At 42.9% G+C, this 144179-nt stretch overlaps 4 protein-coding genes across 12 annotated transcripts; 2 read left to right on the plus strand and 2 right to left on the minus strand.

Moving 5' to 3' along the window:
• The first annotated feature begins 5034 nt into the window (after nucleotides 1–5034).
• On the plus strand, nucleotides 5035–7894 carry LOC110537151 (bone morphogenetic protein 10-like). Of its 2 annotated transcripts, none has more exons than XM_021622969.2 (2): nucleotides 5035–5558; nucleotides 6123–7894. In XM_021622969.2, the coding sequence occupies exons 1-2, from the start codon at nucleotides 5201–5203 to the stop codon at nucleotides 7184–7186; spliced, it is 1422 nt and encodes a 473-aa protein (XP_021478644.2). In that variant the 5' UTR covers nucleotides 5035–5200; the 3' UTR covers nucleotides 7187–7894. The 2 variants fall into 2 exon arrangements, with proteins under 2 accessions (XP_021478644.2, XP_021478645.2); XM_021622970.2 differs by having other exon boundaries at nucleotides 5035–5393.
• A 3282-nt stretch (nucleotides 7895–11176) lies between these two features.
• On the plus strand, nucleotides 11177–31283 carry LOC110537152 (mothers against decapentaplegic homolog 4). 4 transcript variants are annotated; one of them, XM_036937150.1, is made up of 12 exons: nucleotides 11177–11531; nucleotides 12130–12526; nucleotides 12740–12914; nucleotides 13015–13044; nucleotides 13149–13355; nucleotides 13645–13776; nucleotides 15075–15182; nucleotides 15474–15524; nucleotides 15658–15841; nucleotides 17439–17607; nucleotides 26211–26349; nucleotides 29741–31279. In XM_036937150.1, exons 2-12 carry the CDS (start codon nucleotides 12287–12289, stop codon nucleotides 29950–29952), a joined length of 1647 nt encoding a protein of 548 aa, XP_036793045.1. In that variant the 5' UTR covers nucleotides 11177–11531; nucleotides 12130–12286; the 3' UTR covers nucleotides 29953–31279. The 4 variants fall into 4 exon arrangements, with proteins under 4 accessions (XP_036793045.1, XP_036793048.1, XP_036793047.1 ...); XM_036937151.1 differs by lacking the exon at nucleotides 11177–11531 and adding an exon at nucleotides 11605–11626 and having other exon boundaries at nucleotides 29741–31283; XM_036937152.1 differs by lacking the exon at nucleotides 13645–13776 and having other exon boundaries at nucleotides 11182–11531.
• Nucleotides 31284–36030: 4747 nt separating this feature from the next.
• LOC110536814 (transcription factor RFX3-like) lies at nucleotides 36031–77287 on the minus strand. 4 transcript variants are annotated; one of them, XM_036937155.1, is made up of 17 exons: nucleotides 77119–77287; nucleotides 55166–55266; nucleotides 54974–55065; nucleotides 52378–52645; nucleotides 51286–51360; nucleotides 46979–47160; nucleotides 45864–45983; nucleotides 45594–45718; nucleotides 44020–44135; nucleotides 43514–43629; nucleotides 41164–41612; nucleotides 40958–41055; nucleotides 40654–40803; nucleotides 40207–40415; nucleotides 39892–40045; nucleotides 39715–39757; nucleotides 36031–38252 (listed from the first exon to the last, which is right to left on the minus strand). In XM_036937155.1, exons 2-17 carry the CDS (start codon nucleotides 55259–55261, stop codon nucleotides 37960–37962), a joined length of 2586 nt encoding a protein of 861 aa, XP_036793050.1. In that variant the 5' UTR covers nucleotides 55262–55266; nucleotides 77119–77287; the 3' UTR covers nucleotides 36031–37959. The 4 variants fall into 4 exon arrangements, with proteins under 4 accessions (XP_036793050.1, XP_036793049.1, XP_036793052.1 ...); XM_036937154.1 differs by having other exon boundaries at nucleotides 52372–52645; nucleotides 77119–77286; XM_036937157.1 differs by having other exon boundaries at nucleotides 41164–41318; nucleotides 77119–77281.
• Nucleotides 77288–80208: 2921 nt separating this feature from the next.
• LOC110537153 (zinc finger protein GLIS3) lies at nucleotides 80209–117383 on the minus strand. Of its 2 annotated transcripts, XM_021622971.2 has the most exons (11): nucleotides 117085–117383; nucleotides 110917–111112; nucleotides 109582–110755; nucleotides 109329–109397; nucleotides 103268–103429; nucleotides 90986–91096; nucleotides 90313–90454; nucleotides 88913–89045; nucleotides 82176–82342; nucleotides 80925–81107; nucleotides 80209–80819 (listed from the first exon to the last, which is right to left on the minus strand). In XM_021622971.2, the coding sequence occupies exons 2-11, from the start codon at nucleotides 111087–111089 to the stop codon at nucleotides 80686–80688; spliced, it is 2448 nt and encodes an 815-aa protein (XP_021478646.2). In that variant the 5' UTR covers nucleotides 111090–111112; nucleotides 117085–117383; the 3' UTR covers nucleotides 80209–80685. The 2 variants fall into 2 exon arrangements, with proteins under 2 accessions (XP_021478646.2, XP_021478647.2); XM_021622972.2 differs by lacking the exon at nucleotides 109329–109397.
• Nucleotides 117384–144179: the final 26796 nt, after the last annotated feature.

Raw genomic sequence — 144179 nt, forward strand, 5'->3', positions numbered from 1 at the left:
GGGAACGACCTATGACCCTGAGGCTGTCCTGACTTACCATGCAGAGACAATACGCAGTATAGACTGCAAAATAATTGGAAAAGCAGAATTGTCCCCTCAAAACACACTTCTCATATAAAATGAGATTAATACATTTTTCACTCGCATGTCATTTGATGACATACCTGTAAATAGGTTTATGACAGACATATTCATTAATCTACTTGTTGCAGAAATCCTTGGGTATAATCAGTGTAATAGAAAAAAGAGAAGAGTACAATCAGACTTTGATCCGTTTTCTAACTGCCTGACAGCTCAGACTCATTAAAATGATAATACGTCGGAGTGCAATGATGTATACTGTAGATTACGTTTTTTTTATCCTTAAAATCTTTGCACTCAAAGTCTGTCAATGTTTATAGACAATAAAGTAAATAAAAGATCATACAAAATGTTTGAAACACAACAAAGAATGTAATGATTGCAGTTGTAGTGAATTCATCATACAGTTCGGATGTGACAAACACACCTGATGACATCACTACAGCCTTGGTGACACAGTTGAACCACCCATCGGGAGGCCACTCAGACAATAACAATAGCCCAAGATTGCACAAATCAAATCAAACTGTTGATTACTTAATGACTACAAGTCTCTGTCCCCTGTTATTTAGGCACTTGTACAGCCACTTGTATTATTGTCCCGTTTTGTTAGATAGATGACGACTTGCTTATCACAAACTATTTCTGTCGCATCGTGTTGTCATGACATTTTCCCGAACCTCAGAGGAGACAAACTGATTGAAAAATTGTTCAGTGTTGGAGATAACTGCTAACCTTTGCTAGTGCGTAACCACCATGCCAGTCAGTATTGCGAGGCTTAACAGTCATGCGAGGAGTACTGTGAAAGCATTCCTCCGTATCAATGCTCAGCCTGACCTCAGAGCCATACAAACATACTTTACGTATTTCTGAGCACTTCCAAGTAGAAGGGTATAATTGCAGACAGCAATTAAGGGTGTTTTCTGATATAGGCATTTCTTGATATCAAGTTACACCCATTAACACTCGCCATTGGTCAGTGGCTGTTCCTTTTCCTAACCATAACCTCAGTCTCCTAACCTGTCACGCTAATTCACCTAACCTGCCACGTTAATGATTCTAACCTGCTATACAAACAAATCATCTGTGAATCCCCCGAATTGCGGTCTGCAATTACACCATATTCCCTCCAAGACGTACAGTATGATACATATCTACTAATGGTTGAGTTACATTAGACAGAAATGAAAGTAGTGAAATTGGTCAGGGAGGATGAGTAGGTGTAATCTGCGACCATCTAACAATTCAAAGGTTGCGTGTTCGAGTTGCATCGAGGACAACTGCAGCATTTTAGCTAACCCTTCCCCTTATTCTAAACTTTACCCAATTCACCTAACCTTTGTTGTTAGTTCCCCTAACCGCCATTGACAATTCTCCCCGTAACTCTCTTTTGTCGTTTGAGCACAACAAGCAATCTGGTCTCAGAGAAAAACCTATATGTACATATCTACCTCAATTACCTCGTACCTCTGCACATCGACTCGGTACTAGTACCACGTGTATATAACCGAGTTATCGTTACTCATTGAAGAATTTACTCATTATGTTATTCTTTATTATTTCTCTTTCTTTCTCTCTGCATTGTTGGGAAGGACCATAAGTAAGTATCTCACCTGTTGTTTACAAAGCATGTGACAAATCAAATTAGAATGCTATATGATAAGTTAGTTAAGTCATCCAATTCTTATGCTGTTGTATGACCGGGTAAGATGCATGATACGACACGTCCTATAATTACAGAATAATACGAATTGCCCTGAGACCACGCTGCAGGACTATAAGCACTACTTCACTAAGAAATCTCATCTCATCATCCTGTATAGTACACTGCTAAAATAATGGCCATTACAGTCCTATACAGAACCTTTTTGAAGACCATTTAGGGAGAGAGCCCTAACTATTAAGAGTGTGCAATACCATTAACGCTAAGAGTGTACAGCATTACCTCATGGCCTGGTCCATATGTTCCTGCATGGACATTTCTGCATGTTGCATTGATATACAGTACCAGTCAAAAGTTTGGACACAACTACTCATTCAAGGGTTTTTCTTTATTTTTACTATTTTCAATATTGTAGAATCAAAACTATGAAATAACAAATAAGTGAAAAACAAATCAAAATATATTGACAGCTGCACACTCTTGGCATTCTCTCAACCAGCTTCATGAGGAATGCTTTTCCAACACGGTGGAAGAAGTTCCCACATTTTTAAAACTAGGCAAGTCAGTTATGAACAAATTCTTATTTTCAATGACAGCCTAGGAACAGAGGGACAGAACGACAGATTTGTACCTTATCAGCTCGGGGATTCGAACTTGCAACCTTTCGGTTACTAGTCCAACGCTCTAACCACTAGGCTACCTTGCCGCCCCAAGTACTCACATATGCTGAGTACTTGTTGGCTGCGGTCCAACCCATCCCAAGCCATCTCAATTGGGTTAAGGTCGGGTGACTGTGAAGGCCAGGTCATCTGATGCAGCACTTCATCACTCTCCTTGGTAAAATAGTCCTTACACAGCCTGGAGCTGTGTTTTGGGTCATTGTCCTGTTGAAAAACAAATGATAGTCCCACTAAGCGCAAACCAGATGGGGTGGTGTATCGCTGCAGATGCTGTGGTAGCCATGCTGGTTAAGTGTGCCTTGAATTCTAAATAAATCACTGACAGTGTCACCAGCAAAGCACCCCCACACCATCACACCTCCTCCATGCTTCACGGTGGGAACTATTTACCTACTCTGCATCACAAAGACAGCGGTTGGAACCAAAAGGTTCACATTTTGACTCAACAGACCAAAGGACAGATTTCCACCGGTCTAATGTCCATTGCTTGTGTTTCTCTTCCCAAGCAAGTCTCCTCTTCTTATTGGTGTCCTTTAGTAGTGGTTTCTTTGCAGCAATTCAACCATGAAGGCCTGATTCATGCAGTCTCCTCTGAACAGTTGATGGTGAGATGTTACTTGAACTCTGTGAAGCATTCATTTGGGCTGCAATCTGAGGTGCAGTTAACACTAATGAACTTCTGCGCTAATGAACCCTCTGCAGCTGAGGTAACTCTGGGTCTTCCTTTCCTGTGGCGGTCCTCATGAGAGCCAGTTTCATCATAGCGCTTGATGGTTGACTGACCTTCATGTCTTAAAGTAATGATGGACTGTCGTTTCTCTTTGCTTTTTTTTAACTGTTCTTGCCATAATATGGACTTTACCAAATAGGGCAATCTTCTGTATACCATCCCTACCTTGTCACAACTGATTGGCTCAAATGCATTAAGAAGAAAATAAATTCTGCAAATTAACTTATAACAAGGCACACCTGTTAATTGAAATTCCAGGTGACTACCTCCTGAAGCTGGTTGAGAGAATGCCAAGAGTGTGCAAAGCTGTCATCAAAGCAGGGGTGGCTACTTTGAAGAATCTTGTTTAACACTTTTTTGGTTACTACATGATTCATATGTGTTATTTCATAGTTTTGATGTCTTCACTATTATTCTACAATGTAGAAAATTGTAAAAATTAAAGAAAAACCCTGGAATGAGTAGGTGTGTCCAAACTTTTGACTGGTACTGTAAGTACGGAGGGACTGCACTGAACACTATGAAGGTGTCTGCCCAATGAAATGCCACTGCCCCAGAGGTTGTCGTTATGTAGCACAGCAGGTAGGCTACACCACAGAGGGCTTCATTAAAATCAGCTACGAGATGTCAATCAATAGATAATATCTGTTTATCAAGATAATTTGAAGTTTTGTAATTGCTCTTGCAGATTTTAGATGGTGCTTATTAAATTAATTCATTTTTTATCTAATCAAGAAATGTCATGACACATCTAATCAAGAAGTGTATTGACACACTAATGTTTATTGTTGAATATGACAACTACTGATAAGCAGAATTTGTCGGGGCATGAACTCTGCAAGGTGTCAAAAGCATTCCACAGGGATGCTAGTCAATGTTGACTCCAATGCTTCCCATAGTTGTGTCAAGATGGCTGGATGTCCTTTCGATGGTGGACCATTCAAACCGGTGCACCTGGCACCTACTAGCATATCAAAGGGACTTAAATATTTTGTCTTGCCCATTCACCCTCTTAATGGCAAACATACACAAACCTTGTCTCAATTGTCTCAAGGCTTAAAAACATGAACTTGTCTCCTCCCGTTCATCTACACTGATTGAAGTGGATTTAACAAGTGACATCAATAAGGGATCATAGCTTTCACCTGGATTTACCTGGTCAGTTTGTTATTGAAAGAGCAGAAATGTTTGGTAGACTCTGTACAGTACTGTACAGTAACCTGAAGAAAGGAAAGCACTGTCATGGATCTATGGTCTCTGGATATACTCTGACCTCTTGTGGGACACCTGCAGCACTGCATTAGATTGTCAATGAGTGTTACGAGTGATGATCCTTTCTAATTCACTTTTCAGCCTGCATCACCCTATGAGATTGAGAGGTTATCCCAGAGGTTAGTCTTTCCAAGAAAATACATTAATGCTGATATTCAGTGCCCTCACTCAGGTGTCATAAATAAATACAAAGTTTATCCTAAAGAAACAGATATCACATTGTAGGTTAAAGAGAATTTAAGCTGAAAGTTGTGTGTACAAGTCTCCCATCAACAACCAGAGAAAGCACACACGCAAATGAGTAGATAGAAGATGAGTGGAGTTTGAGTTAGTGGTCGTCAGCAGGCTGGCTGGCCCAGAGAGAGGCAGGGTGTGGTAGATAGAAGATGAGTGGAGTTGGAGTTAGTGGTCGTCAGCAGGCTGGCTGGCCCAGAGAGAGGCAGGGTGCGGTAGATAGAAGATGAGTGGAGTTGGAGTTAGTGGTCGTCAGCAGGCTGGCTGGCCCAGAGAGAGGCAGAGCCCAAGTGACATCTCCAACATGTCAGCACAGTGAAGTGGACAACACATCCCGCCCTGCCCTCTGCACCCAATCACAAGATCAACAAGGACAAAGCTGTTTTCCCTCGACCCCCACACCACCCTGTCAGCCCCGAGACAAACTGCCGTTGGATAAGGTAGAACTGTTCCGCAGGTATCCTCTGCTGAGGATCCTATTCTATTTCCATACTTGATACTCATCCTTTGGACCTGAACCCGCCTTTGACTCAGGCAGTCATGGTTACTCCAGTGTTCTCCATACTGGGCTACATCTACTCTCTGAGCCTCCTTCCTCTGCTGCTGCCTGGTTCCAGCCAGGGCAGTCCCATCATGTCACCTGAGGAGTTTCGAAGGGGCCCTGGGGCTAGAGGTCTGGTGGATACCTCCATGTTGGAGCAGAATGAAGACCTGGACATGCAGGACTTTCAGGGTCAGTTTCTGTCCACATTGAACCTCACAGAGCTGGGCCCCTGGCCAAGGCCCCGTGAGGCCCGTAAAGAGCCACCAGAATACATGCTGGAACTGTACAACCGCTTTGCCAACGATCGCACGGCCATGCCCTCTGCCAACATAGTGCGTAGTTTCAAGAATGAAGGTACAACATGTACTTATATTTGTCTGAAGACATTGTTTTTTTAAATGTTTAACTTTTCATCATTTTGAAAAAATGTATCTTTGGATATGATTAATTGTTTATTTAGCTAACATTATGAAGCAACTCAAATTAACTTGAGAACAATAGCACTATACAATCTATTGACCAATACAACTTTAAAAGTATATTAAAAATGTACACTGATACTCAGCTGTTCTTTCAGAGAAGTTAAGATTTGACTAACTGTAAATCACTCTCTGTTTGGATAACTGAGATTAACTTTAAATGATTCAAAGTGTTATGGAGTTCGCCTTAAATTTTTGACAAGAATGAAATATGATATTTACCCTTAAAGAAACTTTTATTAAATTGTAATTGGTTTAACAGTTACTTATTTCCTCTTCTTGAAGTCAAATTACATGATATGATCGCAATTTATTCTAACCATATAAAAAAATATCTAAATTAAAAGCTTTATTATTGATGCATTATTTAATATAAAATTGATTAAATCCAATTTGAGTCTAAACCCAATTCAGACCTTCATTGATATTTTAATTCCAGATTCCTCCTTCTACAGTGTGACGGTCAGGGGCGTGAGGACACACCCCCTGCTGTTCAACATCTCCATCCCCCACCACGAGCACATCCTCACCGCTGAGCTCCGCCTCTACACCCTGGTCCAGAGGGATCGCAGATGCTACGCCGGCCTTGATCGCAAGGTGACCATCTACAAGATCCACGAGGGGGGGCACTGGAGGAAAGAAGAGGGGAGGGACGAAAGAAGGTATGAGCAGGAGACAGACAAAATGGAGGAAATGGAGGTGCTGGCAACCCGGCAAATATATGGTAAAGACGATGCCTGGATTACCTTTGACCTGACTCATCAGGTCAACCTTTGGTGTAAGGCAGAGAGCTCCGCCCACCGACTGGAGGTCCACATTGCAAGTCTGGGTTCTGATGGTGGGAAGACCCCCCAGGTCAGAGAAGAGGATGGAAGGAAAGAGTTGGTCGATGTGGATGTTGACATGGGCTCAGATGGTAAACACATGCCAGTGGTGATTGTGTTCTCAGATGATCAGAACAGAGACCATCGTGAGGAGGACAAGCGGGAGCTCAACCAGTTTACAGAACATGAGAATGACCTGCCGGCTGACCTGGAGCCAAGTCCACAGGTGAATTGGGTAGACCAGGCTGGGAGCGATGCTAGGAACACTGATGGAGAGGAGCTGTATGAGGAGACTCTCATGCAACTGCACTCCAACCTCATTTATGACACGCTTCCCCGAATCCGCCGCAACACCAAGGGTGACCCCTGTAAGAAGAACCCTCTCTATGTGGAGTTTAAGGACATTGGCTGGGATACTTGGGTCATACAGCCCCTGGGCTATGAAGCCTATGAGTGCAATGGTGTATGCAGCTACCCCATGACCTCTGAGGTCTCGCCTACCAAGCACGCCATTGTCCAGAGTCGGCTGAGCAGTAAGATTCCACAGAAGGCGTCACCAGCCTGCTGTGTTCCCACCAAGCTAGAGCCCATCTCACTCCTTTATGTCGAGGACGGAGGAGTGGTCACCTACATGCACAAGTACGAGGGCATGGTGGTGTCAGAATGCGGCTGTAGATAATCATAGAACTGACTGTAGGTTCAGGAGAGAGGTATAGAGACTGTGGATTAACGTAGACTGAGTGGTCATCAATTTCACTATCAAGAAGAAAATCAGATCAAAAGTGCCTATTTGAAAATAATACATTTCTGCAATCATTAAGGATACTTGCTTTGTGAGCTATTAGCAGACATATAGTGTAAACAGAATGCATACAGTAAACCATATTAAGGACATGAATCATTTCTATATCTATATTTTGCAGCATCAACTACATTGTATGACAAAGATAAACAGTGGAGGCGTAAATAGGAAGATGACAGAGCAAGAGGGTCCTGCCTGTATGTGCATTCAATTATGTACATTTGCCATTTGTAAAAGTACATTTCTTATTATATTGAGATTATATAAATGCTATTTTACAATGCCAGCAATATAATTATTTTTTTTTAAGAAAAAAAAAGTGAAATGTGAATATCATGCTGTTCTTTGTAGTTTGTGATCATACATTTGACTTTCATTTTGGCGATATTGGTATGTACCGTCAGATATACACAAAACCTTGTTGGTTTAAGTAGCTCTTGGTTTAAATGGTTGGTCCTGTATGGCTTAGTTGGTAGAGTATGGCGCTTACCAGGTCAGTATTGTGGGTTTGATTCCTGTGTCCACCCATATGTAAAATGTATGCACGCATGACTCTTAAGTCGTGTCTGCTAAATGGCATATATTGTTATAATATATCATTATACAATGAGTGTACAAAACGTTAAGAACACCCCCCCCCCCCCCCCCCCCCCCCCCCACACACACACACACACAAAATGTTACCCATCCAGCTTCAATTCGTCAGGGCATGCTCGCCCATGTTGACTCCAATGCTTCCCACAGTTGTGTCGAGTGGGCTGGATGTCCGTTGGGTGGTGGACCATTCTTGATACACACAGGAAACTGTTGAATGTGAAAAACCCAGCAGCGTTGCAGTTCTTCACACAAACCGATGCGCCTGGCTCCTCCTACCACAACCCGTTCTAAAGCACTTAAATATGTTGTCTTTCCCATTCAGCCTCGTCTCAGTTGTCTTTCCCATTCAGCCTCGTCTCAGTTGTCTTTCCCATTCAGCCTCGTCTCAGTTGTCTTTCCCATTCAGCCTCGTCTCAGTTGTCTTTCCCATTCAGCCTCGTCTCAGTTGTCTTTCCCATTCAGCCTCGTCTCAGTTGTCTTTCCCATTCAGCCTCGTCTCAGTTGTCTTTCCCATTCAGCCTCGTCTCAGTTGTCTTTCCCATTCAGCCTCGTCTCAGTTGTCTTTCCCATTCAGCCTCGTCTCAGTTGTCTTTCCCATTCAGCCTCGTCTCAATTGTCTCAAGGCTTAAAAATGCTTCTTTAACCTGTCTCCTCCCCTTCATCTACATTGATTGAAGTGGATTTAACAAGTGTTATCAATAAGGGATCATAGCTTTCACCTGGATTCAGCTGGTCAGTCTATGTCATGGAAAGAGCAGGTGTTCATAATGTTTTGTACACTCAGTGTATATTATAAATGAAATAAAAAGTATAACAGATAACTCGTATATATCCTACATGCTAAGACAAAGAGGTGTATTCTAAAGCAGAGCAGAATAAATTGTGTTTGAAGTTCATTACAAATGTGAGTGCTTTCAGGGTTGGGTAGCTTTCTTTCTAAATTGAATACGTTAAAGTTACTATCAACCTGTCCAAAATTGCAGTCAGTAATGTAACGTCTAGATGACCCAAACTCAGTAACGTAATCGGATTACTTTTTTATTATTTTCCCCTTAAGTGGCATTAGAAGAAGACAAAAACTATCCATCAAACACATTTGGTGTGTCATCAGAGGTCTCTGACTTGAGGTCAGACTCGCTCAGGTGGAACAAACTTAAACCTGCATCTTTTTCCAATTCTGAATTGAATGTCATTGAGAAAACAGAAAGGTGTCTTTTTTTATTTAACTAGGCACGTCAGTTAAGAACAAATTCTTATTTACAATGACGGCATACCATATAGTGAAACAATTGTATACATCCGCAAACACCCTTTCTGGATTTAAAAGTAATCCAAGAAGTGATCTAGTTTTTCAAAAGTATCTGTAATCAGATTACAATATGTTTGCTGGTAAAGTAAATGATTACAATTACTATTTGTTTGTAATCAGACAACCCTGTGTGCTTCCATGATTGACTAGACATAGCCTGGTGAAATGTGTTAGAGATTACACTTTGTTTGAGGTTCTCCATTAAAGGCATGCAGACAAGCCAAGAATACAAGTGCACTACAGCAGAAGTGAACCTGAAATTAATATTGCTTTGAATAGAGTGGCATTGTGCAAAAATGGCACTGAACAATGAACTTGCTATAACCTTTCAAGAGTGTTAAGTCAGAGAAGAGAATGTCAAAGCAAAGAAAAACAATACAAAAGTGTCATTACTTTTCTTTATTGCAGATCTCGTTTATCTCTGCAATACATCAAACTTCTCCAATTGTAGAAAACAGAAGCAGAAAGGTACAGATGATGCACAGAGCCATAGATTAAGTTTGTTTGCTAAGTGTTATTTTTCCTGAATACATAATACTGTCCATGTCCATAGAACCAAATGGTTGTTTCAAATCCATTCTAGCCACTTATTTGTGGGGTAATCTATTTGCCCCAGTCTGACTCACACTCCCTCCCCACAATCACACTTCCTTCTAAAGCCACATGCCACGCGAGCCGCTTTCACCCCCCCCCCCCCCCACCTCCCCCCACCTCAATGTGATGGTGATAAAGAGGTGTCAGGGCCTGGAGACTTGTAGACCATCACTCAGGATGAGACACCATTCCAAGTGGTGAGCAGTTGGGAGAGGGTGCTGTCAGATTCCTGGGCCCCAACACCAACAATCTGTATGGACGTTCCACCCCCCAGACAGCCTCTCTGTATTGGACGTTCTCTCTCTACCCACCGCTGCCTCCCACCTAACCTTGTCTGACATGGCCACTCGGCAGCCCTAATCATGGCTTTGTCTACAGGACAGATGGAAAAACACATGTCACATTATTACCCAGTTTCTGTTGTCAGTGGACTGAAGGCGAGACAACCTCTATGCAATAACGCTGAATGACTGAGTCCAGATTTGCACTTCACTGCCATGCATTTGTGAATCACAAGTATACTGTACTTACCTATGGGGCTGTTTCAGATATTATTTCAGAGTACTCACTTTATGAATTATGATGGTTATTTATTTTGTCAATTTCATTTGACATTTAATCCTGTGGCAATGAATTATCTTCATGAAAAATAAACTGTTTTGCAGCATGAAGACATGGTTGGTATATGGTGTTGTTGAACTAAATTCCAGATCAAATCTCCAGAGTGTTGGATATGCACATAGACCTATGGTACATTTACTTTACTTAAAACAAATGACATACCACCCCTGTACCCCACTGCCAGCTTGCCTCTGAAGCTAAGCAGGGTTGGTCCTGGATGGGAGAGCCAGTAGGAGGCTCTCTTTTCTCTGAAAATAAAAAGATCGCAATGCCCCAGGTCAGTGATTGGGGACATTACCCTGTGTAGGCTGCTTTGGATGTATGTTAAATGGGTGTCCTGACTCTTTGTGGTCACTAAAGATCCAATGGCACTTATTGTCGGGGTGTTAACCCTGGTGTCCTGGCTAATTTCACAAAATCACCCTTAAACCATCATGGCCACCTAAAAACCCCATAGCTTCCAATTGGCTCATTCATCCTCCTCCCCCCTGTAACTTCCCTAGGTTGTTGCTGTAAATGAGAATGTGTTCTCAGTCAACTTACCTGGTAAAAAAAGGGAACAATATAAATGTCTAGGCTATACACAACGAGGAGCAGAACTGATGAACTAAACACTTCTACATGAGTTTGTAGACAGGTTTAACATGTTAAATTACATTTGTCTGTTATGAATGGAATATCGAATGAACACATACAAACGATATGAAACCACAACTGATCTTATCAGCCCTAGGGCCAACTTTTAGCCGACCAGCCTGGCCACTGAGCTCCAGCAAAGCGCTCACAAAACATGCGCCCCCTGCTGCTGACATGAGCGGCACTGCACTCACTGGAGTCGCAGGGAGTTTATGTTTGTAGCTGGCGCTATAGCATTGTTTACGAGTATATTGCAAACATGTTGGTTTTGTTCAGTCACTGACACAATTGAAAAACGTAAAATACAGTCGCATAATATCTCATAACGAGAAGATAATCGAGTATTGGCTCGAAATTCGATTCAGAAAACACTGGTTTTGTTGACGACTACCGTTAGCAAGCTTTAGCTGTCGCTAAAGTAACTAGCTATGTGATAATCGGCTGTACTAAACACTGGACACCCAGGTAAGTCCGATAAATAGATAGCTATTACTTATTTTTTGCTTGTATGTAGTTTCCACTGACTTACAATTTAACCACACGGGGCACATCATCCTTGGGTTTGTAAACGACTAACGTTAGCATACTTAGCTAGTTGTTAGGAGATGTCATAACAAAAAGTAACCTTTAACTATGCAAGCCAGTTAAGAACAAATGCTTTATTTACCGGGAAACAGTGGGTTAACTGCCTTGTTCAGGGGCAGAACGACAGCGTTTTACCTTGTCAGCTCGGGGATTCGATCCAGTTACCTTTCGGTTACTGGCCCAACGCTCTGTAATAGTCACTAAGCTACCTGTCGCCCCAAAATGTTAACTTACTACTGATAGGCATTTGGCAGTCTCTTAGACACGATTTGACGCGTTTTATGCAACGTTAATTTGTTTTTGTAGCTAAGTAATATTTTGGTTTCTGTAACTTAAGGTTTTGTAGAAAAGTAGCTAGCTAACGTTTGTCGGCATCATTCATTTGCTGTCAGGCAATGCTTTTCTGCATTGACGTGAAATCACAGAAATAGTAGCAAGTTAGTACAACTAACATTCTTTTCTGTCTCCCTTACTGCAGACTGTCCTGGACACCCCGAAGTATGTAGAGTGAACAGGACACATGCCATTCTCACCCTAGCAAAAGGCTTCTGAGATTGTGTTTGACTTATTCCTAGAGTGAGAATTAAGCATATGATTGAACATCAAGTAATAGTGACTGTAGAACGGTGAGCAAGATGTCGATCACAAACACCCCCACAAGCAACGATGCTTGCTTGAGTATTGTGCACAGCCTGATGTGCCACAGACAGGGTGGCGAGAACGAGACATTCGCCAAGCGAGCCATCGAGAGCCTCGTCAAGAAACTGAAGGAGAAGAAAGATGAGCTAGATTCTCTCATCACAGCCATCACCACCAACGGAGCTCACCCCAGCAAGTGTGTCACCATACTGCGCACCTTGGATGGGCGGTTGCAGGTAATGGGGTAGCTGAGTAATTTAATATTATTGCACCAAAAAAAGTGTTTATTGGACAAGTTCAGGTAGTCCCTCCCTGTTTCAGTCCCATTGGTGCCTAATGAATACCAACCTGCTGATAGATAGAAGATATTACACTCACATTACGAGCTGAACTATTTTCTCAGATGACTGCTGTGCTTAGTTCATAACACGTCTTCTCTGTGCTCTCAGGTCGCAGGGCGTAAAGGCTTCCCCCATGTGATCTATGCCACATTGTGGCGGTGGCCTGACCTGCACAAGAATGAACTGAAGCATGTGAAATACTGCCAGTTTGCCTTTGACCTCAAAGCTGACAATGTGTGTGTTAACCCATACCACTACGAGAGGGTGGTATCACCAGGGATTGGTGAGTGGGATTTGTTTTCTCCACTCTCTTGAATACTGTTGTTTAACCCCTCTGAATTTTAAGTTGGATCTTATTTGTGTCCCTCTACTTCTCTTCACAGACCTTTCAGGACTGACTCTTTCAAGCTCAGGTAAGGAAGGGTCTTGCCCTGTACTAATAATTTGCAGTTCACAACAGAGGATTCAAGTGAAGTTCCCCAAAACGTTGACCCTCTCACCCTCCCTGCCCTACCAGGCACACTCATGGTCAAAGATGAGTATGAATTTGAGAACCAGCCATCTCACTCTGGTGCGGATGGCCACCACCAGACCATCCAGCACCAGCCCTCCAGACCAGGGGGTCCCCAGGAGTTGTTCAGCAGCTCGGCTCTGCTCCCTCCCCCTGAGGGCAGCAGCTCAGCCTCTACCTCTGCCTTCTCCAGCCTCGCTGCTGGAGCCTCAAGTGAGATACTGCATTGTGTTTAACCCTCCCCTGTCTTGCAGTTCATTACTCCCCTTAAATGTAACACTTCATTTTGTGGTGAATACACTCCTGACATAAATACAGGATACAGTGGCTCCCTCATACCCCAGTCAGTGTCATGCTGAGAAGCTTTTTCCTTTTTCTGAGGTGTCCTTCCTAATCACTTTTGTTTGTGTGTCTCTGTATTGTGGAGTGTTTGGGTGTGTGTGTGTTTGCATATGTTTTTCCTACCCACTCACTCTGGCCCATCCTGCTCCTGCCTCTGTAGCCCAGTCCACTAGCCTTCTGTCAGGGAGCCATAGCACTGAAGGGCTGCGGCAGTTATCCTCAAGGCCAGGCCCAGGGCCTTCACAGGGGCAGAGCGGCTTCTCCCTGGCACAGAGTGCCACATACCATCGCAGTAAGCACCCACACTTGGCCCTCCACATTTCATACAATACCAAGTTTGGGGTTGATTCCATTTGCTTCTTGAATTTACCACATTTAAATGGAATTGACCCAAGCCCTGTCAAACACCATTAAATTGAGTTGGCACCTGCATCCAACAGCCTAAAAATAACAGCTTAGCACTCACACTGCCTATGTCACGAACAATCACATAAATTACCTGCACTTTCAAACAATCATTACAGGTAGCACTCACATTCATCTGCCTTCCATAGACCATGACAATGGAAACCTACGATGAGTGTAACAAACATTAAGAAATCTTTCCATGACATTTGCTCCCGAGTGGCGCAGCGGTCTAAGGCACTGCATCTCAGTGCAAGAGGCGTCGCTACAGTCCCTGGTTCGAATTCAGGCTGTATCACATCCGGCCGTGATTGGGAGTCCCATAGGGCGGCACACAATTGGCCCAGCGCTGTCCAGGTTTGGCCATCATTGTAAATACGAATTGGTTCTTAACCGACTTACCTAGTTAAATAACAAAATACAAAATAATAATAGACTGACCAGGTGAAAGCTATGATCCCTTGTTGATGTCACCTGTTAAATCAATCAGTGTAGATGAAGGGGAGGCGACCGGTTAAAGAAGGATTTTTAAGCCTTGACATGGAGTGTGTGTGCACCATTCAAAGGGTGAACGGGCAAGACAGAAGATTTAAGTGCCTTTGCACGGGGTGTAGTAGTAGGTGCCAGGCGCACCGGTTTGAGTGTGTCAAGAACTGCCACACTGCTGGGGTTTTCACGCTCAACAGTTCCCCGTGTGTATCAAAAAGGGTCCACCACCCAAAGGCCATCCAGCCAACTTGACACTATGCATTGAAGTCAACATGCGCCAGCATCCCTGTGGAACGCTTTCGACACCTTGTAGAGTCCATGCTCTGACGAATTGAGGCTGTTCAGAGAGCAAAAGGGGGGGGTGCAACTCAATATTAGGAAGGTGTTCCTAATGTTTTGTACACTCAGTGTACTTCTGCCATCCCACAAATCCCTGCCCTGTTGCTTTTCACCGTAACCCCATTTACTTCTCAGCATCTGGATGTTCTCTCAAAAAGCTTTTCAGCATTACCACATTGCCTCTCTAGGGGGTTAATTCCTCCTTGGTCAGTTAAATAATTCCTCTCAGCCCTCTGACAGGAGGCCGTTGTTATAGTTCATTAGGTATGTGTTTAGTGTGATTGAGTTATTTTTAGGTCATGGTATTTTCTATCTGTGCTTATGGTCTGATGCAACTGGTGATTGTTCTGATTTCAGATGCCGCCTCAGGCTGGCCGAGAAATGGGAACTTCACCCCCTCAGTGCCTCACCACCAGAATGGGCACCTGCAGCACCACCAACCCATGCCCCACACCCCACACTACTGTGAGTGGCTGTGTTATCCTCCCTCTCTGGGCATTAATCTAAGGGTGCTGCCAACATCTGAGCCTTACAGATTATATATCCCTCAAAGCAACAAGCTAACCTTGAACTAATGCAAAAATTGAGTTCTTGTAAAAGGAAAGAGCTGTTTCCCAGAAAGGATGTAAATGTGCACATATAATGTCAAATAGTCAATGTTATGTCATTCAACATTCATTTGTACTCCTTTGATCCGAGCAGTACAAACTACACCAAACAGCACCGTTGTCTTAATTACATGACATTCTCTTCCAGGGATGGTCAACAATGAGATTGCATTCCAGCCCCCCATCTCAAATCATCCGGGTGAGTCTGTGTGAAACGTTACTCAGAGACTTAGTTCTGTATGTACGGTATGTGTCCCCATTTGATCCGGTATGTGTTGTGAAATAGTACAGAGACCATGTGAATTGAATGTGGTAGTGTTGTTCTGTTCCAGCCCCTGACTACTGGTGCTCCATTGCCTACTTTGAGATGGATGTTCAGGTGGGGGAGACGTTCAAGGTTCCGGCCAGCTGCCCCACGGTGACAGTGGATGGGTACGTGGATCCCTCAGGAGGGGACCGCTTCTGCCTGGGCCAGCTCAGCAACGTCCACAGGACAGAGGCCATCGAGAGAGCTAGGTACTCTACTGTCGTGTCTTTGGCTATGGCGGATTAAGTGATATGACCTGCTATTCTATAAAATCCTTTCTCTGTAATTAATATTACCTGATTGAGCTAATCATGTAAATGTAATTAACTAGAAAGTTGAGGCACCACAAAATAATATTTATAGAGCTTTTATCTTCCGAATAAACTCTTAAAGACCTAGTAATATTTTACATCAATAGTAGTCAATATTAATCGTCACCTTATTTCAGTCTCATCTGAAAATTGTAAATTCTTGGTTATCTTCACGAACCCTGGCTAACAAGTTGAATCAGCAATACAAAATTGTGTTTAATTATTTATTTACTAAATACCTAACTAATCACACAGAATTACATATACACAGAATGAATCATACCTTGATTACAAATTATATCATGAAGGAAAACGTTCCTAGCGGTTGGAACAGATATGACAGCTGGTAACCCCAAAAAAATGGTCTGGGTTTGAGTGAAAGAGCGGGAAGACCGAGGAACAAAGGGAGAAGCGATGTCTCTATCGTAAATACAGTATTTTATGCATTCTAAATTACCGCCCATTTGGAAAAGGAAAATGCAATAAATATTTACTCTGAGCTGCGCTTCGGTAAGTTGGTGGTAGATGGAAGGCTGTATTGCCCAACCGAGTCCTTTGTCCTTTGAAGAATGTCTCTTGTGGTAAATTGAATACTTTGTAGTAACATCGTTGTGTGGTAGACGGGATACTCTGTCTGTTCTTTCCTAGGCCACGTTTGCAGCTGCTGTTGTTAACTCAACGGCTAGGAGGTATCACTTCTGTAGTGAATAAGAGTTCAAAGTTCATCCCATTCGCAACCAAAGCTCACGCTGAGGTTGGCTTCGTTCTGTAGTTGACTTGTTAGTCCTTTTAACGTATGGACCGTCGTCCTCACATCCTCGGAACAGGAGGTTACATTTTCGTCAAGGCTTTATATAGTGGAGCGAGAAGGATGTGTTTGAAAAGTTTTATAACCCATGTCTCTTCACAGGGGCGGGCCACTGATTGAGCAGAGCCCTAACCTTATGAAAACCCAAATCTCTCATATGGAAGCTAAAATTACATTTAATCTCTTCACCAATAATTTCACATTCAAACATTTAAATTGAACAACAATTCCATGTGAATCCGATAACTACAATGTGCAGACTTTCCACTGTAGGGTTTATGTCATCCTATCATTGGTGAGAATGTCTCAGATGACAACCGAACTGACATCATATTCATTAAGTACCACCGCATATGTTCAATTGGTCGGATTACCAGAATCTAGTTCATTTCCCCCCACCTTCTGATGTTCCCAGAATCTCTATGTTAACCAAGGGGTTTTCAAATGTCACATCAGTGGGGAAGAGGTATTTATGACTGTCATAAACCCACCCCAGGCCAAAGTCATGAACCTACCATATCAAATAGAAAAAGGAAAGATTTATAGAACAAGTAATGATTTAATGTCTTTGCTAAATGAAATGACTAAGCAGAACATCATTCATAGTTTTGGAAAAATACACTAGCAAAATGTGAAGGCTTTTACTGTTTGTCTCCATCTGCTTCTTTCCTTCCTTCCTGGCTTTAGACTTCACATTGGTAAAGGGGTGCAGCTGGAGTGTAAAGGGGAAGGTGACGTGTGGGTGCGTTGCCTTAGTGATCATGCAGTGTTTGTGCAGAGTTATTACTTGGACAGGGAGGCAGGACGGGCCCCTGGAGACGCAGTGCACAAGATCTACCCCAGCGCCTATATCAAGGTGACAGATTTTATTTCAGTATTATTCTAATGTATTCCATTGAGGTTGTGTACTTATTATTATTTATTAATAATAATATTATTATACTTCTATTCTTATTGTTGTCACAAAGTTGAGAGTTGACTACTTGGGAAGGTTTATTGTTTCAAAACAGGTTAAAATCCATTAAGTTTTAGACTGTTGTACCTAGGGATGGTTACACAGTATCCAATAATGATGACGCAAAAACAGGTTTTGAAATTTTTGCAAATGTATTAAAAATAAACATCACATTTCCATAATTATTCATACCCTTTACTCAGTACTTTGTTGAAGCAAGTCTTAGATATGACGCTACAAGCTTGGCACACCTGTATTTGGGGAGTTTCTCCCATTCTTCTCTGCAGATCCTCTTAAGCTCTGTCAGGTTAGATGGGGAGCGTCGCTGCACAGCTATTTTCAGGTCTCTCCAGAGATGTTAGATCAGGTTCAAGTCTGGGCTCTGGCTGGACCACTCAAGGACATTCAGAGACTTGTCCCGAAGCCACTCCTGTATTGTTTTGGTCATGTGCTTAGGGTCGTTGTCGCATTGAAGGTGAACCTTTGCCCCAGTCTGAGGTCCTGAGCACTCTGGAGTAGGTTTTCATCAAGGATCTGTCTCTACTTTGCTCTGTTCATCTTTCCTTCGATCCTGACTAGGCTCCCAGTCATTGCAGCTGAAAAACATCCCCCACAGCATAATGCTAACACCACCATGCTTCACCGTAGGGATGGTGCTAGGTTTCCTCAAAGCGTGACACTTGGCATTCAGGCCGAAGAGTTCCATCTTGGTTTCATTATACCAGAGAATTTTGTTTCTCAAGGTCTGACAGTCCATCAGGTTCCTTTTGGCAAACTCCAAGCAGGCTGTCATGTGCCTTTTACTGAGGAGTGGCTTCCGTCTGGCCACTCTACCATAAATTGGTAGAGTACTGCAGAGATGGTTGTCCTTCTGGAAAGTTCTCCAATCTCCACAGAGGCCACTGTGTTCTTGGGCACCACCAATGCTGCAGAAATGTTTTGGTACCCCTCGACACAATCCTGTCTCGGCGCTCTACAGACAATTCCTTTGACCTTATGGCTTGGTTTTTGCTCTGACATGCACTGTCAACTGTGGGACCTTTTATAGGCAGGTGTGTGCCTTTACAAATCATGACTCCAATCAAGTTGTAGAAACATATCAAAGATGATCAATGAAAACAGGATGCACCTGAGCTCAATTTCGTGTCTCATAGCAAAGGGTCTGAATACTTCTGTAAAATAAGGTATTTCAGTTTTAAGTGTGCAAAAAATCTAAACCTGTTTTCACTCTTTCAATATGGGGTATTGTGTGTAGATTGATGAGGAACATTTAGAATAAGGCTGTAATGTAACAATGTGGGAAAAAGTCTTGGTCTAAACTAAATGATCAGTTTGCCATTGTTACCTACAAGGATATACCATGGCATTTAAAATTCTGAAGTGACTACGGTTCCAGATTTTTTTTGTCGTAGCAAAAAAAAATTGATTTCTGCGCTAGTGCAGGATTTTTTTTACGCCAGCTTTATTTTTAAAAATTTATTTTACCTTTATTTAACTAGGCAAGTCAGTTAAGAACAAATTCTTATTTTCAATGATGGCCTAGGAACAGTGGGTTAACTGCCTTTTCAGGGGCAGAACGACAGATTTGTACCTTGCCAGCTCGGGGATTCGAACTTGCAACCTTTCGGTTACTAGTCCAACGCTCTAACCACTAGGCTACCCTGCATAGCTGCAGCTCAGTGCTCCGCTGCGTTTTGATTGGCGATGAAAGCCTTTGTCTGGTGTAGCCTACACACTTCATGTTGTACATACATAAAGGACATGGTCGACATGTCCCAACTAATGCATTCCATGTCTCATTAGGCTGTTGAGCATAAGTGCAATTTCATGTTGTTTTCTCAGCAGGAGTTAGGCTACATGCAGCTATTTATTTACATGTTGTACATAAAAGACATGTAACTCTGGCTAATGGCTACATCATCACACAAAATGCAGATTGTTTTTTCTCTAATGCAATGGGTAGGGACTGTGTCCTGCATGTGCATCTGCAATATCCGTCACAACAGACAGAGAAGCTTGTAGCCTCCATAATGGCCTTGAATGCTTGTTCAAATCTCTGCAGGGTTTTTATTTCAGCTGTTTTAGAAACTTCAGAGTGTTCTCTATCCAATACTACTAATAATATGCATATATTAGCATCTGGGACAGAGTAGCAGGCAGTTTATTCTTGACACTTTATTCATCCAAGCTACTCAATATTGCCCCCCTGTCACCAAGAAGTTAAACAAATAAAAACATATTTTATATTTGAGATTCTTCAAAGTAGCCACCCTTTGCACGCTCTTGGCATTCTCTCAACTAGCTTCATGAGGTAGTCACCTGGAAAGCATTTCAATTAGCAGATGTGCCTTGTTAAAAGTTAATTTGTGGATTAATTGTGGTTAATTTCTTTATGCGTTTGAACCAATCAGTTGTGTTGTGACTAGGTAGGGGTGGTATACAGAAGGTAGCCCTATTTGGTAAAAGACCAAGTCCATATTATGGCAGGAACAGCTAAAATAAGCAAAGAGAAACGACAGTCCATCATTACATTAAGACATGAAGGTCAGTCAATACGGAAAATTGTAAGATTTTTGAAAGTTTCTTCAAGTGCAGTTGCAAAAACCATCAAGCGCTATGATGAAACTGGCTCTCATGAGGACCGCCACAGGAAAGGAAGACCTTTGCTGCAGAGGATAACTAATGAAGTTACCAGACTCAGAAATTGTTCAACTGTTCAGAGGAGACTGCGTGAATCAGAATTGCTGCAAAGAAACACTACTAAAGGACACTGATATGAAGAAGAGACTTGCTTGGGCCAAGAAACACAAGCAATGGACATTAGACCGTTGGAAATCTGTCCTTTGGTCTGATGAGTCCAAATTTGCGATTTTTGGTTCCAACAGCTGTTTCCTTTTGAGAAGCAGAGTAGATGAATGGATGATCTCCACATGTGTGGTTCCCACTGTGAAGCATGGAGGAGTGATGGTGTGGGGGTGCTTTGCTGGTGACCCTGTCAGTGATTTATTTAGAATTCAAGGCACACTTAACCAGTATGGCTACCACAGCATTCTGCAGCGATACGCCATCCCATCTGGTTTGCGCAGGGGGACTATCATTTGTTTTTCAACAGGACAATGACCCAACACACTTCCAGGCTGTGTAAGGGCTATTTGACCAATAAAGAGAGTGATTGAGTGCTGCACCAGATGACCGGCATATGTGGGAACTCCTTCAAGTCTGTTGGAAAAGCATTTCAGGTGAAGCAGTTTGAGAGAATGCCAAGAGTGTGCAAAGCTGTCATCAAGGCAAAGGGTGGCTACTTTGAAGAATCTCAAATATAAAATATATATTTTTTTGGTTACTACATGATTCCATATGTGTTATTTCATAGTTTGTGTGTTCACTATTATTCCACAATGTAGAAAATAGTAAAAATAAAGAAAAACCCTTGAATGAGTAGATGTATCCAAACTTTTGACTTGGTACTGCACCTCAAGTGCGCATTACTGCTCTATCACTCAGAGCGCATTGTTGTGTTCGTTCACTCATTCACACACATTTTTCAAAGGTAAACGTTAGGCTTGGGCGGTATCCAGATTTTCATATCGTCTCCATGCCTGGATTTACGGTATTACCGGCATAACACACAAAGGGCATTTAAAAAACTCATTTACCAGAATGCTATCAAAATTAGCACAAACTAATAGCGAAATCACATAGCTAAATGCTAACACGCAAAAACGAACAAACTAATTGTAAAGATGGTCATCCAGCTCAAAGTTATACAAGCGTAGCTATTAGCTACCGAATGTGTGGACATTTACAAGCAAAGTGAACGAGAGAAATTATGCAAATGAACAAAGTTGTGATGCATGCTTTTCTGAAGAAAGAGCAGCATCTGTACGCGGAGCAGAGGAGGAGAAAAAAAATGCAGGTAGGAAGCACAGGGAAAAAATTACTCATCCAGAGCCCTTTGACTTCGGGCAGAAAGCCGTTGTAATATATCTGATGGCAAACATTTAGTATCGCCGATAGACAGAACACTATGGACTCACTAGCTTCCGCTTTCTCCCATTGTGCTATTTACAAACAAATGTCATAATGTGACAGGTGAAATGAAGAATGCAATCTGCTTTATCTCCTTACATATTGCACAAGTTGAATGCAGGTATTAACATTAAAAAGTAGCTACAAATATTCAAATTCATAGAAAAACTTTAAAGTAAATTGTTTTGAAGGTATTGAAAACCCATCACATGGCTTTATCCAAATACCCTGATAGACGGTATACCGCCCAAGCCTTGCAAACAACACCTGCAGATCAAAATGCACATGATTTCCTTAATTGTTCCTATTCAATTATCAACAAAATAGACTAATAAATAGCATGGCTGGCTACTACTCCCTGCATTTATTTAGATGAAAGTAGGCTAATTCACTTGTTTCACTTTGGAGAGGAGAAAAGCATTTCTCTCCCAACACTTATGCCACATTTGTGCGATCAAAATAAACTATCTACATTTCTTTTTATTTTCTAATAATCTGTCGCTCGGTGAACATGCCTAGGCGAGAATAAATAATAGCAAGCAAGCATGAGCTTGTATCACGACATAACGACAGCAACTGCAGAGGACTACAGGAGCGAAGTAGCTACTCTTAGCAAGCAAGAAGCAAACCTACATAAACTACTGGGGAACCCACACTCACCTACTTTGTCTTTTTCTTCCACCCCAGTAGCCAGACGCCGCTCTGGTCTGTTGGAAGTTTCACTGCCGTGTCGGCTCTCCACAGCCGACTGGCCGGTGCTAGGCAGGGTCCCATGCCAGAAGGAGTCTCCCCCTTCCCTGGAGAACAGAGCTGCTCTCACCCCCAACCAACCAGCCATGAAGGTATATTCCACTCACCGTGGAAGTCGAAGAAAGCGTCCTCTGGCAACGGGGGTCTCCATGGAGATGTTGAGCCCGGAACTGACACAGACCAGAAACAGCTTTGCCGCCCTGGAGCCAGGGGTTCTGGCGCCTTCGTCCATGGTGGCTTCCCAATCAAGATCGGATCCGGAGGTACCTGCGTCTTCGTCCTCGATTCTGTCTCCCTCTGCAGTGGCTTCTACCTTCGGGTTCAGATCCTCGGAGCTCCCAGCCTCACTAGACCTCGAGGCTGCCTGAGAGACTGACCCATTCAACATCACCAGCTGTCATCATAGGCAGCTCTATGGTGAGAAACATCTTGGTCCCCAAGGCAAAAACCCTGTGCTACCCAGGCGCACGAGTACAGGACATAACAAGGCTGCTTCTGACTGTTCTACCACAGATGCCGGGAGCTGACATTGTTGTAGTCCGTGTGGGGTCAAACGACGGAACATTTAAAAATGGATTTTAAAGAACTGATTTTAGCATTAAAAGACTCCAAAAAACTGCCAATTTCAGGTCCGGTACCATCGTTGGGCATTACACATCTGGCTAAAAGACGACTGTAGTTCTGCTGGAGTCACTTTTATTGATAACTTTGACACCTTCTTGAAACAGAAGATACTCTACAGGAATGAGGGAGTCCATCCAAATCATCTTGGCTCCTGGACTCTGTCCATGCATTTCAAGGCTGTGTTGAAACAATGACTTGTAAATGATCCAAGACCTGCTCAGTTAATCCCTACCATTGTGAGACTGAGTCGTCATAATGCTGCATCAAATGTACATGATCTTAGGGGCATTGGCAAACACAATGTAAGTAATTTAATTTATGTACCCCTAATTGCACCAAATACATCTGTTTATCCTACAGCTATTGTAAGCAGTAATCATGAGCCGAAAACCAAAGTTACTTTGAAGAATATATGCAAATGAACTGAGGCGGTGTGCAATAGTAGGAAGACCACTTTATGCAGCTCATTTATGCAGCTCATCCTGTACTATCAGCTCCAATGTAAATAACATGAGTAAGTCTACCTCTGATAAGCTTCCTAGTAAAGCATTAAAAACAATCAAACAACCCAGAAAAGTGCTAAAAATTGCCCATATTAACGTATGTAGCCTAAGAAACAAGGTCCATGAAGTCAATAACTTGCTTGTAACAGATGACATTCATATTCTGACTCTCTGAAACTCACTTAGATAATACCTTTGATACAATGGTAGCAATACATGGTTATGCCAACTGTTGCAGTCTATATTCAGAACCATATTCCTGTGAAGCTTAGATGAGGAATGGAAAAATTGTATGGTTGAGAGGGATGAGGCAAAAGGTATGGCAATTAAGTCTGGCAGCCCAACTGATTGGCAAATGTACTGCAAATTAGGAAACCATGTGACTAAATTTAAATGAAAATAAAAATAAACTACACTATGAAACAAAGAAATGGTAATAAAGAATGATAGTAAAAAGCTTTGGGGCACCTTAAATGGAATCTTGGGGGGAAAAAGCAAACTCGGCTCATTCATTACAAAGCCCACTGATATTGCAAACTACTTTCATTACTTTTTCATTGGCAAGATAAGCAAACTTAGGGATGACAGGCTAGCAACAAACACTGATGAAAGACAATTGTATTTTTGAATTCTGTAAAGTCAGTGTGGAAGAGGTGAAAAAATGTATGTCAGCTTTTGACATTAGTGCAGCCTTTGACATTATTGATCATAGTCTGCTGCTGGAAAAAACGTATGTGTTATGGCTTTACACCCCCTGCTATAATGTGGATAAAGAGTTAGACAAGTAACAGAACACAGAGGGTGTTACTTCCAGCCTCTCAAGTATGATCCAGTTAGAATCAGGAATTCCCCAGGGTAACTGTTTAGGCCCCTTGATTTTTCAATTGTTACTAACGACATGCCATTGACTTTGAGTAAAGCCTGTGTCTGTGTATAGCGTTGAGTCATCTGCATACATATCAGCTACTACAGCGACTGAAATGACTGCAACACTCAACAAAGAGCTGCAGTTTCAGAGTGGGTGGCAAGGAATTAGTTAGCCCTAAATATTTCTAAAACTAAAAGCATTGTATTTGGAACAAAACACTAAACCTCAACTAAACCTTGAAATAAATAATGTGGAAATTGAGCAAGTTGAGATGACTAAACTGCTTGGAGTAACCTTAGATTGTAAACTGTCATGGTCAAAACATATTGATGCAGTAGTAGTTAAGATGGGGAGAAGTCTGTCTATAATAAAGCGATGCTCTGCCTAAACAACACTATCAACAAGGCAGGTTCTACAGGCCCTAGTTTTATCGCACCTTGACAACTGTTCAGTCCTGTACAAAAAAGGACTTAGGAAAATTGCAATTGGCTCAGAACAGGGCAGCACAGCTGGCCCTTAGATGTACACAGAGAGCTAATATTCATAATATGCATGGCAATATCTCCTGGCTGAAAGTGGAGGAGCGATTGACTTCATCACTACTTTTATTTATGAGAGGTATTGACATTGAATGCACCGAGCTGTCTGTCTAAACTACTGGCACACAGCTAGGACACCCATGCCTACCCCACAAGACATGCCACAAGAGGCCTCTTCACAGTCCCCAAGTCCAGAACAAACCATGGGAGGCACACAGTACTACATAGAGCCATGACTACATGGAATTCTATTCCACATCAAGTAACTGATGCAAGCAGTAAAATTAGATTTAAAAAACACCTTATGGAACAGCGGGGACTGTGAAGCAACACAAGCATTGGCACAGACACATGCATACACACACAATAACATACACACTATACATACACATGGATTTAGTACTGTAGATATGTGGTAATGGTGGAGTAGGGGCCTGAGGGCACACAGTGTGTTGTGAAATCTGTGAATGTATTGTAATGTTTTTAAAATTGTATAAACTGCCTTCATTTTGCTGCTTTGGCAGCAGCTAATGGGGATCCGTAATAAATACAGATGTCGTCAGCAATGGAATAATTAGAAGAACAGACAAACTAGTCTACTGAACAACGTCAAGTAGCCAGACAAAAACAACTATATGGCCTCTACAAAGTCGACAGGAAATAACTGCATTGAACAACGACTAGCTACGAATTCTGATTCATTCACAATGTTTGGAGAAGAGGATACTTGTGCCCTGAGACGTTTGACTGAGTGAAACAGAGCCGTGAGTGTGTCTGTGGGGAAATGAGAGCAGAGGGAAAATGGCTTGTTCTGATCCAATCGTTGCAGCAGGCTCATCCGATACCCTGACAGAAGAACTAGCCAATAATTGTTTAGAGTGCACATCGCTTCACACTGAGTGAAAGAGATGTGTGCTGGCAGCTGAAAATGACCTTTTTTCTGAACACAGATAATTACCAAAAATACTCATGTCATAATCGTATTTGTAACATTCTCCATATCCATTAGGATACTTGTTTTGTCTGAGTACTCGGCACAGCCCTAATTTTGACAATCTGGATATCTGGAAAAAATGTCATATGATTTGAATAGTGAAGTTATTTCAGATGCCCATCCCTCGTTGAACCCCTATCCCTTCTACCCTATTGTGTGTAGGCCCTAACCCTGCCTTTCCCCCTTGTGATGTGCAGGTGTTTGACCTGCGTCAGTGCCACAGGCAGATGCAACAGCAGGCAGCCACAGCCCAGGTGGCAGCCGCAGCACAGGCAGCAGCAGTGGCTGGAAACATCCCCGGGCCTGGCTCTGTGGGAGGCATCGCGCCCGCCATTAGTGAGTCTCTCTACATACTATTCATCCTTTAACCTGTCTGCCCAGCAATATATCAATTTGTCTTGTCTCAGAGCATCTCAGGACCTCACAGAAATGCGAAAGTGTATGTACTGTCTCAGATATGAAACTCTATATTCCCCCGAGTAGGTGGTGAATAACTGAGTGATTCATTCTGTCTGATGTACAGTGAGGGTAAAAAGTATTTGATCCCCTGCTGATTTTGTACGTTTGCCCAATGACAAAGAAGTGACCAGTCTATAATTTTAATGGTAGGTTTATTTGAACAGTGAGAAACAGAAAAAAAAAAAAAAAAATCCAGAAAAATGCATGCAAAAAATGTTATGAATTGATTTGCATTTTAATGAGGGAAATAAGTATTTGACCCCTTTGCAAGACATGACTTAGTACTTGTTGGCAATCAGAGGTCAGATGTTTGTTGTAGTTGGCCACCAGGTTTGCACACATCTCAGGAGGGATTTTGTACCACTCCTCTTTGCAGATCTTCTCCAAGTCATTAAGGTTTCGAGGCTGACGTTTGGCAACTCGAACCTTCAGCTCCCTCCACAGATTTTCTATGGGATTAAGGTCTGGAGACTGGCTAGGCCACTCCAGGACCTTAATGTGCTTCTTTGTGAGCCACTCCTCTGTTGCCTTGGCCGTGTGTTTTGGGTCATTGTCATGCTGGAATACCCATCCACGACCCATTTTCAGTGCCCTGGCTGAGGGAAGGAGGTTCTCACCCAAGATTTGACTGTACATGGCCCCGTCCATCGTCCCTTTGATGCGGTGAAGTTGTCCTGTCCCCTTAGCAGAAAAACACCCCCAAAGCATAATGTTTCCACCTCCATGTTTGACGGTGGGGATGGTGTTCTTGGGGTCATAGGCAGCATTCCTCCTCCGAACACGGTGAGTTGAGCTCCATTTTGGTCTCATCTGACCACAACACTTTCACCCAGTTGTCCTCTGAATCATTCAGATGTTCGTTGGCAAACTTCAGACGGGCATGTACAGTGGGGCAAAAAAGTATTTAGTCAGCCACCAATTGTGCAAGTTCTCCCACTTAAAAAGATGAGAGGCCTGTAATTTTCATCATATGTACACTTCAACTATGACAGACAAAATGAGAAAAAAAATCCAGAAAATCACATTGTAGGATTTTTTATTAATTTATTTGCAAATTATGGTGGAAAATAAGTATTTGGTCAATAACAAAAGTTTATCTCAATACTTTGTTATATACCCTTTGTTGGCAATGACAGAGGTCAAACGTTTTCTGTAAGTCTTCACAAGGTTTTCACACACTGTTGCTGGTATTTTGGCCCATTCCTCCATGCAGATCTCCTCTAGAGTAGTGATGTTTTGGGGCTGTTGCTGGGCAACACGGACTTTCAACTCCCTCCAAAGATTTTCTATGGGGTTGAGACTGGCTAGGCCACTCCAGGACCTTGAAATGCTTCTTACGAAGCCACTCCTTCGTTGCCCGGGCGGTGTGTTTGGGATCATTGTCATGCTGAAAGACCCAGCCACGTTTCATCTTCAATGCCCTTGCTGATGGAAGGAGGTTTTCAATCAAAATCTCACGATACATGGCCCCATTCATTCTTTCCTTTACACGGATCAGTCGTCCTGGTCCCTTTGCAGAAAAACAGCCCCAAGGCATGATGTTTCCACCCCCATGCTTCACAGTAGGTATGGTGTTCTTTGGATGCAACTCAGCATTCTTTGTCCTCCAAACACGACGAGTTGAGTTTTTACCAAAAAGTTATATTTTGGTTTCATCTGACCATATGACATTCTCCCAATCTTCTTCTGGATCATCCAAATGCTCTCTAGCAAACTTCAGACGGGCCTGTACATGTACTGGCTTAAGCAGGCGGACACGTCTGGCACTGCAGGATTTGATTCCCTGGCGGCGTAGTGTGTTAGGCTTTGTTACTTTGGTCCCAGCTCTCTGCAGGTCATTCACTAGGTCTCCCCGTGTGGTTCTGGGATGTTTGCTCACCGTTCTTGTGATCATTTTGACCCTACGGTGTGAGATCTTGCGTGGAGCCCCAGATCGAGGGAGATTATCAGTGGTCTTGTATGTCTTCCATTTCTTAATAATTGCTCCCACAGTTGATTTCTTCAAACCAAGCTGCTTACCTATTGCAGATTCAGTCTTCCCAGCCTGGTGCAGGTCTACAATTTTGTTTCTGGTGTCCTTTGACAGCTCTTTGGTCTTGGCCATAGTGGAGTTTGGAATGTGACTGTTTGAGGTTGTGGACAGGTGTCTTTTATACTGATAACAAGTTCAAACAGGTACCATTAATACAGGTAACGAGTGGAGGACAGGGGAGCCTCTTAAAGAAGAAGTTACAGGTCTGTGAGAGTCAGAAATCTTGCTTGTTTGTAGGTGACCAAATACTTATTTTCCACCATAATTTGCAAATAAATTCATTAAAAATCCTAGTATGGGATTTTCTGTAATTTTTTTTCTCATTTTGTCTGTCATAGTTGAAGTGTACCTATGATTAAAATTACAGGCCTCATCTTTTTAAGTGGGAGAACTTGCACAATTGGTGGCTGACTAAATACTTTTTTGCCCCACTGTATATGTGCTTTCTTGAGCCAGGGGGACCTTGCGGGCGCTGCAGGATTTCAGTCCTTCACGGCGTAGTGTATTACCAATTGTTTTGTTGGTGACTATGGTCCCAGCTGCTTTGAGATCATTGACAAGATCCTCCCGTGTAGTTCTGGGCTGATTCCTCACCGTTCTCATGATCATTGCAACTCCACGAGGCGAGATCTTGCATGGAGCCCCAGGCTGAGGGAGATTGACAGTTCTTTTGTGTTTCTTCCATTTGCGAATAATCGCACCAACTGTTGTTACCTTCTCACCAAGCTGCTTGACGATGGTCTTGTAGCCCATTCCAGCCTAGTGTAGGTCTACAATCTTGTCCCTGACATCCTTGGAGAGCTCTTTGGTCTTGGCCATGGTGGAGAGTTTGGAATCTGATTGATTGCTTCTGTGGATAGGTGTCTTTTATACAGGTAACAAACTGAGGTTAGGAGCACTCCCTTTAAGAGTGTGCTCCTAATCTCAGCTCGTTACCTGTATAAAAGACACCTGGGAGCCAGAAATATTTCTGATTGAGAGGGGGTCAAATACTTATTTCCCTCCATTAAAATGCAAATCAATTCATAACATTTTTTACATGCGTTTTTCTGGATTTTTTGTTGTTATTCTGTCTCTCACTGTTCAAATAAACCTACCATTAAAATTATAGACTCAACATTTCTTTGTCAGTGGGCAAATGTACAAAATCAGCAGGGGATCAAATACTTTTTTCCCTCACTGTAGCACTAAACTACAACCTCTAACCACTGAGTGTTTTTAACCCCCATCCTCCAGGTATGTCTGCGGCTGCGGGTATAGGAGTGGATGACCTGCGCAGGCTGTGTATCCTGAGAATGAGTTTTGTGAAGGGCTGGGGGCCTGACTACCCCCGGCAGAGCATCAAGGAGACACCGTGCTGGATTGAGATCCATCTCCACCGGGCCCTGCAGCTACTGGATGAGGTGCTGCACACCATGCCCATCGCTGACCCTCAGCCCTTGGACTGAGTTATAGAACTGCAACACATTCACGAACTGTCCATAGCCAGCCAACCCTTGAACTGACTGATGGACTGCCCATGCCCCGTAGGCTAGTCCATCTTAACTATTTATCATCCCGCTGTCTGCTGTGCTGAATGGGATGAGAGAGCAGAGGAATATATATGATTTATATTTTCTACCCGCTGGCATCACAGCTAGCCAGAGTTTCCGCTCTGAAGATACCAGCTCATGAATCCGTTTTCTACTCGCCTCAGAATCAGGATACACAGTCATGACTCATGGATGCTTTTCATTCTCTTTTTTTCTATTCATAAATATCTATTTTCATATCTTCCTATTCATGTCAGTTTATATACTGTATTTTTGAGTTGTCAATGCTATGTTTTTTAAATGACATTAGCTTAAATGAGAACTTTATTGGTTTACTTTTCATGTGCTTGTTTTCAGTATGTTGTGTCTTGTTGATTGTTTAGAAAATGTATTTGATATACAGTGTGAGGGTGGTTTCCACATTTATATTTGAAAGTAGGTATGTGTGTCTCAGAATATTCAGCTTTTGTAGCAATGAGTGTGATCCAGGCCAGAGCTTTTGGAAGATGGTGTTCACATCACGGACTTAAATTAATATTTCAGATGCCTCAATGTCTAGACAGATGGCGGTTGTACATTTCAGTTTCGGTCCATTTTTATCTCCACTATAAGTTCTGTAATCATGACTTGGAAGAATTGACTTAAGGGCTGTGATGATACCAATATCGCAATATTTTTTCCCATGGCAAAAATGAAAACATGAAGCAAACCAAACTCTTTGATCTTTTTAAAAACCTGCTGTATGGAAAATATTTTGCTATAGCTTGGAGAGAAAAAATAAATGGAACTCTGGATGACAACATGTTTGTGTTCAACCATAGGGCTGTTTTCCTAAAGAAGTTAAATCTGCTTTGTTTTGTTTCCTTGCCATGACGCTAACGAGTATTGCGATACTGCTATCGTCCCACCCTGGACTTGTGATAACATTCCTTAGAGATATTGGAGGAAAGTCTGAAGCCATATTGATACCAAATGGACCCATATGAAACGTGTAAATGGGTCATAGCAGTCATGTGAAACTTGTAAATACATGTTTTTAAGACCAGATTCTGCATTTGAGAATATTAGCAATCATGTGGTTCTGGATTACTTGTCAGTTTAATATTGTATACTCATTTTGCTACCTAATTATGACCATGTTTTAAAGAAAGTTAGAAAATGATATGTAGGCTAAGGAAACAGTGCTCATTCTCTACCTTAATTTCTACCTATTATTAATGGAAATAAAATGTATTATATTGAATGTGTATAATTTCTGTTTGGTGTTATCACATAGCTGCCCCACAGAGCAAAATTTTTGGACGTTGGTTGCATCCTTATAGGAAAAACCCACTCAGGTTATCTCTTGGTATTTGTTATATTAGTCCACTGGTAAGACATAACCTGACATGCAAAACATTATGGTAAAGACATAGGATTTTCAAGAAGCTAACAAAAACAACTGGGAACTCGAGCTCCGACTGGAAAAAATAGTTTTTAACGGTCATCCAATTTGGGAACACTGACCTCTTTCTAGAACTCACTTTCCGACCTGAAGATCACTGACGTCATTATTTCTCAGAGCTCCCAGTTGTCTTGAACACACCACAAGTGTCACTTGTCACATTAAGTTTTGTATCATTTATCTTGAACACTTGACTGCTGACATTCAAAACATTTTGGGACTGTATTGACTGGAATAATGGAAAAAAAGACCAAAAGATGGTTTGAGTAGATATTTCCTCTAAGCAGCGGGTGGTTGTCCTATTGCCTCACCAGAATGTGTCGTTAATTTCCCAACAATTCTACAAGTTGAATCGCCACCGTTCGCCATACAGCAGGTGATCACTAACACGCCCACTGCCTTCATCCGTTCATCTTCTCGGTGTGTCCATTCTCTATGACAACTTAATTGAGATACAACAGCAATGACAATTATTTTCAACAAGAAAAAGTTTATTAATTTAAAAGACAAGCCACAAATTTTAAGAAAACAACACTAAGCTAGCCTGAGCTCAAGTCTGAAATATTCAGAAAACCAAACTACATGTTTTTAATAGTTCCTATATTTTCATCATTACGACAAACTAAATGTTAATATATGCCTTTATAAATATAAAAGTTTCCCAGTTTTCCTCATCTTTTATGTAAAATACACAATACAAATCACCCTACACTTATTGGTTAGCTCTTGCCAATTGAAGAAGATATAATATACTAGCTAAGAGGTAACTTGAAACAACACACAAAAAGAAAGTCACTTGAGATGTACAGTATGTATACACAGGTAACTGCCAAAATACAGGAAACATTAACATAGTGTCTTAATAGGGCGTTGGGCCACCACGAGCCAGAACAGCTTCAATACACCTTGGCATACAGTGCCTTCAGAAAGTATTCACACCCCTTGGCTTTCTCCACAATTTGTTGTTACAAAGTGGGATTAGAATGGATTTGTCATGTTTTGTTACCAATCTACACAAAATAGTCTGTCAAAGCGTAAGAAAAAATCTAACATTTGTAAAAAATAAAAATGTTTATAAAAATAAAATAAATATATCTTGATGAGATAAGTTTTCAACCCCCTGAGTCAAAGAAAACCTCCGGCAGCGATTACAGATGAGTCTTTCTGAGTAAGTCTCTAAGAGCTTTGCACACCTGGATTGTGCATCATTTGCCCATTATGCTTTAAAAAAAAAGTCTTCAAGCTCTGTCAAATTGGTTGTTGATCATTGCTAGTCAACCATTTTCAGATCTTGCCATAGATGTAAGTCAACACTGTAACTCAGCCATTCAGGAACATTCACTGTCTTCTTGGTAAGCAACTCCAGTGAAGATTTGGCCTGTGTTTAGGTTTATTGTCTTACTGAAATGTGAATTTATCTCCCAGTGTCTGGGGGAAAGCAGACTGAACCAGGTTTTCCTCTAATCAAATCATATCAAGCTTTATTTATTCACAGCACATTTCAGACATGGAATGCAACACAATGTGCTTTACAGGAAAAAAACTCATTAAAATAAAAGCGGAAATATTTACTACACAACAAACATGATAGGATTTTTCCTGTGCTTAGCTCCATTCCGTTCCTATTGATCCTGAAAAACTCCCCAATCCTTAACGATTACAAGCATACCCATAACATGATGCAGCCACCACTATGCTTAGATGAGTGGTAGATGAGTGGTACTCAGTAATGTGTTGTATTTGCCCTAAACATAACACATTGTATTCAGGACAAAAAGTTAATCGCTTTGCCACATTTTTTGCAGCATTATTTTTTAATCTGTACAGGCTTCCTTCTTTTCACTGTCAATTAGGTTAGTATTGTGGAGTAACTACAATGTTGTTGATCCATCAATTTCCTAACGGTTTTAAAGTCACCATTGGCCTGATGGTGAGTTAATTACTTCAAAAGATGCCCATCTTTGTGAGGAATTGGAAAACCTCCCTAGTCTTTGTGGCTGAATCTTTGTTGGAAATTCTTGTGAGTCTTGTTAAGCACATTATTACTCCTGAACTTATTTAGGCTTGCCATACTTGACAAGACATTTGCTTTTCCTTTTAAATTCATTTGTAAAAATGTCTAACATTATGGGGGTATTGTGTGTAGGCCAGTGTCAAGAAAATGTCAATATAATACATTTTAAACTCAGACTGTAACACAAAAACATTTGAAAAAAAAATCAGGGGTGTGAATACTTTCTGAAATTCCATCATTTGGTGTTTTGTTGATGGTGGAAAACGCTGTCTCAGGCACGGCTCCAGAATCTCCCACAAGTGTTCATTTGAGTTGAGATCTGGTGACAGACAGCCATGGCATATGGTTTACATTGTTTCATGCTCATCAAAACCATTCAGGTGACCACTCATGCCCTGTGGATAGGGGCACAGCCATGCTAGCCAAAACGTGGTGGGATGTTCATTGCTTAATTTTAATTAATTCAGGAACCACACCTTTGTAGAACCACCTACTTTTTTTAACATACTTTGTATCCCTCATTTACTGAAGTGTTAACATTATCGTGGCAGCTACCTGTATATGAATACAATACATGATCCAAAACGAGGAAAAAGAGAAATCAATGTTTTTTTGGCTGAAATAAAACATCCAAAAAGAACAAAACAAATATTTAAGGAGACAGTAAATAAATATCCTTTCTTCCCATTTTGTCTATATTTACATCTTGGTTACATCTGGGGAGTTTTCAACTAAAAGGTTACCCCATAAATCCACTGCCAAATGCGTGTGCTTGCATTAGAGCGTGCTACAGCGGGCCACAACTCACTAGACTGTCAAATGGCACTTAAAATAGAACAGGAAAATATTCCAAATCATACTGAATAAAGCAAACATACAGCAATCAGTGAATATCATACAACGAAAGGAAATGATCGTGACAACAATGAAAGTGATAGTACAGTGTTGCTATTGGCAAATATCCCAGTCCAGTTATGCTCCAATCTTTGTTAGTTTAGTGATACAGTAAATCTATACAATAGTAGTTCTCTCCTAATGCGCAGTCCAACAGCAAATATCTGGAGCACGCTACATCCATTGTAAACTGTCCTGTGTGGTCATTGGTCAGTAACAGTTGACCAGTACTCATAGTTTGGATGAGATCAGGATCAAGGGTAGAAGTGTACGATCCCTCAGGCCCATATCCTCCTCTCACTGTGAGCAGCCATTTTCACCTCACTACCATAAAACGCCTGTCTAAAGAGCCTGTATCTGGAACCATGGAGTCAGACCAGAGACGTAGGCCCCCCTTGCCTGGGCAAAATCAAAGGCACTGGGTCTCGTGGATCAGTGAAGCTGCCGTATTCTCACCCCTCCCAACTGACATAGTTTGAGAGTAGCTGATATGTTTTGCAGGATGTCATTTTTTCCTTTTCAGTTTTTTGTTGTAGTTGCTGGATCTAACCTTTAACGTTGGAAATGGGCTCAATTATCAAGGAACCAAAAAGGGAAGGCCCTAATATTTTAAATCTTAAACAAATATAAATGTACGACTTTTTGTGAATGGTCAACTATGAATAAAACACAATTGATGTTAAAACAGGCAGGTTTGAGGTTACAGAGTGAATACAGCATTTACTGTCTGGCACATAAAAAAATAAAAATGAGATAAACCAACAGATTCTAGCAGCACAAAAAGGCATGCAAGACCAAAAAAAGCACTTTCAAGATTCTAAAGCACATCTGTAAGCCGTTTGCACTCCAGGCACAAATGAATACACATTTAATCTTAACATCTTCAGTATTTTCATGACAAAAAAGGTCAAAGTCCAAGAGCCATATCTAACGGCATGTTGGGTGACAGTACAGTCATTAAGAAAGATCTTGTCATTTCTGTGAGGTCAGAGTTTGGCATGTAAACAAATGCCCAAAGGCCTTCAATTACCTGTAAGCAAGGTCGATGACCTTCAGTTTAAAGTGAACGCACTTTATCTTCCGCGAAAACTAATGAAAGGCAATATAATTCTACTTGTCCTTTCTCATATACCTGTAAAGAAAATGTAGTTTATCAAATAAATCCACTTCCACTGAAAACATAATTCCAGTCCTTTTGCAGGTACATTGTGTTTCTCAGAAGTTATAATTCCATTTTCAAGACTGGTTTACGCATGGATACATGTGCATAACTTAAGAATCATTTCTCAAATAGTAAAACAAAAGCACTATGAATACTAATAAATGAAGTCGAGGCAAAGCATTGGTGCAGACAGTTCTCCAGATGAGAGTTAAAAAACAGAAAGGTAACTTCAGTAGTATCAACAACAAGATTCTTCCAGTTCAACACATTGTTCCTGTGTGTTCTCCATTTCCTAAAAGCTATCAATAACAGTTCAAGTACAAAATGTGTATCCAGTGTCATCAGAGAAGCTGGTCCCCATGCCCCCACCCATTTCACAGTCAATCAACCAATCACAGAAGAGCTACAAAAGAAACAATCACAGATGACAATCAGATCAACCACATGAAAACAAAACAAACAAAATGAATACATTGTATCATCCTTATATATATATATATATATATCTTTAAATATCAGAAAATATCTACTTTTGGTCCACTATACAAATATGCACTTTAGAAGGGAGATAATAAGGGTGATGACGTTGTGGACTAAGAACTGAAGGGGCTGAAATGACTGTGTATTTTAGTTGTGTGTGGTGTAACAGGCATGTATAATGTTAGTGTGCAGCGTTGAAGGAGTAATACGGTTAGTATGTCAGAACAAGTTTGGTGACTGTGCTGTACGTGTCAACGGGCTGGCAACACTGGTGTGAGGTAGGGTGACTAGTGGGTGTGCTCAAACACATGTTCAGACTCATTCATACACACACAATCAACATCTCAATCAAGTCCTCCCATCTGCACATGCACACACACTTCACCCAATAGCAGAGGCCAAAGCAGGAGCAGGCCTCGAGTGTGGAAAGAGTGAGAGCAGGTACAAACAAACAAAACATTTCATAGAACCAGCACAGAGAACTCAACAAGCACCTCTGAACCTGCATCTCTCCAGCCCTGCAGTAACACTGATGAGCCAGCCCAAATCCAGCCACAAGTCACCAGAGACACAAAGTTGTTGCTGGGACAGTAACGCAGAGGAGCTGTGTGTGTCTCTGTGTGTGTATGTGTGTGTGTGTGTGTGTGTGTGTGTGTGTGTGTGTGCTATCCTTTCCCTCAACCACACAATCAGTCAGGACTACATGGACAGCTGCAGTAAGGGTTATTAAGGCACTACGATGAAGCCGAGGTACATAGAATCCCTGACATTCACTCTGCTCTGCAACACGGCACTGTTGGGACAGGAAACAGAACACGCAGCACCCTCGCCGTGGTAACTGTGGCGGCCATGATGGCTCTCTTTCGCTCTGCCAGTTTCCTCTGGTTGGTTGGTTTTTGGTCCATTCAGAACTCAAGAAACCTACAAAAAAACACACCTACTGTACTGAGAACATATCAGTAGATAATAAGTCCAACTAATGTAATTTTGTCACACTATCGAGCATCTAAACCCAACCAAACCAAGGCCATAAGTCAAGCACACCCCACACTATGCATGAAATGTGTAGAAAAGCCAGTGTTGTTGAAGTGTACTACAGCTTGTCTGTTTAACCTCGTCTCTCTGTCTCTACATAGTAACAGCATAAATAACAGAATGTCTTCCTTCATGGGCAGAACTAACTTCATGGCTAAAAGCCATTAGTGCTTATCAGGGGATCATGGCTACAATTATACACTATTCAATAAAACATAGGATGCCAAACAACACATTACAAGCAATAAGTAATCATAATCCATCAAATGTCATATCTCAACAATGCTTTGAAAGATTCATGACTTTAAAAAAATATTATGTCATTCAACTGAATTCTGTCTGAACATCTGGTAGTGTAAGAGAATAGCACCTGTGTGGTTGTTTAGATATATACTAAACAAGCCAATCTAAGAGAGAACCAAGTGTTTTCTGTCAATCAATGCCGTTGTTCTTCTGGGGCTGGTGGCTTGGATTTGAGCTTTTAAACATCAGGAAATACGTGAATCTCTAAGTAAGGACACCTTCCCTTCTACACAGCTACAGTAGGGTCAAGCCAGTGTCTCACGCCTGTACAACCCCCCCACCTCCCAATCCCCCTCCCTGACCCAGAGGACAGCCACATGACAGACAGAGACAGCCCGTCCACATGACTCTGCCACATCCACATTCCCGTCTAGCTCTACTCATCCATCCACCGCTTGTGTGACGCCAGCTGTGGTCGTGATGTTTTTCACGCTCCCTTACTGGTCAGGGTGGAGGGGGGAGGAGTGTGTCTAGACGAGTGCAGAGAAAACACAGCGTACGACAGAGGGGACAGTGCAGACGTGCGTGACAGCGAGAGACAGAGAGAAGAGAGGTTGCCCGGCGGAGGGGGGGGGGGGGGTCATCTCCCTCTCAGACGGAGGCGTAGGTGTTGCCGGTGGCACTGCAGTGGCGGATGGTGGTGGTGGCGGCGGAGGTGGTGAGGATGTGCTCAGCATGGTTCTGGGGGGGCTGGGGCAGGGAGTGCAGGATGCCCGGCTGGAGCACCCCCACCACGGGGTTACTGCCGTCCTCCAGAGCCCCCACCTGAATCACCTGGATCACCTGGTGCTCATGTTCCACCTCAGCCTTCTCCCGCTTGGCCAGCGGCTCCCCGGACTCCTCCATGTCCTCCTCCAGGTCACTGTCCATCTCACTCACCTCGTCTGGACAGAGGGACAAGGTCAGTCAGACAGATTGGCAGGAAGACCAGAGGTACAGAGTTAAAATAATGATTCTCCAGGATTCTCAGGAGTCCTGCGGGACCATTGTTTTGACAGGAAAGGCTGCACACAAAACAACAGCTTTTCTTACTAACATTTGAATGTTACATTTAACTAAATCAATGGGTATTAATTGAAGGCGCTGCTCTTTAAGTGACAGCACGTTGAGACCAAGGTAAGAGGAGTTAAGGCTCCTGAAAGCTGAATGACCCACAGCCATGCTGGACGGACATATCTCAAAGATCTTAAGAACTCCATGTACTGTAGACGCAGAAACCTACAGAGACTTAGCCTGTAGACGCAGAAACCTACAGAGACTTAGCCTGTAGACGCAGAAACCTACAGAGACTTAGCCTGTAGACGCAGAAACCTACAGAGACTTAGCCTGTAGACGCAGAAACCTACAGAGACTTAGCCTGTAGACGCAGAAACCTACAGAGACTTAGCCTGTAGACGCAGAAACCTACAGAGACTTAGCCTGTAGACGCAGAAACCTACAGAGACTTAGCCTGTAGACACAGAAACCTACAGAGACTTAGCCTGTAGACACAGAAACCTACAGAGACTTAGCCTGTAGACGCAGAAACCTACAGAGACTTAGCCTGTAGACGCAGAAACCTACAGAAACTTAGCCTGTAGACGCAGAAACCTACAGAGACTTAGCCTGTAGACACAGAAACCTACAGAGACTTAGCCTGTAGACAAAGAAACCTACAGAGACTTAGCCTGTAGACAAAGAAACCTACAGAGACTTAGCCTGTAGACGCAGAAACCTACAGAGACTTAGCCTGTAGACACAGAAACCTACAGAGACTTAGCCTGTAGACAAAGAAACCTACAGAGACTTAGCCTGTAGACAAAGAAACCTACAGAGACTTAGCCTGTAGACACAGAAACCTACAGAGACTTAGCCTATAGACACAGAAACCTACAGAGACTTAGCCTGTAGACACAGAAACCTACAGAGACTTAGCCTGTAGACACAGAAACCTACAGAGACTTAGCCTGTAGACAAAGAAACCTACAGAGACTTAGCCTGTAGACACAGAAACATACAGAGACTTAGCCTGTAGACACAGAAACCTACAAAGACTTAGCCTGTAGACACAGAAACCTACAGAGACTTAGCCTGTAGACAAAGAAACCTACAGAGACTTAGCCTGTAGACACAGAAACCTACAGAGACTTAGCCTGTAGACACAGAAACCTACAAAGACTTAGCCTGTAGACACAGAAACCTACAGAGACTTAGCCTGTAGACACAGAAACCTACAGAGACTTAGCCTGTAGACACAGAAACCTACAGAGACTTAGCCTGTAGACGCAGAAACCTACAGAGACTTAGCCTGTAGACACAGAAACCTACAAAGACTTAGCCTGTAGACACAGCTTGGGGTTGGCTTACCTTTGTCTATGTTAGCAGGTGACATGGCGTTGAGGTCATCAAACTGCAATACAATAAACATCACATAGAAACCATACTGAAACTGAGCACAAGGATAATGGGACTGTTACATTTATGCGTGTGCGTGTCTATATATATATATATATATATAACGTGTTCATTTCTTCTGGCCCTTACTTCTCCCATGACACTGATAGGTGTCTGGCCGGTTGCCTGGGCGACGCGGTGTTCCACCAGGTAGAACATGTACTCGTCGTAGAGCAGGCGGATCAGGTGGAACGAGCCAAAACTGGCCGCGCTGCGCAGGGTCAGGTCCCGAATCACCATGGAGCTGAAAAAGAGATGAACAGGAGATCCTCATCAACCACTGGAAAACTTCTGAACTTCTAATAATCAATGAATATGATAAACAATACAACACACTACTTAAATTGGGTAAGAGGGCAAAAACATAGAAATGATTCTATTTCGATGGACGGTACAGTAGCTGACCTGTAGAAGGACCACTTGAGCAGGAACTGTCGTGCCGCCCTGGGGAAGCTGGGCCTGTCCTCGAAGGGCTGTAGGACCTGGGTGACCACGTTGTCCAGCCAGGCAGCCCACTGCTCCAGAGAGCTCTGCTGCTGCAGGGTGGCCTTGAAGTCCTGCTCTAACCTCTGAACCACACCCTCCTCACACTGACACACCCACGACGCCTGCTCCTAAAGAGAGAGCGACGAGAGAGATGGGACGGGTCATTGTGGACTTGCAAATACACAGATGCACACGCATCCTTTGATGAAATAAACAGCTAATTCAAGCAGAGAGAGGACTAACAGATGAGGACATATGGCAATACAATAGACAGATGTATTCCTCTAAATAAATACACAGACAATCAAACAAAACCATTGCCAGACAGCCGGACGGAGGGACGGACAGCCAGCCAGAGGGACGGACCTGCACGTTGGCGAAGTCGACGCGGTTGAGGTCGCTGAGCATCTGATTGATCTGGGAGGTGTTCTGCAGCACGGCGCGTGCTGCCTGGGCCAGGTGGTTCAGACTAGTGTAGCGACGCAGCGTCTGAGCAAAGGCACTAACAGCGGCAACCTGCAGCCAATCAAACAGCAGCCAATTAGAATCAGACCAAAACTAACAGATAAAACAGGAAAGTCAGGATCAAAGCAAATAATACAAAAATAGGCCATTTAAGTTGATTTGTCAAAATGTGTGTAAGTAAGTGAGCAAGTAGGTGTGTTTTTACCTTGGTCTGGATCATTCTCTGTGGAATGGTGTTCATGGCATTGTTGAGCCAGCCTTCCAGGCTTTTGGCAAAGTTGCGGATGGCTTGAGTCAAGGCACCTAGAGGGACAGATAAAAAGCATAGCAGTCTATTTAATGACCAACATTTGAATTCTGATGTCCAACTAAGGACGAGTGAGAGAGTGCGTGTGTGTGACAGCCACTCACTGGGGATGGGTCTGAGGACATCAGGGATGAGGATCTCCACTAGGGCCTGGTACATCAGGTGGTCACAGGAACTCATCCACTTGAGCACAGCCTCGTTCCTACAGAGCACCAGCAGTCTGCAGCAGGGCAGACGGCCCTCAATCTCACTCACACCACTGTGGAGACCAGGTTCAAGAGTTACACATACTCTCATATACTGGATCAGATTCACCTCAATCTCACTCACACCACCGTGGAGACCAGGTTCAAGAGTTACACATACTCTCATATACTGGATCAGATTCACCTCACTCACACCACTGTGGAGACCAGGTTCAAGAGTTACACATACTCTCATATACTGGATCAGATTCACCTCAATCTCACTCACACCACTGTGGAGACCAGGTTCAAGAGTTACACATACTCTCATATACTGGATCAGATTCACCTCAATCTCACTCACACCACTGTGGAGACCAGGTTCAAGAGTTACACACACTCTCATATACTGGATCAGATTCACCTCAATCTCACTGGCCCTACTGTCCGGGGATGGGGTTGACCTTTGACCAGCCACATTACATCTCTCCAATCAAAAGACATCTGTCCATTTGGAAGACATTTGAAACATTTCCTTATCAAAAGGATATTTGAAGCATTCAAGAGGATGAAGAGTTTAGGCTTACTATAATGAAATATGTTTCTAATGGACATCTTTTTCTAATGGACATCTGTTTTAAGGAGGTGAATGTTATTTATAATAAGATTTACATGGAGAAAATCAGACCTCTCTGAAATTAAAATGGATGGCCCTCCATTCAGCAAAATATATTTGACCTAAACCCTCCCTGAACGCTTAACAGAAAGTGACCCTCCCCTATACCCCAAATAATAATTAAAACAAAGTGGATAGCAGAGAACATTCTGCCGTTTACCCTCATTTCTTGGACAGACAGACAGTCTTAGATATGCCGTTTTAAAAACTGTTCTTCGTCCTGTAAGCATTACAAGGCAAACGCAGGAATTGTGGGCTACAGTTTGGGCTACACACAAATATGACCTCTCTATGTAAAGGTGAGACTCTCACGAACATGTTGGTTTTGCTCTAAGTTGCACACAAGCCTCAAGATTCGTCTGACGGTCCCCCGCTACCAGTTGAAACAATTTACAGAAGTACAGTATATATGGAGACAGTTTAGTGCCAAAAATAAGGGATTAAATACATGTAAAAAATATTGTTTCCTGATCTTTCTTCTCTCTCAGATGTAGGACAGATCCTTCAGAACAAACTTCCTTTAGATTTATTTGGGGGGGGGGACTATCTGTTGTTCCATGTAGTGAATATGTTATTCAATGCATTTCTATGGGCTAATATCAGTAAGGCCACAAAATGTTTCCATCTAATCATTTTTGGGATACTTCAAGGGGTCTTAAAATTCAAAATCAAATCGCAAAATTATCCTTGGTATGACCTTAAAACAATTCCACATAGCTTAGTAGTAACAAGGTAGTCGGTATGCAAGCTAGTGCATTTTTTGGACTATGCCTAGTCAAAGACTTTCTTTGGAAAAGCCTTTGACTCTCCTCCTGAACTGCCCCCGTAGGCCTACACAGCACAGTCATTGGTTAGACAGCTCACAAAAACATTTTTGATCAGCAAGAGCAGAGCAGACCGGGGCTCAAGGTTGGAATATCCATTACAGGGTGTAATGCAGATTATAGGGTCTTACAGATATACCTTTGCCTTATGCTTCCCCCGAGCATGTACTTTGTAGCCTATAGGCATACTTGATTTGGGCGCCCAGCGGAGAATCAGAGGTGAGGGGTGGCATCAGGTATACACTGAGTATACCAAACATTAGAAACACCTTCCTAATATTGAGTTGCACCCCGCCCCCCTTTGTCCTCATAACAGACTCAATTTGTTGGGGCATGGACTCTACAAGGTGTTGAAAGCTTTCCACAGGGATGCCATGTTGACTCCAATGCTTCGCACAGTTGTGTCAAGTTGGCTGGATGTCCTTTGGGTGGTGGATGTCCTTTGGGTGGTGGACCATTCTTGATACACACAGAAAACTGATACACACTGAGAAATATTTAAATTTCATCAATTACATATTACCTGACCCTCCCCTGGACTACATACAAAAAATATATACTAAACCTCTCCTTTGACTGAAATGTAAAAAGCATGACCCTCTCCCATTTTCCTCCAGGTAACCATTTTGTAAATCTCGATCCATCCCTAATGGACAATGATTAATGACAACAAGAGAGAGGGAGAGATAACGAGTGAGAGAGAGTGTGTGTGAGAAACGGAGAGAGAGAGAGAGGAGAGAGAGAAGAGAGAGAGAGACAGAGAGAGGACCTGTTTTCTGTGATGGTGGCGCCCTCCACTGAGTCAGAAGGAGAATAGCGCCAGAAAGTCTGCCACAGCTTCTCTATTAGACTGAACTGGAGGTTGACCACCACATCCAGAATGGCCTGCAAGAGACACACGACATGGTCAACATCACACAACGCTCATTCACAGTCATTCTGATTAGCATAGATGATCTGGTGTGTACCCATATACTTACATGTACATATTCTCATTTACCCCTTTAGATTTGTGTGTATTAGGTAGTTGTTGGAGAAGTGTTAGATTACTTGTTAGATACTGCACTGTCGGAACTAGACGCACAAGCATTTTGCTACACTCGCAATAACATCTTCTACCCATGTGTATGTGACCAATAAAATTTGATTTGATTAGTGGAGATGAAGACTTGGAAATATCATGCATGCCAAAGAAAGCTCCCATTCATTTGCACATTTAGCATAATACAAAACTTTGATGTGAAATGTTGTTAGAGGTGATGGATAATCTCTGACCTCACAGTGCTCTCTGTAGAGTGACTGGAGAGCTTTGATGTCGTCTGGGCCGACATTGTCCACGTTGGTCTCTCCCAGGTCCAGCTCCACAAAGTCTGGCAGGGCCCGCGATGTGTCTGTCAGGAGGGACACATGGAAACCAAGGTCAACAACAACTCACGTTATCAGTCCAGTAAAAAGCAGAGAAACAAACAGGGTAGATATTTAACAAGGAAATGCTAAAGACTGAGAAAATGGTATCAATGGTTCAGTGCAGGATATAACCGACAGGGGAACACTTAGGAGACTGCTTACAGAACTCAGCAGAGGAACACTTAGGAGACTGCTTACAGAACTCAGCAGAGGAACACTTAGGAGACTGCTTACAGAACTCAGCAGAGGAACACTTAGGAGACTACTTACAGAACTCAGCAGAGGAACACTTAGGAGACTACTTACAGAACTCAGCAGAGGAACACTTAGGAAACTGCTTACAGAACTCAGCAGAGGAACACTTAGGAGACTGCTTACAGAACTCAGCAGAGGAACACTTAGGAGACTGCTTACAGAACTCAGCAGAGGAACACTTAGGAGACTGCTTACAGAACTCAGCAGAGGAACACTTAGGAGACTGCTTACAGAACTCAGCAGAGGAACACTTAGGAGACTGCTTACAGAACTCAGCAGAGGAACACTTAGGAGACTGCTTACAGAACTCAGCAGAGGAACACTTAGGAGACTGCTTACAGAACTCAGCAGAGGAACACTTAGGAGACTGCTTACAGAACTCAGCAGAGGAACACTTAGGAGACTGCTTACAGAACTCAGCAGAGGAACACTTAGGAGACTACTTACAGAACTCAGCAGAGGAACACTTAGGAGACTGCTTACAGAACTCAGCAGAGGAACACTTAGGAGACTGCTTACAGAACTCAGCAGAGGAACACTTAGGAGACTACTTACAGAACTCAGCAGAGGAACACTTAGGAAACTGCTTACAGAACTCAGCAGAGGAACACTTAGGAGACTGCTTACAGAACTCAGCAGAGGAACACTTAGGAGACTGCTTACAGAACTCAGCAGAGGAACACTTAGGAGACTGCTTACAGAACTCAGCAGAGGAACACTTAGGAGACTGCTTACAGAACTCAGCAGAGGAACACTTAGGAGACTGCTTACAGAACTCAGCAGAGGAACACTTAGGAGACTGCTTACAGAACTCAGCAGAGGAACACTTAGGAGACTACTTACAGAACTCAGCAGAGGAACACTTAGGAGACTGCTTACAGAACTCAGCAGAGGAACACTTAGGAGACTACTTACAGAACTCAGCAGAGGAACACTTAGGAAACTACTTACAGAACTCAGCAGAGGAACACTTAGGAAACTACTTACAGAACTCAGCAGAGGAACACTTAGGAAACTACTTACAGAACTCAGCAGAGGAACACTTAGGAAACTACTTACAGAACTCAGCAGAGGAACACTTACTGTCTAGCAAACTGTGTCAATAAATAGACCTTCTGGGAGCATCAAACGCTATCAATCTATTGACGCTGCAAGTCAGTTAGTAAGCATACACACTGCTCACTCACCCAGGTACTGCTGGTGGTGCTGGCTCTGTGCGATGACAGTCTGCTCCGCTGCACTGGGGGTGTGCTGGCCTCCGCCTGAGAAGTTCTCCCCAGATACACCATCAACCTTCTGCATCGGCTTAAACCTACAATAACAATGCCTCAGTCAGTACTGTATGTGTGTGTGTGTGTGTGTATGAAAGCCTGTATGTGTGTGTGTGTGTGTGTGTGTGTGTGTGTGTGTGTGTGTGTGTGTGTGTATGAAAGCCTGTATGTGTGTGTGTGTTGTACCTCTGTTTCTGTTGGACAGGCTGCTGTCTGAGGGCCATGTACTGCATGTCCTCCTGCAGTCTGTTGAGAGGAGAGTCCGGCTTCAACCGGATCCCATAGTAGTGGTACTTCGAGTTCCCTCTGCAACACACACAGTCAGGAATGGTCAGCTAACTGTTCTCAGTACTGAAGAACACTACACCAATCAAAAACATGCTGTAATACCAAACGAGAAATCCTAATGAAGACAGACGGGAAAAAAATAAAAGCCAAGGAAAAGGGAAATACTCAACTGCAGGAGTTCGAGGAGATACATAGAGTAGGACTGGAGATGTAGAGATAGGAGAGTAGAAGAGGAGAGAGAGTAGGACTGGAGATGTAGAGATAGGAGGGTAGAAGAGGAGAGATAGCAGGACTGGAGACATAGAGAAAGGATAGAAGAAGAGGAGAGAGAGTAGGACTGGAGATGTAGAGATAGGATAGAAGAAGAGGAGAGAGAGCAGGACTGGAGACGTAGAGAGAGTAGGACTGGAGATGTAGAGATAGGATAGAAGAAGAGAAGAGAGAGCAGGACTGGAGGACTGGAGATGTAGAGAAAGGATAGAAGAAGAGGAGAGAGAGCAGGACTGGAGATGTAGAGATAGGATAGAAGAAGAGGAGAGAGAGCAGGACTGGAGGACTGGAGACGTAGAGAAAGGATAGAAGAAGAGAAGAGAGAGCAGGACTGGAGACGTAGAGATAGGATAGTAGAAGAGAAGAGAGAGCAGGACTGGAGACGTAGAGATAGGATAGTAGAAGAGAAGAGAGAGCAGGACTGGAGACATAGAGATAGGATAGTAGAAGAGAAGAGAGAGCAGGACTGGAGGACTGGAGACGCAGAGAAAGGATAGAAGAAGAGAAGAGTAGGACTGGAGACGTAGAGATAGTAGAAGAGAAGAGAGCAGGACTGGAGGACTGGAGAAGTAGAGATAGGATAGAAGAGGAGGAGAGAGAGTAGGACTGGAGGACTAGAGACGTAGAGATAGAATAAGAGAGAGCAGGACTGGAGACATAGAGATAGGCTAGAAGAAGAGGAGAGAGAGAGAGAGAGAGAGAGAGGTCAATACTAGAGCGTGTCTGTTCTCTCAGTAGCTTACCGTGTGCCCAGGCGACGCGTGCGGAGCCCCATGAAGATGGAGCGGATGAGTTTACCAAAGGAAGCAGCGTTGACCGGGTCCAACTTCTGCTCCTGGCAGTGGCGCAGGTAGTGGTTGTAGAGGGTGGAGCGAGGCAGACTCACCCCCTCCGCTGTCTCATAGTTATCCAGTAGCCACTGCAGCTGGGAGGGGGGGGGGGGGTGGGGGTGTATGGCGTCAATTACACACATGTATGTCACTAGCAGATAGTCCCATGTGTCACCCTCCCCCACTTGTCTGTAAAATACCATCACCCACTGATCTGGCATTAAAAGCACAATTAACTAACGGAGTGAAACATTTCAATCAGAGCACAGGAGGCATCCCAATCACCACAGAGTGAAAGAGAGCGAGAGAGAGACGAATGGAGATACTAGAAGAGAGAGAGAGCTGGAGATACTAGAAGAGAGGGAGAGCTGGAGATCCTAAAAGAGAGGGAGAGCTGGAGGTACTAGAAGAAAGAGAGAGCTGGAGATACTAGAAGAGGGAGAGAGAGCTGGAGATACTAGAAGAGAGAGAGAGAGCTGGAGATACTAGAAGAGAGGGAGAGCTGGAAATACTAAAAGAGAGAGAGAGCTGGAGATATTAAAAGAGAGAGAGAGCTGGAGATAATAAAAGAGAGAGAGCTGGAGATACTAGAAGAGAAGGAAAACTGGATATACTAAGAGAGAGGGAGAGCTGTAGATACTAGAAGAGAGGGAGAGCTGTAGACACTAGAAGAGAGGGAGAGCTGGAGATACTAAAAGAGAGGGAGAGCTGGAGGTACTAGAAAAAAGAAAGAGCTGGAGATACTAGAAGATAAGGAGAGCTGGAGATACTAGAAGAGAAGGAGAGAGAGCTGGAGACACTAGAAGAGAGGGAGGAGAGCTGGAGATACTAGAAGAGAGAGGGAGAGCTGTAGATACTAGAAGAGAGGGAGAGCTGTAGATACTAGAAGAGAGGGAGAGAGAGCTGGATATACTAGAAGAGAGGGAGAGCTGTAGATACTAGAAGAGAGGGAGAGCTGTAGATACTAGAAGAGAGGGAGAGCTGTAGATACTAGAAGAGAGGGAGAGCTGTAGATACTAGAAGAGAAAGAGAGCTGTAGATACTAGAAGAGAGGGAGAGCTGGAGATACTAGAAGAGAAGGAGAGCTGGAGATACTAGAAGAGAGGGAGAGCTGTAGATACTAGACGAGAGGGAGAGCTGGAGATACTAGAAGAGAAGGAGAGCTGGAGATACTAGAAGAGAGGGAGAGCTGTAGATACTAGAAGAGAGGGAGAGCTGTAGATACTAGAAGAGAAGGAGAGCTGTAGATACTAGAAGAGAAAGAGAGCTGGAGATACTAGAAAAGAGGGAGAGCTGGAGATACTAGAAGAGAAGGAGAGCTGGAGATACTAGAAGAGAAGGAGAGCTGGAGATACTAGAAGAGAAGGAGAGCTGGAGATACTAGAAGAGATGGAGAGCTGGAGATACTAGAAGAGAGCGAGAGAGCTGGAGATACTAGAAGAGAGCGAGAGAGCTGGAGATACTAGAAGAGAGCGAGACAGCTGGAGATACAAAAAGAAAGGGATACTTGGAGATACTAGAAGAGATGGAGAGCTGTAGATACTAGAAGAGAAGGAGAGCTGGAGATACTAGAAGAGAGGGAGAGCTGGATATACTAAGAGAGAGGGAGAGCTGTAGATACTAGAAGAGATGGAGAGCTGTAGATACTAGAAGAGAAGGAGAGCTGGAGATACTAGAAGAGAGGGAGAGCTGTAGATACTAGAAGAGAGGGAGAGCTGTAGATACTAGAAGAGAAGGAGAGCTGTAGATACTAGAAGAGAAAGAGAGCTGGAGATACTAGAAAAGAGGGAGAGCTGGAGATACTAGAAGAGAAGGAGAGCTGGAGATACTAGAAGAGAAGGAGAGCTGGAGATACTAGAAGAGAAGGAGAGATGGAGATACTAGAAGAGAAGGAGAGCTGGAGATACTAGAAGAGAGGGAGAGCTGGAGATACTAGAAGAGAGGGAGAGATGTAGATACTAGAAGAGAAGGTGAGCTGGAGATACTAGAAGAGAGGGAGAGCTGTAGATACTAGAAGAGAGGGAGAGCTGTAGATACTAGAAGAGAGGGAGAGCTGTAGATACTAGAAGAGATGGAGAGAGAGATGGATATACTAGAAGAGAGGGAGAGCTGTAGATACTAGAAGAGAGGGAGAGCTGTAGATACTAGAAGAGAGGGAGAGCTGTAGATACTAGAAGAGAAAGATAGCTGTAGATACTAGAAGAGAGGGAGAGCTGGAGATACTAGAAGAGAGGGAGAGCTGGAGATACTAGAAGAGAAGGAGAGCTGTAGATACTAGAAGAGAAGGAGAGCTGTAGATACTAGAAGAGAAGGAGAGCTGTAGATACTAGAAGAGAAGGAGAGCTGGAGATACTAGAAGAGAGGGAGAGCTGGAGATACTAGCAGAGAGGGAGAGCTGGAGATACTAGCAGAGAGGGAGAGCTGGAGATACTAGAAGAGAGGGAGAGCTGGAGATACTAGAAAAGAGCGAGAGCTGGAGATACTAGAAGAGCGGGAGAGCTGTAGATACTAGAAGAGAAGGCGAGCTGGAGATACTAGAAGAGAGGCAGAGAGAGCAGGAGATACTAGCAGAGAGGGAGAGAGAGCTGGAGATACTAGAAGAGAAGGAGAGCTGTAGATACTAGAAGAGAGGCAGAGCTTTAGATACTAGAAGAGAGGGAGAGAGAGCTGGAGATACTAGAAGAGAAGGAGAGAGAGCTGGAGATACTAGGAGAGAGGGAGAGAGAGCTGGAGATACTAGAAGGGAGGGAGAGAGAGCTGGAGATACTAGAAGAGAGGGAGAGAGAGCTGGAGATACTAGAAGAGAGGGAGAGCTGTAGATACTAGAAGAGAGGGAGAGCTGTAGATACTAGAAGAGAGGGAGAGCTGGAGATACTAGAAGAGAGGGAGAGAGAGCTGGAGATACTAGAAGAGAGGGAGGGAGAGCTGGAGATACTAGAAGAGAAGGAGATCTGTAGATACAAGAAGAGAGGCAGAGCTGTAGATACTAGAAGAGAGGGAGAGAGAGCTGGAGATACTAGAAGAGAGGGAGAGAGAGCTGGAGATACTAGAAGAGAGGGGGGGAGAGCTGTAGATACTAGAAGAGAGGGAGAGCTGTAGATACTAGAAGAGAGGGGGAGAGAGCTGGAGATACTAGAAGAGAGGGAGAGAGAGCTGGAGATACTAGAAGAGAGGGAGAGAGAGCTGGAGATACTAGAAGAGAGGGAGAGAGAGCTGGAGATACTAGAAGAGAGGGAGGGAGAGCTGGAGATACTAGAAGAGAAGGAGATCTGTAGATACAAGAAGAGAGGCAGAGCTGTAGATACTAGAAGAGAGGGAGAGCTGGAGATACTAGAAGAGGGGGGGGAGAGAGCTGGAGATACTAGCAGAGAGGGAGAGAGAGCTGGAGATACTAGAAGAGAAGGAGAGCTGTAGATACTAGAAGAGAGGCAGAGCTTTAGATACTAGAAGAGAGGGAGAGAGAGCTGGAGATACTAGAAGAGAAGGAGAGAGAGCTGGAGATACTAGGAGAGAGGGAGAGAGAGCTGGAGATACTAGAAGAGAGGGAGAGAGAGCTGGAGATACTAGAAGAGAGGGAGAGCTGGAGATACTAGAAGAGAGGGAGAGCTGGAGATACTAGAAGAGAGGGAGAGCTGTAGATACTAGAAGAGAGGGAGAGAGAGCTGGATATACTAGAAGAGAGGGAGAGAGAGCTGGAGATACTAGAAGAGAGGGAGGGAGAGCTGGAGATACTAGAAGAGAAGGAGATCTGTAGATACAAGAAGAGAGGCAGAGCTGTAGATACTAGAAGAGAGGGAGAGAGAGCTGGAGATACTAGAAGAGAGGGAGAGAGAGCTGGAGATACTAGAAGAGAGGGGGGGAGAGCTGTAGATACTAGAAGAGAGGGAGAGCTGTAGATACTAGAAGAGAGGGGGAGAGAGCTGGAGATACTAGAAGAGAGGGAGAGAGAGCTGGAGATACTAGAAGAGAGGGAGAGAGAGCTGGAGATACTAGAAGAGAGGGAGAGAGAGCTGGAGATACTAGAAGAGAGGGAGAGAGAGCTGTAGATACTAGAAGAGAGGGAGAGCTGTAGATACTAGAAGAGAGGGAGAGCTGGAGATACTAGAAGAGGGGGGGGGGGAGAGAGCTGGAGATACTAAAAGAGAGAGAGAGCTGGAGATACTGGAAGAGAGAGAGCACAGCTATGCAGGCAAGGTGAGGCGTTTAGAGTGGTGACTTACATGGCTGTTGAGTAGTGAGCTTCTCTGACTGGATAAACCTTCAGTCTTTTGGAGCGTCTCAATCGCCATTTCAATCTGATAGACCAAGGAGCAAAAAAAATGGAAGGAAAAACAACAAAGGACGAAGTTGCAGTAGAACAATGAAAATACTGACACATAGAAAATCTGAAAATCCAGGACAGATCCTAAAGCAAGCATCACCAAAATTACTCCTAAAAGCCCTGCTTTGCGAAGCCAGTTTAAACTTAAATTCAATTTACTGTCTCTGTCTGTACATGGACATACTTCTTCTTTTGAAAGTCAAGGAAAACAATGAAACATGTTAACACCACAATAATATAAGAAATTATCTCAGAAGCTGTGAAACTACCATATTGTGAAACTACCATATTGTGAAACTACCATATTCAGCCACCGGAAGGTAGCACAGATCCACTGCGGTGGACTGCACTCAAGTCTAAACGCTTCGCTACAGAGCAAAGCAGAACCAACAAATATTATGGAGGAGATTTATTTATTTATTTATTTACACCTCAGCTAAAACACAGCACAAGAGGAAATTATGTTTCACAGTACTGGATGGGTAGATGACAATAAAAAACTGAAGTACTAGCTGAGAAGACCACAGGAAATAGGGAGACAACACAATTACAGACATTCTCAGACACCGACATGAAGTAGCTAAGTGGTGCTATAGCTACTGAAGAAAGGCTTCAGATATGCATTATGACAGGCAGAAGAGAGTGGCCTGGCCGTCAGGGACAGACAGGGACAGACGGGGACAGACAGGGACAGACGGGGACGGACAGGGAGGGACAGGGACAGACAGGGAGGGACAGGGACGGACAGGGACAGACGGGGACAGACGGGGACAGACAGAGGGACAGACAGAGGGACAGACAGAGGGACAGACAGAGGGACAGACAGAGGGACAGACGGGGACAGAAACAGACAGGGAGAGACAGAGACGGACAGGGAGGGACAGACGGGGACAGACAGGGACAGAGACAGACAGGGACAGACAGGGAGGGACAGGGACAGACAGGGAGGGACAGACAGAGAATAGTAAGTAGAGGGGGGCCGTACACTCACAGTGGCCGGGGAGGCTCGGGTGGTCTGGGCTGCTGGGTGGGGGGCAGAGTTATCCATGGTGTTGCCCCCGATGAGGTAGGCCCCAGAGCTGCTGATGATCTGCCCCCCAGCCAGACCCATGGTCAGCCCCCCGTTCCCCCCGCCGTTGTTGGCCATGCCATGGGATGACACCACCGTAGACACCTGGGATGAGCTGCCCTGCGTGTCAAAGTAGCTCCCTCCACTGTTCTGGCTGTACAGCTGGGGCTCGGAGTACGAGTATGTCCGTCTGGGCAAAAATAGTGGAGGAAAAAGTTACACATTTCCCCCCCCCCAGAGCAATAGGTTCAGGATAATTGCCCTTTACATAAAGTTTCAATATAGTGCTAGAGTGCTTATTGGAAGTGAATTAGCGGTACCATTCTGAGCCTTCGTGGGCATGCAATATTCCTGTGTTATTGAAAGTGGAGTTTCCATAGTTACTCAAATCACCTGAGGAGTGGCCGTGCTGACAGAGATTTCTGTGTTTGTCGTTTTGACTGCAGTCACTCCATTAACCTGGCCTCTGATATAATGGCACCCTTCAGTGGCTTGACACAACTCCCTTTATGATAGCAGGTCTCAATTCACGTGGACCAGAAACATACTCTCTCAACCCTTTATAAGACCTATGCCAGAACTCTGACCGTACGAAAACAAATTGTAGTCAGAGGTCAGTGTAACTGCAGTATGCTGTGTCCAAAATAACACCTTTTATTCTGCGATTACTGTGTCCAAAATAACACCTTTTATTCTGCGATTACTGTGTCCAAAATAACACCTTTAATTCTGCGATTACTGTGTCCAAAATAACACCTTTTATTCTGCGATTACTGTGTCCAAAATAACACCTTTTATACTGCGATTACTGTGTCCAAAATAACACCTTTTATTCTGCGATTACTGTGTCCAAAATAACACCTTTTATTCTGCGATTACTGTGTCCAAAATAACACCTTTTATTCTGCCATTACTGTGTCCAAAATAACACTTTTTATTCTGCCATTACTGTGTCCAAAATAACACTTTTTATTCTGCGATTACTGTGTCCAAAATAACACTTTTTATTCTGAGATTACTGCTCCAACACTTTTTATTCTGCGATTACTGTGTCCAAAATAACACTTTTTATTCTGAGATTACTGCGTCCAAAATAACACTTTTTATTCTGCGATTACTGTGTCCAAAATAACACTTTTTATTCTGAGATTACTGTGTCCAAAATAACACTTTTTATTCTGCGATTACTGTGTCCAAAATAACACCTTTTATTCTGCGATTACTGTGTCCAAAATAACACCTTTTATTCTGCGATTACTGTGTCCAAAATAACACCTTTTATTCTGCGATTACTGTGTCCAAAATAACACCTTTTATTCTGCGATTACTGTGTCCAAAATAACACCTTTTATTCTGCGATTACTGTGTCCAAAATAACACCTTTTATTCTGCCATTACTGTGTCCAAAATAACACTTTTTATTCTGCCATTACTGTGTCCAAAATAACACTTTTTATTCTGCGATTACTGCGTCCAAAATAACACTTTTTATTCTGCCATTACTGTGTCCAAAATAACACTTTTTATTCTGCCATTACTGTGTCCAAAATAACACTTTTTATTCTGCGATTACTGTGTCCAAAATAACACTTTTTATTCTGCGATTACTGTGTCCAAAATAACACTTTTTATTCTGAGATTACTGTGTCCAAAATAACACTTTTTATTCTGAGATTACTGCGTCCAAAATAACACTTTTTATTCTGAGATTACTGTGTCCAAAATAACACTTTTTATTCTGAGATTACTGCATCCAACACTTTTTATTCTGCGATTACTGTGTCCAAAATAACACTTTTTATTCTGCGATTACTGCGTCCAAAATAACACTTTTTATTCAGCGATTACTGCGTCCAAAATAACACTTTTTATTCTGCGATTACTGCGTCCAAAATAAAGCTGACTGCAGTTACTGCACTTTTAAAGTTTGGGGCACTGGCATGATTCTTGTTGACAAATCATCTGAACTGTAAGAAATATCCACTGCCCTTTTTCATGTAGAAGACATTACTGTACTCTTTTCGGTCTACTTCTGTGGAGGAGACAAGAATGTGGTACTAACACACAGTTAACAGACTCAAATAGATTGTGTGTAAGTGTGTGCTCAGCTCACTTGTTCTGCCCTGAAGTGAGACTGTGTTCAGCTCGCCTGTTAGCCGGGCTGTACCCCTCCCTGAGCCCCTCCCTCAGAGACCGCTGTCTGTCTGTGACTGTGTGTCTGTCACTATGGGACAGGCACAGCCTGGGCTAGTCAGTAGAGTGTATCCTGTCCCCCAAGCCCAGGAGAAGACTCCGTAGCACTTCTAGATACTCCTGGTCATCTCCAGGTGACTGCACATATTCAAGCAGTACTTCACTGTGCTTGTACTGCCCCTGCCATGTTTGTGTGGCAGAAATGCTGCTGTGAAGTGACTTTAGCTGTTGCCATTGACTACAAAGAATACATTAAAGCAACTATGTATAGTGCCACTGCAGCAGAGGGGTGGCAAAAAGTGGGTGAACAACACGAAACACTCACATGTTCCCGTTGGTATAGACGCCACTGTTCTCCTCCACGTACTGCACCTGTTGTGCTGGGTATACATGCTGAACCTGTTGAACAGTCTGGGCCTGCAACAACACAGTGAAGCGTTAGATATAAATCTCACTTTCACACACACACACACACACACACACACACACACACACACACACACACACACACACACACCTGAGAGGACACCTGCTGGGCGGAGCCTGCAGGCTGCACAGGCACAGCGGTGTGGACAGTGGAGGCGGATTCAGCGCCTGCCTCAGGGGTCTGCATGGCGCCTGCAGAAGAGAGAGAGGACACATTGGTCAACTGGGTACGACCAGAGCCATAGACGGAGGGGACTATAGAAAACCACAAGCTCTGAACAGTGGCTAAACAAACTCCACTGCAACGAACTCCACAAGCAACCTTCTTCTCAATTTGGTTTGCATACACAGTACCAGAACAATTCATGAAAAGGTGTGTCTGGGTCTGGGAGTATAAAATCAATATTACATAAATCCTAGATGATTTGCCAATATTATTATTATACAGTGAGGGAAAAAAGTATTTGATCCCCTGCTGATTTTGTACGTTTGCCCACTGACAAAGAAATGTTGAGTCTATAATTTTAATGGTAGGTTTATTTGAACAGTGAGAGACAGAATAACAACAACAAAATCCAGAAAATGCATGTAAAAAAATGTTATAAATTGATTTGCATTTTAATGAGGGAAATAAGTATTTGACCCCCTCTCAATCAGAAATATTTCTGGCTCCCAGGTGTCTTTTATACAGGTAACGAGCTGAGATTAGGAGCACACTCTTAAATGTAGTGCTCCAAATCTCAGTTTGTTACCTGTATAAAAGACACCTGTCCACAGAAGCAATCAATCAGATTCCAAACTCTCCACCATGGCCAAGACCAAAGAGCTCTCCAAGGATGTCAGGGACAAGATTGTAGACCTACACAAGGCTGGAATGGGCTACAAGACCATCGCCAAGCAGCTTGGTGAGAAGGTGACAACAGTTGGTGCGATTATTCGCAAATGGAAGAAACACAAAAGAACTGTCAATCTCCCTCAGCCTGGGGCTCCATGCAAGATCTCGCCTCGTGGAGTTGTAATGATCATGAGAACGGTGAGGAATCAGCCCAGAACTACACGGGAGGATCTTGTCAATGATCTCAAGGGAGCTGGGACCATCGTCACCAACAAAACAATTGGTAACACACTATGCCGTAAAGGACTGAAATCCTGCAGCGCCCGCAAGGTCCCCATGCTCAAGAAAGCACCTATACATGCCCGTCTGAAGTAGATGTCGACCAATTATGATTTTTCAACGCCGATACCGATTATTGGAGGACCAAAAAAGCCAATATCGATTAAATCGGCCGAATTGTATTTATTTATTTGTAATAATGACAATTACAACAATACTGAATGAACACTTATTTTAACTTAATATAATGCATAAGAAATCTATTTAGCCTCAAGTAAATAATGAAACGTTCAATTTGGTTTAAATAATGCAAAAAACAAAAGTGTTGGAGAAGAAAGTAAAAGTGCAATATGTGCTATGTAAGAAAGCTAACGTTTCAGTTCCTTGCTCAGAACATGAGAACATATGAAAGCTGGCGGTTCCTTTTAACATGAGTCTTCAATATTCCCAGGTAAGAAGTTTTAGGTTGTAGTTATTGCAGGAATTATAGGACTATTTCCCTCTATACCATCTGTATTTCATATACCTTTGACTATTAGATGTTCTTATAGGCACTTTAGTATTGCCAGTGTAACAGTATAGCTTCCGTCCCTCTCCTCGCTCCTCCCTGGGCTCGAACCAGCAACACAACGAAAACAGCCACCCTCGAAGCAGCGTTACCCAGCATTACCCATGTAGAGCAAGGAGAACAACTACTAGAAGGCTCAGAGGAGTGACATTTGAAACGCTATTAGCGCGCACTAACTAGCTAGCCATTTCACTTCAGTTACACCAGCCTCATCTCGGGAGTTGATAGGCTTGAAGTCATAAACAGCGCAATGCTTGACGCACAACGAAGAGCTGCTGGCAAAACGCACGAAAGTGCTGTTTGAATGAATGTTTATGCGCCTGCTTCTGCCTACCACCGCTCAGTCAGATACTTGTATGCTCAGTCAGTCAGATTATATGCAACGCAGGACATGCTAGATAATATCTAGTAATATCATCAACCATGTGTAGTTAAATAGTGATTATGATTGATTGTTTTTTATAAGATAAGTTTAATGCTAGCTAGCAACTTACCTTGGCTTACTGCATTCGCGTAACAGGCAGTCTCCTTGTGGAGTGCAACGAGAGAGAGGCAGGTCGTTATTGCGTTGGACTAGTTAACCTCTAAGGTTGCAAGATTGGATCTCCCGAGCTAAAAAGGTGAAAATCTGTCGTTCTGCCCCTGAACGAGGCAGTTAACCCACCGTTCCTAGGCCGTCATTGAAAATAAGAATGTGTTCTTAACTGACTTGCCTAGTTAAATAAAAGGTATTTAATTATTATTAAAAAAAATAAAAAAATAAAAAAAATATAAAAAAATTGGCAAATCGGCACCCAAAAATACCGATTTCCGATTGTTATGAAAACTTCAAAATCGTCCCTGATTAATCGGTCGATCTCTAGTCTAAAGTTTGCCAATGAACATCTGAATGATTCAGAGGACAACTGGGTGAAAGTGTTGTGGTCAGATGAGACCAAAACGGAGCTCTTTGGCATCAACTCAACTCACAGTGTTTGGAGGAGGAGGAATGCTGCCTATGACCCCAAGAACACCATCCCCACCATCAAACATGGAGGTGGAAACATTATGCTTTGGGGGTGTTTTTCTGCTAAGGGGACAGGACAACTTCACTGCATCAAAGGGACGATGGACGGGGCCATGTACCGTCAAATCTTGGGTGAGAACCTCCTTCCCTCAGCCAGGGCACTGAAAATGGGTCGTGGATGGGTATTCCAGCATGACAATGACCCAAAACACACGGCCAAGGCAACAAATGAGTAGCTCACGAAGAAGCACATTAAGGTCCTGGAGTGGCCTAGCCAGTCTCCAGACCTTAATCCCATAGAAAATCTGTGGAGGGAGCTGAAGGTTCGAGTTGCCTAACGTCAGCCTCGAAACCTTAATGACTTGGAGAAGATCTACAAAGAGGAGTGGGACAAAATCCCTCCTGAGATGTGTGCAAACCTGGTGGCCAACTACAAGAAACATCTGACCTCTGATTGCCAACAAGGGTTTTGCCATCAAGTACTAAGTCATGTTTTGCAGAGGGGTCAAATACTTATTTCCCTCATTAAAATGCAAATAAATTTATAACATTTTTGACACGCGTTTTTCTGGATTTTTTTGTTGATATTCTGTCTCTCACTGTTCAAATAAACATACCATTAAAATTATAGACTGATCATTTCTTTGTCATTGGGCAAACGTATAACATCAACAGGGGATCAAATACTTTTTTCCTTCACTGTATACTAATGAACAGTGGTGTCATGACGTTGCCCTCTTTGGGTATAGCAAGCCCCATCCCCCTCTCCCTGCCTCCCCCTTGCCTCCTTCAACTAGGCTGGTGTGGTCAGAGAGAGGTCGTACATTCCTGAGGAGAAGACCCTGCCACATGGCCACACAGTATAAGAGGCAGAGTAAATTTTCATAGAGAACAAAGGAATTTCTTCCACCTCACAGAACGTGAGGTACGAAAAAATGTCATGTTCCGGAGAAAGTATAAAAGATGGGTGAAGAAACCAGCTATGAACTGATCCGTTTGTTACAACTTGGGGAAGCTCATGGGAGACGGTGTGGCCACATTACCATAACGCTGTTTAGATAATAGCCTCAGATATGAGATTTACATCTAATTGTTGTATAAGATGAATGAGTGAGTATGATACTGTTTACACAATTTTACATTGTGATTTTGGACTGTTTAATGAAGGAAACGCCAATTCCCTTTTGAGTTTAACTGAATCAGAGGACCGCCCCTGAGCCCAGTTAGGGTCAGGCATCCTGGGACAGCCCCTTTTCTGCAATTCCGAATAAAACCCAACTTTGAGAAATTATCACCAGACCATATTTTTCTCTAATAGGAGAGGACGAAGGTTGTAGACCATTGCTGAATCTTTTAACCATACCACGTGGTGAAACTCTTAGACTGTCGATAACGACAGAATAAGAACAAGTCTTTGATATTAATTACTAGTCTGCAGCTAGGAATTCGGTATCATTGAACGCGAAGAACAACCGCCGAAACATCCATCCTATAACAAATGAATGAATGTCACTCTGAACTATTCCCTCTAAGCAAGACAGAGAGAGAGAGAGAGAGCGAGAGAGAGATGACGAAACGCTCCAGTAGAAAAACTTTTCAAAAGCGTTCAAGACGACACACTGAGCGTAAATATATATATTGATTGCAATTGTTCCGAATGAGTGATCGTTCATGTGCAAAGGATTAGCATTTCAATTGTTATAATTATCAGCTTTGTAGTGTCTCATCTCAGTTGACCCCCACTTCCCCTTTTGCCTAACAAGCCGCGATGCCGGTTTAGCCCACTAGGGCACATTCCCTTATTTCTTGTAACCACATTTACCTTGTTTGCTTGTTTATGCATTTCTGTGAATTACTTAGTTAGTAATAAATACATTATTTAAGACAATTGATGTATGGATGACTCATAGGGAAGACTGGGTTCGTGCAGATAACCAACAATTTACGACGTTTGGAATGAGACTAACGTGAGGTAAAGTAAATAATTAATCAGAAGACTATCGATCAGATATGAAAATATCTGAAAGGTTATATTAGGAAATTATAATCTTGTAATCTGAATATTTTTCCTTGGTGGCCCGACTTCCTAGTTACATGATTAATCAGTTGATCGCGTAATACTAATCACAGAGAATCTTTGATAAAAACTATAAGTCTTCAATTTAATGATAGTAAAGACATGCCAGTGGTCATTCAGATTCTGGAAAGACAGGAAGTAAGCTTCTGTACCAATCATCTATGCACAGATTCAGTCACAGTGCCATAGAAATGGCAGGTAGCCTAGAGGTTAAAAAAGTGTTGGGCCAGTAACCAGAAGGTTTCTGGTTTAAGTCCCTGAGCCGACTAGGTGAAAAATCTGCTGATGTGCCCTTGAGTAAGGCACTTTTATTAATTTATTTAACCCTTATTTTACCAGGTAAATCTGTAAAAAACGACCTGGGGAATAGTTATAGGGGAGAGGGCGGGGATGAATGAGCCAATTGTAAGCTGGGGATGATTAGGTGACCATGATGGTATGAGGGACAGATTGGGAATTTAGCCAGGACACCGGGGTTAACACACCTACTCTAACGATAAGTGCCATTGGAACTTTTAGTGACCAGAGTCTGTTTAACGTCCCATCCGAAAGACGGCAAGAAATTCTCCAGAAATCGCAGAGATCAGGTGGTAAACTGATTTACCACCCCAGAATATCCCCGAACATCTATTTGCACCCCTACTGGATGGAAACTACAGATGTAATGGCTGTGCTCAATGCATAGCCATTGTAGATCCTTCAAAAACACCCCAAAACAGGGGAGGAGATCCCAATCAAAAGGTGTTATCACATGCTCACATGCTCAGGTAGTTATTTATCTTATAACTTGTTATTGTGGTAAAAATGAGGTTGGTAAAACGAAGCGCGAATTAAAAGTAAAAATCTCGGGGCATCGTAGCACCATCACGTGCAAAAACTTGACATACCCAGTGACAGTCCACTTTTTGAAAGCAAACCACTATATTGTCCCTACGTTATATCGGCATCGAACATGTCACCCTCCCTAGGAGAGAGGGTGACCTCGACAATTTATTGTTAAAACAAGAGGCTGCCTGGATCATTCATTTAAAGACCCTTCGATCTGAAGCCATTCTTGTGATTATTGTGATTTTGATATTCATTGTAAATATTTGTAGGCTTATGTAGCCAAATTGTATCTATGACTATATGCTGTCCATTTATGTTTTTTATATGTTCTATTTATATCTGTAAATCAACCAATGACATCAAGCCACACCCGGCCATGATCACAGACACCCGTGAGTCCTTTGAAACTATATAAACTAGTGACCCGCAGTGTTTGTCATTATACCCTGATGAAGACAGCTTGTCTGTCGAAACGTTGGATATTAGATTATTACATCTGAGCTCCTAGAATGTGCGGCTCTCCTTTTTGTTTTCATGCGTCTGGGATTTGAAAATCAATATCACTCACAGAGACAAAAATCCTAGATGATTTGACAATAACTATAATATGATTATTATAATATACAGGTTGACTAATGAACAGTGATCATTCAGATCCTGGCAAGACAGGAAGTAAGCTTCTGTGCCAATCGTCTATGCACAACATTCACTTTTACATTCACAGTACCATAGAAATGGCAGGTAACTTAGCGGTTAAAAGTGTTGGGCCAGTAACCAATAAGGTCGCTGGTTCGAGTCCCGGAACCGACTAGATGAACAATCTGCCAATGTACTCTTGAGTAAGGCACTTAACCCTAATTTCTCCAGTAAGTCACACGGTACTAGGAACCCATCACACTGACTGTACCTGTGATATTATAGCTGCTGTACTCATGCAACAGGCAACTGTGGCCAGCAGTACAGAATGTACTCAGGTCACTAAGGTAGTGTATGAGTCAGTGGTCCAAGCAGCGAGTTCCTGTCTCTGTGTTCATAGCAATAAAATCAAGTTAAATATTAACAGCCCTAATGAGCTGCACTTTCATTCTCTGCTCTCACAAATCTGGATTTCTTTACAACTTCCAACTGTTTTGTATCATTCAGATATCTTTTAATTTATTTATTGCCAAACACATTTAGGTTAATTTTGTGAAAATCTGGTCATGTCCACTGCCAAACCACGTTTTTTTACTTCGTTCTCTCACCTCTGCATTAGAACACATACATAGATGTCCCAAAATGCAGGGTGTCAGTGATTTAGAATCCACCTTTATTGGCTAACGACCAAACCTTGAACACACAGAGCTATAGTGAGATGAGGACTTGGGCAGAGGGAGACATTCACAGTAACGCTGCATGTAGGCTAATCATAGAACAGCCACCTCTCCCCCTCCTCCGTGGTGCCTCCCCCCCTTCTCCCTCCTTCTCCCCCCTCTTCTGCTCAACTTAGTTTCCATGACCAAGCCTCTCCTGGTTAATTAAACTGTCTCCTAATAGCTCTGCATCTCTCAAGGGTCTGCCTTGCCTGCACCATCTTGCTCTCTCTCTCTGTTCATCTTTAGTGATATACCGGAGGTTAACAGGTGTTGTGGTCTGAATGCACAGAGATCGACATCATTCCCATTCAACTCAAGAGGCTGGATTGAATAGGATTTTCCCCCCATCCTTTATTGCTAAAAAACTGAAACAGTTGAGCACTGATTCAGACAGGTGGTTCCATGCTGTTCACAGAAAGAACCAGAGACCTGGCAGAACATTCTGCTGCTGTTGTTCTGCCGTCAGTCACAACTTTTAAAATGAAACCTCTCAGTGGAAGGAACATAGCCTATACTTTTATGGTGCGGCAGGGGTTGAAGTATTCCCCTTGTTTCTGTAATGTATTAGCCAGTTGATACAATCCAAGGCAGAAAGACTTTCAACATGTTGAAGAGCTCTCAGAATCCGGTGAAGATGAAAATCCTATATGACTTAATTCACTTATTGTTCCATCTCTGATTCGTTGATGATTCGTTGATGTCTCTCAGTTAACTTTCCATATGTTCTGCTGATAGCCTGACAACATGGTGTAAAAAGCTCCAAAAGCCCAGGTAACTGACCACAGGGCGGTGCTAGGAATAAAGCAGACAACAGAAACTAACTTGACAGTGACAGTCGGTGCCAGGGAGATGATGCTGACATGGCTAAGTGATGGATCCAGAGGTTACCTGCAGGTCACGCTCTCTCCTCTAGTCTCTACAGGTTCCATTTTTCTTCTGCTCCATGCACTCTGCCAAAGGAGAGCTAAAGTGCAGGGCCCTGTCTGACTATACTACACAAAGCCCACCTGCTCCCTGCAGCCTGCCCCTGATGAGACCCCTGATGATTAGGAGACAAGGAGAGGAATGACTTTCTGGATGTAAACAGGGCACCTGCCGCCCCTTACACCCCCCCATCCCTAGGCACTTTGTTCAGCCTGCTCTCACTCCCCTGTGGCCCACTTAAGCGCTGTGCTCCACTGAGCAACTGCATGTTCTACAAAGCCAAGTAGAAACAAAGGCCACTGAGGAGGGCAAGACTTGCGTAGCCTCTCCTTCACCCTTCCTGGCTCCTTCCCCCCAATTTGACTGACAGCTGAGGAAATGGGGAGGGCTATTACATCAGAGCAAGATGTCATCACATTATCAGAGCCAATAAAGGAGCAACTTGAATGACGTAACCAAAATGAATACATTATGTTGAAAGTCTAAAATACTGATGCCTCCTATATCCATTTGAGACTGATAGCAAGTGGATTGTCCAAAACCTAAAAATGTATTGATGAATGTCCTGAAACAACATGTTTTGGGGAAAGGGGTTGTAACACTGTGGAAGAAAGGCAACCCCAAATAAAGAGGCATGCATCATGTTAGACCTATGTGGTAATGAGTAAGTTTCCATGCACACCAATAATCTGGTTTTAAAATGATTATGGTAGTAGACAGAGTATGGCATTAAGCATAATAAAAGGTGGTTAACATAACTATCTTAAATTGGCGTACGATCGGCATGCGCCGATTAAAACACCTGGTTTTCTGAGCAATTTTTCAAATTAGTGGGACACGTAAACACCTTAAAATCGGAGTTACGTCAATGTATTATATATGCTCATGTGCTAGCACCACCCGAGCGAGCCTCCCTCTTTCCCTTACAATTATGGAACAGTGATACAGTACACCTTGTCATGTAAAAACACAATGAGATGACAGACAGAGGTGGGCTTATTTAAACATGGGAAGGTCTCCTGTTCGGTCAACAATGTCTGATCCACATGTAGTGTACACAGGCTGCTGTGCATGTAGATAAGAGAACAAAACACACAGTTTATGCTGCTAAGCTATGAAAATGGATGGATGAATAATTGAATGAATCAGCTGCTCTTTAAGTGATTGGAAATGGAACAGGATCCAGGGAACAGGTGGCATGGTCCTATTTTTGCCCTACACCTGACTTCAGGTAAAGTGGTAATGTGATCTGATAACTAGCCGTTTCTGACATCCTGTCCTCTGTCCACAGAGGTGCGTGTGTGTGTTGCCTTAAACATCTATGGAGAGGGGAGGAATTGGCTGAATATAAATCAAGAGAGGGAGTCACACACACACGACAGTGGTTGCATGTTCTTACGAAAAAAGCCTAGCCTATAACTAATGGGTCCTATTTTAACAATGTAGAACAACAATAGTGTCAAAAGACAGACTTTCAGATGCTCATGATTTAGACTTTCAGATGCTCATGATTTAGACTTTCAGATGCTCGTGATTTAGACTTTCAGATGTTCGTGATTTAGACTTTCAGATGCTCGTGATTTAGAACTAGAGTCCTCAGATCACAGCAATAACTGTGCAAATAATCATTAAGCTAATTCATTGTAATTTATTCATTTAAATGAATTGTTTTCCCGATGTTGCTTTTGCCAGTCTGTTCCATTCATTTGGAATTGATGCCTGCAGAGGTTTCTTAATGCATCAGGGCCCACACAACACATTCAGTGGAATATGACATAACAGATTTCTTGATGTAGCTTGCAATGCTATAAAGGTAAGATTTAAATTATTTTATTTTGAGAAGCTACCCAAATAGGCTTGCACTGCAGTAATGATGGACAAATTAATATATAGGTTTTGTGTCACTGGCCTACACACAATAACCCATTATGTCAAAGTGGAATTATGTTTTTGAAATGTTTACAAATGAATCAAAAATGAAAATCTGAAATGTCTTGAGTAATTCGTATTCAACCCCTTTGTTGTGGCAAGCCTAAATACGTTCAGGAGTAAACAAGTCACATAACTTGCATAGACACACTGTGTGCAATAATAACAACGTTTAACAAGATTTATGAATGACTACCTCATCTCTGTACCGCACACATACAATTATGTATTGAGCAGTGCATTTCAAAACACAAAGACCAGGGAAGTTTTCCAATGCCTCACAAAGGCATCTATTGGTAGATGGGTAACAAATAAAAAAGCAGACATTGAATACTTCTTTGAGCATGGTGAAGTTATTAATTACACAAGTTATTATCAATACACCCAGTCACTACAAAGATATAGGCATCCTTCCTAACTCAGTTGCTGGAGAGGAAGAAAACCACTCAGGGATTTCACCATGAGGCCAATGGTGACTTTAAAACAGTTAGTTTAATGGCTGTGATAGGAGATAACTGAGGATGGCTCAACAACATTGTAGTTACTCCACAATACTAACCTAATTGACAGAGTGAAAAGAAGAAGGAAGCCTGTTCAGAATTAAAATATTCCAAAACATGCATCCTGTTTTCAACAAGGCAGCACAAAAGTAATACTGCAAAACATGTAGCAAATAAATTAATGTCCTGAATACAAAGTGTTATGTTTAGGGCAAATCCAATACACACTACTGAGTACCACTCTCCATATTTTCATTGTGATGCCTGAGTCATGTTATGGGTATGCTTGTCGTCGTTAAGGACTGGGGGAGTTTTTCCGGATAACAAAGAAACGGAATGGAGCTAGGCAAAATCCTAGTGGAAAACCTGGTTTAGTCTGCTTCCACCAGACAGCGAGAGATGAAGTCACCTTTCAGGAGTTCAATAATTTAGCAAATTGTGTTTTATATTAAAAACGTGTTTTTGCTTTGTCATTATGGGGTATTGTATGTAGATATTTCCCCTAATTCATCTACACACAATACCCCATAATGAAAAAGAAAATGTTTGCAAATAAAAAAACTGAAATATCACATTTACATAAGTATTCAGACCCTTTACTCAATACTTTGTTGAAGCACCTTTGGCAGCGATTACAGCATCGAGTCTTCTTGGGTATGATGCTACACGCTTGGCACAACTGTATTTGGGAAGTTTCTCGTACTCTTCTCTGCAGATCCTCTCAAGCTCTGTCAGGTTGGATGGGGAGCATCGCTGGACAGCTAATTTCAGGTCTCTCCAGAGATGTTCGATCAGGTTCAAGTCCCGGCTCTGGCTGGACCACTCAAGGACATTCAGAGACTTATCCCGAAGCCACTCCTGTGTTGTCTTGGCTGTGTGCTTAGGGTCATTGTCATGTTGGAAGGTGAACCTTCACCCTAGTCTGAAGTCCTGAGCGCGTTGAGGCAGGTTTTCATCAAGGATCTCTCTGTACTTTGCGCCGTTAATCATTCCCTCGATCCTGACTAGTCTCCCAGCTCCTGCAGCTGAAAAACATCCCCACAGCATGTTGCTTCACCACCATGCTTCACTATTCACAGGGAATATCCCTAGGGATGGTGCCAGGTTTCCTCCAGACGTGACGCTTGGCATTCCAGCCAAAGAGTTCAATCTTGGGTTTCATCAGACCAGAGAATCTTGTTTCTCATGATCTGAGTCCTTTAGGTGCCTTTTGGCATACTCCAAACAGGCTGTCATGTGCCTTTTACTGAGTAGTGGCTTCCATCTGGCCACTCTACCATAATGGCCTGATTGGTGGAGTGCTGCAGAGATGGTTGTCCTTCTGGAAGGTTCTCCCATCTCCACAGAGGAATTCTGGAGCTCTGTCAGAGTGACCATTGGGTTCTTGGTCACCTCCATGACCAAGGCCCTCCTCCACCAACTGCTCCGTTTGGCTTGGCAGCCAACTCTAGGAAGAGTCTTGGTGGTTCCAAACTTCTTCCATTTAAGAATGATGGAGGCCACTGTGTTCATGGGGACCTTCAATGCTGTAGAAATGTTTTGGTACCCTTCCCCAGATCTGTGCCTCGACACAATCCTGTCTTGGAGCTCTACAGACAATTCTTTCAACCTTATGGCTTGGTTTTTGCTCTGACATGCACCGTCAACTGTGGGTCCCTTTGTAGACAGGTGTGCGCCTTTCCAAATCATGTCCAATCAATTGAATTTACCACAAGTGGACTCCAATCAAGTTGTAGAAACATATCAAGAATGCATCCTGTTTTTATTGATCACCAGAGCTCAATTTCGAGTCTCATAGCAAAGGGTCTGAATACTTGTAAATAAGGTATTTATGTTTTTTATTTGTAATAAAAACCTGTTTTAGCTTTGTCAAAATGGGGTATTGTGTGTAGAAGAGGGAACATAAAAATAAAAAAAAATTTTAGAATAAGGCTGTAATGTAGAAAAGGGGAAGGGGTCTGAATTACTTACCAAATGCCCTGTACGTACCAAGATTGAATGTTCCTGAATGGCAGAGTTACAGCTTGGACTTAAATCTGACCTGAAAATGGTTGTCAAGCAATGCTCAAAACACGCACACGCACAGCCTTGCAAAAGTATTCATCCCCAGGGGTGTTTTTCCTATTTAGTTGCATTACAACCTGTTATTTAATGGATTTTTATTTGGATTTCATGTAATGGACATGCACAAAATAGTCCAAATTGAAAATTGAAAAGAATTACTTGTTTCAAAAAAAAATAAAAAAATAAAAAAAAGCATGAAGCTATGAAGCCCTTAAATAAGATCTGGTCCAACCAATTACCCAGAAGTCACATTATTTAATTAATTAAGTTCACCTATGTGCAATCTAAGTGTCATATGATCTGTCACATGATCTCAGTATATTTATTTTACACACACACACACACACACACACACACACACACACACACACACCTGTTCTGAAAGGCCCCAGTGTCTGCAACACCACTAAGCAAAAGGGCACCACCAAGCAAGCGGCACCATGAAGACCAAGGAGCTCTCCAAACAGGTCAGGGCCAAAGTTGTGGAGAAGAACAGATCAGGGTTGGGTTCTAAAAGAAACTCGGAAACTTTGAACATCCAACGGAGCACCATTAAACCCATTATTAAAAAATGGAAAGAATATGGCACCACAACAAAGAAAAGTAAATAAAAACAATTTGGGGGGTAGGTAGGTTGGATGGGCTATTTTACAGATGGGCTATGTACAGCTGCAGCGATCATTAAGCTGCTCGGATAGCTGATGTTTAAAGTTATTGAGGGAAATATAAGTCTCCAGCTTTAGCGATTTTTGCAATTCGTGCCAGTCACTGGCAGCAGAGAACTGGAAGGAAAGGTGGCCAAAGGAGGTGTTGGCTTTGGGGATGACCAGTGAGATATAAATGCTGGAGCGCGTGCTACAGGTGGGTGTTGTTATAGTGACCAGTGAGCTAAGGCGGAGCTTTACCTAGCAAAGACTTATAGATGACCTGGAGCCAGTAGGTCTGGCGACGAATACGTCAAATCAAATCAAATTTATGTCACATACACATGGTTAGCAGATGTTAATGCGAGTGTGGCGAAATGCTTCTAGTTCCGACAAGGCAGTAATAACCAACAAGTAATCTAACTAACAATTCCCAAACTACTACCTTATACACACAAGTGTAAAGGGATAAAGAATATGTACATAAAGATATATGAATGAGTGATGGTACAGAGCGGCATAGGCAAGATGCAGTAGATGGTATCGAGTACAGTATATACGTATACATATGAGATGAATAATGTAGGGTATGTAAACATTATATTAAGTAGCATTGTTTAAAGTGGCTAGTGATATATTTTACATCAATTCCCATTATTAAAGTGGCTGGAGTTGAGTCAGTGTGTTGGCAGCAGCCACTCAATGTTAGTGGTGGCTGTTTAACAGTCTGATGGCCTTGAGATAGAAGCTGTTTTTCAGTCTCTCGGTCCCAGCTTTGATGCACCTGTACTGACCTCGCCTTCTGGATGATAGCGGGGTGAACAGGCAGTGGCTCGGGTGGTTGTTGTCCTTGATGATCTTTATGGCCTTCCTGTGACATCGGGTGGTGTAGGTGTCCTGGAGGGCAGGTAGTTTGCCCCCGGTGATGCGTTGTGCAGACCTCACTACCCTCTGGAGAGTTTTACGGTTATGGGCGGAGCAGTTGCCGTACCAGGCAGTGATACAGCCCGACAGGATGCTCTCGATTGTGCATCTGTAGAAGTCTGTGAGTGCTTTTGGTGACAAGCCGAATTTCTTCAGCCTCCTGAGGTTGAAGAAGCGCTGCTGCACCTTCTTCACGATGCTGTCTGTGTGGGTGGACCAATTCAGTTTGTCCGTGATGTGTACGCCGAGGAACTTAAAACTTACTACCCTCTCCACTACTGTCCCATCGATGTGGATAGGGGGGTGTTCCCTCTGCTGTTTCCTGAAGTCCACAATCATCTCCTTAGTTTTGTTGACGTTGAGTGTGAGGTTATTTTCATGACACCACACTCCGAGGGCCCTCACCTCTTCCCTGTAGGCCGTCTCGTCGTTGTTGGTAATCAAGCCTACCACTGTTGTGTCGTCCGCAAACTTGATAATTGAGTTGGAGGCGTGGGTGGCCACGCAGTCGTGGGTGAACAGGGAGTACAGGAGAGGGCTCAGAACGCACCCTTGTGGGGCCCCAGTGTTGAGGATCAGCGAGGTGGAGATGTTGTTACCTACCCTCACCACCTGGGGGCGGCCCGTCAGGAAGTCCAGTACCCAGTTGCACAGGGCGGGGTCGAGACCCAGGGTCTCGAGCTTGATGACGAGTTTGGAGGGTACTATGGTGTTAAATGCTGAGCTGTAGTCGATGAACAGCATTCTCACATAGGTATTCCTCTTGTCCAGATGGGTTAGGGCAGTGTGCAGTGTGGTTGAGATTGCATCGTCTGTGGACCTATTTGGGCGGTAAGCAAATTGGAGTGGGTCTAGGGTGTCAGGTAGGGTGGAGGTGATATGGTCCTTGACTAGTCCTTCAAAGCACTTCATGATGACAGGGCGGTAGTCGTTTAACTCAGTTACCTTAGCTTCCTTCGGAACAGGAACAATGGTGGCCCTCTTGAAGCATGTGGGAACAGCAGACTGGGATAAGGATTGATTGAATATGTCCGTAAACACACCAGCCAGCTGGTCTGCGCATGCTCTGAGGGCGCGGCTGGGGATGCCGTCTGGGCCTGCAGCCTTGCGAGGGTTAACATGTTTAAATGTTTTACTCACCTCGGCTGCAGTGAAGGAGAGTCCGCATGTTTTGGTTGCGGGCCGTGTCAGTGGCACTGTATTGTCCTCAAAGCGGGCAAAAAAGTTATTTAGTCTGCCTGGGAGCAAGACATCCTGGTCCGTGACTGGGCTGGTTTTCTTTTTGTAATCTGTGATTGACTGTAGACCCTACCACATACCTCTTGTGTCTGAGCCGTTGAATTGCGATTCTACTTTGTCTCTATACTGACGCTTAGCTTGTTTGATTGCCTTGCGGAGGGAATAGCTACACTGTTTGTGTACGAATACGTAGCGAGGGCCAGCCGATAAGAACATACAGGTCGCAGTGGTGGGTGGAATATTAATCAGAGAGCCAACAAAGAGACCAAAAGTAACCCTGAAGGAGCTGAAAAACGCCACAGCGGCGATGGGAGTATCTGTCCATAGGACCACTTTAAACCATACACTCCACAGAGCTGGGCTTTACATAAGAGTGGCCAGAAAAAAGCCATTGCTTACAGAATGAAAATAAGCAAACACGTTTGGTGTTCGCCAAAAGGCATGTGGGAGACTCCCCAAAACATAGGGAAGAAGGTACTCTGGTCAGATGAGACTAAAATTGAGCTTTTTGGCCATCAAGGAAAACGCTATGTCTGGCGCAAACCCAACACCTCTCATCACCCCGAGAACATGGTGGTGGCAGCATCATGCTGTGGGGATGTTTTTCCTCTGCAGGGACTGGGAAACAGGTCAGAATTGAAGGAATGATGGATGGCGCTAAATACAGGGAAATTCTTGAGGGAAACCTGTTTCAGTCTTCCAGAGATTTGAGACTGGGACTGAGGTTCACCTTCCAGCATGACAATGACCCTAAGCATACTGCTAAAGAAACACTCGACTGGTTGAAGGGGAAACATTTAAATGTCTTTGGATGGCCTAGTCAAAGCCCAGACCTCAATCCAATTGAGAATCTGTGGTATGACTTAAAGAGTGCTGTACACCATCCAACTTGAAGTGGAATCCATCCAACTTGAAGGAGCTGGAGCAGTTTTTCCTTGAAGAATGGACAAAAATCCCCATGGCTAGATGTGCCAAGCTTTTGAGACATACCCCAAGAGACTTGCAGGTGTAATTGCTGCGAAAGGTGGCTCTACAAAGTATTGACTTTGGGGGGGGTGAATAGTTAAACATGCTCAAGTTCTATTTCTTTGTCTTATTTCTTGTTTGTTTCACACAAAAAAAATATTTTGCTTCTTCAAAGTGGTAGGCAAGTTGTGTACATCAAATGATACAATCCCCCCTAATTCCATTTTAATTCCAGGTTGTAAGGCAACAAAACAGGAATGCATTCGCAAGTCACTGTACACACATACATATACACACATACATATACACACAGTTGAAGTCGGAAGTTTACATACACCATAGCCAAATACATTTATACTCAGTTTTTCACAATTCCTGACATTTAATCCTAGTAAAAAAATCCCTGTCTTGGGTCAGTTAGGATCACCACTTTATTTTAAGAATGTGAAATGTCAGAATAATAGTAGAGAGAATGATTTATTTCAGCTTTTATTTCTTTGATCACATTCCCAGTGGGTCAGAAGTTTACATACACTCAATTAGTATTTGGGAGCATTTCCTTTAAATTGTTTAACTTGTGTCAAACGTTTCAGTAGCCTTCCACAAGCTTCCACAATAAATTGGGTGATTTTTGGCCCACCCTTTGTGATGTTCACTCCAATACCTTGACTTTGTTGTCCTTAAGCCATTTTTCTAAAACTCTGGAAGTATGCTTGGGGTCATTGTCCATTTGGAAGACCCATTTGCGACCAAGCTTTAACTGATGTCTTGATATGTTGCTTCAATATATCCACATAATTGTCCCTCCTCATGATGCCATCTATTTTGTGCAGTGCACCAGCCCCTCCTGCAGCAAAGCACCCCCACAACATGATGCCACCACCCCCGTGCTTCATGGTTGGGATGCCTCACCCTTTTTCCTCCAAACGATGGTCATTATGAGCAAACAATTATATTTATGTTTCATCAGACCAGAGAACATTTGGCTTTTTTATGGCAGTTTTGGAGCAGTGGCTTCTTCCTTGCTTGGCAGCCTTTTAGGTTATGTCGATATAGGACTTGTTTTACTGTGGATATAGATACTTTTGTACCTGTTTCCTCCAGCATCTTCACAAGGTCCTTTGCTGTTGTTCTGGGATTGATTTTCACTTTTGGCACCAATGTACGTTCATCTCTAGGAGACAGAACGCATCTCCTTCCTAAGCGGTATGACGGCTGTGTGGTCCCATGGTGTTTATACGTGCGTACTAATGTTTGTACAGATGAACGTGGTACCTTCAGGCATTTGGAAATTGCTCTCAAGGATGAACCAGACTTGTGGAGGTCTACAATATTTTTTCTGAGGTCTTGGCTGATTTCTTTTGAGTTTCCCATGATGTCAAGCAAAGAGGCGCTGAGTTTGAAGGTAGGCCTTGAAATACATCCACAGGTACACCTCCAATTGACTCAAATTAAGTCAATTAGCCTATCAGAAGCTTCTAAAGCCATGACATAATTTTCAAACAGGTGCAGTTAATACAGGTAATGAGTGGAGAACAGGAGGGCTTCTTAAAGAAAAACTAACAGGTCTGTGAGAGCCGGAATTCTTACTGGTTGGTAGGTGATCAAATACTTATGTCATGCAATAAAATGCAAATTAATTACTTAAAAATCATACAATGTGATTTTCTGGAATTTTTAGATTCCGTCTCTCACAGTTGAAGTGTACCTATGATAAAAATTACAGACCTCTACATGCTTTGTAAGTAGGAAAACCTGCAAAATCGGCAGTGTATCAAATACTTGTTCTCCCCACTGTATATATCACACACACACACACATATTATTATTCTGTTTTACAAATTTTAGAATGTTTCTTCTACTTTCACATTAGAGCATTTTGTGTCGATTGCTGACACACAAAAAAGACAATCAACTACATTTTAATCTCATTTTGTAATAACAAAATGTGGAAAAAGTCAAGGGCTGTGAATACTCTCTGAAGGCACTATAACAGTCATTTCTTGGCTTGTTTGTCTGGGGAAGGTAATGTGAGGGAGCTCTCAAACAATTAGGGTCAGGAGACCCACATCTCCACACACACCTGTTCCTCTCCCCTAGCAGGGCCAGAGGGCTGCGGCTGGCTGCAGCGAACTCCCAGTGGACCTGACTGTAAAGAAGGATAATGCAACGTAAAGAAACCTGGTGCTTTCCCTTCCTCGCAGAGGGGTCCAAATCCATCTATAATGATCATCCAAGAGGACATAAGAGCCTCAAAATCACTAGGAGGAACTGATAATCTATATAGATCCATGTGTCTCTACACTTTCATTGTCAATTTGCTGTGAACAATTATACAATAATGTAGCCTATAATTGATCAAGTAAAAAATGGTCTATCGGTAAGGAGTAGCATGAGTGGATATAAATTATTTTTTTATCTGGGCAGCAGGCCTATACACCGCTCTTGACTGAGCAAACACCAAACTAGCATTCAGTGCAAAGATGGCTAGGATATTTCCATGTTGCAGATTAATAAAAAGTGTGGTGCACCTTAATGCAAATTGCAGAGGTTTGAGAGAGTAAAAATGGTGTTCAAACCTTTTTTAATGATGCGTTGGTGGAGAGAACTGGGATATAGCCCTGATAATTACTACAACGCCACCCAGTCTATTCCAGATACAATAATAATTCCACTTTAAGAACCTGACTGTCTGCTGCCCCTTTCATTGTCCCGGCGACTCTATACTAGAAGTCAACAGATTAATCGGAATGGCCAATTCAAGTTTTCATAACAATCCGCGCCGATTTCCGATTATTCCATTTTTTTATTTGAATTTTTATACCTTATATTTAGCTAGGCAAGTCAGTTAAGAACACATTCTTCTTTTCAATGACTGCCTAGGAACTGTGGGTTAACTGCCTTGTTCAGGGGCAGAACGACAGATTTTCACCTTGTCAGCTCAGGGTTCCAATCTTGCAACCGCACAGTTAACTAGTCCAACGCTCTAACCATTGCACTCCACAAGTAGCCTGCCTGTTACGCGAATGCAGTATAAGCCAAGGTAAATTTCTAGCTAGCATTAAACTTATCTTATAAAAAACAATCAATCATAATCACTAGTTATAACTACTAATCCAGTTTAGCAGGCAATATTAACCAGGTGAAATTGTGTCATTTCTCTTGAGTTCATTGCACACAGAGTCAGGGTATATGCAACAGTTTGGGCTGCCTGGCTCATTGCGAACTAATTTTCCAGAATTTTACGTAATTATGACATACATTGAAGGTTGTGCAATGTAACAATAATATTTAGACTTAGGGATGCCACCCGTTCGATAAAATACCGAACGGTTCCGTATTTCACTGAGATAATAAACGATTTGTTTTCGAAATGATAGTTTCCGGATTCGATCATATTAATGACCAAAGGCTCGTATTTCTGTGTGTTATTATGTTATAATTAAGTCTGATTTGATAGAGCAGTCTGACTGAGCAGCAGCAGGCCCGTAATCAATCATTCAAACAGCACTTTCGTGCGTTTTGCCAGCAGCTCTTCGCAAGCACATCACTGTTTATGACTTCAAGCCTATCAGCCTAATGGCTGGTGTAACCAATGTGAAATGGCTAGCTAGTTAGCTGGGTGTGCGCTAATACTGTTTCAAACTTTACTCGCTTTTAGATTTGGAGTAGTTATTCCCCTTGCGCTGCAAGGGCCGCGGCTTTAGTGGAGCGATGGGTAACGATGCTTCGAGTGTGGCTGGTTCGAGCCCAGGTAGGGGCGAGGAGGGGGACGGAAGCTATACTGGCAATACTAAAGTGCCTATAAGAACATCCAATAGTCAAAGGTATATGAAATACAAATAAATACTAAATATAAATAAATACTATATTAACTACAACCTAAAACCTCTTACCTTGGAATATTGAAGTCTCATGTTAAAAGGAACCAACTTTCATGTGTTCTCATGTTCTAAGCAAGGAACTTAAACATTAGCTTTTTTACATGGCACATATTTTTATATGGCACATATTACTTTCTTCTCCAACACTTTGTTTTTGCATTATTTAAACCAAATTGAACATGTTTCATTATTTATTTGAGGCTAAATAGATTTTATTGATGTTTTATATTAAGTTAAAATAAGTGTTAATTCAGTATTGTTGTAATTGTCATTATTACAAATTTAAAAAATTGGCCGATTAATCAGTATCGACTTTTTTGGTCCTCCAATAATCGGTATCGGTGTTGAAAAATCATAATCGGTCGACCTCTACTCTATACCGCTCTCCGTTTTCAAGGAGGGTCTGAGAATGTAGGCCTAACGAAATGACATCTGAAAACCCCAGGTACAATCCCAGTTAGAATTGAATATTCAAAAGTTATGAACCTCGTATTCCGTGCCATGAATGTCTGTGAGAAAAAGAGACATGACTGTCATTTGCAATAAGTTTTAGGCCACATTTCCCCTGCTTGGTGGAATCCGTGGGTGTGTTCCTCTGTCCAACTGTTGCTGACATCTGCCAGATCTTACAACGCCTGGATAGGTATTTTACCTATCAGCCAACCATATCATATGTTATAGCAATCTGTCAGTCAATGACACAGTCGATGACATAACATTCAACCATTGGCTGATGCATACAACATCTGAGCAGGGGAACACAGCCAGTGAGTCCAGAACGCAGCTGAAACAGGGTGGTTACACTGCTATTAACCCATCAGTTAGCTACCTACCCAACCCCACAAGTAACTAAAAAAAAATAACTTAAAAAAAACAACACCTGTCATCATCAGGTTCAGTTTGTTTTTGATCTGCCAAACAGCAGTTATTAGCCTAAGTTACTTATCAATACATTTTTTTTTTATAGATGACTGCATTTATTATTTGTGCTTTGTCTTAAAGACAGTATCAACTTCACTCTTCTACCCGCTCACAGCACAATTCCATCTCTCTCTGACACACACACTACAACTGTAGCTAAATGTCAATGTGATAGCTATCGTTTATTTTACTTTTTAAACAATTCTAACGTTAGCTAGATAGTGCTCTGTGCCATAGCATAGGCATTTCAAACTGGCTAGCTAGCCATAGCTAGATAGGTTATGACTTATGAAACTAGCTAGCTGGTTAACGGGTAATGGATTGTGACGACACATTCATCTAAAAACATCTGAAATCAATAACCATTGAAAGGTTTAGCTAAAGTAGTTAGCTAGCTAACTTGGCTAGCCGCTCTCGCTTAACACAGGGTTAGCTACCGAAGCCTTTGTGGCACCTGCTCCGCAACGCTAGCTACAAAGGAAGCTAGCTGGTTAACCAAGTGTATGCTAGCAAGCAAAGACAAAAGGGAAAAGCTACTGCTAACCTCAATTAGCAATAATTACTGAATGAACATGGTAGCTCGAATTGATTTAAAATGCCAAAGCAAGTAACTACCCATATTTCGTATAATATTACTGAAAATGTGCAGTATCTTGACAGCCATCATACCAGGAAGTTGGCGATGGTCATTGAAACACACAAATCAGACACCTGCTCTGACTGTATCTAGCTAGTTGCTAACTAGCGTTAGCCAAAACAAGCTAGCTAGCGTTAGCTGTCATTGCACGGCCGATGAGCCACAGCAAACTCGGATAGAATATCTAACGTTAGCAAGCTAGCAACATAAAACACTTATTTTGCGTATAAACGTTGTTTATTAGCTTGCAAGTTTAGCTACTTTCGCAAATAAGCACATTGCTTTCTAGCGTTACCTGGAAGGAAATAACATTAACGTTATCTCAGCTAGCTAACCATAATAAAGGAGAGCAGATATGAATTTGCTTATGACAAAAATAGCACGGTAGACATTTTATAAAGTATAATCATTTGGCGTGAATTAGAGAAAACACATGCTGGTATAAATAGTAAGTATATTCAAACCTGGGCTGAGGACTGGTTGATGAGGATGAGGATGGTGTGGTGGTAATGATGGAACGAGAGGTTGTTGTTGTTGGTGGGTTACAGTCGCCAGGACTACGGTGACTATGGCGCTGCCTCACAGGGCAACAGTTGCTATAAAACTCACCGGGCGCAACCTACCCTGAGTATTCTGTAGGAGGAGCTACAATGATGGCGTGTTGGATGGGTGTGCTGCTGAGAAAATAAAAATAAGATACAAGAAAACCAGCTTTAGTATTACAAGCGGTATTGCAATTAATTAAGGAGGATGTTATCATAAATATATGGAATCATCAATTTACTCATCAGCTCTGCTGTAGAGCGTGGGACGTCTGGAAACATTGAGGTGGATAGGGGTGTACTGTTCATGTGTAATTTAATCTAATGTATGAAAGTTGCGGATAAAAGTATTGTCATAGAATAGTTCATTATGTGCACATTACAACATGGAAAACAGTATTAATAATCGCATAAGTTCATTGAATCAAGTTGTTTTCCCAAAGCGGGACTACCGTGCACCACTGGGTGGTAAAGAGTGGTTGAGATAACAAAGAAAGGAGGCAACCCGCTCCCACTCTCATTGTCGCGCACACACACATCTGTGATTTTTAAGACAATCTAAGCTTGAAAGATACAGACAGATCATGTATAAAAAAGATTGTGTTTTAGTGATATACATCATCTCATTAAATGATTAGACTATTAGACAAATGTCTATGTCATTAAGGGACATTTGATCGTTTCTGTCTAAATAATGGTCCCTCAATGCCTTTCAATACATAATTGCTTTATTCCATCCAACCAATAAAGGGCCTTTTTTTGATTTTTTTTACTGGGGTTACTTCTGTAATATAAATTACTTTGTCATTAATTAACAATTTCTATTGTTTAGGACCAAATTAAATATGTCAGGGTTTCATCATCTACCAATGCAACTAAATGTAATAAATGACAAGGTTTATTTTTACCTTCTTACAAAAAACTAAAATATTCTCTAGGCTTAATCATACATTTTTTATTAAAAAAACAACCAATTCAAGTCAGATTCCTCAACATATTCGCACAAAAATATATTTGATTTATCGAAGGACATTCTGTTTCATGAAATGAATGCATATGCTACGAAGAACAACACCCATTTGAAAAAGAACAACACACATATGCCTTCAATGTGCTTCTTATGGTATTTACATTGTGTAATTCCATAAAAGGAGGGACAATATTTTGATATAACTGTACAAATGCATTCAATTAATGTAAACATTTTATTATTTTTTTATTTTTTTTATTTCACCTTTATTTAACCAGGTAGGCTAGTTGAGAACAAGTTCTCATTTGCAACTGCGACCTGGCCAAGATAAGGCATAGCAGTGTGAACAGACAACACAGAGTTACACATGGAGTAAACAATTAACAAGTCAATAACACAGTAGAAAAAAGGGGAGTCTATATATACATTGTGTGCAAAAGGCATGAGAAGGTAGGCAAATAATTACAATTATGCAGATTAACACTGGAGTGATAAATGATCAGATGGTTATGTAAAGGTAGAGATAGATATTGGTGTGCAAAAGAGCAGAAAAATAAATAAATAAAAACAGTATGGGGATGAGGTAGGTGAAAATGGGTGGGCTATTTACCAATAGACTATGTACAGCTGCAGCGATCGGTTAGCTGCTCAGATAGCAGATGTTTGAAGTTGGTGAGGGAGATAAAAGTCTCCAACTTCAGCGATTTTTGCAATTCGTTCCAATCACAGGCAGCAGAGAACTGGAACGAAAGGCGGCCAAATGAGGTGTTGGCTTTAGGGATGATCAGTGAGATACACCTGCTGGAGCGCGTGCTACGGATGGGTGTTGCCATCGTAACCAGTGAACTGAGATAAGGCGGAGCTTTACCTAGCATGGACTTGTAGATGACCTGGAGCCAGTGGGTCTGGCGACGAATATGTAGCGAGGGCCAGCCGACTAGAGCATACAAGTCGCAGTGGTGGGTGGTATAAGGTGCTTTAGTGACAAAACGGATGGCACTGTGATAAACTGCATCCAGTTTGCTGAGTAGAGTGTTGGAAGCAATTTTGTAGATGACATCGCCGAAGTCGAGGATCGGTAGGATAGTCAGTTTTACTAGGGTAAGTTTGGCGGCGTGAGTGAAGGAGGCTTTGTTGCGGAATAGAAAGCCGACTCTTGATTTGATTTTCGATTGGAGATGTTTGATATGGGTCTGGAAGGAGAGTTTAGAGTCTAGCCAGACACCTAGGTACTTATAGATGTCCACATATTCAAGGTCGGAACCATCCAGGGTGGTGATGCTGGTCAGGCGTGCGGGTGCAGGCAGCGAACGGTTGAAAAGCATGCATTTGGTTTTACTAGCGTTTAAGAGCAGTTGGAGGCCACGGAAGGAGTGCTGTATGGCATTGAAGCTCGTTTGGAGGTTAGATAGCACAGTGTCCAAGGACGGGCCGGAAGTATATAGAATGGTGTCGTCTGCGTAGAGGTGGATCAGGGAATCGCCCGCAGCATGAGAAACATCATTGATATATACAGAGAAAAGAGTCGGCCCGAGAATTGAACCCTGTGGCACCCCCATAGAGACTGCCAGAGGACCAGACAGCATGCCCTCCGATTTGACACACTGAACTCTGTCTGCAAAGTAATTGGTGAACCAGGCAAGGCAGTCATCCGAAAAACCGAGGCTACTGAGTCTGCCGATAAGAATACGGTGATTGACAGAGTCGAAAGCCTTGGCAAGGTCTATGAAGACGGCTGCACAGTACTGTCTTTTATCGATGGCGGTTATGATATCGTTTAGTACCTTGAGCGTGGCTGAGGTACACCCGTGACCGGCTCGGAAACCAGATTGCACAGCGGAGAAGGTACGGCGGGATTCAAGATGGTCAGTGATCTGTTTGTTGACTTGGCTTTCGAAGACCTTAGATAGGCAGGGCAGGATGGATATTGGTCTGTAACAGTTTGGGTCCAGGGTGTCGCCCCCTTTGAAGAGGGGGATGACTGCGGCAGCTTTCCAATCCTTGGGGATCTCAGACGATATGAAAGAGAGGTTGAACAGGCTGGTAATAGGGGTTGCGACAATGGCGGCGGATAGTTTCAGGAATAGAGGGTCCAGATTGTCAAGCCCAGCTGATTTGCACGGGTCCAGGTTTTGCAGCTCTTTCAGAACATAAACATAAAAACATCCTCTAAATCTCAATATACAATCTTTAGGAGGCACTTTCATTGTGGGCTTAGACTCTGAGATCTGATGATACTGACTTGAATGAAGACAGCATCTAAGATGTCAGAATTATCATGACTTGCCATGATGAAAACAATGTTCATTGACTAATATCAGTTAATAAGTGATGTGGACATGTTCATTTTGCCAATTTAATTAAAGCTACTAAATGTCCCCTTTTGTCTACAGTTCTCACCCAAGATGGGCATCACACTCAGGTCAATGTCAAGGAACATGTTGCTGAAGAACAATATAGTTGTTGCACGAGTTGTATTACAGAGTATCTGTTTTAGAAAAGAGGTAGATTTGCTGACGTCACTCCTCAGTGTAGATACAGGAGAGCTGGCTAGGGCAACGGTCCACTGCACTGACATGTAAATAAGCATCCTCTGACATCACTGGCACTGGGTTAACAAGCAGATCCTGTGATGCACCCTGCAGGTCATATACTGTGGATGCAACAATAACACACAGAGTCATTATTATAAGATAGATGCAAATGAATGCATGTTGATCCGTAATGTACTGTATTGTCCTTTGTGTCTCTTTATTACCTGTGAGCCCAGACAGAGCTCTTTGGGAGATGTCTAGTCTGTTCTGAGTTGGGAATGTTTGAGAAAGGCTATCATCAAACTCTGGGATCTCCATCAGGTGACAGGAGTTTGTCTGCTTGGTGTATTTATGTGTACCATTATTGTATAATGGAGAGTACACCATCTGGATCTGACCACTAAAACCTGAGGAGGAAAAGAACAGGTACTTCTTGTTATTTTAATTTCTGAATAGATGAAGGGGGAGACTGTAGTATCTGTTTTCATTCTCTGATGTTTCCCTATTTTCATCTTCATTAATTTTTATTTCTTCAGAAGCAACTTGGCTTTATTTTAATTTAATTTATACATTTGATTTGAACAGGGACAATTTACAACAAAACATAAAAGTCTCAGAAGTGGGAGGTGATGTGTTGCACCAGAGCTAACAGCTCATTTACATAATCTACGTCCCCGGGCAGGTGAACAATAAACATGAAAACATTATATACAAACAGGCAACCCACTGGGCACAGATGTCAATTCAATGTCTTTTCCATGTTGGTTCAACAACACTTTATTTAAATTATGTGGAAACAATGCTGATTCAACAAGTGTGTGCCCAGTGGGAACATACATACATAGACATATTAAACCCAGAGTTCATATCTTTCTCTAAATACGGTATAGATAAAAGTAATAATAGTTAGTTGAAGTTCTATGAACCATTACAATCACCATGGCATCTTATTGAAGAACTATTATTCATCTGATATATAAAAACAACAGAAATGGTGCACAGCGTGCTTGTGTGAACACCTTGTCAACATTAAGTACTGCTGTCCAGTAGGGAAAAAGTGATATCCATTTTAAGCTATGATTGAGAGTGAAGCTGCTTCTTCTTTCCTACATAGAATAACATCAGCCACCAGCTGCACAACTGATAGAAATAAGCCAAGATCAACCTACAGAATGTCAAACCACCCACACAATTCTTTAATAGACTTTTTCATAATAAAACAAACAATAACTCTCATTGCGGAGTATACATTTCCCAGAGGAATTGTACCATTGTTTTCTTTCCCCAGGCACATTTCCACAGTCAATAAGCGAAGCCCCTTTGTAGGTGCAGGTGTAATTCTATGAAGATCTCTGTGATGCATTATCGAATGTCACTTTTGACATTCCAATGAAGGATATCACCAACTCAGCACATTTACACATAATAGATGCAGCGAACATATGAGGTGCCTGTAGTTAGTAGGTGTCATTTACCTGGGTGTTGGTCTGTGTTTACTACAGGAGTGTGACTGGGATGATTCAGGGGTGTGCTGGTCTTTAGGGATAAGACAGTAGGATGGTGAGTGTGAGGACTGGAGGGGCCAGGCAGTTGGTGTTGGTGGGACCCAGGGTTGAGTTGGTGGGTGGACCTATCAACAAACCTGAAATGTTTCAAATATAGTGAATATCAGGCTGTTAAAATGAGACATACAGTCAGCTACAAAAGTATTGGGACAGTCACACATTTGTTGTTGTTTTGGCTCTGTACTCCAGCACTTTGGATTGGAAACGATACAATGACTATGAGGTTAAAGTGCATACTGCCAGCTTTAATTTGAAGGTATTTTCATCCATATTGGGAGAACCGTTAAGAAATTAAAGCACTTTTGGTACATGGTCCCCCCCCTTTTATTGGACCAAAAGTATTGGGACAAATTCACTTATGTGTATTAAAGTAGTAACACGTTAAGCATTTGGTCCCATATTCATAGAACGCAATGCCAACATCAAGCTTGTGACTAAAATAATTGGTTGGATGCATTTGCTATTTGTTTTGATTGTGTTTCAGATTATTTTGTGCCCAATAGAAATAAATGGTAAATATTATATGGTGTCATTTTGGAGTCACTTTTGTTGTAAATAAGAATATAATATGTTTCTAAACACTTCTACATTAATGTGGATGTTTCCATGATTAGCCTACGGATAATCTTGAATGAATCGTGAATAATGATGAGTGAGAAAGTTAGACATACAAATATCATAATCCCGGTAATCATGGCAACATCCACATTAATGTAGAAGTGTTTAGAAACATATTATGTTCTTATTTAATAATAATCTGAAACACAACCAAAACAAATAGCAAATGCATCCAACCAATTATTTTAGTGTGTCACTGTCCCAATACTGTCCCAATACTTTTGGAGCTCACTATAATTTAATCTGCATACCGACTGCACAATATCATGATGCCGTGAACTCCACTCTGCCTCAAACTACTGGCAGCTCTTTCAGTCAAAAGACACTGACAAGAAGACGTCTGTTTAAGAGGCAGCTACTTCGTAACTGAGGCATAGTAACATAGCACACTTAACCGACTTTAAATAACCAATTTGAACTAAGCACAGATAGAAGTTTCTTATTTAGCAGACGGAATGTGAGAGAAATCTTAATGACCTGTTTGTTTTTTTGTTGTTGCCCAGACTGGATTTTTTTTTCTTCCCAAACTAAGCATCAGAAAGTAAGAGATAAGAAAATGCTTCAGAAGGCAAAACAATGAGTTGGTTGAATGCTTTTATTGTGTAGCTGTAAACCTTTTTCATTTTTCTTACTGGCACAAGTGTAATTAAAATAATTGAGGTGTTTACAATGCAATTGATTAAGGGAATAACGATGAACAGGTTGAATGAGTGAATAACAAAATCACATAAAGGCAGTGAAGAAAATGTCAACAGGGATTTTACAATCGATTTAACATCTAGAAAGGTAATAACAGCAATTCTCTTCCCACAGCCTCTGAATGGTATTTTTCAGATTTTATGATTCACTTATTGAATTCCTGAGCCACTCAAGTTGGTGCCTATAGCTTCCACTAATGCAGGCCCTTGAGACCAATGACCAACGCTTTCAATGGCTGATTGTGTACCTAGAATCCTGTGGTGAATGCTGCGGCCTACCGCTGCTACCAGGACAATCAGTGTCAGTGAGAAGCCATGAGCATCTGGCTGCCCAAAACGACAGAAAACCCTCCTTCTCACCGTCTTTGAAGTGCATGGACAAAGTTATGTTTTTTTGTGAGCTGAACAGGCAACAGTGTTGCTGGCAATTCCCAACCTGTAAAACCTCTTCTCAACAACTCTCTTCACAGCTGAGATGCAGCGTGCCACAAAAAGCCTATTGGAGTCTTTCACAATGGGAGAAAAGTGTGCTTTATTTTAATCAGATTATTCTAACTATGAGCCTACTGCCATAAAGCCATGACAACCAATGTTTAAGTACTTATTTGTTGCAGATGAGAAAAAAATAGAGAAAAGGGGAGAGGCATTTGAATCAGTCATGGCTACAGGGACTGTGCCAACGGGAAATCAAAGTGAATAGAAAATAGCAAGTTGCTTGCCCAACAGATGCAACTGGGCCTGCAGGTTCTCTTCACAGAAAGTAGATGTGAACACGTTTAAAAAACCAAACCACATTAACGGGATGGATGAGAAATATAACCATCTATTCACCATTGTCTGACACATTGTCAGAGAGTCGAACATTATGCAATCAGTGATGCCATTAAAACACATACAGTGGGGCAAAAAAGTATTTAGTCAGCCACCAACTGTGCAAGTTCTCCCACTTAAAAAGATGAGAGAGGCCTGTAATTTTCATCATAGGTACACTTCAACTATGACAGACAAAATTAGAAAAAAAATCCAGAAAATCCCATTGTAGGATTTTTAATGAATGTTTTTGCAAATTATGGTGGAAAATAAGTATTTCGTCAATAACAAAAGTTTATCTCAATACTTTGTACCCTTTGTTGGCAATGACAGAGGTCAAATGTTTTCTGTAAGTCTTCACAAGGTTTTCACACACTGCTGGTATTTTGGCCCATTCCTCCATGCAGATCTCCTCTAGAGCAGTGATGTTTTGGGGCTGTTGCTGGGCAACACGGACTTTCAACTCCCTCCAAACATTTTCAATGGGGTTGAGATCTGGAGACTGGCTAGACCACTCCAGGACCTTGAAATGCTTCTTACGAAGCCACTCCTTCATTGCCCGGGCGGTGTGTTTGGGATCATTGTCATGCTGATCATTGTCAGACCCAGCCACGTTTCATCTTCAATGCCCTTGCTGATGGAAGGAGGTTTTCACTCAAAATCTCACGATACATGGCCCCATTCATTCTTTCCTTTACACGGATCAGTCATCCTGGTCCCTTTGCAGAAAAACAGCCCCAAAGCATGATGTTTCCATCCCTATGCTTCACAGTAGGTATGGTGTTCTTTGGATGCAACTCAGCATTCTTTGTCCTCCAAACACGACGAGTTGAGTTTTTACCAAAAAGTTCTATTTTGGTTTCATCTGACTATATGACATTCTCCCAATCTTCTTCTGGATCATCCAAATGCTCTCTAGCAAACTTCAGATGGGCCTGGACATGTACTGGCTTAAGCAGGGGGACACGTCTCGCACTGCAGGATTTGAGGCCCTGGCGGCGTAGTGTGTTACTGATGGTAGGCTTTGTTACTTTGGTCCCAGCTCTCTGCAGGTCATTCACTAGGTCCCCCCGTGTGGTTCTGGGATTTTTGCTCACTGTTCTTGTGATAATTTTGACCCCACGGGGTGAGATCTTGCGTGGAGCCCCAGATCGAGGGAGATTATCAGTGGTCTTGTATGTCTTTCATTTCCTAATAATTGCTCCCACAGTTGATTTCTTCAAACCAAGCTGCTTACCTATTGCAGATTCAGTCTTCCCAGCCTGGTGCAGGTCTACAATTTTGTTTCTGGTGTCCTTTGACAGCTCTTTGGTCTTGGCTATAGTGGAGTTTGGAGTGTGACTGTTTGAGGTTGTGGACAGGTGTCTTTTATACTGATAACAAGTTCAAACAGGTGCCATTATTACAGGTAATGGAGTGGAGGACAGAGGAGCCTCTTAAAGTGATTTCTGTGAGAGCCAGAAATCTTGCTTGTTTGTAGGTGACCAAATACTCATTTTCCATAATTTGCAAATAAATTCATTAAAAATCCTACAATGTGATTTTCTTAATAATTTTGTCTGTCATAGTTGAAGTGTACATATGATTAAAATTACAGGCCTCTCTCATCTTTTTAAGTGGGAGAACTTGCACAATTGGTGGCTGACTAAATACACCCCTACTGTATCTGCCTGTCAATGTCTTAGACACACTGAGACAGAAAAAAAGTATCTGCCAGGAGCCATCAATAGAGTATGTTGAAGGGAGTGTAGATTTCAACAGGACTAGGTAAGGTCTGTCACTATATAAAGATATAATTGTCCCCTGCAGAGTACCAAGAACGCTGTTAATCGGTAACCCAGAAGGGGAAAGAGCGATGATGTATATAAACCCTCGATTGCTGAAGCTATGTATTGGTCAGTGAGATGCTTTGAAGTCCCCTTAAGGAGCAGTAGAATGAATAGAATACTACAAAGACAAAATTATACACTACATGACCAAAAGTATGTGAACACCTGCTTGTCGAACATATCATTCCAAAATCATGGGCATTAATATGGAGTTAGCCCCCCCTTTGCTGCTATAACAGCCTCCACTCTTCTGGGAAGACTTTCCACTAGATGTTGGAACATTGCTGCGGGGACTTGCTTCCATTCAGCCACAAGAGCATTGGTGAGAACTGATGTTGGACGATTAGGTCTGAATTGCAGTCGGCATTCCAATTTATCCCAAGGGTGTTTGATGGGGTTGAGGTCAGGGCTCTGTGCAGGCCAGTCAAGTTTTTCGAACACCGACAAACCTTTCTGTATGGGTCTCACTTTGTGCACGGGGGCATTGTCATGCTAAAACAGGAATGGGCCTTCCCCCAACTGTTGGCACAAATTTGGAAGCACAGAATTTAGAATGTTGTATGTGGTAGCGTTAAGATTTCCCTTCACTGTAACTAAGGGGCCTAGCCCAAACCATGAAAAACACCCCCAGACCATTATTCCTCCTCCACCAAACTTTACAGTTTGCACTATGCATTGAGGTAGGTAGCATTCTCCTGGCATCCGCAAAACTCAGATTCGTCCGTCAGACTGCCAGATGGTGAAGCGTGATTCATCACTCCAGAGAACATGTTTCCACTGCTCCAGACTCCAATGGCGGCAAGCTAAACACCACTCTAGCTGACGCTTGGCATTGTGCATGGTAATCTTAGGCTTATGTGTGGCTGCTCGGCCATGGAAACCCATTTCATGAAGCTCCTGATGAACAGTTCTTTGCTGAAGTTGCTTTCAGAGGCAGTTTGGAACTCGGTAGTGAGTGTTGCAATCGAGGAGATATGATTTTTACGCGCTACACACTTCAGCACTAGGCAGTCCTGTTCTGTGAGCTTGTGTGGCCTACAACTTCGCGGCTGAACCGTTGTTGTTCCGAGGTTTTCACTTCACAATAACAGCACAGTTGTCCGGGGCAGCTCTAGCAAGACAGACATTTTGCAAACTGATTTGTTGGAAAGGTGGCATCCTATGACGGTGCCACGTTGAAAGTCACTGAGCTCTTCAGTAAGGCCATTCTACTGCCAATGTTTGTCTATGGAAATTGCATGACTTTGTGCTCAATTTTACACACCTGTCAGCAACGGGTGTGGCTGAAATAGCCGAATCCACAAATTGAAAAGGTTGTCCACATACTTTTGTATATATAGTACATATATTTAAGTATTTTGTTGTTGTAGTGAGGACAGTAACAGAACATTCCAAAAAATTATACTTTAAGTAAAAAAAATGTAATATGTTTTTTTATCTTTATGTTTATCTTACATAATATCATTTAAAAGTATGCATTAAGGTGTCTGTAATAGAATAAAGGTGGCAAAAACAAATGGTGACATTAAAAATGCATTTCTATAGCTTCCAAAATCTCTTTTTACACCGGCGGTGGTGCCAAGATAGAGCTGCGAGGGCTTCAAAACAGCGCCCCCTGTCAGTCATCTAGTGTATATATTAGATACTACTTGTTTGATATTACTGCACTGTTGGAGCCAGAAGCACAAGTATCTCGCTACACGCGCAATAACATCAACTAAACATGTGTATGTGACCAAAAACATTCGATTTGATAAATCATTGGGAGTGAGACTGAAAGACAGTTCTTAAGGCAATGACTTCAGAACGTTCATTAGCCAGCACTTGTCATAACTGTGAAACACATGAAATATAAGTTCTTCAAACTTTACACAAGACCTGGAAAAATGACTGAATTCTCAGTCTCAAGGAAGGAACATTGAATGCAATTATAGACATCCTTGTATGACTCCTTCTCCTATATGTTTATTACAGTGGAGGCTGTTGGGGGGGAGAAAGGCTCATAATAACGTCTGGAATGGAGTGAATGGAATGGTATCAAAAACATGGTTTTCATGTGTTTGATACCATTCCAGTCACTCCGTTCCATCCATTAAACTCCATTCCAGTTATTATTATGAGCCGTCCTCCCCTCAGCCGCATCCACTGGTTTATTATAAATTGATTATTGCATTTATGGTGAGAATACTTCATTACAGCGATATAAATATGTGACTAAATATAACTATGATGAATGGTATCCACTTTTCTAGTTCAAGACTTTCTCTTACACTTTTTTTACATTTAAAACAGAATTACAGTATATTAGGCACATATAGTTTTAAAATGGAAATGGTCTCACCATAAATGTCTTAGAAAATTATTTCCACATAACCACAACGGCAACACATACTTTGTGACAGAAGTCAGGGAAGTTTAGCATGGTCCAGGTTGTGACAGCTGCCTATGAATTGTAATAATCTAACCATAGGAAAAACACAATTTTACGAATAATAATTGTTTATCCTAAATGCAAAAGTTCCCTCCCCATATAAATGTAAAACCGGCAACAACAATAAACAAACTCTAGAATTGCCTCACAGCTGAAAAAACATATGTGGTGAACTCAAATAGATTAGTTAAATAAAGGTTAAATAAAAAAAAGAAAAGACTAGAAGACTAATAGTAGTCTTTATGCTGTGTGGCTGTATACCTATAACTGTCCTGCTGGGGGCGCAGCAGAGCCAGGTGTGAGCTGTTTGAGGAGGGTTGGCCCTGTGGAACAGCTCGAGGGAAAGGGATGGATAGAGACACACAGTGGCTAGACTGCCCACTGGTCAGCAGATCTATCAAACACAGACAACAAAGGAGAGATATGGATACACCGAACAATGCTACACACAGCATAAGCCTCTTAACTCAGACTCAAACTAAGGAGTATAAGAACATGACTTCATGACCAAAAGTATGTGGACACCTCGTCAAAAGTATGTGCTCGTCGAACATCTCATTCCAAAATCATGGGCATTAATATGGAGTTGGTTCCCCCTTTGCTGCTATAACAGCCTCTACTCTTCTGGGAATGCTTTAGATGTTGGAACATTGCTGTGGGGACTTGCTTCCATTCAGCCACAAGAGCATTAGTGAGGTCGGACACTGACGTTGGGTGATTAGGCCTGGCTCGCAGTTGGCATTCCAAGTCATCCTAAAGGTGTTTGATGGGGTTGAGGTCAGGGCTCTATGCAGGCCAGTCAATTTCTTCCACACTGATCTCAACAAAACATTTCTGTATGGACCTCACTTTGTGCACGGGGGCATTGTCATGCTGAAACAGGGAAGGCCCTTCCCAAAACTGTTGAAAAACAGCCCCAGATCATTATTCCTCCTTCACCAAACGTTACAGTTACATCCGCCAAATCCAGGTTTGTCCGCCAGACTGCCAGATGGTGAAGCGTCACTCCAGAGAACGTGTTTCTACTGCTCCAGAGTCCAATGGAGGCGAGCTTTACACCCCTCAGTTCGACGCTTGGCATTGTGCATGGTGATCTTAGGCTTGTGTGCGGCTGCTTGGCCATGAAAACCCATTTCATGAAGCTCCCAACGAACAGTTCTTCTTTGAAACTCGTAGTGATTGTTGCAACCGAGGACAGACGATTTGATTTATACACACTACTCGCTTCAGTACTCTACGGTTCTGTTCTGTGAGATTGGGTGACCTACCACTTTGCAGCTGAGTAGTTGACCTAGACTTTCCACTTCACAAACAGCATTTCCAGTTGACCCGGGGCAGCTCTAGAAGGGCAGAAATTAGACGAACTGACTTGTTGAAAGATGGCATCCTATGATGGTGCCACGTTGAAAGTCACTGAGCTCGTCAATAAGGCCATTCTATTGCCAATGTTTGTTTATTGAGATTGCATGGCTGTGTGCTCAATTTTATACAGCTGTCAGCAACGGGTGTGGCTGAAATACCAGAATCCACTCATTTGAAGGGGTGTCCATATACTTCTGTATATAAAGTGTACGAAACCATGGCTTTCACATTCTAGAAAGGCCATATTTGCCAGAACTACTGTCCTAAAGGCACCATCAATGCATGTGAAAAATGCTTACCTGTGTAGAGATCTAGGGAAGGTATTGGTGATTGGCCCAGCTTGCTGTTAATCATGTCCAGAGGAGAGAGGCTGGGTAGCAGGGGTTGGATGGTTAGACAGTCCGTTAATGCCTCTTGGCTCATGTCAATAGATGACCTCAGCTTAAGACCAATCACATAGAAACAGATGTACAGAGATCAGCATAAATGCAAGCAGAGAATAAAGTCACTTGCTAATGAAATAAGCTGTGAATGTGGGAGCGCGCATTTGTAAACTGTAATTTTTTAAAAATAGAAACAACTCACCTCCTGTGGCTGGTTGTACAGTATCTATGGTTACATAACCTTAACTCGAAGATAGAGTTAATGAGGATGATTTTTATCAACAGGAACTTTAATAGTCTGAGTATTACAACGCAGCAAAGCAAATCAACTAACTAGAGAAGATGTATACAATATTATGTGTAGGCATAGTGTACTGTACGAGGGAATGTGTTTGTGATACAACAGAAGTGTCCCCATCACGTACAGTAAATGGGGAAACTAAGAGGCAGTGAAAGAGAGAGAGTGAGAGTGTGTCTAAAGAGTCTAAATAGACATTGAGACTGCAGTCACACTTTGACTGCAAAGTGTGATGGAGCTGATTATCAGGTATAACTGTTAAGAGCAGAGTCCAGGCAGCTCCATACTGACCTTCTTCCTCAACTGCCTCTCTTTGGAGGAATGGGATTTGATGTGCTTGCGCAGGGAGCTTGGGTCAGTGTAGCGCTTTACACAACCAGGGATCTGACACGCGTACGGCTTCTGCACAAACACACAGACACAAAATGTAAATAGTCACAAAACCAACAACTTTTGGCTTTCAATGTGTGTTTTCAAATCAAATGTTATTTGTCACATGCGCCGAATACAACAGGTGTAGACCTTACAGTGAAATGCAGGGTGTGAGTTGGGTGGGTTGTCTATGTTAGTTTTTCTATGATTTGGTATTTTTGTGTTTGGCCTGGTATGGTTCTCAATCAGAGGCAGCTGTCAATCGTTGTCCCTGATTGAGAACCATACTTAGGTAGCCTGTTTTTCACCCTTGAGTTGTGGGTGATTGTTTTCTGTTTTGTGTCTACACCAGACAGGACTGTTTTCGTTTCGGTCATTCTCCTTTGTTATTTTATTTAGTGTTCTTGTGATAATCAAGTATCAACATGGACACTTACCTCTCTGCACATTGGTCCGATCTCTCCTACTCCTCCTCAGAGGAGGAAGAAGAAAATCGTAACAAATGGGGGTACCGGTACAGAGTCAATGTGCAGTGGCACTGGTTAGTCAAGGTAATTGAGGTAATATGTACACTACCGTTCAAAGGTTTTGGGTCACTTGGAAATGTCCTTGTTTTTGAAAGAAAAGCATAGTTTTTGTCCATTAAAATAACATCACATTGATCAGAGTTACAGTGTAGACATTGTTAATGTTGTAAATGACTATTGTAGCTGGAAACAGCTGATTTCTTTATGGAATATCTACATAGGCGTACAGAGGCCCATTATCAGCAACCATCACTCCTGTGTTCCAATGGCATGTTGTGCTAGCTAATCCAAGTTTATCAATTTAAAAGGCTGATTGATCATTAGAAAACCCTTTTGCAATTATGTTAGAATAGCTGAAAACTGTTCTGATTAAAGAAGCAATAAAACTGGCCTTCTTCAGACTAGTTGAGTATCTGGAGCATCAGCAACTCCCTTCACAGAACAGCGCAAACTGGCCCTAACCAGAATAGAGGAATGGGAGGCCCCGGTGCACAACTGAGCAAGAGGACAAGTACATTAGTGTCTAGTTTGAAAAACAGACGCCTCACAAGCCCTCAACTGGCAACTTCATTGAATAGTACCCGCAAAACACTCGTCTCAACGACAACAGTGAAGAGGCAACTGGCATGCTGGCCTTCTAGGCAGAGTTCCTCTGTCCAGTGTCTGTTATTTTGCCCATCTTAATCTTTTCTTTTTATTGGCCAGTCTGAAATATGGATTTTTCTTTGCAACTCTGCCTAGATCAGCATCCTGGAGTAGCCTCTTCATTGTTGACGTTGGTGTTTTGCGGGTACTATTTAATGGATCTGCCAGTTGAGGACTTGTGAGGAGTCTGTTTTTCAAACTAGACACTAATGTACTTGTCCTCTTGCTCAGTTGTGCACCAGGGCCTTCCACTCCTCTTTATATTTTGATTACAGACAGTTTGAGCTGTTCAATGAAGGGAGTTATTAAGTTTCTTGGCAATCTTTTGCATGGAATAGCATGGAATAACTTCTCAGAAGAAGAATAGACTGATGAGTTTCAGAAGAAAGTTCTGTTGCTGGACATTTTGAGCCTGTAATCAAACCCACAAATGCTGATTTATTTATTTTGATTTATTTCACCTTTATTTAACCAGGTAGGCAAGTTGAGAACAAGTTCTCATTTACAATTGCGACCTGGCCAAGATAAAGCAAAGCAGTTTGGCACATACAACAACAGAGTTACACAAGTAAAAGTAAAAAAAAAGAAGTAAATTCAATATAGCAAGTAAAACACTGGAATGGTAGATTTGCAGTAGAAGAATGTGCAAAGTAGAGATAGAAATAATGGGGTGCAAAGGAGCTAAATAAATAAATAAATAAATACAGTAGGATGAGAGGAAGTTGTTTTGGCTAAATTATAGATGGGCTATGTACAGGTGCAGTAATCTGTGAGCTGCTCTGACAGCTGGTGCTTAAAGCTAGTGAGGGTGATAAGTGTTTCCAGTTTCAGAGATTTTTGTAGTTCCTTCTAGTCATTGGCAGCAGGGAACTGGAAGGAGAGGCGGCCAAAGGAAGAATTGGTTTGGGGGTGACCAGAGAGATATACTGTACCTGCTGGAGCGCGTGCTACAGGTGGGTGCTGCTATGGTGACCAGCGAGATAAGGGGGGACTTTACCAAGCAAGGTCTTGTAGATGACCTGGAGCCAGTGGATGAGTATGAAGCGTGGGCCAGCCAACGAGAGCGTACAGGTCGCAGTGGTGGGTAGTATATGGGGCTTTGGTGACAAAACGGATGACACTGTGATAGACTGCATCCAATTTATTGAGTAGGGTATTGGAGGCTATGTTGTAAATGACATCGCCGAAGTGGAGGATCGGTAGGATGGTCAGTTTTACAAGGGTATGTTTGGCAGCATGAGCGAAGGATGCTTTGTTGCGAAATAGGAAGCCAATTCTAGATTTAACTTTGGATTGGAGATGTTTGATGTGAGTCTGGAAGGAGAGTTTACAGTCTAACCAGACACCTAGGTATTTGTAGTTGTCCACATATTCTAAGTCAGAACCGTCCAGAGTAGTGATGTTGGGCAGGTGCAGGCAGCGATCGGTTGAAGAGCATGCATTTAGTTTTACTTGTATTTAAGAGCAATTGGAGGCCACGAAAGGAGAGTTGTATGGCATTGAAGCTTGTCTGGAGGGTTGTTAACACAGTGTCCAAAGAAGGACCAGAAGTATACAGAATAGTGTCGTCTGCGTAGAGGTGGATCAGAGACTCACCAGCAGCAAGAGCGACATCATTGATGTATACAGAGAAGAGAGTCTGTCTAAGAATTGAACCCTGTGGCACCCCCATAGAGACTGCCAGAGGCCCGGACAGCAGGCCCTCCGATTTGACACCCTGAACGCTATCAGAGAAGTAGTTGGTAAACCAGGCGAGGCAATCATTTGAGAAACCAAGGCTGTCGAGTTTGCCGATGATGATGTGGTGATTGACAGAGTCGAAAGCCTTGGCCAGGTCAATGAAGATGGCTGTACAGTATTGTATCTTATCGATGGCGGTTAAGATATCGTTTAGGACCTTGAGCGTGGCTGAGGTGCACCCATGACCAGCTCTGAAACCAGATTGCATAGCGGAGAAGGTATGGTGGGATTCGAAATGGTCGGTAATCTGTTTGTTGACTTGGCTTTCGAAGACCTTAGAAAGGCAGAGTAGGATAGATATAGGTCTGTAGCAGTTTGGGTCAAGAGTGTCCCCCCGTTTGAAGAGGGGGATGACCGCAGCTGCTTTCCAATCTTTGGGAATCTCAGACGACACGAAAGAGAGGTTGAACAGGCTAGTAATAGGGATTGCAACAATTTCGGCAGATCATTTTAGAAAGAAAGGGCCCAGATTGTCCAGCCCGTCTGAGTTGTAGGGTTCCAGATTTTGCAGCTCTCTCAGACCATCAGCTGACTGGATTTGGGAGAAGGATAAATGGGGAAGGCTTGGGCGAGTTACTGTGGGGGGTGCAGTGCTGTTCACCGGGGTAGCCAGGTGGAAAGCATGGCCAGCCGTAGAAAAATGCTTATTGAAAATCTCAATTATAGTGGATTTATCGGTGGTGACAGTGTTTCCTATCCTCAGTGCAGTGGGCAGCTGGGAGGAGGTGTTCTTATTCTCCATGGACTTTACAATGTCCCAGAAGTTTTTTGAGTTTGTGTTGCAGGAAGCAAATTTCTGCTTGAAAAAGCTAGCCTTGGCTTTTCTAACTACCTGTGTATATTGGTTTCTAGCTTCCCTGAAAACTTGCATATCACGGGGGCTGTTCGATGCTAAATGCAGAATGCCATAGGATGTTTTTGTGTTGGTTTAGGGCAGTCAGGTCTGGAGAGAACCAAGGGCTATATCTGTTCCTGGTTCTAAATTTGTTGAATGGGGCATGCTTATTTAAGATGGTGAGGAAGGTATTTAAAAAAATAACCAGGCATCCTCTACTGACGGGATGAGATCAATATCCTTCCAGGATACCCCGGCCAGGTCGATTAGAAAGGCCTGCTCGCTGAAGTGTTTCAGGGAGCGTTTGACAGTGATGAGTGGAGGTCGTTTGACCGCTGACCCATTACGGATGCAGGCAATGAGGCAGTGATCGCTGAGATCTTTGTTGAAAACAGCAGAGGTGTATTTAGAGGGCAAGTTGGTTAGGATGATATCTATGAGGGTGCCCATGTTTACGGCTTTGGGGTGGTACCTGGTAGGTTCATTGATAATTTGTGTGAGATTGAGGGCATCAAGCTTCGATTGTAGGATGGCTGGGGTTTTAAGCATGTTCCAGTTTAGGTCACCTAGCAGCACAAGCTCTGAAGATAGATGGGGGGCAATCAGTTCACATATGGTGTACAGAGCACAGCTGGGGGCAGAGGGTGGTCTATAGCTGGCGGCAACTGTGAGAGACTTGTTTTTAGAGAGGTGGATTTTTAAAAGTAGAAGTTCAAATTGTTTGGGCACAGACAAGGATAGTAGGACATAACTCTGCAGGCTATCTTTGCAGTAGATTGCAACACAGCCCCCTTTGGCCGATCTATCTTGTCTGAAAATGTTGTAGTTAGGGATGGAAATTTCTGAATTTTTGACGGTCTTCCTAAGCCAGGATTCAGACACAGCTAGAACATCCGAGTTGGCAGAGTGTGCTAAAGCAGTGAATAGAACAAACATAGGGAGGAGGCTTTAATGTTAACATGCATGAAACCAAGGCTATTACGGTTACAGAGGTCATCAAAAGAGAGTGCCTGGGGAATAGGAGTGGCGCTAGGCACTGCAGGGCCTGGATTCACCTCTACATCACTAGAGGAACAGAGGAGGAGTAGGATACGGGTACAGCTAAAAGCTATGAGAATTGGTCGTCTAGAACGTCCGGAACAGAGAGTAAAAAAAGATTTCTGGGGGCGATAAAATAGCTTCAAGGTATAATGTACAGACAAAGGTATGGTAGGATGTGAATACAGTGGAGGTAAACCTAGGTATTGAGTGATGATGAGAGAGATATTGTCTCTAGAAACATCATTGAAACCAGGTGATGTCATCGCATGTGTGGGTGGTGGAACTGAAAGTTTGGATAAGGTATAATGAGCAGGGCTCTACAGTGAAATAAGCCAATAAACACTAACCAGAACAGCAATGGACAAGGCATATTGACATTAAGGAGAGGCATGCTTAGTCGAGTGATCATAAGGGTCCAGTGAGTAGTGAGGTTCGTTGGGGTAACGGCGATTCAGACAGCTAGCCAGGCCATCGGTGTCACGTCCTGACCGTAGTTCCTTTTTTATGTCTCTGTTTTAGTTTGGTCAGGGCGTGAGTTGGGGTGGGCATTCTATATTTCTATGTGTTTGGCCTGGTATGGTTCACAATCAGAGGCAGCTGTCAATCGTTGTCTCTGATTGAGAACCATACTTAGGTAGCCTGTTTTCCCACTCTTGTTTGTGGGTGGTTATTTTCCATATCAGTGTTTTCACCATACAGGACTGTTTCGGTTTTCCTTTATTCTCTTGTTCGGTTGCATTCAGTGTTCAGTTTATTAAAGGTAAGTTATCATGAACACGTACCACGCTGCGCTTTGGTCTACTCCTTCTTCCACCAACGAAAAGCGTTACAATTGGTAGAAAGCTAGCATAGGATGGAGGTCTGTTTTTAGTCACCTCGTGCCTTTCCGCCGGTAGATTAGTGGGGTTCCGTGTGGTAGAAGGGACCAATCTATCAAAAATAGATATAGTTAAAGTGACCCAAGAGAAATTGTCCGATAGACCTATTCAGATAGCAGCCGATAAGACAGCTAACGATTCGCGGGCCGCAGATGGGCGTTCAGGTATCGTCGCGACGGAGGGGCCAGTTGGATAACTTCCTCGGGCAGATAACGTCAGTAGTCCAGTCGTGAAGGCCCGGTGGGGCTCCGCATCGGTCCGGATAGGTGATTGTAGCCCAGGAGTGGCTGATGGAACTCTTCAGCTGGCTAGCTCCGGAATAATTGATGTTTGTTCCGGGATCAACGTAAGCCAATAGTTACACGGATAGCAGCTAGCTAGCTGCGAGATCCAGGTGTAAATGTCCAGAGCTTGTGTTGAAATCCGGGGATATGGAGAGAAAAATAGCTTTTCGAGCTAAAGGATAGCCGATGACCACAAACCGTGGTCAGCTGAATACTAATGTTAGCCAGTAAACTGGCTAGCTTCTGGCTAGCTTCTGGTTAGCTTCTGGCTAGCTTCTATTGTGGATTTCAGATTTGAGGTAAATAATACTTTTTTTTATTTTTAAATTGGTGATGCAGGTTGCAGGAGAGTGTTTTGAAGTTGAGTTTTTGGAAAATAAAATATATAAAAGATATGCGAAGAAAGATGTAAATATATATATACACGGGACACGACAAGATGAGGAGAAATGTTAGGGTTTTCTTCCGTCGAAGGAGAGTCGGACCAAAATGCAGCGTGGTTAATTCGATACATCTTTAATGAAGATGAAACACGAACAATACAAAAACAATAAACGGAACACGAAAACCTAACAGCCTATACTGGTGCAAAACAAACAGAGACAGGAACAATCACCTACGAAACACTCAAAGAATATGGCTGCCTAAATATGGTTCCCAATCAGAGACAACGATAAACACCTGCCTCTGATTGAGAACCACTCCAGACAGCCATAGACTATGCTAGAAAACCCCACTAAGCCACAATCCCAATACCTACGAAAAACCCCAAGACAAAACACACCACATAAAAAACCCATGTCACACCCTGGCCTGACCAAATTAATAAAGAAAACACAAAATACTAAGACCAGGGCGTGACAAGAAAGGACGTCTGACTGCTATGCCACCTTGGTATGATGCTCCAGATACTCAACTAGTCTAAAGAAGGCCAGTTATATTGCTTCTTTAATCAGAACAACAGTTTTCAGCTGTGCTACATCATTGCAAAAGTGTTTTCTAATGATCAATTAGCCTTTTAAAATGATAAACTTGGATTAGGTAACACAACGTGCCATTGGAACACAGGAGTGATGGTTGCTGATAATGGGCCTCTGTATGCCTATGTAGATATTCCATTTAAAAAATCTGCCATTTCCAGCTACAATAGTCATTTACAAGATTAACAATGTCTACACTCTAATTTCTGTTCAATTTAATATTATTTTAACGGACAAAAAAAGTGCTTTTCTATCAAAAACAAGGACATTTCTTACTGACCCCAAACCTTTGATGTACATGTAGGAAGAGTTAGTGACTATGCATGGATAATAAACAGGGAGTAAGAGCAGCGTAAAAGAGGGGGGCAATGCAAATCATCTGGGTAGCCATTTGATTAGCTGTTCAGGAGTCTTATCTTTGACAATTTTAAGGGCATTCCTCTGACATTGCAAGCTATTGAGGTCCTGGATGGCAGGAAGCTTGGCCCCCGTGATGTACTGGGCCGTACGCACAACCCTCTGTAGTGCCTTTGTAATATACAGTTGAAGTCGGAAGTTTACATACACCTTAGACAAATACATTTAATCTCAAGTTTTTCACAATTCCTGACATGTAATCCTAGTAAAAATTCACTGTTTTAGGTAAATTAGGATCACCACTTTATTTTAAGAATGTGAAATGTCAGAATAATAGTAGGAAGAATGATTTATTTCAGCTTTTATTTCTTTCATCACATTTCCAGTGGGTCAGAAGTTTACATACACTCAATTAGTATTTGGTAGCATTGCCTTTAAATTGTTTAACTTGGGTCAAATGTTTTGGGTAGCCTTCCACAAGCTTCCCACAATAAGTTTGGTGAATTTTGGCCCATTTCTCCTGACAGAGCTAGTGTAACTGAGTCAGGTTTGTAGGCCTCCTTGCTCGCACACGCTTCTTCAGTTCTGCCCACAAATTTTCTTCAGGATTGAGGTCAGGGCTTTGTGATGGCCACTCCAATACCTTGACTTTGTTGTCCTTAAGCCATTTTGCCACAACTTTGGAAGTATGCTTGGGGTCATTGTCCATTTGGAAAACCCATTTGCTACCAAGCTTTAACTTCCTGACTGATGTCTTGAGATGTTGCTGCAATATATCCACATAATTTTTCTTTCCTCATGATGCCATCTATTTTGTGAAGTGCACCAGTCCCTCCTGCAGCAAAGCACCCCCACAGCATGATGCTGCCAACATCGTTCTTCACGGTTAGGATGGTGTTCTTCGGCTTGCAAGCCGCCTACTTTTTCCTCCAAACATAACAATGGTCATTATGACCAAACAGTCCTATTTATGTTTCATCAGACCAGAGGACATTTCTCCAAAAAGTACGATGTTTGTCCCCGTGCGCAGTTGCAAACGGTAATCCAGATTTTTTATGGCAGTTTTGGAGCAGTGGCTTCTTCCTTGCTGAGCGGCCTTTCAGGTTATGTCGATATAGGACTCGTTTTACTGTGGATATAGATACTTTTGTACCTGTATCCTCCAGCATCTTCACAAGGTCCTTTGCTGTTGTTCTGGGATTGATTTTCACTTTTCGCACCAAAGTATGTTCATCTCTAGGAGACAAAACCCCTCTCCTTCCTGAGCAGTATGACGGCTGCGTGGTTGCATGGTGTTTATACTTGCGTACTATTGTTTGTACAGATGAACGTAGTACCTTCAGGCATTTGGAAATTGCTCCCAAGGATGAACCAGACTTGTTGAGGTCTACAATTTGTTTTCTGAGGTCTGGCTGATTTAATTTGATTTTCCCACGATGCCAAGCAAAGAGGCACTGAGTTTGAAGCTAGGCCCTGCAATACATTCACAGGTACACTTCCAATTGACTCAAATCAATTAGCCTGTCAGAAGCATTTAAATCCATTTTCTAGAAATTTCCAAGCTGTTTAAAGGCACAGTCAACTTAGTGTTTGTAAACTTCTGAACCACCGGAATTGTGATAGTGAATTATAAGTGAAATAATCTGTCTGTAAACAATTGTTGGAAAAATTACTTGTGTCATGCACAAAGTATTTGTTTGTTAACTTCTTCGATATAGGGGGCGCTCTTTTAATTTTTGGATGAAAAACGTTCCCGTTTTTATCAAGATATTTTGTCACGAAAAGATGCTCGACTATGCATATAATTGACAGCTTTGGAAAGAAAACACTCTGACGTTTCCAAAACTGCAAAGATATTGTCTGTGAGTGCCACAGAACTGATGTTACAGAAAAAACCTGGATACAAATACAATCAGGAAGTACCGCATTTTTTGAAACCGCCTCATAGCAATGACTCCTTATATGGCTGTGGAGGAGCTAGGAGTCAGCTTACCTTTTCCACGTTTTCCCCAAGGTGTCTGCAGCATTGTGACGTATTTGTAGGCATATCATTGGAAGATTGACCATAAGAGACTACATTTACCAGCTTGGTGTCCTCCGTTGCAATTATTGCGTAATCTCCACCTGCGTGTATTTTTCCATTTTCTTCAGAGGAGAAACCCAACTGCCACGAATGATTTATCATCGAATAGATATGTGAAAAACACCTTGAGGATTGATTCTAAACAACGTTTGCCATGTTTCTGTCGATATTATGGAGTTAATTTGGAAAAAGGTTTGGCGTTGTAATGACTGAATTTTCGGGGGGTTTTCTTAGCCAAACGTGATGAACAAAACGGAGCGATTTCTCCTACACAAATAATATTTTTGGAAAAACTGAACATTTGCTATCTAACTGAGAGTCTCCTCATTGAAAACATCCGAAGTTCTTCAAAGGTAAATGATTTTATTTGAATGCTTTTCTAGTTTTTGTGAAAATGTTGCCTGCTGAATGCTAGGCTTAATGCTATGCTAGGCTATCAATACTCTTACACAAATGCTTGTGTAGCTATGGTTGAAAAGCATATTTTGAAAATCTGAGATGACAGTGTTGTTAACAAAAGGCTAAGCTTGTGAGCCAATATATTTATTTCATTTCATTTGCGATTTTCATGAATAGTTAACGTTGCGTTATGGTAATGAGCTTGAGGCTATGATTACGCTCCCTGATACGGGATTGCTCGACGCAAGAAGTTAACAAGAAATTTGTGGAGTGGTTGAAAAATGAGTTTTAATGACTCCAACCTATGTAAACTTCAACTGTATATTTTTTTATTTAACCATTATTTAACAAGGCAAGTCAGTTAATTAAGAACAAATTCTTATTTACAATGACGGCCTACCCCAGCCATACCCGACCAACACTGGGTCAATTGTCCACAGCCCTATGGGACTCCCAATCACAGCCAGATGTGACTCAGCCTGGATTTGAACCAGGGACTGTATTGACTCCTCTTGCACTGATGCAGTGCCTTAGACCGCTGCACCACTCGGGAGCCTTGTGGTTGGAGGCCGAACAGTTGCCATACCAGGCAGTCATGCTCTTGATTGTGCAGCAGTATAACTTTTTAAAGTTCTGAGGACCCATGACAAGTCTTTTCAGTCCCCTGAGGAGAAATAGGCTTTGTCGTGGCCTCTTCATGACTGTCTTGGTGTGCTTGGACCATGATAGCGTTTGTTGGTGATGTGGACACCAAGGAACTTGAAGCTCTCAACCTGCTCCACTACAGCTATGTCAATGAGAATGGGGGTGTGCTCGTTCTTCCTTTTCCTGTAGTCCACAATTATCTCCTTTGTTTTGATCACGTTGAGGGAGTGGTTGTCATCCTGGCACCACACGGCCAGGTCTCTGACCTCCTCCCTATAGGCTGTCTCATCGTTGTCGGTGATCAGGCCTACCTCTGTTGTGTCATCAGCAAACTTAATGATGGTGTTGGAGTCGTGCCTGGCCATGTAGTCATGAGTGAACAGGGAGTACAGGAGGGGACTGAGCACGCACCCCTGGGGGCCCCCGTGTTGAGGATGAGCGTGGCGGATGTGTTGTTACCTACCCTTACCACCTGGGGGCAGCCCATTAAAAATTCCAGGATCCAGTTGCAGAGGGAGGCGTTTAGTCCCAGGGTCCTTAGCTTAGTGATGAGCTTTGTGGGCACTATGGTGTTAAAACCTGAGCTGTAGTCAATGAATAGAATTCTCACATAGTTGTCCCTTTTGTCAAGGTGGGAAAGAGCAGTGGGGAGTGCAATAGAGATTGCATCATCTGTGGATCTGTTGGGGCGATATGCAAATTGGAGTGGGTCTAGGGTTTCTGGGATAATGGTGTGGATGTGACCCATGACCAGCCTTTCAAAGCACTTCATGGCTACAGATGTGAGTGCTACAGGTTGGTAGTCATTTAGGCAGGTTACCTTAGTTCTCTTGGGCACAAGGACTGTGGTGGTCTGTTTGAAACATGTTGGTATAAAAGACTTAGTCGAAAATGTCAGTGAAGACACTTGCCAGTTGGTCCGCGCATGCTCCGAGTACATGTCCTGGTAATCCGTCTGGCCCTGCAACCTTGTGAATGTTGACCTGTTTAAAGGTCTTACTCACATCAGCTACGGAGAGCGAGATCACACAATGTTTGATGGTTTATCTGAGTGATTTCTTATAAGCTTCCGGGTTAGAGTCCCGATCCTTGAAAGCGGCAGCTCTAACCTTTAGCTCAGTGCGCAAGCTGTCTGTAATCCGTGGCTTCTGGTTTGGGTATGTACGTATGTAATTCATGCAAATTAATTACTTTAAAAATCATACAATGTGATTTTCTGGATTTTTGTTTTAGATTCCGTCTCTCACAGTTGAAGTGTACCTATGATAAAAAATTACAGACCTCTACATGCTTTGTAAGTAGGAAAACCTGCAAAATCGGCAGTGTATCAAATACTTGTTCTCCCCACTGTATGTGGTCGTAGTTCATCTATTTTGTTATCCAATGATAACAACGTTGGCTGATAGGACTGATGGTAAAGGCAGATTTACCCTCTCACCATCGGATCCTTACAAGGCAACACGACCTACGTCCCCGATATCGCTGTCTCTTTGTCCTGCGAATGACGGGGATGAGGGCCTTGTCGGGTGTCTGAAGTAAGTCCTTTTATATCCGACTTGTTAAAGAAAAACTCTTCTTCCAGTACGAGGTGAGTAATCGCTGTCCTGATATCTAGAAGCTCTTTTCGGTCATAAGAGATGGTGGCAGGAACATTATGTACAAAATAAGTTGCGAAAAAACACACACAATAACACAATTGGTTAGGAGACTGTAAAACGGCAGCCATCTCCTCCAGCGCCATTGTCCCACCATATGTGTGTCTGTCTGAGTTATGCCACTCAACTCACCGTGTCCAGGTGTGTGCGCTGATGCTTGGCTCTGTCACTGGAGTTGCTGAAGGCTTTGTGGCAGCTGGGGTACTGGCATATATAAGGCTTCTCTCCAGTGTGGCTGCGCAGGTGGATCTTCATGTTCTCCAGCCGAGAGAAAGCCTTCTGACAGCCCTCAAACTGCAACCACACACATAGGGCACAGGGACAGGAGTGATAGGTATACTAATTGTACACTATCATAAAACTATACTGTACATCTTGGGCCACAAATCAATAGTTCAGGCTATCTGGGATACTTGGGATGTCCCAACTCTGACAATACCCCATTGAAATTAACATTTAAAATGGTTAGGGTTAGGTTATGGATAGGGTAGGGGTTAAGGTTAGGGTTTAGGGTACGGACAACCCAAGGATTGCAGATAGCACTAACCACAAAACAATATCCGGGAAAAAACAACATTGACAAACAAAATGTAACCAGCAGGGTTCAGTATCTGTGTGTAAACAGACCTCAATGTCTGTAAAAACAATCTTGTCTTTAGGGTCTCGTAGGAGCTACATGACAGAGTAACTCATTGTAGAAAAATGCTACCACCAACTGGTAGAAGGGCTTAGGTAGAGAGGTTTGTTCTTTGCCAAAATAACTTGCTACCTGCCCAGGTCTACTGCACTCGCTGTCACAAGCTATGAGATACAGTAGTAGTGTAGTTAATTCAGGTCAGCAGAACTGAATAGCTCTCCTTTGTGCAGTACTACCCACCTCACTGCAATGACTTCACCCTCAAAACATGTGAATCATCACAGTTTCTTACTGTAAGCCAAGCCTAGCTCTTTGCGCTCTCTGCGGTCATGGTGCTTGGAATGTTCTTACTTCAGCATCACAGAGTAAAGTCATGGAACCGTGACCCATTTTATTATTGTTTCTCCAGGACTGGATTCCTTGCATAGTTATACCTCTCCCTCAGTCTGAACTGACTAAATACAGTTCCTTTAATATTTGACTCATCGCATTCGTATGGGACATATTTCCCATTCCTTTAATTAATGTAATAACATAGCGCTAACTTCAAACTCTATTTCTCTTCTGAACTCTATCTGAATCAACATTGCTGGTATCTTCTTGCAGGACAGTATCTTTATGAAATTCACATATCTAACGTACAGTACAGGCAAAGCACTACCTACTCCAGAGACACTACACTCGCAAATGTTCTCTCTCGAAGTTGGAAAACAGCAGGCACAAACATACACCCTGCAGAGCAAAACCACAACCACCAGCAGAGTACTGTCATTATGCCAAAACTAAATTCCAGTAAAGCCATTATGACTCCGTCTGATGGGAACCATATGTTCTTAATGTCAAAGGAATGGAGTAAAGGATATATTTTATAAGCCTTAAGTAACTCAAGAGGAATCGAGGGATAGGATATGCCTGAGAATTCTATTAGTGCTCAACCGTCTATTAGGGATAGAAAATTGATTCTGCATGACTGTATCATAGTAAATGTGTGAATTTGGGGGTATTTTCAACAGCATTTTAATGCTTACAAATGGAGTCTCCCATGCAACGATGACGATCTCTCTCCTTGTGGGTGTTTACCATGCCCTGCATGTCTGGGGACATGACCTAACAGCCGTTGTGTATTACTGAAAGTGGAGAAAGCCAGTCTTACAAAAGTCTTCTTCACACACAGCAGGATATTCTGTCCAAATGTTGTCTAATACAGTGGCATCCTAGGAAAGTACCCTATGACCAGACACTCAAAACAACAGTGTAGAGAAAGGGATCAGCATCGGACCATTCAGACCGGCTAGCATAAGAAAAACACAGGCCACGGAGAATGAGCAGGATAAATAGTCATTCAACCTGGGGATGGGAAAAAAACTAAGAACTAGCATCACACAACTATACTGCCAGGAGCCCAGCAGTGCCCCCCCCTCTAATAAAGCTAATAGTCCCCTTTTAGCTGCTTTGAGAGACAGAGGGTCTGAATAGATAGCAACATGGCTCCTCGGTGGAGCTAAATGCCACAGCCAGCCTCCTGACAGGTCCTGGCAGCCTCCTTTGCCCTGGGGAACAATGACCTGCCCACATCGTGCCAGCAGTCAGTCTAGTGCCCACAGTAAGCCTCTCTCCTCTCTCTTGACATATCCCCTCTCACATCTCCACTCTCTCACCTCCTCTCTGTCACATCTCCACTCTCTCTTCTCTCTCACATCTTCTCTCTCACATCTCCACACTCTCTCACATCTCCACCCTCTCTCACATCTCCACTCTCTCTTCTCTCTCTCACATCTCAACTCTCTCTCTTCTCCTCACTTACTTCTTCTCGCTGTTCTCTCTCACATCTCACATCTTCAAATGGCGTTTTTCATACTCTTATCTACAGCTCAACTCCCATTCTTATCATCTTCAGACTCTCATGTCTCACTTCACTCTCACATATCCTCTCCTCATTCTCAGTCAAATTATCCTCTTGTCTGCTATCATCTTCTTTAAATGTAAAAGGTTAGTGTATGAGATTTTTAAGTCTTAAAAGTAACTGTCCAGTGAAAATCTCACTTTTAAAAGTTAATATTCTGTTAACTCATACCCAAATAATGTTGACTCATCCTACACTCATATTTGTGGCCAAAGCATGAATTGGAGAAAAAAACACTTAAAAAACCCAACCTCAAATTTGTATGTCAAACAGACCATTTAAAAAATCCTTTCTATTTCCACATAGAACACAGTGTCATGATGGCTCATTGGCTGAGATGGCCAATCAGTGGTCTACTCATGTAAATATTTTTACTGACTCATCTACACCCACACCATTCTGTTGTTGGGATACACCCACACCGTTCAAACACAGAAAAATCTTCAATTTTTACATACTCAATTGCAATTTTTGTGAAGAAAAACTATTTCACTCATATTGTAATTCATTTTAGGTCATATTTCATAGAACTCCAGAAACACTGGACAGTTACTTTAAAACAAGAGCTAAAAACAGTTACAGAAACTTGAGAAGAAGCTGGGTTGTTAAAATACTTTGAAGTCTGAATCGTTTTTTTTTGGTGCCAAGTTATTTCCCTCCTTGCGGTTGTAGAGGTGCCGCTAAAAATCTTGGCAAACCAGAAATCTCACCAGGCCTGCATTCTGTGGTGGTGTGGGCAGAACTAGAATTTCAAGCTGTCCATTGTAAGGAACTAAGTGGATTAACACGGAACTACTGGGGTTTCAGTCTGAATGTCTTCTTTCAACTTAACAACTGATATGCTTAAATGCACACTGTGATTACACAAGTGAACCTATTACTCATTTGAACCTGGTGCAGAATAGAACACCCAACACCAAGAAAATGTACAATCAGATTTTTTACAGTATGAAAGGGAAATGGCATATGAATGAAGGCCTTTTTTTGGTTAACCGTAAGTGACCTACTTTGAGGCCCAATCAATCAAAACGGCTAACTCCTGATATACACCAGTCAACATATCGAGAGCTTGGAATGATAATCCACTGGGAACACACTAGTTGAATCAATATTGTTTCCAAGTAATTTCGATGAAATTACATTAAACCAACGTGGAATAGACGTTGAATTGATATGTGCCCAGTGGGAAGGGTTTATCTGCATTTTTGCCAAAACTTAGTTATTGACACAGACTTGTTCCTTACAATGTTCTCTACCTATACAATATTCTAAATACCCCAATTCATGTTGTTAAGTTAAAAATAATACAAGAATTGTGGTAGATTTATTATTAACTATATATATATATATATATATATATATATATAAACTACTGTTTGCAAACCTATTCCTGTCAATCATTCCTCACAATAAGCCAGAGCGTAAATCTTGAACAATTGGCTGGCATGGCATCTAAGACCTGGTTCTCTCTCTCTGTGAGAGGCTCTGTTGTCTAAGTCTGGATCCTGTCAGGATCCTGACTTTGATTGCTTAGACTGTTTTTGTTCAGTAAGTCTTGGTTTTCTGACTGTTTTTGTCAATAATGTACTGACCATGTTCTACTTCTTTTCAGTAGGACTTGTTTATCTTATGCTGCCGAGTCAAACCTGGGATGATGGGATGGTGTACAATGGATACAGATGTATGATCTTAATTTGAGCCAGTTTGCTACAGTAGGAAAATAATCCTGAAGCAACAGGAAATGTGAATTATTATGTGGATTATAATTAATGGGCATTTTTGTAGGGGTTGATACATTTTTCGTAAGCTTTTTTAAACCTCAAATACATCGAAAGTTCTCCAGCAACAGGGTGATAAATGTAAGATTCTACCCATAACACAGTTATAGTAACAGTATTCCACTTTTCATGTAGTCTAATTTTGGCTAGCCTAACCAACATTATGGACTAAATGTTCAAATCCTGTTGCTGCAGGATTATTTTGTTGCGACAATACGGGTCAAATGAAGATCCTACATCTGTACGTACAAAATAGCACTCTATTCACTAAATAGGGAATAAGGCACCATTTCTGACACATCCAATGTCTATTCTGTTTTTGGGTAGGGGGTCAGATTACATGGTACACAGACCCATCCGACTACAGCTGCAGCCTCCATAGCAACGGGACTGGTTAGCACTAATATTTTATTTTTATTTTACCAGCTAAGTTGACTGAGAACACATTCTCATTTACAGCAACGACCTGGGAAATAGTTACAGGGGAGAGGAGGGGGATGAATGTGTCCTTAATCACTGCCCTGGGGGGATTGGAATATATTTTAGACCAGAGGAAAGAGTGCCTCCTACTGGCCCTCCAACACCACTTCCAGCAGCATCTGGTCTCCCATCCAGGACCAACCCTGCTTAGCTTCAGAAGCAAGCCAGCAGTGGGATGCAGTGTTTTGTGAGTGTTTTGGAGCGAAAGGTCGACCACGGGTATGCATCCAGTTAATAATTGACTAACCAAGAAGCGGCGAAACAAGACAAGGAATGAGAATGGTTGGTCTATTCCTCATCTGAACCTCAAGTATGTTCCCAGTGGGGTTGAGAGTGTGGGGTATCTCTACAATCATCCAGACTGTGATCTTGAGTATGAGTGTGATATTATCTCCTTGGAAACCTAGTTAACTCTACTCATCCAGCTCGATGATCCTAAAACTGAGCCCAAGCTCATTACTGCAACTAATGTGCATAGATGTTTTTCCGCTCTGGCTCCTGAAGTATACCTTTAACTGCATTTACAACACAGTAGAGCTAGGACGATTAACTGAAAATTAACGACACCAATCACTTATCGCAGGCATTTTGCTGATATCGTTCAATGCAATAAGTAGCCTATACTAGAGAAATGTAAATACGTTTGAAATAAGTTTGCTAATATGGGTGATTGTACTAGAATTGATGGCAACAACCATAAAACTAGTCATAGTAGTTCAAAGGATAATGCATATTAATGTTATAAATGTATTGTTATATCATTATCGCATCAATTCAGGTAATTTAGGGCAAAATATGGATTTTAGTCCATATCGCCCAGCTCTAATATACAGTGTAGTACAACTCATCTGTCAACCGATAGAGACTAGTGAACCAAAACGTGGCACATTTAAGAGAACCACCAGCAGCAGCACTAGGCCTGGGAGCACCTGTCTCAGGGGAATCCAGCCAATTCCCTCATCAGAACTAGGTCCAAGGATACATGGCTTTCAGATTAACTCCATTCAACTGTCTCTCTGCTTGGCCATATAACCAGACCGATCAGAACCGGGCCAGGGGGCATCACCTTCACAGAACCCCAGCCAAGTCTATACCTGACTTGGCACTAATAAGTCTTATTGGCTACTGACAGGCCTGGTGGGGGGGGGCAGACGGGGAGAGAGAGAGCAGGAGGCTTACTGAATGGTACCCTGCCAGATATTAAGCACGGCACTGTCTTTGTGCTTATTTAATAACTACATAATTGAGTTAACTCTCATGTCAATTTTCACAGAGCTGGCTAATTAGCCCATGGCAACAGTTAAAAGGAGAAAGACCAAATTTCTGACCCCAACCTTTAGCCTTCAAACGTACATCAGAGCACACAAAGGCATTAAAGAGGTACAACATGCGTACTTCAAGATGTCTATTTCCCTGGCTGGTTGACTCACAGTAGACAGGAGAGACAGTCGGGAAGGGAACCCCCTGTAACACACTTATGGAAAAAAGGATGTTAACCATTGTGCATAAGGGGGGCGGTGTGTAAAGCTGAGGTAAAATTGGGTTCAGGTAAAGCCAATGGATTCTGAAGTGGATGACTAAACAGATACACACTTGCATGTTTAAAGGCAGTTTTGAGGCCTTCACCAGAGATTGATTTGCTATGTACCGTGCACTTGTTGGGCTTCTCTCCAGAGTGGACTCTCATGTGGATGAGGAGTTTGTAGCGGGCATTGAACGGCTTGAACCTGCGTGGACACACCGCCCAGAAGCAGGTGAAGTCTTCGCCCTTCCGCTGGTCCACATGGCGCTTCTCTATGTGCCTAACCAGCTCCTCCTTTTGGTTATACACAGCACTGCAGCCCACCCAGCGGCAGCAGTGCCCCCCACTGTAGTCCTCCAGCTCCCCCTCCTCCAGCATGGGGAAGAGGGACAGGGGATGGGGCACGAGGCTGGTCCCATGCCCAGGGGGAGCTGGGGGGGGCTGAGAGACAGGGCCCTGGGACTTGGGCTGACCCTGGATGTGGCTAGGAGGTCTTTGGAGATGGCGGTGCTGGTAGTGAGAGTGGTAAGGAGGTGGGGGGCCCTGCGGTGGACTATCTGATCTGATGATGGTGGCCAACTCAAGCTGAAAGTGTAGAGATGGCACCAGGTCATTAGTGTTACTGGCAGCCCTCTGTGGTGTTCTTCCCTCCTCTGGGAGACACTGCTGCTCCACCACCATGTTAGCCATCTGGCTCTCCAGCGTCCTGCCCTGCTCCAGCCTCTGCATACGGCCACACTCCAATTCAGGTTGGGGGTCACTCAGTGGGGTCAGAGCGAGCGTGGAGGGTGTGAGGCTGAGGAGGCCTGGAGTCTGAGAATAGGGGATACAGCTCCCTCTCACCCCCAGGAAGTGGCCATAGACCTCAGGCTGGAGGGGTGAAAGGGTGTGGTGGGAGGTTGGAGAGCTCCGGGAGCCATTGATGTAAGCCACCAGCGAGGTGGGCGAGGTACGGATGATGGAGTTGAAGTCAAGGCCATAGCCGTCTGACAGAGGTGAGATGGAGAGGGCCCTCTTTTTGGAGTGGGCTGAGTACTGCCGGGGGCTGTTGGCATCTCCCCCAAACAGGTAGGAGGGCAGGGAGGCAGAGTTGGAGATGCTGGTGCCCCCAGACATAGCAGTGCCAGGGGGCAGGCTGAGCAGCTCACCCCCCTTGCTGACCTGGGTGGAACCCTGTTGTGGGCAGAGTGGAGGAAGGACCCGGTAGCCATAGGGCCACTCCTGTCTGCCACTCAGAACTGAGTGGGTCTCTGCTAGGCTCAGGGTGGTGGATGCCAGGGAGTCTCTGGAGAACAAGGACCTGAAGAAAGGATAGAAGTACAAGGGAAATCTCACAAATGAGTAACACAACTGTTTAATATAGTACTGTATGTTGACTTTGTTTAGAGTACAGAAATCAGTGTAATGACAAGAGTATGGTGGTATACTCCCTCACCTAGAGTGGTGAAGAGGTTGACTCACCTGGTATCTGTGTACGGTACCACCAGGCCTTGTGGGGGTTGGGGGTGTGTTACCAGAGGCACAGAGGTGTAGGACTGACTCGTGACAGGAGATACTGGACCCAGGCTCTGGACCACCATGGGACTACTGGTGACCCAGAGGTTAGCACCAGCCTGCTGGCCCAACACCTGCATACTTGGTCCTGAGACAAAGTAACCTGGTAGAGACAAGTTCACTATTAGAGGGTTGAGGGTTCACCACCAAGGTCATATTCTAAAGGGACATAGGAAATTAGACCATATGCTTTACAAATCAAAACAGTGAAAAAAAAGACTTTCAGTGTAAACTTTAACGACTAAAATATGTTTTTAAAATATGTTTTTATAATATAATATAATATTTGAGAAGAACCAAAATAAAAGCTAGACAGTCAGCGGGAATTTAAAATTTAAAAAACAATGAATTTAGCAGTATTGATTTTGTTATTATGTTTGAGGAAACGAGCACAGAATTATTATCCATGGCAGAATGCATAGAATTGCAACATTTTCTCAAAGCTCCATGGCAAAATTTGTAGAATTGCAGGAAATTAGCTTCAAAACTGTTTTTATTTTATTTATCTCAGCTCCATGTTGAAATGTATAGAATTGCAGGAAGTAGGCAAATGCAAAAATGTCTCCAAACCAAGATGAGGTTTCCTCTAAAATTCAGCCGTGCCGGCCACGCCCATTGCCACGCTGTCAACGGTGGGTGTAGCTGGTGGATGGAAGTCAGGCGCAGGAGAGCAGAGATGAATGGACAAAGCACTTTACTTAGGCAATCATAATACAGAACCCAACTGTGTCACAACACAAAATGCTCAAGGAAACAAAATGAGGCAGCAAAAGTACAAAATCCAAGTACAAAGTACCGGCTGCCACAAAGCACGGGTAATAAAACAAAAACCGCCGCAAACCAGCCGGAAGCGTGCCAACCTTGACAATAAACAATACCCCACACAGACATGTAGGCAACAGAGGGTTAAATACACATGTAATTAGTAGGAGATATAAACCAGGTGTGCAGGAAGATAAGACAAAACAAATGGAAAATGAAAGGTGGATCGGCGATGGCTAGAACGCCGCCCGAACAAGGAGAGGAACCGACTTTGGCGGAAGTTGTGACACACGCCTCCTACCACGCTCACCACCTAAGATCCCTTTTTATCCAGAAAAAAACCTGTATTACAAAAATCATATTGAATCAGAAGCCTATATCTGAGCACTCCAGCCTCAACATTGCAGTGTTGTTGCTTGTGCTAAAGTCTTTCAATCAACATTGTTTAACATAGCTTGAAACAAGATTAAAAATAACCACTTTCGTAAGTTAATTAATTATAGAATGAAGCTTTTCTAAGTAAATTATAGACAAGACAACTTGTCTATATAATAGAAAGAAGGTTGTGGAGAACTCTCACTGTGTGTATTTGTAGTGAGCGCTTTAACTACTGCAGTCTTCTACAATGTGGTTGTGGCATTGTCATTTGCATCCAACCAGTCATCATACTGTGTCTTAGATCTCTCTTATGTGGTGTTGTGTTGTCTCTCTTGTCGTGATGTGTGTTTTGTCCTATATTTATAATTAAAAAATATATTTTTAATTCCAGCCCGTCCCCGCAGGAGGCCTTTTGCCTTTTCGTAGGCCGTCATTGTAAATAAGAATTTGTTCTTAACTGTATTGCCTAGTTAAATAAATATGGTTCAATAAAATAAATAAAAATGTATCTGACACACATTTCTAGTTTTTACTGTAAGTATCTGACTTTGATAGAGATGCAATGAATCCATGGTTCAGGGTCTGTTCATCTCCATCACAGTTCACTTCACCATATTAACACAGCAACCTGTGTTTGCACACCAGGGACCCGTGAGACAGACATCTTCAACAGAAATCAAACACAAACCTAATGGTTTTTGTCGTGTTTAGTAGACCCTTACGGAAAAACCACATGAATTTCACGTGATCGCATGTACATTGTTCCAGAAACATGTTTTCCTGTGATCACATGTGCTCTTATGTGAAGTTAATGTGATAAGATTTGAACATGTAAAGCAACGTGATAACATGAAACTACACAATAAAATGTGATCACGTGAAATATTTTCCAAAAACACATGTTTAATCATGTGGTTTTTCTGTAAGGGGAAGCTTATGAATCCTGAAATTCCCCCTAACAAACCTGAACAGGGACACTTTCTGCTTTCTGCTCTGTTCATTACAGAGGAGATTTATTTTCTTCCTCTTTTTCCTCCTTGGGTCATTTGGGGACAAGCTTTCTGCTTGGTTAATTATCAATAAACAGGCCAGGGACAAAGGAGGTCTGGGGTGGGTTGGAGGTTAGGGTGGGCAGACGATATTGAGGTAAAGTGAAGTATGAAGACGTCAATGTACAGTAAATCAGTGCTACTTTGAAGAGAGGGGAGAAGAGAGGGGCTGATTGAACAACTCTGCTTACAACATATCACTGTGAGCCTGTCTTCTGTTCTAGGACATGTGCACTCTGGGATCTTTCAGTTGAGAGGAAGAAGAGTTCCTCAACACAGGTCCTGTCAGAGCATATCCAAAATATCTAAGTTTTAAATAATAGTTTATGGTAGGAAACCACAAGTGGTTACTTCAATAGGACACTTCAAACTTATTTGGAGTGACATCCTCATTTTACAAGTGTATCAGCATTTAACATGCTGAGTGATGACTACTGCTCTAAGGTCATTAAGGTCACACTATATCCTACTGATGGTAAAAAATCTGAGGCTGCTCGAGTCCATAACAGTTATCTTACATAGAAGATCAGGACATCATCATTGGCTGTTTACCCATGTGTCAATGTATTACTCTGTATTTAATGTTGTTTATTACAAGGCTTTCAAGAAATTACCTTTGACACCAGTCAGAGCAGTCAGACGCCAAGCACTGATTAGTGGTAGGAACTTTTGCCCTGACATCTGTAAGACACCTGAAACATTTGGCTGTTTCCCATTGGTCAACACCTGCTTGCGGAGGCTCAGGGCAGGAAGCAGGACAGAACTCCCAAAGTTTGTCCTGGTGCTGAGGGGTACTTGGAAGTAGTGGACACCCTCCCCCCCTCTGCCCCTGCTACCCACCAGAGATGGGCTCAGGGTGGCACAGCATCCCAGGGAGAGGGTGGTGCGTATAGGTATCCTGATAGATGGGGCCTGCTGTCCTGTGATCATGCCCAGGGAAAGGGGCACACCAGAGGGGGAGACCAGGAGGTGACAGCCTTTACTGTTCATGTCTGACCCCGTGTCTTCTTCACAAATAGCCTTTGGAGAAAATAATGCCTTGTCCCAAAATGCTCCTCTTCCCAAAAGTAATGATTGAGTCTTGCAGAAGAGGAAGAGCAGCATCTAAATCAGCATCTCTCAGTTGAATGCATTCAGTTGTCCAACTGACTTTGTATACCCTTTCCCTCATCTTCGGCCCTCAGTGGTCTGTCCATACGGACAAATACATCTGAAATGTATCAGTGAGACAGGCATATTTTATCGTCATGAGTAATAAGGGAGTCACAAACTATAACTGGCATAGGGAAGAATTCACTGTTATCTTCAAAACAATATTTGTATTTTGTTGTTATTTAACTAGGCAAGACAAATTCTTAATTTCAATGACGGCCTAGTGGGTTAACTGCCTTGTTCAGGGGCAGAACGGCATATTTTTACCTTGTCAGCTCGTGGATTTGATCTTGCAACCTTTCAGTTACTAGTCCAACACTCTAACCACTTGGCTACCTGCCACCCAGGTGTTGCCAAATGTGACTCGTTTCAGGAAACTAGGCATATATCACGCGTCACTACTTCACAGGAGAGGCGTTTGAATGTAAACTTTTAAAAAAAATCTAAGTGTGTTTTTTGTCAGAAATGCTTTCTGGAACATGTGAACTTTCATATGCCTTAATAACAAACTTGTATGCCATCTGTAAATACAAATAACACTGTTAAATTACGAGCCTAGTTTGTTTAGCCATGGAAAAAAGAGAGGAACCTTCCCGCTAGCCATGATCGGCTGAGATAATGAATGGGCTGGACTTGTCAAGAGATGAGTTTGGATTGGTCTGCCATGTAGCACGCCTCTGTCTATAACAAAGGGCTGCTCAGTATGTGTAGGTAATATCTGCGAACATGTTGCTCTCCGCTTTCTGGAGGACTGAGTTTTGAAATCAGTGGAATGCCTGGTGGAAGAAGAGGATGATACCTAAGGAGATGGAGAAAATTCTGGCGTTTGATTGCAAATATCGAGTCGAAAAGAGAACAAACAAAAGGCTGTTGTGTCTCCGGATTACATCTTAAAACTAAGGGCAACCATGGCATCCGTGACAAAGGGAGAAGTGTCCATCCACGGGTAAGATAGTCTAGCTAGCTACATTTTCAGATATTATACATTTCTGATTTAGTCAGAAAGTTGTTTTCATTTCAAGTTAAAGCGTACTGTTAGCTAGCTAGCTAACGTTAGCTGGCTGGCTCGCTAGCTAATGTTACATGTATGATCTGTATAGTAATATTATTCATATCTCAAAGCCATTTGCATTGCTAGTTATTGCCTAATGTTAGCTGGCTAGCTAACATTGAACCTGTTTAGTTAGCTACCCACAGATTCATGCAGGGTAGTAATGTTATGAATTGGGAATATGGTTAATTGTTTAGCTAGCTAGCTACATGTCTAAACAAAAGACTCCACTATGCAAGTAACCATTTCATTACACCTTTTGTATCCTGTGCATGTGACAAATAACTTTGATTTAATTTGATATAGTATGTGTTTACCAGAGACGGTAATGTGAAGAACATGACCTGCACCAAAATCAAATTAGGATATAAAGTCAACGAGACAGTGTCCAAGTTCTAAAATTCTCTGGTAGAATGCCCTGCTTTTATTTCGTCACACTCACAACGGTAAGCTATTTTCTGTAATTGGCTCGCCATTAACTTGTAAATAATGATCTTGTTGTGAGTTTATTTTCCTGTAATATTTAAGACAAATGAGCTAAAGTGAAGACGTTGTCAGCTATATGAAATTGCCATTATTTGAACTAGCTAGCTAGCTAGCTAACAAGCTAGAAATTAACCAAAACATTGTTTAGAAAGTTGCTTTTAGTTGCCTGGTTTGCTAGATTGACATATACTAAATACATTTTTAAATGGGTGGGTTTATTGGTGCTGATATACACTAGCTATGCTATTATGGAACACAAGTCTGTAGTTTTTGTGTTTATACTTTTTCATAACAATAACAACATGTTTGATGTCGGACGACAATAGAATGTTCATGATGTCACTGCATCAACTGTCGATAGACGTAGTATTAACCAGCCTTTAGTCTTTAAATCTTTGGTTGTTTAGTACATGGTCTCATGTGAATCCTTAAAGAGATGTGTGGGGCTAAGGCTTAAGAGGGTGTGAATAATGCTGAATGGGTGTAGACAAGAAAGAGCTCTCCAGTAGGTTTACCAAAACATTCCAGGTCCATTTTCTCAAGAATTAGGTTACAAGTTTATCAACATTCAAAGCAGAATTACTTCCCCCATTCTCCCTTAACTGTAGTGTTTGATATACCATTTTCTAACTCTGAGTCTCTACTTTCATCCAATGAAAAAAACTATTTCAAATGTTGCTACACAAGACTGTATCAAGCCAGCCTGTCACATATAGTCTACTCTACTCTCTCACCTACAAAAGCAAAATATTGCATCAATTTTCAAGCAAGTCTACAATGTAATACAATGTAACTTATATAAATTCTAAATTGAGGATAATAATACAGGATTTGCTAAATAAGTGTATTCAAGAGGTGATACAGGCCTAATGAATTCACTAATGCACTTTCTGTCCAACACACATGATAGGCTATGGTCAATAAAATCGTACATGTTATTTAATTAAAAACTACTTTATACAAAACCAATTGCAGTTTCAAATTACTGTTGGCTACCATTACGTAATTTGCAAAATGTGTAATTTGGTAGATTAGAATTTATTATCAGAGTCATTTTAAAGAAAAATAATTTACTATTTTATACGTTTGTAGTATTAATACATTACGCAGATTTAACGTTTACAGTAAAGTCAACTAAAGTCAATGACAATGCCAAACCATTGAATTGGAAATACAGCCACTGACACTTTTACTCACCTGAAAAGTATTCACTTAAACTATCTTCTGTGAATTCGCGCGCAGTAGATTGACAAGGTGGAACTGGAAACTGGAAACGGCAAGGTGACGATGACTTCGATAAAATAATGTATCTAGGTTATACAATAATTTCTCGATATCACCACACTGTTGTTTCGATATATTATACCCCTCTATGCTCTCTGAGAGTTTGAGAAATTGTGAGGAAGTTAGTGGCACGCGCTCTCCTCTTGTTTGTAGTCTACGTAGGCTATTCGTTTTAGTCATCATCTCCAGCAGGGACGTGTATCGGTTACTGTTTTGCCCATGTGTGTGAGAGATTCTATTTTGAAGAGGACGTTCTGTAACTCTGCTCTATGCAAATCCAAAAGCCGTTGGTAGTATTTTACAACTAGGCAAATTATTGACATTGTGGACAATTAGCTGAATATTAGGCTACATCATATGATCGATGTGGCCTAGCCTACTTTTCATATTCATGGAAGTTCATTCACAGGTCAGATAAATATGTTTTATGAAAAAGACAGGAGTCATCTTTCTCTGTCTGTCTGTCTCTCTCTCTAGCTGTATCTTTCTGTTTGTGTGATAGAGAGAAGGAAAGAATGAATGAAAAAAAGACAGTCCCATAGCGTGGCGCACAATTGGCCCAGTGTCGGCTGCGTTTGGCCGGGGTAGGCCGTCATTGAAAATAAGAATTTGTTCGTAACTGACTTGCCTAGTGAAATAAAGGTAAAATAAAATAACTTCCTATTGTTTAAGCCTGTTTATTTAGCTATAATTATAAGGAACTTATATTCCCAGTCCACACTCGTAGAAAAAAGGGCTCCAAAAGTGTTATTTGGCTGTCCCCTTTTTGGTTCTAGGTAGAACCATTTTTGGTTCCAGGTAGAACTATTTTGGCTTCTATGTAGAACCCTCTGGGGAAAGGGTTCTACCTGGAACCAAAAAGGGTTATTCAAAGGGTTTTCCTATGGGGACAGCCAAAGAACACTTTTAGGTTCTAGATAGCACCTTTTTTTTAAGAGTGTACCCCTCCATGGTCATGGCTATAAATGGATACAGCTTTTGTCAAATTAACATAAAATAATCAACATTTTAGCATTTCTCTAACCTTAACCCTTTTCCTAACCTTAATTTTCCTAACCTGCTGCGTAAGTTCTGCTAACCTGCTACGAAAAGGCAAATCTGCCAAAAGCTGTATCCCATCTAGTCAAAAACTCCCTCCACACCAACCCCATCAACCTCAGTTCAGGCTCCATTGTTAACTACTTTTCTCCTGGCGTCTCGAGTGTTTACCCTGTGGATCCTGCTCCGAGTTGGCATAGCAACAATTGTGTTTACTCTAGAGTGACTTGAAAGTAGTCTGCTTGGTAACCCGTATAGAGGAGGAACCCTCTGGACAGGGGCAACACAGTCAAAAATAGTGTCAAGAGAAATGTAAGGGGAATATGAGGGGAATAAACGACACATTGTGCCACTCACTGCCAAATAAAAGCATTTTCTATGTTGTCTCAGATAGGGAGCTGGTGAAAAACACTATATTGGGGACATTGACGTATGTGGGTACCATAGATATAGAATCATTTTAGCCAAATCAGTGTGATATCAGGGAGGTTCTGAGATTCTCAGGTGTACAGGCATGTATTGTGCCTTTTATGATCAGTGGGTCATCTTTCAGCCCCCATCCCCTCTTTGATTAAACCTGTTTAAGTGTCAAGAAGAAAATACAGGTAAAGTAATGAGAGTATTACTGGGGAAATACATGTCGATTGATAACTTATATTGCATTTGCACTGTAACTCTGCATTGTGAATTTTAGGCTGTGTATTAGAGTGGAAGTGAGGCAGAATGGTAATTTGGCCTCATCACTTCGATGTCAACTTTCAGCAAGAAGTCAGTGTGATGAGGATATCTAGTGGAGTGTAGAAGTATGATTAATCCTCAACGAACAGGATTCCACCAGAGTAGGCTGTTGGGAGGAGCTATAGGAGGATGTGTTCATTGTAATGGCAACGATATAGAAAAAATTAAACCGTATCAAACATATCAAACATATGGAAACCACATGTTTGGCTCTGTTCCATTTATTCCATTTCAGCCATTACAATGAGCCCATCCTCCTATAGCTCCTCCCACCAGCCTCCTGTGTATTTCACACGTCCCTTTCCCTATTCTCTCTTGCTGTCAATATTAATTAATTCCCCATTTATCATTTAATAATTAATTGCAAATTAATAGTACTGTGTGTAATATTAATCAGCTCACAGGACTGATGTATGCTATGTATGATTTTCTGTTCTGTAACCTCCTTGTATGTAAAAAGTTCTCCCTCTTACCAGCAGGGGCTACTGTTAGTACACCAATGAAATGGTTTAGGAGTCTAGTAGTACAGTATTTAAGTGTCCCTTTTGGACAGACATAGCTCTTAAAATACATGAAATGGCAACATTTGCAGCCTGTGGAGGTCAACTATATGATTGGATGTTGTTTACAAGATTATCATGACAATTCTATGTACTTTCAGGGTATGTTTACTTCAAGCAGCAACCTTCCGTTGATCCCACTGTGATTTGGCCTCTCCTTTCCCTCTCCTTTCCTTGGCTAAGCTAGCTACGGTGGGTTTGTAAATGTCAGAGCGTGGCAGAATATAACAGCAGTAGGGCTGGGGGCAAAGCAACAACACTGACTCCATCTTCACTACAAACACTGATACAGCAGTAGGGCTGGGGACAGAGCAACAACACAGACTCCATCTTCACTACAAACACTGATACAGCAGTAGGGCTGGGGACAGAGCAACAACGCAGACTCCATCTTCACTACAAACACTGATACAGCAGGAACACCACGATAGGGTTTATGTCCATTGTAGATGGTATTTACTGTTTATGTAACCCTTAGGGTAAACTCAGCATTCTTTCCAACCATGTATTTGTGTACTGTATACTGTAGATACAGTAGCTTAGCGATGGTCTAGGTAAAATATTGCTGTTTTCTGTGTCACACATTAAACTGCTATTGTGAATGTAAACAGTATATACTGTAACAGTTTATGTGTAAACGAGTGTATACTTTGGGAAAGAGAGAGGGGTGGGGGGGGGGGGTGTAGAGGGGGGAAAGGGGTGACAACCATTTCTGGAAAGAGATACATTTGTACTTAATGCATTTATGGGCTTTCTGAAACTTAACCAATCATTCCATACTTAATGACAGTAGCAGCACTTCCAAAAGCAGCAAAGCACTCGTGTCAATGTGAAAGACTATTGGCGATTTTTCTTGAAGTTATATTAAAATAGCCACTTACTGTAATGCACATCCCGTGTGACTGCTGGCTAATTAATCCACGTTTGATTTGCTAATGACAATACAAGTCAAACACAAGGTTACTACAGGCTGACTCAACCCTTTTAGTGTAGGCAGAGTGAGACAGAGGGTATTGTGTAGTGATTTAAAGTTATCAATTTATTTGAATCATACCTTTTACTACATTAAAAAATGACAGAGTCATTATTTATTTTTTCTGGAATGCAAAATCAAGAATACTTAAGAGATATTCAATAGATACTCCAACAAAAGTCCATTACATAAAGGATGGATTGTTTTATATCATGTCAGACAACCTGTAACATACAGTAATCTATTTTACCTTTATTTAACTAGGCAGGTCAGTTAATTAAGAACAAATTCTTATTTACAATGATGGCCTACCTGGGCCAAACCTTAACGACGCTGGGCCAATTGTGCGCCGCCCTATGGGACTCTTTATCCCGGCCGGTTGTGATACATCCTGGAATCAAACCAGGGTCTGTAGGGATGCCTCTAGCACTGAGATGCAGTGCCTTAGACCACTGCGCCACTCGAGAGCCCACCATGAGTGGCTTTCCACTGTAAACAACAGTATGGAGTAGGTGTTAAAAAGTGCTGGCACTCTGAGCCTCCCTGGAAACAATGCCTCATCACTCTAAAGGCCATAAATTATCTCTCTCCGCTCCTCTGAAGTATGGATGATGCCATCCACTGTGTGAATGCCAATGTAAAGGAGGAGTGTAAGGCATCCATCCTTCTGCCCTCTGAAGGCAGTCCCTCCAGCTATAATCCTCCAGACAGAGATGAGCGAGGAAGAGATGGGCCTCTAAATGTCTCTCACTTCCATCCATCAATCTTACTCTATTTCACTTATAACCTGGGCAACAGAATGACCACTAACTGAGGAAAATGTATGGATTGCAGACAGAAGATGGATGCAGAGACATAGACAGAAGCCCCTACTCTTTCATTCTGGCCATGTGTTCTTTTTCTGTTCTCACTGTTGTCTTTGAGTACAGGATGATTCTAATAAAATACTGCTGACAGAACAGCTCGTGTTGAAAACAGCCGTCGGGGCAAAGGCTTGTTTTTCATTTCAGTAGGCCTGCAGGGTCAGGCCTGGGGGTATATGTTGTAAACTCACTTCTCTTTGGATGTTATTAACAGCACAATTATATGGGACCTCTGATATGTTGCCTAATACACTCTTAGAAAAAAGGTGCTACTGTATCTAGAACCTAAAAGTGTTCTTCGGCTGTTCCCATAAGAGAACCCTTTGAAGAACATTTTTGGTTCCAGGTAGAACCATTTTGGGTTCAATATAGAACACTTTCCACAGAGGGTTCTACTTGGTACCAAAAAGGGTTATATCTGGAACTTAAAAGGGTTCTCCCATGGGGACATCCGAAGAACCCTTTCGCAACCCTTTTTTTTAAGAGTGTACTGGACATCCTTCAGCTCCTCGACTCCCTCTGCCAATCTGACAGGATTCCCGGGCCAGCACTACACCTAAATTAAGGCAGACAATGGAAACTAGTATTTTTGTAAAACGTAATGAAAAGATACTAGACATTTGTTCTGTTTTAAAAGCTTTGAAATTGACATTCACAGCTCATGAAATGTTTTTTGTATGGAAGTACTTATTTGTATACATATGAATGGAAATCCAGTAACTTGAAACATGAAGCACAGTGTTGTTCATCATCTTCTTCCACTGCAGTGGTGATCTGTGGATGTGTAAACATAAAAGAGCTGGAGCTGCAATTTCCCAGAGCTATTGTGAGTTTTGAGAGGTAGTTGAGAAAATAAGCAAGACCTGTGCCAGATGAGTTTGTGAACATCCCAGGGGGAAAAAATGATCAATATGCTTGCTTGTGAATTAGGTAGGCCTGCAGGATTTTAGATTGAATTGAATTGAACTTGGGTTGAACATAGTTCTCATTTGACTCCTCTCGATGCAATGAGTAAATATGAGCACTCATAGGAGATGAGTCTCAACATTCCAAGTGTTGAGCATGAACTTTGAAATGACAATACAAATTCAGCATCACTTCAAACTAGAGGCGTAACCACCAAAGAGATGTCACCGTCACATAAAACGTTACACCTTTTACATCCTTATCTGACACTTTCAAACGTATTCAACCTCTTGAATAATAGACATGGCATCACATTAAATGTGACAGGCCATCAAAAGTTGTGTTTGATAAGTGTGTAGCTGATGCTCACTGAATAGTGTAAAGTCATGCAGGGGCTACTCAATCTCTCTGTAACATTATGTCTGCTACTGATTGTATTAAGTCTTCAGGTTCCAATCTCTCTCATTAGGGAGCCTGGGCAGTGGACCCTCCACGTGTCATTAGCCCCCTGCATGGCACCTCCTAGTCAGGCCCTCCTATCTACACATTCATCTTCATTAAAGAGGTGATACTAGCCGCTCTCTGAGCAGATGGTCATTAATAGCCCCCCTCCTCTTACTTCTACTGGGACACTACCTGGAGGACACCCATCACATCACCCCTCTAATTGCACCATATAGTCATACTAGCTACCCCTCACTGGAGTGGAGGAACTCCCACGAGGCCACCTGACAATGACACTAGCTAGGCCTGTTCAAAGGTTTTTTTTCAGACACTTTGCTTGTGATGAAGCAAACTTTTAATGACAATCTGCATCCAAGGTCATACTGTAATAACTAGCATTTGACTTGGTGAGATTGGATGTTAACATTTCTTGAATGTCTTGACAGTATGACAGCATGTTTGTATGGCCATAGAATGAATTAAAACCTATTTGCAATCGACTTGGAGTTTGTAAAGTGTCAGATGGGAAATCAAATCTGTCCATACTGTGGAGACTTCTTACTGTATGTTGGAAAGAACATTCCCATAACACAGTGGTGTATGTACTGCTGATGACATCCACCTCACCTGATTAACCGGAAGCTGTGTTATCCTTTTAAGACAGTAATTATCTCAGTATCTCACCCTGATCGTGCTTTACATCACTTTCTAACTGCAGCAGTAGAATGATGACTACAGTATCTTTCTATGCAGGTCTTGTCTTATAAGGCTTGATAAAGACATAGGCTATTCTTTCTCTCTTCCTCCATGTCCCATCTGTCCAGTAGAGCTGTGTGGGATGCAGGTGCAGTGGTGGACCTGCCATCTGGTATTTCTGGCCATTTTTAGCCCAGTAGGCTTGTCTAACTTGTTATTTTTTGGGGCGCAAACTGATCATTATCTGGTTAATATTGGGAGCCTTAAAGGGGAATTTGACCTAAAATCAAACATTTCCCAATTGATTCCAAACATTGGCACTCGTTACGTGGAGTTTGCCTTCTCCCCCTCTCTTTCCTGGCATTGCTAGCTCTGCTCAATTGTCAGTCAAAGAACGATCTAGAAATCATAGAATTGTAGACAAATCTTTGTTTTATTGAAAGCATATGGCTGATTGAACTCTGTTTTTCAAAAGCACCATCGGTTTTGAGTCAGGAAATGTGTACTTTTCCACCTAAAATTATTGCAATTATTTGATATCATTAATTTATGTGGCCGACTGCAACAACAGCGGAGATGGGTAAAAACTGCGCATGCGTGCTCTCGTGGGGCAAAGTCTGTGACGTACACTACCAGTCCAAATGTTGGACACACTCACTCATTCAAGGGTTTTTTGTAACGACGTTCGTCTGTAGGAGGAGAAGCGGACCAAAAAGCAGCGTGGTGGTTATTCATGTTCTTTAATGGAAAACTGAACGATACATGAAATAACTCAAATCTACAAAACAACAAACGGAACGTGAAAACCTATACAGCCTATCCTGTGACAACAAACACAGTGACAGGAACAATCACCCACAAACACACAGTGAAACCCAGGCTACCTAAGTATGATTCTCAATCAGAGACAACTAATGACACCTGCCTCTGATTGAGAACCATACTAGGCCGAAAACATAGAAATGCCCCAAAACATAGAAAAACAAACAGACTGCCCACCCAACTCACGCCCTGACCATACTAAATAAATACAAAACAACAGAAATAGAGGTCAGAACGTGACAGTACCCCCCCCCCAAAGGTGCGGACTCCGGCCGCAAAACCTTGACCTATAGGGGAGGGTCTGGGTGGGCGTCTGTCCGCGGTGGCGGCTCTGGCGCGGGACGCGGACCCCACTTCACCATTGTCTTAGTCCGCCTTATTGTCCGCCTCCCTGGCTTACTCACCATGGCCACCCCTCTCAATGACCCCACTGGACAGAGGGGCTGCTCGGGACAGAGGGGCAGCTCGGGACAGAGGTGAAGCAGCTGCTCGGGACAGAGGGACAACTGCTCGGGACAGAGGGACAACTGCTCGGGACAGAGGGGCGATAGCAGCTCGGGACAGAGGGGCGATAGCTGCTCGGGACAGAGGGGCGGCAGCTGCTCGGGACAGAGGGGCGGCAGCTGCTCGGGACAGAGGGGCAGCTGCTCGGGACAGAGGGACAGCTGCTCGGGACAGAGGGACAGCTGCTCGGGACAGAGGGACAGCTGCTCGGGACAGAGGGGCGGCAGCAGCTTGGGACAGAGGGGCGACAGCTGCTCTGGACAGAGGGGCAGCTGCTCGGGCGGCCCCTGGCTGACTGACGGCACTGGCGGCCCCTGGCTTACTTGCGGCCCCTGGCTGACTGGCGGCACTGGCGGCCCCTGGCTGACTGGCGGCACTGGCGGCCCCTGGCTGACTGGCGGCACTGGCGGCCCCTGGCTGACTGGCGGCACTGGCGGCCCCTGGCTGACTGGCGGCACTGGCGGCCCCTGGCTGACTGGCGGCACTGGCGGCCCCTGGCTGACTGGCGGCACTGGCGGCCCCTGGCTGACGGGCGGCACTGGCGGCCCCTGGCAGACGGGCGGCACTGGAAGCCCCTGGCAGACGGGCGGCACTGGCGGCTCCTGGCAGACGGGCGGCACTGGCGGCGCTGGGCAGACGGGCGGCACTGGCGGCGCTGGGCAGACGGGCGGCACTGGCGGCGCTGGGCAGACGGGCGGCGCTGGCGGCGCTGGGCAGACGGGCGGCGCTGGCGGCGCTGGGCAGACGGGCGGCGCTGGGCAGACGGGAGGCTCAGCTGGCGCTGGGCAGACGGGAAGCTCAGCTGGCGCTGGGCAGACGGGAAGCTCAGCTGGCGCTGGGCAGACGGGAAGCTCAGCTGGCGCTGGGCAGATGGGAAGCTCAGCTGGCGCTGGGCAGACGGGAAGCTCCGGCAACGCTGGAGAAAAGGAAGGCCCTGGTAGCGCCGGAGAGGCGGGAGACTCCGGCAGCGGCGCCAGACAGGCGGGAGGCTCCGGCAGCGGCGCCGGACAGGCGGGAGGCTCCGGCAGAGGCGCCGGACAGGCGGGAGGCTCCGGCAGAGGCGCCGGACAGGCGGGAGGCTCCGGCAGAGGCGCCGGCAGCGGCGCCGGACAGGCGGGAGGCTCCGGCAGCGCTGGAGAGGAGGGAGCCCCTGTAAGGATGGGCCGGAGAGACAGCCTGGTACGGGGGGCTGCCACCGGAGGGCTGGTGTGTGGAGGTGGTGACGGATAGACCGGACCGTGAAGGCGTACTGGAGATCTTGAGAGCAGGGCTGGCACCAACCGCCCTGGCTGGATCTTCACCCTAGCCTGGCAGATGTGGGGAGCTGGGATGTAGCGCACCGGGCTAAGCACGCGTACTGGGGACACCGTGCGCACAACTGCATAACACGGTGCCTGACCAGCACCACGCCCGCCACAGTTAGCACTGCTAGGAGCACTGTAGTGCTGAGATGGCACAGGACGTGCAAGGCTAGGGAGATGCACAGGAGGCCTGGTGCGTGAGGCTGGCACAGTCTTCACCAGACCCCTCGCTCGTACCTCAGGATGCGTATGGAGAGCTGACCCCGGTGCCATTAAATCCCTGACACGCTCCGTCGGGCGAATGTCGTGCCTCATGCACCAAACCAGCAAGTCCCTCATGTCACTCTCCTCCAATTTCCCCATTAACTCCTTCACAGTCTCTGCTTCGCTCACCTCCAACACCAGCTCTGGTTCTGAGCTCCTCCTTGGCTCCTCACGATAAACGGGGGGAGTTGGCTCAGGTCTGACTCCTGACTCTGCCACACTCCCCCCTGTGCCCCCCCCCCAATAAATTTTTGGGGCTGACTCTCGGGCTTCCGTCCGCGCCGCCGTGCTTGCTTCTCAGAATGCCGCCTCTCTGCTTTTGCTGCCTCCAGCTCGGCCTTGGGGCGGCAATATTCTCCTGGCTTAGCCCAGGGTCCTCTCCCGTCGAGGATTTCCTCCCATGTCCAGAATTACTTACTACGTATCTCCTGCTGCCGCTGTTGCTTCTCCTGCTGCTCCTGCCTGTTGACACGCTGCTTGGTCCTGTTGTGGTGGGTGATTCTGTAACGACGTTCGTCTGTAGGAGGAGAAGCGGACCAAAAAGCAGCGTGGTGGTTATTCATGTTCTTTAATGGAAAACTGAACGATACATGAAATAACTCAAATCTACAAAACAACAAACGGAACGTGAAAACCTATACAGCCTATCCTGTGACAACAAACACAGTGACAGGAACAATCACCCACAAACACACAGTGAAACCCAGGCTACCTAAGTATGATTCTCAATCAGAGACAACTAATGACACCTGCCTCTGATTGAGAACCATACTAGGCCGAAAACATAGAAATGCCCCAAAACATAGAAAAACAAACATAGACTGCCCACCCAACTCACGCCCTGACCATACTAAATAAATACAAAACAACAGAAATAGAGGTCAGAACGTGACATTTTTCTTTATTTTGACTATTTTCTACATTGTAGAATAATAGTGAAGACATCAAAACTATGAAATAACACATATGGAATCATGTAGTAACCAAATCCAAATATATTTTAGATTCTTCAAAGTAGCCTTGATGGGGGGATGGTAGGGGACGCCATGTGTGACTGATGTGTTCTCCGTTTGCTCCTGTGGTATTCTTAAAGTTTATGTGATTTCTGCAGCAGAATCGTATTTATTTTCAAGTATTAATTTGGTGATCCCTTTCCGTAAAAACCAAGACTACTTTGCTTCCGAATGTCAGCATGTCGACCAAACATAAGGCCAAGAGCATGACTTTGAGAAAACCCGGCCTACAAGACCCGCTCTCATCACCGCCCTCTCCTGAGTCTGAGGGCCCGGGGACGCACACTTTACCCGGGGGCGCGGCTTGGCCTGGCGGCGCTGAAATGAACATTCTCGAGGCCATCAAACTACTACGCTCTGAGATAGTTGAAATGAAAACACAGATGGTTGCTACGATTGAGGCCAGAATACAGGAGGTTTCTGATACTTTAAAAGCAGATTTAACCATCCTGCGGAACGAGACTGTGCCGGCAATTACATTACTCAAAACAACAACTGCGTCACACACTACAACGATTACAGCACTGGAGGCCTCCGCTACTAATGTCTCCGATTTAACTACATCCCTGGAAACTGAAGTTAAACGCCTAGCTGCGGATTTGAAAAAGGTGAGGGAGTGCTGTGTGAGTTTAGAGGGATTCTCTCGCCGCAATAATCTGAGACTTGTATCAGTCCCAGAGTCCGCGGAAATGCATCGCGCCACGGATTTCGTTTCAGGGCTGCTGAAGGATGCTCTTGCCTTAGATGATAAGCCACTGATTGATCGAGCCCACCGGTCGCTGCGCCCAAAGCCCCGGGATGGGGAGAGGCCCCGTGACATAATTCTTCGAGTGCACTTTTTTCATGAGAAGATGGAGATCCTCCGAAGAGCCCGCAATACCACTCTGAGCTTTCAAGGACAGAGCTTTTCCATTCACCAGGACTACTCCCCCACTGTTTCCAGGCAGCGCGCAGCTTTCGGACAGGCCAAACGAGTACTTCGGGACGATTCCTGGCCCGTTTATGGATATCTCATGAGGGTAAAGACCACACATTTGAATCTCCGGATGAGGCTATGGCTCACATTCTGCGTCACATCAAGAAGTCTTGAATATGCTCACAGTGTGGATTGTAAGTACCATACTTGTGGTACAATTATGTTTAGATATAACAGGCTAGTCTTGTATAGTTGGTGAAACTATTCAGGCTTATTTGATGTGATCTAATGTTTTGATTATCTAGTGTGCGTGCCTTATCTCGCTCACCTATTTAGTTTGTTTACACATTGTCTCAGTGACTCAAAAAAAGTTTTGGTTATTTGTTTACTGCATCCGTTTGCATTGACCCAGTAAACAGTAAATGTCTCCCGAGGCTACACGGTTTCTGGGGCCTCACTTTAATTTTAAAAGTTTTGAGCGTCATTTATGCCCAGCAAACTTTCAACACATAGCTTTTTGGTATTGGTTGTAAGCTGTCTCAGCTTCAACTAGACTACTATTATAATTACTATTATTTTTGATTGTCTAACTACGATTTCCTTACTTCAAATTAGATTTTTGGCTGAGAGCCTTTATACATTTTATTTATTTTCTCTCTCAATGCCTGTTATAAGACGGGGAATACAATTATATACATCTACAAGTGGTGCTTTTGTCATTCCGTTTGCACAAGGGATTCGCCTTTTTTTTATTTGAAAAAATACATACAAATCTTTCTTTTTGCTGCTTGATCCACTAACAAAACACGACTTTAAAGAGCGGGACTGTGGGTTTAGGTTTAAGACCGCACTCTCACAGACATACTGTGCGAAGAGAACATGTTCTATTTAGGCTTGTACCTCATTTGGGGAGGTATTGTCTGGGATGGGGGGAGGGGGTGGGGGGGCAGGTTGAATTGTTCAGTTCTAATGTTGTCATTCTGTCTTTTTAGTTTTTTTTTCTGTTTTTTTTTCTGTACTTTTTCCAAACATTTACCACCGTACATTATTACTCTGAGACAAGTTATTCTGGGGGTTTTGGGCGCTCATTGCTTTTCCATTCTATGCTCTAATGACAGGGTTGAATAACGGGAATGCCCAGAGGGGCCGAAATAATACGATCAAGTACATTTCTTGGAACACCAAAGGGGTTAACAACCCGGTGAAGCGTAAGAGGGTGTTGACACACTTAAAGGGTTTGAATGCAAATATTGCATTTCTACAAGAGACTCACTTGAGGACTGGTGAGCATTTTAGGATGCGTAAGGACTGGGTTGGTCAAGTGTTCCACTTCCATTTTAGGGGGGGATTTCAACTGTAAAATGTCCCCAGTTCTGGACAAGTCCTCACAAACAAATACAGGCCCATCTAAATGTGCCCTACTTATTCACTCCTTTCTTCAGAAATATGCTATGTTTGAGGTCTGGCGTTTCCTACATCCTACAGATAGACAGTATTCCTTTTATTCTCATGTTCATCAAACATACTCCCGGATTGATTACTTCTTTTTGGACAAAAAACTTCTGCCTAACCTTCAGCAGTGTACTTACGAGAGTATTGTTATCTCTGACCATTCACCATTAGTGCTTGAACTAGAGTTTCCCCAGCGACCTCCTAGGTGTTATCAATGGCGTCTCAACCCCATTTTACTCTCAGATAAGGAGTTTGTCAATTTCATTTCTTCTGAAATTGCCTTATTCCTAGAAACTAATTCAACACCAGGTATGTCCTGCTCTACCATATGGGAGTCTCTCAAAGCATACCTACGTGGCCAAATTATTTCTTATACAGCCAACCAAAACAGAGTTCGCTCCCAGCGACTTCGGGACCTGAGCGAGTCCATAGCCACATTGGATGAGAAGTATGCTACGGATCCTTCCTCTGATCTGCATAAAGAGCACCAACTACTCCAATCTGAATTTGATGAGCTTTCTACCAGGCAAGTTGAACAATTACTCTTGTGAGCTCGATACAAAGTCTATGAACAAGGCGACAAGGCCAGTAAACTCCTTGCACATCAGATCCGTAAATCTGAGGCCTCACGGCTAATCCCACAAATAAGGACCCCGTCTGGTGCCACCACAGTTATACATAAAGAGATCAATGATCAATTTAAACAATTTTACTCTGCACTATACACCTCTGAATCCCCTCAAGACCCTTTGCTGATTGACTCCTTCTTTAATGGCTTGAACATGCCTTCAATTGATACAGACTCCCATGACTGTCTAGAAGAAGAATTTACGCTTGATTGCAACAGCAGTGTCCGCAATGAAAAGTGGTAAATCACCGGGTCCGGACGGTTTTCCAACCAAATTTTACAGGACGTTTTCTGGTCTGCTTTTCCCATTCTTGTCCCGACTATTTGCAGAGTGCCTCAATACTTCAAAGCTGCCGCCTAGTCTTTATCAGGCTTCAATTTCATTACTACTAAAGAAAAACAAAGACCCCCTGGAATGTGGATCCTATCGCCCAATCTCGCTTTTAAACTGTGATTACAAAATCCTAGCTAAGCTTTTAGCCATCCGTATGGAAGGCTCGCTACACCAAGTAATACACTCTGACCAGACTGGCTTTGTGAGAAATAGGCATTTATTTTTCAATATTAGGCGCCTTATGAATATACTGTACTCCCCAGCGTCGGAGGACCCGGAGGTGGTGGTCTCACTTGATGCCGAAAAAGCGTTTGACCGCATTGAGTGGGATTACCTAACAGCTGCTCTTTATAGATTTGGCTTTGGCCCCAAATTCATTGCGTGGATAAAGATTCTTTATTTTTCCCCCATGGCTTCGGTACGGACTAATAACTTGTCCTCTGACTATTTTCCCTTGCACCGCGGATCCAGACAGGGTTGCCCACTCTCCCCCTTGTTGTTTGCTTTGGCAATCGAGCCTCTCGCCATTGCACTACGCTCTGATGATGCCATTCAAGGCATCATCAGGGCGGGCTGGGAGCAGAAAGTCTCGCTATATGCTGACGACCTCCTTTTGTTTATCTCCAATCCCGATACCTCATTGCCACGTGCCCTATCTGTTCTTAAAAAGTTTGGATCAATCTCAGGGTACAAGCTGAATCTAGGCAAGAGTGAGCTTTTTCCGGTAAACAAGGCTGCTTTAAAGTGCTCTTTCACAAGTTCTCAGTTTAGGATTGTCCGGGATCAATTCACTTACTTGGGAGTAAAAGTGACAAGGAAATATTCAAATTTGTTTCAGGAAAACTTTGTTGCTCTAGCAGACAGATTGAAACAATCTTTTACTTTTTGGAATTCGCTACCCCTTTCTCTTATCGGAAGGATTAATGTCATTAAAATGAATGTGTTGCCCAAATTTTTATATTTATTTCAATGTTTACCCATTTTTATTCCAAAATCTTTTTTTATTTCACTGGATCAAACATTCATGCATTTTATTTGGGATGGCAAGGTACCACGGATTGGTAGAAAACATTTACAGAAGCCTAGGTCATTTTTTTTTTTTTTTTTTTTTTTTTAACCTTTATTTAACTAGGCAAGTCAGTTAAGAACAAATTCTTATTTTCAATGACGGCCTAGGAACAGTTGGTTAACTGCCTGTTCAGGGGCAGAACGACAGATTTGTAGCTTGTCAGCTCGGGGGTTTGAACTTGCAACCTCCCGGTTACAAGTCCAACACTCGAACCACTAGGCTACCCTGCCGCCGCCGGGGGGGTTTAGCTCTACCAAATTTTCAGACATACTACTGGGCTGCAAATTTTAGAGCCGTTCTGTACTGGCTGCAGACTGATCCTACTGGCCCTAGACCACTCTGGGTCCAGATGGAGTCTGAATCGTGTAAACCTGCAGCACTTTCCTCTGTGCTGTGCTCGTCTCTCCCAGTGTCCCTAGGCAAAAGGTGTGCCAACCCAATTTGGCATTTGGCACTCACTAGGCCTTTCCTCGCTAGCCCAATTATTCTTTGATGGTACATTTGCCTCTTTTTCTCAGCTGCAGGAAAAGTTCAATCTCCCCCAATCCCACTTTTTCCGCTATCTCCAGACTAGAAACTTTGTCAGGGCTAACACACCTGGATTTCCCAATAGGCCTGCGAATACAGCTATAGAGAGCATCTTGGAGCTGAACAAGCTTCCTAGGGGCGCAATTTCAGATGTATATGCAATCATTCATGACTTACAGAACCCTTCTTTGGTGCCTTTAAAGACTCGATGGGAAAAGGATTTGGGGGAGGAACTTGGGGAAGACGCCTGGTAATCTGTGCTGCACAGGGAGCACTCGTCCTCTTTTAGCACTAGACACAGCCTCATTCAATTCAAGGTGGCCAAACTTGGAAGAATATTCTCTGATTTTGATCCTACCTGTGTCAGATGTAAGGTGGAACCAGCCACACTGTTGCATATGTTTTGGGACTGTCATAAACTGTCAGGTTTCTGGGAATTAATATTTAAATGTTTCTCTGATATATATGACACTGTTATAGAGCCGTCTCCCCTTACAGCCATTTTTGGAGTACTGCCCATGGGTACCCCCCTATCAAGAATCCAGTCGGACACTGTTGCTTATACAACTCTTTTAGCTAGACAGCTAATACTACAGAACTGGAAGATGGCAGCTCCCCCATCTTATAAATATTGGGTGAGGGATGTGTTGTGCTCTCTGAAACTAGAAAAAATTCAATTCAATTCACGTGGGAACCCCAAACTGTTTGATGAGGCTTGGGCTCCATTCCGGTCTTACTTTAAACAGTCCATCCTCTGATGGCATTCCAATTAATACTAAAATAAGTCTGTGACTTAAGGGTTGGAGTTTCTCTCTGTGTTTTTGCTGGGGGGATGGCATTAAGATCCACGTGCTTATTGATTGTGGTCCGCAGATGCCTTGTTCATCTTGCCCAGGCAGAGACTGAAGTGTGAGCTTGTTTTTCCCAGTTATTTTTACATTTTGTTCACGCCTACATGAATAATCATTTTTTTAAATTTATTTTAAAGCATTGTAAACTTTTTTTTTGTCCAGTGGATGGTCGGTCTGTGGCCATGACTCTCTGTGAGTGGTTGCATTTCTCCACCCTTATCCCTTGAACAATGGTGAGATGTTTGCCCTGTCCCTGTACTATAGATTGCCCTTTTAACCTCTGTAGCCTTCTGCCCGGTGTGTTTAACTTGTCTAAAGTATGTTATCTTTAAAGCTATTTTTTTATTTGTATTTTTTTTCTAGTTGAGTATATTATTTATATTGCTTTGTCTTGTCTGTATGTTCAAAACTTAATAAACAGAGTTAAACATTTTTTTTTTTAAAGTAGCCTTGATGACAGCTTTGCACACTCTTGGCATTCTCTCCACCAGCACCTGGAATGCTTTTCCAACAGTCTTGAAGGAGTTCCCACATATGCTGTTGTGCACAAATTTGCCTGATCAACTTTATGAGTTGCGCTGGATGAGGCAAATGGTGGTCACACCTGATACTGACTGGTTTTCTGATCCACGCCCCTACTTAAAAAACGTATCTGTGACCAACAGATGCATATCTGTATTCCCAGTCATGTGAAATCCATAGATTAGGGCCTAGGGCATTCATTTAAATTTACTGATTTCCTTTTATGAACATGTAATTCAGTAAAATCTTAGAAATTGTTGCATGTTGTTTTTACATTTTTGTTCAGTGTAGTTTATTCAGCTGTGTTTACTAGGGATGGGGGGGGGGGGGGGGGATTGTGTCTCCCTTCTGACCCACCAGGACTGGAGTTGCCTATACATGATATATAATGTATACAACAAATTTTCCAACAACAGGTTTCTGTTCCAATGCACCACACAACGAATAAACAAAGCATACCGACTTCGGGCACTTCAATATCATGGTTTGCATTTTCAACACCACAATAAATAGATGTAAATCTCGACAAACCTCTCTCCCTACCCTGTAGGTCTACCCAGTATCAAAGGCTTGGCTTGACAATCTCTGGATGTCATTTAACTTTTTGGTGTTTTGTACCAGATGACTCTTTCCAAACGACAGGTCAAGGCAGGCAGGTGTCGATAATCCAGAGTAGGATCAAAGGTACAAGACGGCAGGCAGGCTCAGAGTCAGGGACAGGCAGAGTTCAGTAATCCAGAGGTGGAGCAAAGGTACAGGACGGCAGGCAGCCTCAGGATCAGGGACAGGCAGAGCGGTCAGGCGGGCGGGTACAGGGTCAGGACAGGCAAGGGTCAAAAACCAGGAGGACGAGAAAAAGAGAGTCTGGAAAAAGACAGGAGCCGACAGGACAAACGCTGGTAAGCTTGACAAACATTACAAACTGGCACAGACAGACAGAAAACACAGGTGTAAATACCCAGGGGATAAGTGGAGAAGATGGGCGACACCTGGAGGGGGGAGGAGACAAGCACAAGTACAGGTGAAACAGATCAGGGCGTGACATACAGACACATTGTCACGTCCTGACCTTAGTTCCTTTTTTTATGTCTTTATTTTAGGTTGGTCAGGGCGTGAGTTGGGGTGGGCCTTCTATGTTTTGTTCTATGTTTGTATTTCTATGTGTTTGCCTGGTATGGTTCCCAATCAGAGGCAGCAGTCAATCGTTGTCTCTGATTGAGAACCATACTTAGGCAGCCTGTTTTCGCCCTTGAGTTGTGGGTAGTTGTTTTCTGTCTCTATACCAGACAGGACTGTTTTGTTTGTTCCCTTTGTTATTTTTGTTCTAGTGTTCAGTGTAATTAAAAGATCATGAACATGTACAACGCTGCACCTTGGTCCTCTCCTTCTTCCACCTACGACAACCGTTACAGAACTACCCACCACAACCGGACCAAGCAGCGTGGTAACCAGGAGCAGAGGGTTCTGGACTCCTGGACATGGGAGGAGATTTTGAACGGTAAGGGACCCTGGGCACAGGCTGGGGAATATCACCGCCCCAGGGAAGAGCTGGAGGCAGCCAAAGCCGAGCGGCGGCATTACGAGGAGTTAGCACGGCAGCGCAACAGGGACGAGAGGCAGCCCCCCAAATTTATTGGGGGGGGGGGGGGCACACGGGGAGTGTGGCTAAGTCAGGTAGGAGACCTGAGCCAACTCCCCTTGCTTACCGTGGCGAGAGGTTGACCGGGCAAGCGCAGTGTTATGCGATGAGGCGCAATGTGTCCCCAGTGCGCATGCATAGCCAGGTACGCTACATCGCAGCTCCTCGTATCGGCCGGGCTAGAGTGGGCATCGACCCAGGAGGAATGAAGCCGGCTCAGCGCATTTGGTCTCCAGTGCGTCTCCTCGGCCCGGGTTATATGGCACCAGCCCTACGCACGGTGGCCCCGGTTCGCCAGCATAGCCCAGTGAGGTCTGTTCCACCCCGCCGCACTTGCCGGGCTACAGGGGGTATCCAGCCAGGACAGGTTGTGCAGGCTCGGTGCTCGAGACCTCCAGTGCGCCTCCACGGTCCGGTCCATCCGGTGCCTCCTCCACGCACCAGGCCTCCTGTGGCAGCCCCACGCACCAGGCTGTCTCTCCGTCTCCTCCCTCCAGGTGCTCCCGCCTGTCTAGCGCTTCCAGAGCCTCCCTCCTGTCCGGAGCCGCCCGTTAGTCAGGAGCTGCCAGAGCCGCCCGTCAGTCAGGAGCTGCCAGAGCCGCCCGTCAGTCAGGAGCTGCCAGAGCCGCCCGTCAGTCAGGAGCTGCCAGAGTCGCCCTTCACTCCGACGCTGCCAGAGTCGCCCTTCACTCCGGTGCTGCCAGAGTCTCCTGTCTATTCAGGGCCCACTGAAAGGGTCCCCAGTCCGGGGTCGGCGGCGAGGGTCGCCGCTCCAAAGGCGCCACCTAAGTGGGCCCAGACTAAGGTGGAGTGGGGTCCACGTCCCACGCCAGAGCCGCCACCGCGGACAGATGCCCACCCAGACCCTTCCCTATGGGTTTAGGTTTTTATGTCTCTATTTTAGGTTGGTCAGGGTGTGAGTTGGGGTGGGCATTCTATGTTTTGTTCTATGTTTATATTTCTATGTGTTTGGCCTGGTATGGTTCCCAATCAGAGGCAGCTGTCAATCATTGTTTCTGATTGAGAACCATACTTAGGCAGCCTGTTTTCGACCTTGAGTTGTGGGTAGTTGTTTTCTGTCTCTGTCTCTGTACCAGACAGGACTGTTTTGTTTGATCCGTTTTGTTATTTTTGTTCTAGTGTTCAGTGTAATTAAAAGATCATGAACATGTACCACGCTGCACCTTGGTCCTCTCCTTCTTCCACCTACGACAGCCATTACACACATTACGTAGATACAGATACATTACATAGATACAGATATAGATACAGACACATTACATAGATACAGATACAGTACATAGATATAGATACAGACACATTACATAGATACAGACACATTACATAGATACAGACACAGTACATAGATATAGATACAGACACATTACATAGATACAGACACATTACATAGATACAGACACAGTACATAGATACAGACACAGTACATAGATACAGAGCTGCTGGTGAACCATGTTGTGCAGGCATAATCAAAATGACACTGCACTAGCACACTTGCCAGAGTCTTTAGGGTCTCAATAGCTAGGTTTGCATCCAATTGACGACAGATTTTTACGCAAATATTCCTAAATCTGCATAAAAACAATACGCACATTTTCCCGTTGTGTTTCTATCAAATTGACCTGTTGTGGATAGAAGTTTGTGCTTAAAAACATGCAAATTACATTTGTGTTTAAATTCCCAAGCACCAAATAAAAAATAGAAGAGAAATGGGTTTCCGTAGCATTTTCAATTCTAGGCCGACTAAAAATTTTGCGCAGGGATAGCGAATATGCCCACTCTGGTATTGGCACTTGCACTCCAGCCAACCGCTTGCAGATACAGTGCAGGTATAGACTACTACATGACGATTATTATGTACAAAAGTGCAAGATTATTTTTATTTGTCAAACAGCAGCCGAGCATCGATCATCATGTCACCACAATATGACCCTCAATATTTATTGAAAGAAGCATCATCCCCATGCATTTTCACCACACTGTGAAGTTCATCATAACTTATTTAATCTGGTGACTGATCAATGCTTGGCTGCTGTTTGACAACTACAAATAATATCACTCTTATCCATTATAATCTCATGATGTAGGTAGCCTTTTTTTTATCAGGGAGTGCTGCAGCATCCTCAGCACCCTACTTCCCGCAGCTATGTCTAATCCTAACCTTTTATACATTTTAGCTAACCCTTCCCCTAACCCGAACCTTTTAATCATTTCCCTAACCCTAACCTTTTAACCATTTCCCTAATCCTAACCTTTTAACCATTTTATCTAACCCTTCCCCTAACCCTAACCTTTTAACCATTTCATCTAACCTTTCCCCTAAACCTAACCTTTTAACCATTTTATCTAACCCTTCCCCTAACCCGAACCTTTTAATCATTTCCCTAACCCTAACCTTTTAACCATTTCCCTAACCCTAACCTTTTAACCATTTTATCTAACCCTTCCCCTAACCCTAACCTTTTAACCATTTCATCTAACCCTTCCCCTAACCCTAACCTTTTAACCATTTTATCTAACCCTTCCCCTAATCCTAACCTTTTTGCCATTTCATCTAACCCTTCCCCTAACCCTAACCTTTTAATCATTTCCCTAACCCTAACCTTTTAACCATTTTATCTAACCCTTCCCCTAACCCTAACCTTTTTATCATTTCATCTAATCCTTCCCCTAACTCAAACCTTTTAATCATTTCCCTAATCCTAACCTTTTAACCATTTTATCTAACCCTTCCCCTAACCCTAACCTTTTAATAATTTCCCTAACCATAACCTTTTAACCATTTTATCTAACCCTTCCCCTAACCCTAACCTTTTAACCATTTCATCTAACCCTTCCCCTAACCCTAACCTTTTAACCATTTTATCTAACCCTTCCCCTAATCCTAACCTTTTATACATTTTAGCTAACCCTTCCCCTAACCCTAACATTTTAACTATTTTATCTAACCCTTCCCCTAATCCTAACCTTTTAGCCATTTCATCTAACCCTTCCCCTAACCCTAACCTTTTAACCATTTTATCTAACCCTTCCCCTAACCCTAACCTTTTAACCATTTTATCTAACCCTTCCCCTAATCCTAACCTTTTAACCATTTCATCTAACCCTTCCCCTAACCCTAACCTTTTAACCATTTCATCTAACCCTTCCCCTAACCCGAACCTTTTAATCATTTCCCTAACCCTAACCTTTTAACCATTTTATCTAACCCTTTCCCTAACCCTAACCTTTTATACATTTTATCTAACCCTTCCCCTAACCCGAACATTTTAATAATTTCCCTAACCCTAACCTTTTAACCATTTTATCTAACCCTTCCCCTAACCCTAACCTTTTAACCATTTCATCTAACCCTTCCCCTAATCCTAACCTTTTAACCATTTTATCTAACCCTTCCCCTAACCCTAACATTTTAACCATTTTATCTAACCCTTCCCCTAATCCTAACCTTTTATACATTTTATCTAACCCTTCCCCTAACCCTAACCTTTTAATTATTTCCCTAACCCTAACCTTTTAACCATTTCCCTAACCCTAACCTTTTAACCATTTAATCTAACCCTTCCCCTAACCCTAACCTTTTAGCCATTTCATCTAACCCTTCCTCTACCCCTAACCTTTTAACCATTTTATCTAACCCTTCCCCTAACCATAACCTTTTAACCATTTCATCTAACCCTTCCCCTAACCCGAACCTTTAAATCATTTCCCTAACCCTAACCTTTTAACCATTTTATCTAACCCTTCCCCTAACCCTAACCTTTTAACCATTTCATCTAACCCTTCCCCTAACCCTAACATTTTAACCATTTTATCTAACCCTTCCCCTAACCCTAACCTTTTAACCATTTTATCTAACCCTTCCCCTAATCCTAACCTTTTATACATTTTAGCTAACCCATCTTCTTATTTCCTATTCTTATGTTTATTTCTTGTGTGTTTTTGTTCGAGCTTTTGTTATCTTTAGTTGTAAATTGATATTGATTACTGCATTGTCAATGGTGATTTGTTGTAGATCTGGTTCTGAGTTGAAATAAGCAACATCAATGTTACTGTATCTACATCCGTGCACAGATAACTCCAGCCGTCTCAGCGATTCCCAAATGACTTCTGTAATGATTCCTCACCAGAGAGCAGTGTCAGTAGAGTGAATATATTATCCATCTTCACCATATTCATTTTCATCCAGCAGACAGACACAGGTGTTCTGGCTCCACTCTCTCTTGTCCTCACCATTAGTGGGACTGAATTACACCTCTGTCCCAGGGAAGCTCCATACACTGCTGTGGAGAGAAATAAGACTAGCTCCTCTCATTAAGAAGCTCATAAGAGATACTCTTGTACTTGACAGAATGTGTTCTGTACCCTACAAGTAAATCACCAACAGGATGTTGTTCTATGTCTGTCAGTCAGCCTGCATTGTTTCTACAGAATGTATATGTGGTCAAAGACCACGCTCCAGAGGGGGTTTACGTTAACAGCATGTCGTATTTTGTCTCGTCGTCCTCTTCTGTGGCTCTAATGAAGAGAGACAAAGTGACAGACTAGGTCGTTGTACAACCCAGGCTACACAGAGGTGACAGTAGAACGTGTCATACAGAGAGTGGTGGCATGTTGCGGAAACCTCAATCTATCTTACACTCACACGTACAGCAGGGTGTACAGAACAGCTTGTTTGTTACTGGCAACATTCACATGGACACATACTATGAGAGACCAGGCCATCTTTATGTGTCTTGTCAATGGTCTACAGAATTCACTGAAATTGAATGAAGTGGTGCATCTGAAGCTGTTCAGACGGCTAAGTGAGGACCTTTGTAAGCAACAATGTATTTGTTTTTTTATGATTCTGTGATTGGTGTTATGTTTTTATTCATATTTCTTTCATTATTGTATTGTGTTTTTCTTGCTTGTATCTTGGTATGTACAGTAACTAGGTTTATGTTTTGTAATTTTCCCCAGGTTGTTGCTGCAAATGAGAATGTATTCTCAGTCAACTTAAATAAAGAATAATAAAACATAAAACAATGTGCCATGTGGAGACGAATGTTGAACAGAGAAACACAAGTTTGTGAAATATATTATGCACTTCAAATGGTTTTTGGTAGGATCATTTTCATATAAATTGAACAAGCTGTACAAACACACCTCCAGTCTGTTTCCGGTGGATTCTTTTATCAAGCATTTGATTTCCTCATTATGTTGACTTATGTTGCATTATGTTTCAATGCTGTTGATTAAAATACATTTATCTAATAACGCCCACACGCCCTGCCCCCTTTTCCCACAACGCACCTATTTTAATGTGTTCTGGGCATCACTTTGTCCTGGAGGTAAAATAGGAAATGTTCAAAATGCGGTGGAATATGAAAAGCAATCATATTTTCTGTATCAGTAAGCAGGTCTGCGGTAGCTGGGGGTCATTCTTGCTCTCTGATCTTGCTTGGGGAGGCATTTTGTAAGAGCCCTAAGGCTCACCTAGTTAATTATCTTTTCAACTTTTATAGTAATGTACTCCTTTATTTTCCTCTTCACATAGCAAATGCTTTTCCCAACTGAGGAGAGACAGGAACTGTAAACCACATCCACTGCATCATGAACTGGTGTATTTTAGGCTTGAACACCTTGAAAAAAATATATATTTATAGATGTTTTTTATTGATTCACTCCTGTTTTGATTTGAGTTGTTAGAACACCTGTCTGTTATGTGTTCATGAGATAATGATTATTTGTGAAAAAGTGTTTTCCCTCTATTTATTATCTCACACACTAAACCCGCCAAAACAAATCAGCACTTGATTGCTGAACATGGGTTCAGAGGAATACAGCAGTGTTGAGGCAGAGTGCTTGTAGTGAGGACGACTGGCTACTATTCTGAACTTTGTGTGGTGAGCTTCCAGCAGCATACAGTGCCTTGCAAAAGTATTCATCCCCCTTGGTGTTTTTCCTATTTTGTTGCATTACAACCTGTAATTTAAATAGATTTTTTATTTGGATATCATGTAATGGACATACACAAAATTGTCCAAACTGGTGTAGTGAATTTTTTTAAATGACGTTTAAAAATTAAGAAAAATTAAAAAGGGAAAAGTGGTGCATGCATATGTTTTCACCCCCTTTGCTATGAAGCCCCTAAATAAGATCTGGTGCAACCAACTAACTTCAGAAGTCACATAATTAGTTAAATAAAGTCCACCTGTGTGCAATCTAAGTGCCACATGATCTGTCACATGATCTTATTATATATACATACACCTGTTCTGAAAGGCCCCAGAGTCTGCAACACCACTAAGCAAGATGCACCACCAAGCAAGTGACACCATGAAGACCAAGGATCTCTCTAAACAGGTCATGGACAAAGTTGTGGAGAAGTACAGATAAGGGTTGGGATTTAAAAAAATATTTGAAACTTTGAACATCCCACGGAGCATTAAATCCATTGTAAAAAAATGTGGAAAGAATATGGCAAGGAGGGCATTAATCAGGAGGGTATTAATCAGAGAGGCAACAAAGAGACCAAAGATAACCCTGAAGGAGCTGCAAAGCACCACATTGGAGATTGGGGTATCTGTCCACAGGACCAAGCCGTACACTCCACAGAGCTGGGCTTTATGGAAGAGTGGCCAGAAAAAAGCAATTGCTTACAGAAAAAAATAAGCAAACACGTTTGTTTTTCACCAAAAGGCATGTGGGAGCCTCCCCAAACATATGCAAGAAGGTACTCTGGCCATCAAGGAAAACGCTATGTCTGGCGCAAACGCAACACCTCCCATCACCCCGAGAACACCATCCTCACAGTGAAGCATGGTGGTGGCAGCATCATGTGGTGGGGATGTTTTTCGGCAGGGACTGGGAAATTGGTCAGAATTGAAGGAATGATGGATGGCGCTAAATACAGGGAAATTCTTGAGGGAAACCTGTTTCAGTCTTCCAGAGATTTGAGACTGGGACGGGGGTTCACCTTCCAGCATGACAATGACCCTAAGCATACTGCTAAAACAACACTAGACTGGTTTAAGGCGAAACATTTAAATGTCTTGGAATGGCCTTGTCAAAGCCCAGACCTCCATCCAATTGAGAATCTGTAGTATGACTTAAAGATTGCTGTACATCAGTGGAATCCATCCAACTTGAAGGAGCTGGAGCAGTTTTTCCTTGAAGAATGGGCAAAAATCCCAGTGGCTAGATGTGCCAAGCTTTTGAGACATACCCCAAGAGACTTGTAGCTGTAATTGCTGCAAAAGGTGGCTCTGCAAAGTATTGACTTTGGGGGGGGGGGGGGGGGGGTTTGTCTTATTTCTTGTTTGTTTCACAATAAAAAATATTTAACATCTTCAAAGTGGTAAGTGTTTTGTGTAAATCAAATGATGCAAACCCCCCAAAAATCTATTTTAATTCCATGTTGTAAGGCAACAAAATAGGTGAAATGCCAAGGGGGTGAATACTTTCGCAAGCCACTGTTTCACCCTGCATCTCACTGCTGGCTTGCTTCTGAAGCTACGCAGGGTTTGTTCTGGTCAGTCCCTGGATGGGAGACCAGATACTTCTGGAAGTGGTGTTGTAGGGCCAGTAGGAGGCACTCTTTCCTCTGGTCTAAAAAAATATCCCAATGCAGTGATTGGAGACATTGCCCTGTGTAGGGTGCTGTCTTTCAGATGGGACATTCAACGGGTGTCCTGACTCTTTGTGGTCACTATAAGATCCCATGGCACTTATGCATTAAATGGAAAAAGAAAAATGAATGTACAGTGGGAATTAAGTTTATTTATTTTACACGTTGCAACAAGGCATATCTGTATGTAAAAAAACAAAGGATTTGTCAGAAATATACTAATCTCTTGATCTACGCAAACATAACTGGTGCCGTATAATCTGGCTGCAAGGAATGGGATGAGTGGAATGGGACATTCACTCACTCACCCATTCACACTCTTAGCCCCCTCACTCACTCCTTCTTTCCCTCACTCCCTCACTCCCTCACCAGGGGTGGAAAGATAACTGAGTATCCCAGTCAACTAGAAGTAATGTTACTTTAATTACATTTTACTCAAGTAGAAGTAAAATGACTGACTTTGGCAAACTATTTCCCAGCAGCCCCAGATGATGCTTCTACATCTGTCCCCGGCATGGACGACCCCTTGGTCCTGACTCTTTCCAACCTGTACTTGCAGATCAACATCCAGGAGGGGGAGAATGCCAAGCTCAAGAAGAAGAGCTACTACCTCCATACTGAGGTACTGAGGGATGAGAGGGCTGTTCAATGGGTCCGCGAGAACGAAGACAACTTGGCCAAGCTGGAGAACATTCTCTTTGTGGAAAAAGAGAGACTGGGGCAGTGCCAGAAGGTGGAGCATTCACAGGAGGTGGGGGAGGAAGAGTCACAGGGGCTCACCGAGGAGTACAAGCAGCTTGGCAACCTGGAGCCTCAGCCTGAGGAAGTGCAGCAGGTTGTGGTGGTGGTCATGGAGGAGGAGACGAAGGAGGAAGAGCCCAATGTGGAGGAGCCAGAGAAGCCTCAGAAGAGGAAGGAGAACAAGGCCAAAAAGAAATGCAACTGCTTCTCTTCCCTGTGGAACTAGGCCTGATATGAACAACAGGGAACTCACCGTGCAGAAGAAGAAGTATCCCCCAATATTCCTTTGACCAATTGATTTAATAAATACACTTTTTTCATTTGTTTTACAAACCAACTTGCTAGGTAAGAAATACTAAATAGATCTATATAGATAAATAAATAGAATAAATAAATAGATATATATCTAAATAGATAAATAAAATACATCTAAATAGATAATTCTGAATTATAATAATGTAATATGATTATAATAACTGATCAGAAATTATTTATGAATAAATAAATAAAAAATATGCTCAGTCTGTGTCAAAGAAAAAGATGGAGGAGGAGAGCTAGAACTTAGAGAAACTTCTA

This window comes from Oncorhynchus mykiss, chromosome 12, assembly GCF_013265735.2.
Source record: "Oncorhynchus mykiss isolate Arlee chromosome 12, USDA_OmykA_1.1, whole genome shotgun sequence".
Lineage (NCBI taxonomy): Eukaryota > Metazoa > Chordata > Actinopteri > Salmoniformes > Salmonidae > Oncorhynchus > Oncorhynchus mykiss.

Bases quoted from the DNA above. Each gene is read 5' to 3' on its own strand.
- LOC110536814 (XM_036937154.1), bottom strand. From the start codon at position 55,261: ATGCAGACCCCTGAGGCAGGCGCTGAATCCGCCTCCACTGTCCACACC. The intron at 45,984-46,978 runs GTAAGCTACTGA...TGTGTGTTGCAG, and splicing joins ACGCGTCGCCTGGGCACACG to AGGGAACTCGAAGTACCACT. The intron at 39,758-39,891 runs GTAAGGGCCAGA...ATTGTATTGCAG, and splicing joins CTATCAGTGTCATGGGAGAA to TTTGATGACCTCAACGCCAT.
- LOC110537153 (XM_021622971.2), bottom strand. From the start codon at position 111,089: ATGCAGGTGTTGGGCCAGCAGGCTGGTGCTAACCTCTGGGTCACCAGT. The intron at 90,455-90,985 runs GTCAGTATGGAG...ATTGGTCTTAAG, and splicing joins AGAGGCAGTTGAGGAAGAAG to CTGAGGTCATCTATTGACAT. The intron at 82,343-88,912 runs GTATACAGCCAC...GAAACATTTCAG, and splicing joins CCCCAGCAGGACAGTTATAG to GTTTGTTGATAGGTCCACCC.
- LOC110537152 (XM_036937150.1), top strand. From the start codon at position 12,287: ATGTCGATCACAAACACCCCCACAAGCAACGATGCTTGCTTGAGTATT. The intron at 15,525-15,657 runs GTGAGTCTGTGT...GTTCTGTTCCAG, and splicing joins CCCCATCTCAAATCATCCGG to CCCCTGACTACTGGTGCTCC. The intron at 15,842-17,438 runs GTACTCTACTGT...TCCTGGCTTTAG, and splicing joins GAGGCCATCGAGAGAGCTAG to ACTTCACATTGGTAAAGGGG.
- LOC110537151 (XM_021622969.2), top strand. From the start codon at position 5,201: ATGGTTACTCCAGTGTTCTCCATACTGGGCTACATCTACTCTCTGAGC. The intron at 5,559-6,122 runs GTACAACATGTA...TTTTAATTCCAG, and splicing joins GCGTAGTTTCAAGAATGAAG to ATTCCTCCTTCTACAGTGTG.